This window comes from Polypterus senegalus, chromosome 11 (genome assembly GCF_016835505.1).
Source record: "Polypterus senegalus isolate Bchr_013 chromosome 11, ASM1683550v1, whole genome shotgun sequence".
NCBI lineage: Eukaryota > Metazoa > Chordata > Cladistia > Polypteriformes > Polypteridae > Polypterus > Polypterus senegalus.
Genome location: NC_053164.1, coordinates 67,571,521 through 67,691,392, shown reverse-complemented (window position 1 = coordinate 67,691,392; position 119,872 = coordinate 67,571,521). Strand labels below are relative to the sequence as shown.

At 37.2% G+C, this 119,872-nt stretch overlaps 1 protein-coding gene across 10 annotated transcripts; it reads left to right on the top strand.

Moving 5' to 3' along the window:
- The first annotated feature begins 2,722 nt into the window (after nt 1-2,722).
- Nucleotides 2,723-104,256, top strand: rxrba (retinoid x receptor, beta a). 10 transcript variants are annotated; one of them, XM_039768907.1, is made up of 12 exons: nt 3,338-3,602; nt 6,661-6,821; nt 23,936-24,162; nt 41,617-41,770; nt 71,647-71,826; nt 72,151-72,174; nt 90,088-90,251; nt 99,959-100,088; nt 100,212-100,344; nt 100,509-100,600; nt 102,526-102,631; nt 103,642-104,255. In XM_039768907.1, the coding sequence occupies exons 3-12, from the start codon at nt 24,034-24,036 to the stop codon at nt 103,787-103,789; spliced, it is 1,260 nt and encodes a 419-aa protein (XP_039624841.1). In that variant the 5' UTR covers nt 3,338-3,602; nt 6,661-6,821; nt 23,936-24,033; the 3' UTR covers nt 103,790-104,255. The 10 variants fall into 10 exon arrangements, with proteins under 10 accessions (XP_039624846.1, XP_039624841.1, XP_039624844.1 ...); XM_039768908.1 differs by lacking the exon at nt 3,338-3,602 and adding an exon at nt 3,660-3,889; XM_039768909.1 differs by lacking the exon at nt 3,338-3,602 and adding an exon at nt 4,098-4,189.
- Nucleotides 104,257-119,872: the final 15,616 nt, after the last annotated feature.

Here is a 119,872-nt window from a genome sequence, read left to right as displayed (position 1 = left end):
AAAAATCCAAACCTACATGGCCCTGTGTGAAAAAGTAATTGCCCCCTGAACCTAATAACTTGTTGGGCCACCCTTAGCAGCAATAACTGCAATCAAGCATTTGCGATAACTTGCAATGAGTCTTTACAGCTCTGGAGGAATTTTGGCCCACTCATCTTTGCAGAATTGTTGTAATTCAGCTTTATTTGAGGGTTTTCTAGCATGAACCGCCTTTTTAAGGTCATGCCATAGCATCTCAATTGGATTTAGGTCAGGACTTTGACTAGACCACTCCAAAGTCTTCATTTTGTTTTTCTTCAGCCATTCAGAGGTGGATTTGCTGGTGTGTTTTGGGTCATTGTCCTGTTGCAGCACCCAAGATCGCTTCAGCTTGAGTTGACGAACAGATGGCTGGACATTCTCCTTCAGGATTTTTTGGTAGACAGTAGAATTCATGGTTCCACCTATCACAGCAAGCCTTCCAGATCCTGAAGCAGCAAAACAACCCCAGACCATCACACTACCACCACCATATTTTACTGTTGGTATGATGTTCTTTTCTGAAATGCTGTGTTCCTTTTATGCCAGATGTAACGGGACATTTGCCTTCCAAAAAGTTCAACTTTTGTCTCATCAGTCCACAAGGTATTTTCCCAAAAGTCTTGGCAATCATTAAGTTGTTTCTTAGCAAAATTGAGACGAGCCCTAATGTTCTTTTTGTTTAACAGTGGTTTGCATCTTGGAAATCTGCCATGCAGTTCGTTTTTGCCCAGTATCTTTCTTATGGTGGAGTCGTGAACACTGACCTTAATTGAGGCAAGTGAGGCCTGCAGTTCTTTAGACGTTGTCCTGGGGTCTTTTGTGACCTCTCGGATGAGTTGTCTCTGCGCTCTTGGGGTAATTTTGGTTGGCCGGCCACTCCTGGGAAGGTTCACCACTGTTCCATGTTTTTGCCATTTGTGGATAATGGCTCTCACTGTGGTTCGCTGGAGTCCCAAAGCTTTAGAAATGGCTTTATAACCTTTACCAGACTGATAGATCTCAATTACTTCTGTTCTTATTTGTTCCTGAATTTCTGTGGATCTTGGCATGATGTCTAGCTTTTGAGGTGCTTTTGGTCTACTTCTCTGTGTCAGGCAGCTCCTATTTAAGTGATTTCTTGATTGAAACAGGTGTGGCAGTAATCAGGCCTGGGGTGGCTACGAAATTGAACTCAGGTGTGATACGCCACAGTTAGGTTATTTTTAACAAGGGGCAATTACTTCTTCACACAGGGCCATGTAGGTTTGGATTTTTTTCCCCCTAAATAATAAAAACCATCATTTAAAAACTGCATTTTGTGTTTACTTGTGTTATATTTGACTAATGGTTAAATGTGTTTGATGATCAGAAACATTTTGTGTGACAAACATGCAAAAGAATAAGAAATCAGGAAGGGGGCAAATAGTTTTTCACACCACTGTATATACTGTGTGTGTGTATATATATATATATATATATATATATATATATATATATATATATATACCTTACTCAGTTTGTATGACTGGGGACTCCAACAATTACTCTGTTTTGATGGTGAGCCTGTTGTGTGACCTAGTAATAACTGTGAATATAACAGATGCTCAAACAAACATTTGCATCTAGTCATTTAGATTATCTGCAACTTTTTTTTTGTAAAATTTGGACAACTAAAATATTGTGGAACTTATTTTTTCTTGTATCAAAGTGTGTCTGTCTTTCTCCTACCTGTTAAATTATGTCCAGTTGTTCCAGGATTAGAGTATGGCGAATGTAATAGACTGTAGAATGACATTACCTGTGTTTCAGCAGAGAATGTACGCTCAAGTACAATGTGAAAAATGTCTGAATTAGCCTAATTTGGTGTGTTCCTAAGAACTGCAGTGATTTACTTCATGAGGTAAAAGTACATAATAAACTAGAGTTACAAACCTTTAGGTTACAGTAAACCTTTAAAATATTAAAATTTGTGCTGTAATTTAAATGTTTAGTCAAAATATTCTTGACTGTAATATGAGTTAGTCATTTTTCTCCCTCTGATGGAGGTCCATAGAGGGCTAGATCTCTAGTAAAGGATCAAAAATAACGTGCAATCATAGACCTTGAAATAGTCTAAAATGATACACTGTGTGATTATGCTTGAAATTTGTCATTTTTATTCTTCTATGAGTAAGTATATCTGTTAGATGTTTAGGACCAGTGGTAAATAATCAGTGATCAACCTCAAAACATAAAGTGATACTCCACATACCTATATTATCAATCCCCCAATTGTTTTTTTTACGTTTTGTGAAAAAGAGCAACTCAGGTGGCACTGGACTAAAGAAAAGGATGTGATTTCAAAGGATTTCTAAGTAATCCTAATGAACGGAATAATCTGGCATGGTGTATTAATGAAAAAATGACACTTCATCAGTCTGATACAGTATCTGAGCCCCATGGTTTTCAGTTTATTGATTGCATTTGGATGGGTACATTTAGATGTGTTTTATTTGTAATTTATTTAGGAGTTCAGTCACGGAAGCAGACGTGTTGCAGTCCTACATTTATGAAAACCAGCTTCCTTCATATTTTGAGCAATCTTTATAATCTTGCACCAAGCTATTTCATGTAGTGCCTGGGTGACATTTCTTTAATCTACCTACTGTATTAGCTAAACAAACCAGGTAGATGGCTTGCATAGACTCCTCCCTGCCATAAACATTCTTGTGCAGTTATGAGAAACGAGTCACACTTGTCACCTTCTGGCCGGATGCGTGTTAACAGAATTCAGTCTTGTCATATTTATGTTCAGGTAATGGAAATTCAAGTTAATCAGGTTTTCATAGTACACAGAAATGTTTCAATGTATGAAAATAATTATGGACAATAGATTTGACACAGTATTTTGAAAACGCTGTGATATAAAACTTAGGCTTGTGTACTGCGTATTTTATTAATTTCACTTTCTAAACTTTGCACAGGCGCTTTCTGTAAGGCCGAACATCTTTTGTAAACGGTCTGGTAAAATCCGGATTATGCTTGTTAGCATAATTTAGACGTCGTGAAATCGGGTGCCGTCTGTCGGCAGACTGCAGTTATACGCCTCAGAATTCTTTTTTTTTTTTCGCGACACACTAAGTGTGGCCGAAGTTTAGAAATATAAATTGGAAACAATAAATAACAATGTAAAGCACATTTCAAGAAGAAACTACGCATACTTATTATGGCATTTAGAAATATATGCATCGATGGAATTGCAGCTGCTGGTGTTTTTCAAACACTATAGCTCGAGGAAATGCTGCCTTGTGTTCGCCATTTTGGCTCCAATATTAAACTAATAGGCGCGCTATTGGAGCCAAAATGGCTCCTGGTTTACTGCCTACACAGTCCTGTTTCCTGGGGAGGGGAAAGAAGGGTTTTTCCCTTATTTTAGGAGGCACCGTCACCGAAACCGATGTCTTAAATTCAGTTGATCTGAATTAAATATCAAGGAGTACATTTTCAACCTCTCTACCAAAAGTAACAAGATATGTGTATATAATATCTCTCTCTATATTCTGCTCTTTGGATTCCCAGCTTATTGGTGTGGTGTCGTGGGTGCGGGGGCAGCCGGGACTGAGGTAAGCACAACCTAACCTGAGAGAGACAGACAGACATAGTTGGAGTTGGGCCGGTCCAGCCGGAGGGGCACTGTTACCACGGCTTCGCTTAAGTTTTTGTTTTCGCGTTTCTGATTGTGTTTGCCCCTTCAATAAGTACTGGATACGAAGTCGTCATTTTGTTATTTTCCTATGTCCCTAAGTCGTTGGTTCTCAACAAGCGCGGTGTGCCTTAGCGGTGCTTCGAGGCGTCTGTTTAGGGGGCCCGAGTGATTTCAGCTGGTGGTTCGGGATGGGTGACAATCGAGGTGAGGAAACCAAATAACCGCGCAGTGCCGACGATAACAACAATACGGTGATCGTGGCACATAAACCGGTGATTGCAGGCAGGGCCCAGGGCTTTCATCTCTGATCTAAAGAGCTGGGGTGGGGGTTTGGCCGCCGTGCTTCGGTGGAGGAGGGGGGGCGCAATATTCTATTTTGATCACTTTATTTTTATTCAGGCTAGTGAAAACTCCGCTGTGGTATTAGTAACCCCACCGTGATTATTTGAATTAGTCTTACAAGAAACCGTAAGGTGACCGCGTTTTGCTGCAGCCTGTCATCAGGTAACCCGTTTCGCATTTCGTTTAAAGTTTTATAAAACGTATTTAAATACCGGGCCTCAACACTTCGTGGCACATGCGATGGCGTCTTTTTTGCGCAAAAGAACCTTTTTTTTAATAAACGCCTTGTGATCAAAGTTGAATTAAATGTAAATGTTTGAATTGATTACTTACTAAACATCATCAACAATTGGGGCACATTATCTGCAAATTCGTAGTCGAGCTTGGTGATCTTTTATTTTGACACATGACTTTAAATGTCTTTTGTTATTTAGTATCCATAATTTGTCTAATAGCATTTAATTTACAGTTTTATTTGCTTTAAATTAAACCATAGTTGCCATATTTTCATTGCAAATGCCTAAAAGCACTGTTAAATATTACACTAAACATATTCATGTTTTCGCTTTATAGACTGCTTTGCAGTGTTTAAGAAATAAAAATGCATAAGTTAAAATAGGCTTAATTAGAGTTAGGGCTACTGCATCCTGTTTAAAGGAATGATTGTGTTTAAAGTAAATGACAAGTTTTTTTTGTAGTCCCCGTTAAATCAGAAAACAACAAAATGATTCGGAGTACCTACAAGTTATTAATTTTTTACTGAATCTACAGTCATTGGTTTAAGCATGCCATACGAGATAAGAGCTATTTCTACTTAAAGAATGTTTACAGAACCTTTTTTCAATGTGGTACTACTTACAGAATGCAGTTTATATGTCTTAAAGTTTGCTTATTTCCACATTACTTTTCATATTCTTATTTTGTATATTTAAATATAATGGGGAAAATTGGGTAACAATATCACCTCATGAGTTTCAATACCATGCCCCTTTGTCTGTATAGATTTTCCTCATAATATCTCAAAGAAGTGCTTGTTAATATAATGTGAAGATTTTCCATTGACACTGTAGTGTACAGGTGCCATGTACAGATCTGTCAGGAAAAGTGACAGTGAGTTTTAGAATGTTATGTTAAAATGGAATAGAATGTTATGTTAAAATGGAAAATGAGAAAATGTGGTTGCTGCATTTTGGCTAATCATCTTTTATGATGACATAGTCATGTCAGGAACAGTGTATGTGTTTGGTTTAAGGCTAAAGAATAAGTGAGAACCTTGTGAATTAAATGACTTGAGTGGTTTTCCATGGAGGTATTAAGAAGCTATTGTTGTTAAAAGTGATTTTAAGTGTAAAGGAGTCAGAAACCCATGACTGACTTTTGACACTTTTTATTTTTCCTGTACTTAGCAGCATTTACTAGATTATTTGCCAATAATTTGAGGAAGTTTGGTGCAAATTATCTAAAATACATAAGTGGTTAGGTTTTAAGGAAGGACTCCATGCATGCAAAATACCAAGCTGTAAGTCACTGATATCAGTCAAGTTCTTTGCTTTACAGATCCGAATCCTTGATAGACTGCAATCGAATGTGTGTTATCTTTGGTATTTAATTAGGACTTTTATGTGGTTGTGCTGCACATGTTAGTGCATTATTTTTTTATATTTGCTGTATTCCTCATAAATGTCATCTAAAACTTTCAGCTGCCTGATGTCCTGTGACAAAAATCAGTTTTCATTGCACAATAAATACTTATTGTTTTACAGACAAACTAGTTACATTAGGCATTTTTTTTAAAATCCCCCATGACCCTGTAGTTAGGATATAGCGAGTTACTATAAAACCTAGAGCACTGCTTATCAGTTTATTTTTAGTGTTCTGTTGCAGCCTGAATTGATAACAGTAGTAACCTATGTATGTTTTAAAGATTGTGATATAAATAAAAACTTGCTTTACATAAGTCTAATAAGTAATGTACAAGAAGGGTGTCTCTGAAGTCAATTCTGTTCTGATAGTCTCTAGTGTCTGTTAGGTGTTTTCTCAGATTTCAGACCTCGGTGTCCATGAAGACCTGTTTTGTGTTTCTTCACATCTTGACAAAATCTAACTAGCTTGTTTGGTAACAAACAGCATCTGTGGCCAGTTTGGCTGCATTATTATATAAGATGCCATTTTTTTGACAGCTGATGTGTAAAAGTACTTTTATTAGAATTAAGGGAAAGATACTACATTTTCAAAAACAAATATATAAGAACAATGCAATTTTAGTTAGTAAATGTAATAAACCATAATGAGTGAAAGTTATGAATTTTGTTTTAAGAAAGAATAAACATGTTTTTAACCCCCATGACCCTGTGTTTGGATTCAGCGGGTTGGAAAATGGATGGATGGATGGATGGATGGATAAATATGTATTTAAATAATATTAAAATGACTTTGGTAAATTGTTTTAATATTTAGCCAAAAACAGAATCCACTTCGTAAAAATGCAGTTGCAATTACAAAACTGAAGTGTAATTGTAATTCTTGGCAAATAAAATACATATCCAGCTTATTTAAGCTTTTATATGTTAGAAGAATGTTCATTAAAAATACCTCTATTACAGATCAGTTTTTTTTTTTTTTCTTATCTGTAGTTCTTGAAGAAACTAGAAAGCCATTTACTGACTTCACTGTACATGGTGCTGACAGAAGGTTTTTGCTACTATACCAAAGTAGTCAAGAAAGGGAATTGAATTGCATTGCTTGTGTAGGAATGAAGAACACTGTCTGATGTTGGGATGCTAAGATCAGATAGGTATTCTGAAGTTGAAATTTATTATTATGTGTACATAGTAGAATGAAATTCTTTTCTTGCATATCATATATGATGACAGCAGTACAGTTTAAAAAAAAAAGATGTCTCCTTTTTATTATTTGTACTTTTATATCTCTTTTTAAGTGCATCTGTAAATATCTGGAACATCAAAGGAGATGGTGTTTTGACATTTTATCATACTTTATCAGTTTGTTGGACTGTCAAAAATGTAGAAAAAAAAATAATTCTGTGTATACATTAAGACACACTGTCAATTTGATTTACAAATGAATTAATTGAATATACTAAACGTTTCATTGTAATATCCTCCCTATTTTCATACTTTGTTATAAGTGATGGTATAAGGTAACTTTGCTAAAGTACAAATAAGCTTAATCTAGAATAGAGAAGTTTTTTGTTCTTTTAAATTGCTAGTGTTAACATTTACAGAATCGGCACCTGTCCTTTAAAATTCTCTATCACATAAATTACATTTTGTGTGTGTGTGTGTTTTTTTTTTTAAACTGCTTTGTTTTTACCTGAAAAATGTTACAACAGAAGGCCTAACTTTCTTTGTTTTTGCGGGTTATTTAGAGATATGGCCTGTCATAAGTACAGCCAACAGAGAATTAAGACTTAGCAGGTAAAATTTATTTTGAGTGTTTGAATCAAAATTCAAGGCAATAACAGTTATGAATATAGATGTGTGATATGAAAGTAGCACTCTCATTGTCAAACCTCTTCACATTGGGAATTGGCACAGAGACATATTGTGATTAAATTAATTAATCTAATTATTCCATCCTTAACTATCATTACCCTCCCCCCCTACACCTAAGGAAATTTAAAGTTTGCTTGTTCTCCTCATGTCTGGGGTGAGTGGGTGGGTGTTTGTTTTTTTTTTTGCCTTCCGTGCAATGGACTGGGATAGGCTCTAGCCCTGATTCTTTTAAAAAGAGAATTGTGACCACATTTCCAGCAACAGAAATATGAAAATGAGACATTCCTATTAAAGCACAATGTATACATTTTTACAGAAGGATTAATTAGTATTATTAATGCATTTATTAAAATTAATCAACAGTCTTGTTCTAAAGTTTTTCAATTTCTGGTGGAGAGAATTCTCCCATTCTCCCACTTTCTTTCTCTCTCCCAGTGTATTGGACCAGCTCTTTCCAGTCTCATCTGTTGTATCTGTCCACATCTTTCTCCGTTATATCCCCTGTCTTTTCTCATCCTTTTCTCTTGTCCCAACACCTCCATATCTATAATTCTTCTCCTCACATTGTTTACCTTTCTCCTCATGACATGACCATGCCAATTTAACTCTTCTTCCTGAATTTTTTTATAAGATTTCTCAACCTAAAATTAACAGTATAATTTGAAGATCATAGCTCAAGTTTAGTTTTTGACAAGTGAGGGAATTTATATATTTGGGAAGTTCATTTTGGGTTTTTGAAAGAATTCTGTGATGATAATAGATTACATAATTTACTTATTTTTTTTGACAGTTTATTTAAAATTTCCTCAGTTGTGCTAATCCTTTAATTTTTTTATGCAAATTGGGCATGGTTTGTGTCACAAATTAAACAAAATCTCTAAATTATCAGACATTAATGACTTGAGTATTGTAGCATGCAGAACAGTCAAATGTTTACTTGCATGCCCAGGCAATGCACAACATTTCACCACTGTCCAGAACTGTGGTAAACAAGAATATAATAAAATAAATAACTGCATTAATAGAAAAACTAAATCAGCTCACCAAGATGTACCTCTTAACTCTGTTTCCATACTTCTTGTGGAAAATGTCCTGAAGAAACTCCATTATAGTTGTAAAATTATATGCAAATATTGGTGAATGAAATACCTGATCTAAACAGATTTACTGGTGACACATGTACACTAAGAGTTAGTCATTAATTTATAAGACCACCCCAGGTGCTAGTTCATTAAGACTGGAGTTTTTATGAATCTGCACCATCTAGCGGCATTTACCAGTTAATAGCACACAAATTGTATTTACACCGGTGGTGCGGTGGTAGTAGTGCTGCTGCCTTGCAGTAAGGAGATCATGGATTCATGCCCTGGGTCCTCTCTATGTGGAGAGCGCTTTGATTAATGAGAAAAACAATATATAAATATAAAGAATTATTATTATTAAATCAAAAATCCTGCTCTCCGTGTCTAAACAGGAAGCACCGCCACAATTCTGTTGGTTACACCCAAATCCCAGATTGGTGTCTGGAATGGAGAGATTTGAAAATTGGAATTTAGTTTTTGCTAGCATGCCCTAAAAACCTTCACAATATTCTAATTTACACGTGACAGCACTGTCGAAAGAAACTAGTATTGTCTGAACACAAGAATCAAATACAAAGTGGAAAATCAAACCGGTATGTAATTGTGTTATGTGTCATAGTTATCTTTTACACAGCTGGTGTTTTGTTTCTTTCTGCTTTGGACTGAGGCATGAGCATGTGTGTCCTGCCCGCTGTCTATCATTTGAAAGCATTTATTTGTTTATTCTTTATTTATATTGCAGTCATCGGCTGGTATGACCATTAGTCATTGTTGTACTTCAGTTTTGTATTTGTACATCTCTCTCTACACATTAACTTGCTGTTAGCTGTCTGTTAATACTGCCATACATTATAGATTACATGTTGCACCTTTCTTTTAGCGCTGCACAGTTAATCAAATTAAAATCCTTATTGCAATTTGAACACATGAGATTACTAAACAGCAAAATATATATATATATATATATATACACACAGTACAGGCCAAAAGGTTGGACACACCTCCTCATTCAATGTGTTTTCTTTATTTTCATGACCATTTACATTGGTAGATTCTCATTGAAGGCATCAAAACTATGAATGAACACATGTGGAGTTATGTAATTAACAAAAAAGGTGAAATAACTGAAAACATGTTTTATATTCTAGTTTCTTCAAAATAGCCACCCTTTGCTCTGATTACTGCTTTGCACACTCTTGGCATTCTCTCGATGAGCTTCAACAGGTAGTCACCTGAAATGGTTTTTACTTCACAGGTGTGCCTTATCAGGGTTATTTAGTGGAATTTCTTGCTTTATCAATGGGGTTGGGACCAGCATTTGTGTTGTGCAGAAGTCAGGTTAGTTGGACGATCATTTATTTTTCAAGAGGACAATGACCCCAAACACAACTCCAGGCTGTGTAAGGGCTATTTGACCAAGAAGGAGAGTGATGGAGTGCTGTAAATGGTCATGAAAATAAAGAAAACACATTGAATGAGGAGGTGTGTCCAAACTTTTGGCCTGTACTGTATGTGTGTGTGTGTGTATATATATATATATATATATATATATATATATATATATATATATATATATATATATATATATATATATATATATATATATATATATATATATATATATATATATATATATATATATATATATATATATATATATATACACATACATACAGTGGTGTGAAAACTATTTGCCCCCTTCCTGATTTCTTATTCTTTTGCATGTTTGTCACACAAAGTGTTTCTGATCATCAAACACATTTAACCATTAGTCAAATATAACACAAGTAAACACAAAATGCAGTTTTTAAATGATGGTTTTTATTATTTAGGGAGAAGAAAAAAACAAACCTACATGGCCCTGTGTGAAAAAGTAATTGCTCCCTGAACCTAATAACTAGTTGGGCCACCCTTAGCAGCAATAACTGCAATCAAGCGTTTGCGATAACTTGCAATGAGTCTTTTACAGCGCTCTGGAGGAATTTTGGCCAACTCATCTTTGCAGAATTGTTGTAATTCAGCTTTATTTGAGGGTTTTCTAGCATGAACCGCTTTTTTAAGGTCATGCCATAGCATCTCAATTGGATTCAGGTCAAGACTTTGACTAGGCCACTCCAAAGTCTTCATTTTGTTTTTCTTCAGGCATTCAGAGGTGGATTTGCTGGTGTGTTTTGGGTCATTGTCCTGTTGCAGCACCCAAGATCGCTTCAGCTTGAGTTGACGAACAGACGGCCGGACATTCTCCTTCAGGATTTTTTGGTAGACAGTAGAATTCATGGTTCCATCTATCACAGCAAGCCTTCCAGGTCCTGAAGCAGCAAAACAACCCCAGACCATCACACTACCACCACCATATTTTACTGTTGGTATGATGTTCTTTTTCTGAAATGCCGTGTTCCTTTTACGCCAGATGTAACGGACATTTGCCTTCCAAAAAGTTCAACTTTTGTCTCATCAGTCCACAATGTATTTTCCCAAAAGTCTTGGCAATCATTGAGATGTTTCTTAGCAAAATTGAGACGAGCCCTAATGTTCTTTTTGCTTAACAGTGGTTTGCGTCTTGGAAATCTGCCATGCAGGCTGTTTTTTCCCAGTCTCTTTCTTATGGTGGAGTCGTGAACACTGACCTTAATTGAGGCAAGTGAGGCCTGCAGTTCTTTAGACGTTCTGGGGTCTTTTGTGACCTCTCGGATGAGTCGTCTCTGAGCTCTTGGGGTAATTTTGGTCGGCCGGCCACTCCTGGGAAGGTTCACCACTGTTCCATGTTTTTGCCATTTGTGTCTCACTGTGCTTCGCTGGAGTCCCAAAGCTTTAGAAATGGCTTTATAACCTTTACCAGACTGATAGATCTCAATTACTTCTGTTCTCATTTGTTCCTGAATTTATTTGGATCTTGGCATGATGTCTAGCTTTTGAGGTGCTTTTGGTCTACTTCTCTGTGTCAGGCAGCTCCTATTTAAGTGATTTCTTGATTGAAACAGGTGTGGCAGTAATCGGGCCTGGGGGTGGCTACGGAAATTGAACTCAGGTGTGATACACCACAGTTAGGTTATTTTTTAACAAGGGGGCAATTACTTTTTCACACAGGGCCATACTTTTTCACACAGGGCCATGTTGGTTTGGATTTCTTTTCTCCCTAAATAATAAAAACCATCATTTAAAAACTGCATTTTGTGTTTACGTGTGTTATATTTGACTAATGGTTAAATGTGTTTGATGATCAGAAATATTTTGTGTGACAAACATGCAAAAGAATAAAAAATCAGGAAGGGGCAAATAGTTTTCACACCACTGTATGTGTGTGTATATATATATATATATATATATATATATATATATATATATATATATATATACACACACACACACACACAGTTAGGTCCATAAATATTTGCACAGAGACAACTTTTTTCTAATTTTGGTTCTGTACATTACCACAATGAATTTTAAATGAAACAACTCTGATGCAGTTGAAGTGCAGACTTTCAGCTTTAATTCAGTTGGTTGAACAAAAGGATTGCACACAAATCTTACATCTTGCCCGAAGAAGGGGCCTGAGTTGCCTCGAAAGCTTGCATACTTTAATCTTTTTAGTTAGCCAATAAAAGGTGTCATTTTGCTTGGCTTTTCTCTAATACTTGGTTGAAAACCCTTTGCTGGCAATGACAGCCTGAAGTCTTGAATTCATGGACATCACCAGATGCTAGGTTTCCTCCTTTTTAATGCTCTGCCAGGCCTTTACTGCAGTGGCTTTCAGTTGCTGTTTGTTTGTGGGCCTTTCTGTCCGAAGTTTAGTCTTCAACAAGTGAAATGCATGCTCAATTGGGTTAAGATCAGGTGACTGACTTGGCCATTCAAGAATTTTCCACTTCTTTGCTTTAATAAACTCCTGGGTTGCTTTGGCTGTATGTTTTGGGCCATCGTCCATCTGTATCATGAAACGCCACCCAATCAATTTGACTGCATTTAGCTGGATTTGAGCAGACAGTATGTCTCTGAACACCTCAGAATTCATTTGGCTGCTTCTGTCCTGTGTCACATCATCAATAAACACTATTGTCCCAGTGCCACTGGCAGCCATGTACGCCCAAGCCATCACACTGCCTCCACCGTGTTTTACAGGTGACGTGGTATGCTTTGCATGATGAGCTGTTCCACGCCTTCTCCATACTTTTTTCTTGCCATCATTCTGGTAGAGGTTGTTCTTGGTTTAATCTGTCCAAAGAATGTTTTTCCAGAACTGTGCTTGCTTTTTTAGATGTTCTTTAGCAAAGTCCAATCTAGCCTTTCTATTCTTGTGGCTTATGAGTGGCTTGCACCTTGCAGTGCACCCTCTTTATTTACTTTCATGCAGTCTTCTCTTTATGGTAGACTTGGATATCGATACACCTACCCCCGGGAGAGTGTTGTTCACTTGGTTGGCTGTTGTGAAGGGGTTTCTCTTCACTTCACCATGGAAATGATTCTGTGATCATCTACCACTGTTGTCTTCTGTGCACGTCCAGGTCTTTTTGCGTTGCTGAGTTCACCAGTGCTTGCTTTCTTTCTCAGGATGTACCAAACTGGAGATTTTGCCACTTGTAATATTGTAGCAATTTCTCGAATGGGTTTTTTTCTGTTTTCACAGCTTAAGGATGGCTTCTTTCACCTGCATGGAGAGCTCCTTTCACCGCATGTTGTCTGTTCACAGTAAAATCTTCCACATGCAAGCACCACACCTCAAATCAACTCCAGACCTTTTATCTGCTTAATTGATAATGACATAACGACTTGCTCACACCTGCCCATGAGATAGCCTTTGAATCAATTGTCCAATTACTTTTGAGCCCCTGAAATAAAGGGATTGTGTTAAAAAATGCTTTAGTTGCCTCACATTTTTATGCAATCTTTTTGTTCACCCCACTGAATTAAAGCTGAAAGTCTGTACTTCCACTTCATCTGAGTTGTTTCATTTAAAATTTATTGTGGTAATGTACAGAACCAAAATTAGAAAAAAGTTGTCTTTGTCCAAATATTTATGGACCTAACTGTATATACAGTTATCACATGCTACTTAGCTAAAGACGTACAGCCCTTCTATGAGGGCAGCAAAGAGGGTTCATAAAGTGTTCTATTTATATATTTATATATATATATATATATATATAGATATAGAGATATATATAGATACAGTATGTAGATATATATAAGATGAAGGGTGGACTTTTTGTGTGTGTGAGTGTTCACACCCAATGATTGCTTAGCTGGAAGTATTAAGTGTATAGTGCCACTGCAAAAAAAGAACACAAATAAATGTTTGGACTACAAAGACTGAAAAGAGGCTGGTCTGCCCATTGTTTTGTGTTTGTCATACCAGCGCACAATAGAGAGAGGAAAAAAAATGACAGAGACTACGGTGGTTTGCCTTACCTGGAAAGCATTTGTACAGCCACTAATGCTGTCAAAATGAGTTTGTGGATACAGAGTTGTTGATGAGACACATAATAAGTCATCCTGCAATTGCTAGTTTTTATGATCTGGCCTATTCAAAGCAGTGAGATTTAGTGGCTGCAGTTATTAAGTTTAACATGCTGTTAGATTAAAATTTGTGTAGTGGCTGGGAAAGCTGAAGAAGAATTGAGGAAAGGATGCCTATCATTTTAAGTAGTTTGTGCTTGTTTATATAATCATTGTATACAGAAGTTTCAATTTAGTTTGCATATAAGCTTATTGCTGAAAAAAGATGAACCAATTATTTTTTATAGCTAATTCTGATCTCAGATTTCTTTAAAAGAAAATTATGCAGTTTTGAATTTGCTTGCCAGTTTCAAGACTCTTTATGCGATGCAAGTTTCATGTAGATTATAGTGTTAACTTTAAATGTGCAATTTTCATCCATCTGTGTTTTTGTCAGCCTGATCCACACACACTAACACTAAGTTATTAATATAATTAGAAGTTGTATTGCTTTCAGAAAAACTCCTTTTTACATACTCCCAGTCCTAAAATAAGAAAAGGAGCCTCCAGCATGCTTTACAATAATGATTATTCTTTCTAAAGTTTCCTGAAGGTAATATTTAAGCCCTTCTGCCATGCTCAACTCCATTCTATTTAAGTTTGAAACCAGTTCTTCCAAATTGTGACTAGCTGAGCATGCAAGAGGGGTGTGTTGTTTGTTTTAATTGGGAAAATACTGGTCACTTATTATCCAATTGCTGGTGGCATTAGAACAGTCTTTAGCCAACAGATATTCATATCAAAAATGCACATTTCAGATTCAGTAGAAAAATACCTGGAACAAATCTGTCAGCCTGGAATTTAAATATTGTTCCATCATTAGTCAATGTTTAATGAAGTGGTGATATCCCCTGTGATTTATAATCCATGGTAGATCTTGTCGTCTCTCTGCATCAGAAATTAAAACCTTGTGAACATATTTGTTTAAATAGCAGTGTTACATTACACTAAAAGGGCTGTCCATTTAATCTAGATCACTATGGGTGCTGTCAGTGTCAATGCTGAGAGCTTAAGGGACAATGCATTTTCTAGTCCTTAGCTAAAATAAACTTTATTTACATGTGAATTAAGTACCAGTTGTGACTGTTGCATGTGTTTTTAAGTGTGTTATTTTTATTGTCAAAATGACTGGTAAATCCTTTTAGGAAGCTGTTTAATATTGCTGGTTTCGCTACGCTGTTGTTCAGACTAATCAAGTTTTGTAATCCAGTTATGTTTGATTATATACAGTATAAAGAGAGATCCTTCAATTGATGCATGCCTTAAACATAGGCAAGGTGAAATGTGCATTATTTTTCATCTCTCCATCTATCCTAAAAAAGCTGATAAAGTTTAAGGGTTACCCCCTTGTATATTATTCAGTGCCTTTTTACATGAATAGTATGTATAACATTTGGTCAGTTTATTGATATCTTTCAAATTGAATTATTTAAATAGTAATAGTGCTGATAATTGTCAAGACTCTGTATGTTATTTTTCTAAGAGTCGTATGGCAGAAATAAAGTGCCTGGTCTCAAATTTAATTGCAGGCTGTGGAATCTTACATGTATTCTTTACCTAATATCCCGGTGTTTTGGGAAGGCTTTGTCTAGAAGTCTGATATTGTAATGCAAATCTAGACTGGATTGTCAAATCATTTTCAACTCAGACATTCCAGTTTTAAGAATTGCTGTAAAGTAAACTGGCATCCATATAAATTTTCTGTAAGATCTTTTGACTTGCTTGCCATGTTGTACAAATGTCATAGACTAAAGAATAATTATACCCTTTTAACCCATTTTTGATGTTGCTTCCTTTTTCTTTTTCTAGTACATTTTCACCTGTATTTAAAAGTGAAAATGGTTTGCAAAATAAAAACAAAATCTTGAGAATGACTGATTGAAGTCTGGCATGCAGTGGAATGGTACTGGAACAAATCTATTATTCATGGAAATAATTTACAGCAGCTGCTGTAAGGCATCTTTAATTTTAAAGAGTCTGGTTGATTCGTCTCAGTAATATGTGAAATATGAAGTTGAGGTACATTTAATTTGCGAAGGAAAACTGTTAATTACTTCATTGGTGTTACTAACAGTGCAGCCAAAATAATTTGTACACTGTTAAAAATGGTCAGAAATGGAAGCGCAATTGAGCATAATGAAGAACAAATTTAAATACTGTCTAAGAAGTTACAATATTTTCAAAAACCTTTTACTGAAAACATTCTGAAATTGTTTTCAAATTATGGAATTTATTGTCTTCAATTATTTGTACACCTGGTGAGGCCTAAAGAAAAGGCATATGATGAGAGGTTGGATACCAAGGAGGGATAAATGAACCTGTACAAATTTGGCTAGACAGATGGATCGAGCTGAGAAAGATGTGCAGTAGGTTTGGGTTGATAAAGAATAAAGATGGAAATGTACTCACAAGTGATGGAAGGATTGCTTTGAGAGACTGATGAATGAAGAAAATGAGAGAGAGTGAAGGTTGGATGATGTGATGTGGCTGTAGTGAATCACGACGTTCAACACTTTAGCTCAGAGGAAGTAAGGACAGCAATAAAGAGGATGAAGAATGGAAAGGCCGTTGTTCTATGTGACATACCTGTGGAAGCATGGAGATGTTTAGGAGAGATGGCAGTTTTTAACCAGATGCTTTGATGGTGTTGATGGAGAAGTATGGAGAAGGCCAGAAGGAGCTGCATGGCGTCTTTGTGGACTTTTAAAAAGGATATGACAGGGTGCCTCGAGAGGAGTTGTGGTATTGTATGAGGAGTTCAGGAGTGCCAGAGAATTATATAAGAGTTGTACAAGATATGTATGAGGGAAGTGTGACATTGGTGAGGTCTGCGGTAGGAGTGATGGATGCTTTCAATATGGAGGTGGGGTTATATCAGGGATTAGGTCTGAGTCCTCATTTGCAGTGATGATGGACAGATTGATAAATGAGATTAAACAGGAGTGCCCATGGACTATGATGTTTGCTGACAGACGGGTATCAGCAGGAGTGAAAGGGAAGGTCTATAGGATATAGGGCCCTATGGAATCCATTTTATTTTTTCACAAATTCTGTTTTTTTTTTTTGTTTTTTTTTTTTGGCGTTCATTGTTTTATTTTTTCCTTGATTCAGATTTTTGGGGTTTTACTTTTTTTTTTTTTTTTTTTTAAACTGTTAAAGTAGTAACAGCTACATCAAAACAAACAATGAAATGGCACTTTACATTCCTTTTAATGAAACCACACACTAGCACAACTGAACCTTATTTTGCATTTCCATTCATCAGGTAGGAGCCTAGATGATGCTGTTTGCTGAGATTGCAGAAGGACAGTGAGTGTCCTCCAGAGTTATAAGAGCTGTTACTAGTTTGATGCATCCTTTTGAGAAGAAGGTGAACTTCACTTTTAGGAAAAAGAAAGAGTGTCCTGCTTTTAAGGGATCATTACACCTGAGGAAAAGCCTGCTCTTCTGCCCAGGTTTGTAGGTGCTGGGTTTATAACAGAAGATTCAAATGTGGACCTTGCGTGCCCTGTCACCACGTGGAAAAACATTTATTAAATCCTGAAACATCGTTATTAATTTTTAAAAGGGAAACAGTTAACGACCAGGGCCGTTCAGTAATAACATTTTTCTGCAGGACAGACTGTTAATACCTGTTAAACACCTGTATAATTTAATCGGTTAAATTATTCACAGTAAATACATCATGTCCAACTAGAACTGCCTACATAAAAGGGATACCATACAGCCAAATTTTTACTCGCCTATCACTATATTGAGAATGCTGTGTTCTCGGCTATTGGTGGTTTCATGAAGTACAACATAAATTTTATTGCCACAAATCTTTCGCAGAACGGCGTTCATGTGTTGTTCGAAGACACGGAGCAATTTAGGTTGATGAAAACTGCTCTCATTTTCTGGCAGTGGACCTCCTTGTTTACAATGCTTACTAAAGAAAGGATGCATCTTCGTCATTTTTGCAAGTGGTATGTCTGACTCACATGCCCACAAGCTGGCACTTTGCATCTGACCATTTTCTTGTTTCCTCTATTGTTACCTGAAGAGGAATACTTTTTGATGTTCATTTCTCCTTGTTTTTGAGATGTGTTTTAGATTTGACATGACAATTGCAAGTATATTTTCATGTCCAGTCTATGGTATGCTGGCAAAACTTGCAGAAAAGTTGTCCAGATTCATAATCGCCAGGATATTATTGTGCCCTCAATTTTGCAGTTAAGCTCTTGTTTTTTTTTTGGCATAGTGTATCTGATGCTGGTCACTTCAACGTTTCTGTCTCGCGCAGCTAGCTAATTCGCGTGTCTTTCACAAGAAAACATATAGGAAACATGCACACAAAAAGACACGACTGGATTTCTACTAGAATTACGTTTGCTTCAAAAACAACAAAGTAAAAAATAGTATCTGAATTGTAGAACTACAGATAATTCAATCATTTAATTTATTGGGAAGCTTTGCAACAGTCATCCCTTCAGTTTCTAAATTCCCACATTTCTGTTTTTAAATCTAAAATCCATTTTTATGCATTAATTCCATCTGTGTTTTTCACATCCTGGAAATCATAGGGCCCTAAGGACGGTAGTAAAACCAGCTTTCTTATATGACCTGGAGATGGTTGTACTGACCAAAAAATGGGAGACTGGAATGATAAGTGATGTCACAAACAGGTTTGCTGCATCTCCCAGCACAGTGTCAAGCATAGAGGAGATACTAGATGATGGGCCGTTGCACGAACAGAGCTGGACAGGGTATTGTTGGAAGTGCATACAGGCATGTGGAGGCCATACACACTAGTCAGTCACGTTATGAGTTGCCGTAATGAAATTTATGCAAGTTTTTCAGTTATTGACTTTGATTTTCAATGTGATGTTGAATCTAGCTCACAATGGGCTGGTGATTTTGGTTTCCACTAACTTGTTGCATCATTTTGTTCTCAACGAATTACACCGTATATTCTCAGTAAAGATTTTCCACTTGAATGTTTTGTTTGTCAAGATCTAATGTGTGATTTACGTTTTCCCATAATTTTTTGAGCAGTGTACTTGTATCCCTTTAAATGTGCTGTTTATCTGTGTGTTTTGTGGAGTTTTTTCCTTTAGGTGTGTTCGTTTCTGTTATCATATTGTGCATTCATTTTGCTAGAATCCTGTTTGCCTTGCCTTGCCTATTATACGAATAACACAATTAAGCAATGTTTGCTCAGTCTATTCAGTTGGCAAGCAGTGAAACTCTAATGGAAAGTTTTCCGTTTTAGATTGATACAGTGTTTGGTTAATGTACATTTTCCTTGTTTCTTAATGCACAATGGAAGACTTTATACTAGAAGGATTAAGTATTTTTAATTATACTTATATATCTTCCAAATAGAATTGGTTTTAGTAAATAGTTTTCTGAACAGATTTTCAGCCCTTATTATAAGCATTAATACCATAATTATTGCATGTGTGGATTAAATGGTACTAGTTCCATTTCAGCTGCAGAAGATTTATGGCATTAACACATCTAGAACCTTAAGGGGGATTAACCTTCTTTGTTATGGTATATTGTGTGGTTAATTTCATTATATATTGAAAGTGAAGTTTACACTTTTATTAGCATGTGGGACGTTAACATCTTTATAACATTTGTTTGGGGTTATGTTGACAAATAAAAATATACTTTAAAAAGAATAAACTACTGCTACCTCTACATTTTAGATACCTTTTCTGTGTTAAAACCCATCTTATATAGATATTTAAAGTATATACACTGCATAGCACAGCAAAACTGTACTCACATAGGGTATGTGTATGAAGAGTGGCCTGAGTTGCCTTTCTTTGGTCTGCTTTTGACTGTTGTGCCAGTGTAGAATGAAGTCTAAGATTAGTGCAGTAAAATCTCAGTTACAGCGCCTTGGATTAAGATTTTGCTGCCATTCATAGTCTTGCTTGTTGGAGCTGCTACTTTAGTTTCTGGTGTAAAGAGGCGACCAAACAAAAAAAAAAAGTTAGAATTGGTGAACATCATTTGACATTATCATTTGACAGCATGCAATCAAAATTGGGAGATGTCTTTTTAGACTTAAGATCAAGACAGAACTAAAATAGGGTGGTAGCTATCTTGATTATATAGATTTTAGACAGAAGGGGAGGGTCCATGAGTGCAAACAGCGGAAGTTATGTTGGCACTGGAGTGACAGTTTGGCTTCCCATTCTGCAAAGGGAGAAGAGAGAAGATATTAGACCACAGTGCCAACCCCTGTTTTGGTGTGTTATTACCATCACCTGAGCCCCTAACCTGTCCCCAAAGTTTGACACTGTCTACCTACATGGAAGCTGATCTAGGCATTTGTAATATAGATTAAAAAAAAAAAAACTAAATAGCACACCTCATGTCAAGATAGTCATTACTAACCAGGTTTCCATCCAAGGAGTTTTTAGCTGATGGAAATGCTAATTATCAATAAAATGTTGTACATGTCGACATAATATTTTTCCGTTTAACTTTAGCGCATAAATTCCATATCGATACTTCACATGTCGCAAAAACTACATTGGAAACACTTTTTGTCGGGAAAAAAAGGGCTTTACCGCAAATAAATGTGTCACATGATACATTTTCATTATGTGCAAACAAAACGAGAATAGCGGAGTGGTTCGCATGGTCTGATGAAGAGACTCGTTATTTCTCGAGATGAGCCAATGCAGTAGCGGATAGGCTGGGTCTCCTGCTACTAAAAGGGGTACCTGAACTCCCTCCACATCAACTGTAGCCTGGGGGTGTCTCTCAGGATGTCTAAATAATACAAAAACCGCAAAGGTAATTTACTGTGCCAGTCAAAATATTTAATAAACTGTGTGTTTCATTATCTTAACATTTTTTTCTTATTATTAAATGGCAGATGTTTTAGCATATATGAGAAATTCTCTCATTAATATTAACTTTAGTTTTTTTTGATTAAATGTCGTTATTTTGTATTAATTCAAATTTCAGTTTTAATTAAAAACCTTAAGGGAAGCAGGTTACAGTACTAATTCAGTTGTTATCTCACTGAGAAGGGATGTTGAAAGGTAGGCTCACCTGTACAGATCCGATGCTGCAAACACAGCTGCATCATGGGCACTTCCAGGAGTGCCAACACAAATGTCTCGTTTCATGCACCTGTCATCAACAAGGGCCTGGAGAACAATAGATGGCCACCTTTTGCGATTAATGTAATCACGGTAACGTTCCGTAGGGGAAAGAATAGGCACATGCGTGCCATCCAGCGCATCGTAAATCTGTGGCACAAGATGCACCAAGGAATTGTGGTATGTGCACACAGCATATACACATCGATGGACGGTAGTTTTACTAACCCCGAAAGTTTCTCCAACTACTCTATACTTGGCGCAGGTTGCCAGCTTGGAAAGGGCGATGGCAATCCGCTTTTGGGTTGTAACCGGTGGTCGGTGGCCACCTGTGATGGGCGCAACATCAGGACTGATGAATCAACACAACATCTCAAACGTCAGCCGTGTCATTCTAAAATGTTGCAGCCAGAGATTTTCTGTGAAGTGTCTCCCCACCACCTCCTCTCAGAAGGTCTTATTCCGTCGTCTCTCCCATACCCGTGGGTTTCGTCGCACTGGGGTACTTTCTTAGAGCTCTAGGGCTATCAGACAAGCAACTGCTTCATTCTGCTGTCGTCTTCGGATATTATGTACAATTCCAATTATTTGTGAAACTGAAATAACAGTAAGCTGGCAAATTTCAAAAAACTGTCTGAATAATCTCTCCATTTCTTTGTTTAGTGGAGGGGGTGTGACATGGAAAACAAAAGGTAGATACAGTGGTGTGAAAAACTATTTGCCCCCTTCCTGATTTCTTATTCTTTTGCATTTTTGTCACACAAAATGTTTCTGATCATCAAACACATTTAACCATTAGTCAAATATAACACAAGTAAACACAAAATACAGTTTTTAAATGATGGTTTTTATTATTTAGGGAGAAAAAAAATCCAAACTTACACCTGTGTGAAAAAGTAATTGGTTGGGCCACCCTTAGCAGCAATAACTGCAATCACGCGTTTGCGATAACTTGCAATGAGTCTTTTACAGCGCTCTGGAGGAATTTTGGCTGACTCATCTTTGCAGAATTGTTGTAATTCAGCTTTATTTGAGGGTTTTCTAGCATGAACCACCTTTTTAAGGTCATGCCATAGCATCTCAATTGGATTCAGGTCAGGACTTTGACTAGGCCACTCCAAAGTCTTCATTTTGTTTTTCTTCAGCCATTCAGGGTGGATTTGCTGGTGTGTTTTGAGTCATTGTCCTGTTGCAGCACCAAGATCGCTTCAGCTTGAGTTGACGAACAGATGGCCGGACATTCTCCTTCAGGATTTTTTGGTAGACAGTAGAATTCATGGTTCCATCTATCACAGCAAGCCTTCCAGGTTCTGAAGCAGCAAAACAACCCCAGACCATCACACTACTACCAACATATTTTACTGTTGGTATGATGTTCTTTTTCTGAAATGCTGTGTTCCTTTTACGCCAGATGTAACGGGACATTTGCCTTCCAAAAGTTCAACTTTTGTCTCATCAGTCCACAAGGTATTTTCCCAAAAGTCTTGGCAATCATTGAGATGTTTCTTAGCAAAATTGAGATGAGCCCTAATGTTCTTTTTGCTTAACAGTGGTTTGCGTCTTGGAAATCTGCCATGCAGGCCGTTTTTGCCCAGTCTCTTTCTTATGGTGGAGTCGTGAACACACGACAGTCGTGAACATAATTGAGGCAAGTGAGGCCTGCAGTTCTTTAGACGTTGTCCTGGGGTCTTTTGTGACCTCTCGGATGAGTCGTCTCTGCGCTCTTGGGGTAATTTTGGTCGGCCGGCCACTCCTGGGAAGGTTCACCACTGTTCCATGTTTTTGCCATTTGTGGATAATGGCTCTCACTGTGCTTCGCTGGAGTCTCAAAGCTTTAGAAATGGCTTTATAACCTTTACCAGACTGATAGATCTCAATTACTTCTGTTCTCATTTGTTCCTGAATTTCTTTGGATCTTGGCATGATGTCTAGCTTTTAAGGTGCTTTTGGTCTACTTCTCTGTGTCAGGCAGCTCCTATTTAAGTGATTTCTTGATTGAAACAGGTGTGGCAGTAATCAGGCCTGGGGATGGCTATGGAAATTGAACTCAGTTGTGATTCACCACAGTTAGGTTATTTTTTAACAAGGGGGCAATTACTTTTTCACACAGGGCCATGTAGGTTTGAATTTTTTTTCTCCCTAAATAATAAAAACCATCATTTAAAAACTGCATTCTGTGTTTACTTGTGTTATATTTGACTAATGGTTAAATGTGTTTGATGATCAGAAACATTTTGTGTGACAAACATGCAAAAGAATAAGAAATCAGGAAGGGGGCAAATAGTTTTTCAGTTTTTACACCACTGTAATTTGCGACATACACAAAATTATGTATGGAAACGGCTCAAGGGCAGATTTTTTTTCGCAATACAACAAAACTTATGCGACAGTTCGTTTTGGAGGGATAGCGTCATCACGCACACCATTTTATCGATAAAAAGCCAGTTGGATGGAAACAGGCTGGAGACAGCAAATTTCGCACATTTTTTTTTACGTATATTCTGTTTGTTGATAAAAAACTGGATGGAAACTTCTTGTTAAGTCTGAAAATTAGGTTCAATGCCATTTAGGCACTTAAGCTGGAGACTTTTTAAATTTTTCTTCTTTTATAAGAAAATAAAAATAAATGGTCAAGTTTTTAATTTGTTGCCTATTAATTTGAAAAGTGGTTATATTTAATATACTTTTTATGTTTTTCATTTTTCACAGATTCTAGAAGTCCAGATAGCTCATCTGTCAGTTCTCAGGCAATTCAACATTCACCACCTCTGCCACCACACCCCATTTCAGGTCTTGGGCCTGCAGCCATGACTTCATCAGTCAATTCTCCTATCAGCAGCCTTGGATCCCCTTTCCCTGTTATCAGCTCCTCCATGGGCTCTCCAAGTATGCCAGGGACACCTTCCATAGGCTATGGGCCAATCAGCAGTCCTCAGGTGAGAGCTAACAAGAATCATTTATATTTCAGGTTCCAGTGTTGATAAAAATTGAAAAAATTAAAATATTCCAAACGAATGTGTTCCATTTTCAAAAATGAAGTGTTAAAGAAAAATTCAGTCAGAATATCTGGTTTCATAAGCCGTTGAATAACAATATTAAATGGTTTGCTCAGTAAGCTTTTGGTACAAGTTTATTGTAAAACTTTAATCTTGTTTTATAATGTCCAGAATTGTCATTTTGTATAATACTTCTAAATCTTTCTCAGTAATCAAGTGTTTGGATTGAAAATAATAATATGATACAATGAATGCGTTTAAGATGAAAGGAGAAGCAGCATATTCTATTGCCCAGTAGGTGACAATAAGCAGAAAATTCAGTACCACATCATCTAACATGTGATCTGGCAAGGGGGCTGCAGTGATTGCTGAATACTCCAGACATCCACAAACCTGTTGCCTTAACACAGAAATGATAATGATACCCCCTGTGGAATGTTGAACTGTTAATATGCACATTTTATTTTAGATCAGTAAGAGAGATACTGTGTATTATACCCTCAAAGTTCACGCATTACAGGAAAGATCTGTTGGTGCACTGCATTTAACCATTTCTTGTTGTTTACTGTTTTTGTGAATAATTGTTAAAAGGGCAGTTTGTTAATGTAATGTATCTCATTAGTTGAACAGTATTGATACATTAATGTTTTGTTTAAACATTAAGTTAAATTTTGCATTAATAAGTATTGGTGTATTAGCCAAAAAATAAAAATATTAGGGAGTCCAGTTTTCTGTCATAATACAAAAATATGTTCTCAGGTTAATTTCTTTTGTTAAATACAGTATATGTGAGTCTGCTTATGCTGTTGGGTATCTCTTAAAAAAAAAAAAACTCTGTTCAGATTCACTTAATGGATTTTTGTTAAGACACTTATTTGACCCACCTACAAATTAACAATGTAAAAGCAGTGTATTAAATGGATGCTGTTAAATAAAATTTTAATCAAGTCCCTTTGAGAACAAGTCAGATATAAAGAAATTATTTCACACTTTTATATTGAGTCACTATTGAATTTAACTTTGCTATAGAAAGTGTGCTTTTTGTCTTTGTATTGTGATGGTTTTATTTAATTTTGTTTGTAATTCACAATGATTCCTCCTTTTAGGTGGTGTTATAGCTGACATTGGTTATTTGTAATTGAAGCAAAAATTCAAAAAGAATGCAAAGAACGTTATGTGAGGATACTGTCTCCAAGATATGCTTGTTTGGTTTCAAAGTATTTGTGGAAAAAATATTGATAGTCTTCCAGACTTGCTCAAATAATATGAAACAATGTGCTTTTTTGTGATTCCTCTAAAATCCTTATAAACCTCTTCAGGGATTCAATCAGTGGAGTTTAGGCCAGGGGATTGGGGTGACCATGGCAAAATCTTGACTTTGTGGTCACTGAATCATTTTGTGTTAATTTTTAGGTTATCTTTGGATTATTGCCTTGCTGGAAGATCATACCATGGTCCAGTTTAAGCTTCCTGGCAGCGACAGTTCATTTTTGATTTATTATCTAATGCTAATGCTTGGAGTCCGTTTATATCAGGTGTCTTAAGTTGTTCACGGAGTTTAGCAGAAAAACAACCCCACAATGTAATAGATCTCCCACCATACTTCACAGTGAGGATGAGTTACTTTTGTCATTCCCTTTGCGCTAAATCTGCTTGTGGTGTTTGTTGCTAAGAAGCTTTATTTCTATCTTATCTGACTATAGAACTTGATTCCATTAAAAGTTCCAGTAACCAGTGAAGCATCTGAGTTTGTTGTTAGACAGTAGAGACCTTTTTTCATAACTTACGTAGGTGGAGTCTGATCATAGTTTTGGAGTTTTTGACCCCAAGATCCAGCTGCATCTGCAGTTCTCCTGTTGAGAACATTGGAAATTGTTTGATCAATCAAACCATCCTCCTCGCTGTGTGTGGGGCGCCAATATAAGAAATTTTCCCTCTGCATGAACGTTTTTCAGGAACCAGGAATTTTTATATCATTCCCTTCCCAGGAACTCTGGCATTTCGTAGTTCCTAGTACCTTTTTAGCGCCTACTCCAGGAATATGTACTTTTTGTTAAACATGGAACTATCATGCGTGGCACATGGACAGTAAATTGTGCTGATCGGCTGATAGAAGCACTGGCACCATCTTACGAATCTGTTAGTAGTCAGGAGTTTAAAGGATTATTGGTGAAAATGCACTTAGCACTGCATCACTCTTTTTTACATACCATATATTTTGCATACGGTTTACAGTTCCTGTTGTGTGATGGAAATGCAACACAAATTGCCAAGGGCCTACATTGTACAGTAACTCGTTGGTTCCTGAAAACAAAGTTCTTGTGTTTGGAAAATGCCTATAGACACATGTCCTATTCCAGACTGATACTTGCTCTCTAATTGCTTAAACTTATTAATTATAACATTTCACCCTTTAGGTTTTAGCCATTTTCTGATTTGTACAGCTCAACAATGTGTTTGATGGATGACTAAAGGAATTTGTCCTGTGTTTCTAAACTAGTAGTAGACTAATAAATTATTCCTACGCAAAATACGAATGCAAGTACACTTTAGATTTTTTTCATGACTTTCTAAGGGTACCAGTAATTATGGCACACATGTATTTGGAGAAAAATAATATTGGTTTGATAATGAGTATATTTTCCTTTCAGTTTTTTGTTTGTTTTTATTTATTTATTTAACATACCTTTTATACAGCATATCTTAGTATGGAACCTTACCTAGACTGGAAGCCAGCACTCCTCACCAGCACCCTAAAGTCTTAGAGAATATGTCTTCTTTTACGTTAAATTGAATGTAAAATTACTTAAACAACTTTCCTCCATTTGATTATTTCCAGTACTCAAAAGGAAAAGGCTACACACATTTATACTAAATCTGGAGACTTTTTTATTGGACGTAATCCATATTCTGTTTAGTTTGAATTCAAAACATATATATTTAGACACACTTTTATTAATTACTTCATTTTAAAATACACCACATATCTTCACACATTGCCAAACCTATTCTCAGACTCACTTTAAACTTTCACATATTGTATAACATACTCAAATCTACTTAAACTATCTTCATATTTAAACTTAACTTTTATTATTTCATATGTACTGTTTAAAGCATTTACATACTTTTTCCTTTCATGTTTACGTTTATTTCACTCCACACAGAGAATGTACAAGCCTGAACTTTCATTTCATATTGCCAGTTAGCAGTGCTAATCATTGCACCATCATGCCACCCTTCCTTAAGTTACTAAGTGACTCATGTAAAGCATTTAAAACCATATACATAAAACCTGTACAGTACAATCCCTCTTAACTGGCCTTGCATTAACCGGCTGACGGATTAACCGGCCTAATGAAATACATTTTTTTTTTTTTTAATCCTGAATTCTTCTTTATATGTATGCACTTCCTTCTTTCCTGAAAGGTGAGAGGTACAGTAATCCCTCGCTATATCGCGCTTCGACTTTCTCGGCTTCACTCTATCGCGGATTTTATATGAAAGCATAACTAAATATATAACGCGGATTTTTCGCTGCTTCACGGGTTCTACAGACAATGTGTCTTTTTTATTTCCTGTACATGCTTCCTCAGTTGGTTTGCCCAGTTGATTTCATACAAGGGACGCTATTGGCGGATGACTGAGAAGCTAACCAATCAGAGCACGCAGTTAAGTTCTCCTGACTGAGAAGCTAACCAATCAGAGCACGCAGTTAAGTTCCTGCCAGCTGAATGCAGCGTTAACCAGGAAGTCTCGTCTCGCTCATTCAGCATCAACGTGTTTCTCTGTGTAACGAGTTGTGCTCTTTTGTGTTTATCTTTGTGCATAGTCAAGCCCTTCATTATGGCTCCAAAACGATCTGCTACTGCTTCACGGGCCGTGCCCAAGCGCAAGCGGAAGATGTTAGCGATTGCGAAAAGGTAAACGTTTTGGATTTGTTGAAGCCTACGATTCTTTTTATTTAAAAAGTAGGAAAGGAATATAAGATCTACGGCCGCAGTGTCCTTTTAACCAGGGTGCAAAACGAGTTGTAAGTGGATGTAATATGGCAGTAGTCTAGATGAAATCTGCTTTAGGGATTTGCATTGAAGACTGCCAGAAGAACAACAACGGCAGTGCTGCACAATCGCCTGAAGTGGCTACTTTGGAAGAACTGTAACGCTCTCCTTTGTTGTGCAGTAAAATTAAAGTCATTGTTATTGGACAAGTCATCGTGTCATTGTTGGTGAGTAACCACAATTAATTTTCTACTTACAGTACTTAGTACATGTACGTACGTTTAGTGTCACTGTACACACATTTACTGTATACTATTTTTCTTGCGTTGTACGTATTTATTGCTGGTGGCCTGTCTATCGTAATGGCTGTAACATGTGATATCGGAGACACTCAATATCTTTAAAATAATATTTAGGTTTTACTGTATATAAACAGTGTGTTTATATGCATAATTTCAATGAATCTTACCTAATATCTAAGAGAATACAATGGGATTATGCTGTATAACTGTGCAGGGAATATTTATAAACAGTGTGGGAGAGTTTATAAGGGCTTAAAATATATAAAAATAACCATACAAACATATGGTTTCTACTTCGCGGATTTTCACCTATCGCGGGGGGGGTCTGGAACGCAACCCCCATGATCTAGGAGGGATTACTGTATTTTAAAACCAGCAAACAACAAAACAGTGTTCAAATTAAATAAAGTGCAGTGTATCAAAAGTCTTCTTTAAATAAATAATCCATTAAAATGAGTGAATCAGTGGAGGTTAAAATCCATTAGTATAAAAAACAAGTCCGTTAAAAACAACACAAACGAGGTTAATGGCTGGAAGCAGTTTCTTAAAGTCCAAGCTTTCTACCTGGTGGCTCCCCTGCTTCTCCCATCGGGCTTTGCAACAGGGGAGTCACCCTACCTGCAGGTGCAGCTGCCTTCCACACTGGTCTGGTAGGCCTCCGATCCCTGGCTACGTCAGGTTCCATCCGAACCAAGACTTGGGTTTTTTCCCCAGCGGCCAGGGCGCTCACGCTGGGGCTAAACCAGCCCAAAGCCTCCACGACTGCTGCTACCTTTCGACGGCCAGTCGTCTTCAATACCGGTCACTCCAGCTCTGTGATCACTGAACCGATCGGCCACACATACCACACCCCCTCACTAAGCCGCAAGTGTGGTGATTATTTATGTAAAAAATGGCCTTTTTGACTTGAGCTGTGGACCAGCTACACTACACTGTCCAGTCGTTGTACGAGAAAAATACCCGTGTGCGAAATCGTGGATAAAGCCTTGTGGATATGGTTTCTTCAGGAACGTCGAAGAGGTACAGTACATAATAGATATACTTCGGATTAACCAGCCAAAACGGCAACCAGCCAGGGGTCCAATCCCAAGGTGGCCGGTTAAGAGGGATTGTACTGTATATGCATCTTCACAGTTAGAACTTCTTTAATAAGTCAGCTGGCACACACACACACACACATATATACTCACACGCTAGTATTATCTATGTGCGATACACATTGTGCATTTTCCAAAAGCATTACATTGTACACAAACATCACACACAGACATACCAGCAGCATCTTATTCTTGAAAGAAATTAAATCCTTTGTATTTTGTAGTTCTCAAAAGGACAGTTCTCCTTAAGAAATGATCAGGGTTTGAAGGAAAGTTTTTCTATATTTATAAGCATCTTTATAAGCAAAAGAACCTATATTGTCATTGTAACAAATATTATACATATTCAAAGCTAATTTTAACCTAACCTCTGGAAATTTCTGGAATCAGATAGTTCTAAATTTGTGTGTACAATATATTTGCAGTGATTGCCTGAAAGTTCAGTTTAATACAAATACAGTTCAGACAAATAAATCCCATTTGCATGTTATTTCTTAGGCATAAAACAATATTTTCTGGCACACAGAGCCTTCTTTCAACATGTCATCTTGTACTGTAATAAAAACAGCATGTTACATGTTTCATTCTTTTCAGATGTCTTAAGTTCTCTTTACTCACTTGCCACAACACACTGTTCAGCTGGCACGACTTCGCTGTGCATTCATTTTAAGTATAGTCAAGTCATTTATTTATTTAGCGCATTTAAAAACAACAGGAGTTGACCCAAAGTGCTTTCCAGTTAAAAAGAATTAAGTAACAAATTCTACATACATAACAAACATTTATAAATAAAATCACGTTGAATATAAAATGTATAAATAACCTGAAAACATAATACTAGAAGCAATAAAGTAATTAAAATAAAATTAAACTAAATGTAATACAATAAATACCAGGTTATGAAGAAGAGGGTAAGAGGTTATTAAACTGAGAATAAAAGTAACATATTAGTGGACTATCAAAAACCCCAGGAGATTGTAGTTGTTATGGTCATTGGGGTCTAGACTAGGTTTCTTTAATAGAACTTGCATGATTTCATGTGTAAAACTTAAAGGTACGCCTCCACTAGTTAATAAGCTTTTAATTATAGCCAAAATAAGGGACAGATTGTAATAAAAACTTCCTTAAAAAGATGTGAAAGTATAATGTCTAAGGGGCAGAAAGTGGCGTTCACCTCCGAGAGTTGGGTAGATGACACTGGGTGAAGTTGCTGAAGGTAACTGATTGAACACTGTGTCTCTAAAGGATCTGTGTGTGGGGGTGAAATGCTAGATTTTATGATGTTTGTCAACGAAGAAATTAAAAAATTTCTCGCAGGTTTTAGTAGAAGCAAAGGTAGCAGAAGCAATAGCAGCAGAGGGATTTAAGATCAAATTAATTGTGCTGAATAGTATTTTAGGTCTGTAAGCATTTTTATTGATTAATTCAGTGTAATATTGTGCCTTACTTGTTTTAACAGAGCTTTGGTAAAGGTTTTGAACAATTTCTTAAAATTTCATATGAGACCTGAAGTTTGTCTCTTTTCCATTTGCACTCTGCCCTTCTGCAATATTGTGTAAGAGCACAGGTGATGTCATTCAGCCAGAGGGTACCAACATTCTTTACCTTGGCTCTTTTTAGTTGTAAAGGAGCTAAACAATCCAAATGTTGTGAGCAAGATAAGCTGAAAAGAGAGACTTATTTCTCAGTACCAGAGCATAAGAGAAGGGTATCTGAGATATGAGGGAAGAGTGTGAATATAAATGTATTAGTAAAATGAGTGGCTGTGGTAGAGTTTATTGTTTCAGCAGGGACAAGGGCATGGAACTGTGAGAAAGTGGGAAAGAGACAAAATAATGTTGATTTAAAGATGACCATAAAATGAGCAGAGACACCAGAATCAATAACTTCAAGTTTAGAGAAACCAGACAATAACACAAGATCTAGTGTATGACCCTTCTGATGTGGGTCCGAAACTGATCAGATAAGATTAAAAGAATCCACAAGGCATAAAAACCTGTTCACCATAGGTTTTGATGTACAAGAAAAATGGATGTTAAAATCCGCTGCGGTCAACAGTCTATCAGAGGAAGAAGCCATAATCGACAGAAGATCAGAAAACTCTTGAATTAAATTATTATTCTTTTTAGGTGGTCTGTACACCAATGCACAAAAGACAAGGGCAGTGACCTTAATCTGAGTTGCACCTCAAAAGACAAACTTTGACAGGCAAAAATCTACATTTAAAACAGTTTTTCAAAACTGTTTATTTCAACTAATCCCCCTGTTTCCAATCCACTTACACACGTACTGATTTTGCAAACACTGCTACAGTTAAACTTTTCTTTTTCATAAATTGTTAGAAAACCTGTACAAACAAGAAGAGACTATTCAGTGCTGCACGCTAAGACATAAAAAGAAACAGAAATAAAAAAAAAAAAAACTCTATTAGAGAAGAACAAGTTAACTACCTTTACCTTTACAGTCTGTTCTTACTCACTTTACTGATCTAAATAAACAATCAAACAAGACCATCCAGCTCAGCTCCACAAGGCACTGATCTTCAAGTGAAGGAGACTCTTGGCAATCTGATTCTGTGATGAGGAAAAAAAAATCCAGCAACTGGGAAACCACATCACATATCACCAAGTGTCCATTCAATTTGGCTCTCAACTCCTAGAAAACCTACACAGACACGGAGAGAACATACATAACCTACACAAACCTTACACATCTGTCCCAATGGCAAAAATATTACCTTTTAATCTACAGTAGCCCCCCTTCTTCTTTCATACTAGTTACATTTTCCACTTACTGTGTTAATTGTTTACTCTTATATAATTGTTCTATTTTTTAACCCTATCTACCTGTGGGATTTTCTTTCCTGCAGGTTGCAACCTTATTACCTCAGGGCAGGGTTCTTTCCTAGTCATATTTATTTTTTGATTGAGGCGCGCGCTGTCCCCCTTCAGTAGGACTTTTATCTAGCCATTTTTGCAGTATCACAAAGAACACCTGCTATTATCCCCAAGTAAACCTATGTAGCCACCTTTATCAGCACTATTTCTTCCTTTGGGTGACCTTTTCTAGCACCGCCGGCAAACTAATAGAGCCACGGTCTCCAATCCCAAACATAAAATTAACCCTAACTCTAGACACAAAATACTCCTATTCTAATGGCTTGGGGTCAAACCCAGTGCCTTATCCCCAAAAGATCAGGGTGCCATTGTAACAAGATAATTAATGCAATTCACTTCACCAGTCAGTGGTTTAAATGTTGTGGCTGATCAGAAAAGTAAGGCAATTTTGCATACTGAGGTGTATGCTCAACAGCTGTAGCCTAAAACAGCAGCAAGTTGGAGATCTATGTTCAGTGATTTTTTTCATAATGCCGTTTAATCCAAGTGCAAGAACAGCAGTGGTAGGAAAGTGTATCCCAAAATGCTCTGTGAATGAGGCATGTTTAAAAGACAAAAGGCTATCTATATTATTAATGATTAGAACATTAGAACAATCTAGACGAGAATAGGCCATTCATCCCAACAAAGCTCGCCAGTCCTATCCACTTATTTCTTCCATAAAAACATCCAGTCACGTTTTGAAAGTCCCTAAAGTCTTACTGTCTACCACACTACTTGGTAGCTTATTCCAAGTGTCTGTCATTCTGTGTGTAAAGAAAAACTTCCTAATGTTTGCGTGAAATTTACCCTTAACAAGTTTTCAACTGTGTCCACGTGTTCTTGATGAGCTAATTTTAAAGTAACAAGTCTCGATCCACTGTACTAATTCCCTTCATAATTTTAAACCCTTCAGTCATGTCACTTCTTAATCTTCTTTTGCTTAACTGTATAGGTTCAGGTCTTTTAATCTTTCCTCATAATTCAACTCTTGTAGCCCTGGAATCAGCCTAGTCGCTCTTCTCTGGTTCTTTTCTAGTGCTGCTATGTCATTTTTGTAGTCTGGAGACCAAAACTGCACACAGTACTCCAGATGAGGCCTCACCAGTGCATTATAAAGCTTGAGCATAACCTCCTTATACTTCTGCTCCACACATCGTGCTGTGTAACCTAATATTCTGTTTGCCTTCTTAATGGCTTCTAAACACAGTCTGGATGTCGATAGCCTAGAGTCCACTATGACTCCTAAATCCTTCTCATAAGGTGTACTCTCGATTTTTTTTTACATCCATCTATTGTGTATTCAAACCTAACATTTTTACTTCCTATGTGTAATACTTTACATTTTCTGACATTAAATTTCATCTGCCCAAGCTTGTATGCTATCCAAGTCTTTCTGTAATGATATATAATGGATTCCTAATTATCTGCTAATCCAGCTATCATGGTATCATTGACAAACTTAATCAGCTTCTTACCTATATTCCTATCTAAATCATTTATATACATAAAAATAAAAGCGGCCCCAGCACTGACCCCTGTGGAACACCACTCTTAACATCGGCCAAATTTGATAAGGTTCCTCACACCATCACGCTCTGCTTCCTGTGTCTGAGCCAATTCTGCATCTATCTAAAAACATCACCCTTAACTCCAACTTCTTTTAGTTTCATACCCAACCTTTCATGTGGCACCTTATCAAATGCTTTCTGAAAGTCAAGTAAAATAATATATGTTCCACTTTCATCATAACCTTTTGTTGCCTCCTCATAACATTCTAGCATGTTAGTAAAACATGACCTCCCTCTTCTGAACCCGTGCTGATTGTTCAGAATAACTCCTGTCCTTGCCATGTGTTGCTCAATCTTATCCTTAATAATTCCTTCTGTTAATTTTCCCGTGATGCATGTTAAGCTTACTGGCCTATAGTTGCTTGGATCTGCCCTGTCACTCTTTTTATATAATGGTGTGATATTTGCCATTTTTCAGTCCTTCAGAATCTATCCAGTGCACAGTGACTTCCAAAACATATGTGTAAAGGGTGTATATATGTTCTCTCTAGACTCCTTAAGAACTCGAGGGTAAATATTATCTGGTCCTGGTGATTTGTTTGATTTCAGCCTATTTAATTTGAGCAGTACTTCTCCCTCTACAATTTCCAGATTCCTCTGTACCTCCTTCGTAGTCCCTGTTATTTCTGGGAGGTTATCCACTTGCTCACTTGTAAACACCTCAGAAAAATGTAAGTTTAGGGCATCCAGTATTTCATTGTCTGTATCTTTTAATTCCTCTTCACTATTTTTGATGCACTTGACCTCCTCCTTGACTGTTCTTTTGCTACTGAAAGAATCTCTTACGGTCTTCTTTTGCCTTATCTATACTAATAAAAGGCAAAGCACTCACTCACTCACACACTCACACACTCACACACTCTCTCTCTCTCTCTCTCTCTCTCTCTCTCTCTCTCTCCAACTTCCCGTGTGGGTGGAAGGCTGAAATGTGGCAGGTTCATTCCTTACAGCTTCCTTACAAAAGTTGGGCAGGTTTTATATCGAAATTCTACGCGTAATGGTCATAACTGGAAGCAGTTTTTCTCCATTTACTGTAATGGAGATAAGCTTCAACGCCGTGGGGGCGGAGTTTCGTGTGACATCATCACGCAGTACATAAAAAACCAGGAAGACCTCAAAAAAGTGCTGAAGAAAACATGCATTATATAATTGAGAAGGCAGCGAAACAATAAGAAGCGAGCGAGTGACATACACAACCATATTTATGAGTTCTGCTACTTCGGAAACAAAGCACGATGTAAACCTACACTTTAAATTAAGTTCATAGACAGGCTGCCGCTGGCGTTTGTAATTTAGTGCCTGCCCATATAAGGCCGTCCGTCAGCGGCAATCCAATAGCAAACTGCCACGGGTAAATATTCACGGGTGAAGGACTGTGCTTATGGAGAGGAAGATGAGATGGTCAGGGTGGTGTTTGACACAAACTCAGCGAAACTGCGAGAGAAAGTTTTAAGTGCCAGGACTAAGGTAACATTAAATACAGCCATGGACATAGCACGAGATGGCACCAGCACAGCTGGGAACCTTCGATGCATGTACACGGCGGCTCCGTGAACTGGCGCGTGCACAGATAAAAGCAACAGTTCCAAAGAGCTGAACAAAACCGAATTACACAATTGAAAAGGCAGCAAAAATATGAAGCGTCTGATACATACAAGCATATTCATAAATCCAACTACTGCGAAACAAAGCACACGTTGGAAAAAGTCAATGTCCCGCTAAAGGAAGACAGTGTAAAAAACCCGTGCATGCAGTGTGTCAGGTCTCAGATAAAGAAGAAGGCGAGCTGTTTATTGATGCAGTAAGAAGCGAATCGATGAATGAAACCTGTCATCTTTACAGCGATTGACAAACACGGAATGTAACTTGAACACAACACATCCTACAAATACGAACCTGATTGAAAGAAATAATGATAATCAAATCCTTGATGACAGCAACACTCAGTAACACTCACAAAACAAATACTGTATATTGACAGTCATGTTACGTTATTTTTAAAATGTTCCCTTTTCTTTTCTAGCTTTTTAACACACTACTTCTCCGCTGCGATGCGGGTATATATATATGTATATATATATATCCCGATCTACATACTCGAATAATGGATACTTTATTAGCCATCAATGATTGTTTTGGTAAAGCCATACTCAGTGTATTCATTAGATGAGCGGTAAAAAGTAAGAGCGAGGGAGGATGACTTATTGAGGCATGCAGGCTGTAGTGCGCGTCAACTCTATCTGAATTGCGCGATCACATTTGAAAAATATATCTTTTCAAGTTCTATTTAGTCCATATGTGTCAAACTCAAGGGCGCGGGCCACATCCGCCCGGCATGTAATTATATCCGCCCGAGATCATTTTATATACTGTATTATTGTTATTAATGGCCGGGTATATGAAGCGCTGGTAACACAATAAACTACAGATCCCATAATGCAGCGCTTCAGCTGCCTTGCCGAACACTTACGCGTTAATCAAGTCTAGCTTATGATGCTGCAAGTTATTGCGAAGCTAGCTCACACGATGCTGAAGAGAAAAGTTGATTCTGAAAATAGAGCCTTTAAAACCGATGGGAGGCTGAGTATATGTTTACTGAACCCGTGTGTCTCATTTGTGGAGCTAATGTGGCTGTAATTACAGAATTTAATCTAAGGCGGCACTATGAGACAAAACATCAGGGTAACCTGAATGCAATGCAGAAGATACAGAAAGCAGAAGAATTAAATAAGAATCTGACACTTCAGCGGACGTTTTACCGTGCACAATCACAAAGTGATTTCAAGTGAAGCTGCTTTTATGGGAGACACAAATGCACCAGTGCAATTTGCCCCACTTTCCCTGTTGCCAAGTAATGTTAAACCAAGTCGTCACTACGGTGTTCCCAAATCGCACTTTGCTGATAAACTGAGCGCACTGAGTTTGCACGGCGCTTTGGTGACTTTGAAGAACAAAAAGTCCGTCTACATGCGGCTCGAACCTTGTGCATGTTTGGTAGCACATATCTGTGTGAGAAGCTCTTCTCAGTGATAAAGACTAACAAAACAGCACACAGGAGTCGCCTCACTGATGAGCACCTGCAATCCATCCTGAGAATCTCCACAACACAGAACCTCACACCAAACAGAAACGAACTTGTTGCCAAAAAGATGCCAGGCGTCCAGCTCTAAAATGACATATGAGCAAAGACAACTGAATGATTTGATTTGTTATTGCTGAAAGGAACACATTTTATTTATATTTCTAGGTTTTGTTATGCAGCATGTTCATATTTGAATTTGTATAATTTTGACAGGATATATTTTTATGGAGAGCAAAATCTTTTGGGATATTTAAAATCTAAGTTTATTTTTTATATAAAATTACATAAGAGTAAAGAAATTTGAATGTTTGTTCTTTTAACGTTTACTTTATTTCTAACTTGTATAATTTAGACAGGATATATTTTATGGAGAGCAAAATATTATAAGTTGTTTAAGGTTTGAGTTGATTTATTCATGAATAATATTCCTGTCTGTTTTTACCATTCCTACCAAAGATATTTCTGTCGACTAAATAAAAATTCCTTCTATTTAAAATTTAAATAGAACTTGAACAAATACTGATAGTTCATAATATCCACGCAGACTTGCACGTAAGAGCGGAGTTATCCGTTTTAACAAGCGTATTGCACTGATACTGAAATAGCTGTGTGTGTATATATGTAGATATGTATGTATATGTATATATGTTTATATATATATATATGTGTGTGTGTGTATGTGTGTGTGTATATATATATATATATATATGTATGTATATGTGTGTGTGTGTGTATATTTATGTGTATATGTATAGATATGTATATATATATGTTTATATGTGTGTGTGTAAATATATATATATATATATAATATTATAATATATATATATATATAATTATATTTTATATATATATATATATAATATTATAATATATATATATTATATTATATATATTATATTATATTATATATATATATATATATATATATATTTATATTTTTATATATATATATATATGACAGCATCACTCACAACAGTGACAAAACAATTACATTGACAATCATGTTACGTTATTTTCAAAATGTTTCCTTTTCTTTTTCATTGCTTCTTTAACACACTACTTCTCCGCTGCGAAGCGCGGGTATTTTGCTATCTGCTATATTTCTTTCCAACTGTCTTTTAGCCTCCTTGATATCCTTCTTAATTGTTCCTCTCATGTTTTCATACTCTCTGTGATTCAATTTGCAGTCATTAGCCTTATATGCCTTATAAAGCAGCTTTTTCCTTGCAGCTTCTTTTTTAAATCTTTATTAATCCACTGTGGAGTTTTTATACATTTCCTGCTGATTCTAATTTTAGATATGTATCTGTCCTGCATTACATGTAAAACATTTTTAAACCAATTCCACTGCTCCTCGACTGTCTTCACATTTAAAAGCTTATCCCAATCTATCCTACTTAGACTTTGCCGCATCTGGTCAAAATTTGCCCTACCAAAGTACAACTTAACAATTTTAGTCTTTGCATCTGCACTCTTACAAAATACTGAAGTTGTATTATATTATGGTCACTTGACCCTAGTGGTTCAATCACTTATATACCCTCAGTTTTATCTTGATTATTACAAAATACTTCATCCAGACAAGCTTCACCCTGTGTTGGTGTTTAAACATACTGTGTTAAAAAAACAGTCTGATTACTTCTAAAAACTCATGTTCTTGTGCTCCTCCATCTGCAAGGTTATCCCAGTTAATATTTGGATAATTAAAGTCCCCCATGACTATAATATCTCCCTGTAAACTTGCCTTTTTGATATTACTAAAAGATGTGTGTTGAAATTACTGTCTGAATTGGGTGGTCTATAACACACTCCTAAATAAGACCTCTTTCCCTAATATTTTCCAGGCGAAGCCACATGTCTTCACTAAGATGGGGCTCATTGTCCACCTGAAGAGGACTTACATTTAAATTGTTTGGCATAAACAGCAACCCCACCTCCTTTTCTGTTCTGTCTATCCTTCCTGAAAAATGTGTATCCCTCTATATTACACTCATCCCCATCTATTTAGCCAGGTTTGCATTATTGCTATAATATCGTAATTATGCTGTGCTACATACAGCCCCAACTCGCTTACCTTATTTTTAGATACTTCTAGCATTAAGGCAAGCTATTTTTAATGTGTTACTCCTTCTACATTTAAATGTTTGCATAGAATTTACATTACTATGTATTTTTATTTCTACATCGTTGCTTGTTGTTCCATGTATAGATCTAAACCCCCTGCTCCCTATTCCCTACTTTAAACAATCCTCAACTAACCTATTCATACGCGTCCTCAATACATTGGTGCCCCCCGTCACGGTGGAACAGGTCCCATCTTTTCTAAAAGGACAACTGGTTGGGGTTGAGGTGGGGTTGATGCCATTGGACAGTGTGCACCCTTTACCTTGTGCCTTGTGACCGTGCCCTACCTATTTCTATCTGCTTGGTCTGGAACCTCCTACCGCACCACCATCTGCACACTGTCCCTCTAAAGGACACCTGCGCCAGGTCTGCTAATTCTCTACTACAACGCAGGCCAGCCAACTCCTCCTCCAGTTCAGCAACCCAGAGTTCGAGGTACTGGATCAGCTGGCATCTCCTGCAGACGTAGCTCTCATGAACAACTGAAACAAGCCAACCCCTCGGAAATGATGTGCAGAAACATCTGTAAAATACCATATAGTGTGTTTGGAGCAATATGAAAAGTATAAATATAAAAATATGAAATATAAAAATTACTGCAACATTTGACCTGACTGCCCTAGCAGACATACTGTACATATATTTCTAACTTTCAGTTCTTCTAATATTGGAATTGGTGGTGTATGGTGCCCTTTGAGTTAGAGAGCAGTTTTTGAGGACTACAAATGAAAAGCGTTTTTTAAATTTTTTAGCTTAAACTTTAAGTAAAAGTGCAGATATTCCATGACATTTTCATCAATGTTAAATATTTAAACCAGACAAAAGTCTGTCTGTCATTTCAACGTATTAATATTCTGTTTAGCAGGAGTAGGTAGGGAAATGCCACCCTAACAAATCAGACATATGGCACAGAAAGGCAAGTGCTTAATGCATTTTAAAAACATCACAACGTCTCCTTTTGGGGGCAGGTGTCACTTTTAGCTTGATGATTAAAGTCTTAACCATCCACAGTTTGATGGATACATATTCCATTTTGACAGTTTTGCATGTAACAGTATGCAAACTGGACTTTAAACTTTTTGCTTACTGTGAACATCATAAAATTGTAACAATCTGGAAACACCTATGAGAGGAAGGCTGGGAGAACAATGGAAGTGCTGCAGCCCCAAATGTTAGGAGTCATTTCAGTGGGTGAATGAGGTGGCTTGTTAGTAATCTGAAAATTTGCCTTTTTGTGATTAGCTTACATTGGAAGCGCAGAGCTACAAACCCCCAGAACAAAATTCTTTAGCACAAACAATTATAATTGTAAGGTGATTGTACTTGTAAGATTATTGATAACTGTTTGATTATTAATTGAGTTGGAGAGGATGTTAATAGTCCAATAGTTTCCATTTACATAAAAACTTGCTTCCATGTTGCTTATTTAATATTTTTAATATTTACATTTCTATAAAAAAATATTTTTGTCTTAACCTTTTTATCAGGAAATGTTTACTGTGAGAAACCAGAGATGAGATGATGAAGAGAGTACCCCCTCTGTGTTTCTGGTAAAATTGACATGACTGTGATAACTGTGGGCTGCAGTTTTGGCTTGCCTCAATAGGTGCAGAGCAGTATTAATTAAATGTGCTACTGTTCTGTTAAGCGGATTTGTTGGTTGAATACATAATGATCTAAATTATTGAATACTTTTCATTTCTAGCATAATGTAACCTGAGTAAATGCAAGATAAAATATTTTATATGTATAATATTACAATTTTGTGGCATCCATTTCTGGTATTGGCTGCATTACTACCTATTAAATTAAAAAAAAAAAAAAAAATTAAATTTTAATTAAAATTAAATTAAATGAAAATTATTATTAAACAGTAGTCCATGTGACCGTCCTCATCAAGTCCTTCCATGAGAACCCTGAATGAGGACTAATCATTTGTTAGGTAGAATGCCTAGAGGGAGCTGGGCAGTCTTATGGCCTAGAACCCCTGCAGATTTTATTTTTCCTCCAGCCGTCTGGAGTTTTTAAAAATTTTTTCTGTCCTCCCTGGCCATCGGACCTTATTTTTATTCTATGTTAATTAGTGTTCTCTGATTTTAATACTTACTTTGTCTTTTTTCATTATGTAAAGCACTTTGAGCTACATTATTTGTATGAAAATGTGCTATATAAATAAATGTTGTTATTACTCTGTCTATAACAGTTACTAAAGTTGGGCTGTTAACTTTAAGGTATCTAGGCAAGCACTCAAAATGCACAGATTTTTGTAAGCTCCTAATTAAAATAATGTTGTGGAAAACGGCATGGTTTAAAGCGCTAACTTTCTTCTTTTATTCAGATAAATTCAACAGTGAGCCTTTCTGGACATCATGCTGTTAGCAGCTCAGATGATGTGAAGCCCCCATTTGGCCTTAAGAGTATGTCCTCACATAGCCCTGGTCCTGTGATGTCACAGAAAAGACTCTGTGCTATTTGTGGTGATAGATCTTCTGGTGAGTTATCTCTATTTTAACTGACTAAACCACCATCCATCCCTAACCCCCAACCCCCCCATCGCAATGTGTGCATGCACAGGAACGTGTTTTCTTACTATGATCTTTTCTTTTAAGTTGTCCAACAGGTAAATAAACAAAAAATTTCAGATATTATCAGTTATTGCCTAAGTTTACATCTTTAATAAAGAATAACAGTACTTATTTGTTTCAAGAAAAATTATGACATGCAAGTAAATTTAGACATGGAGCGCCGCATGTTCAGGTTCAGATACCAATGAAAGTTTGCTATGTAACTCAAAATAAATCTCTTGATTACTCTTAAATCTGCTCTTGATTACATTTTTTGTGATCCTTAAATATGTTCATTGGCTCCGAGGATATATTTGTTTTTTAGTTGCATTTCATTGTTTTTAATTAAAGTCGAGTATATGTATTTATATTCAGAGGGTCAGATGCATTTTTTTTTATTTGTGGGTGGGAGGTGGCTGTAGTATCAGGGTACAACCTGAGGCTCAATAGTTTTAAGTTTAGTTAAAAACTTTTGAAAGCTTGAGGTTTACCTGACACAGCTACATGGTAACAATTAAACATAAGAAAGCAGATATTTAGTCAGCTGTTTGTTTATTTTTGCATAGGTGAAACAGTTTTAAACTACCTAGCCTTTATGATGTCTGATGTGTGGATTGCATGTCTTTGTTTTGGCTTCATTTAAAGAGGTTTGTTTGCAGAGAAGTGCACTAATTGTCTGTGCTGTGTGGTCCTTTGTACTTGTCTGTGGTATCATATTGTATTTTTCCTCAACTCAGTTTGAGTATTAGGCTTTTTATTGTGTCCAGTGTAACTTTGCAGGGAACATGTTGGTTCTTTTTAGTTAAGAATTAATGACACCACATTTCTTTCTTGATGGAAGGCCCAGATTAGGTTTGGTCACTTTGCATAGCAGAGCTTTGGTTGGAAAAATTGATCTTGGAACTGTTGACCCCTCAGGGTGTTCATCTGCAAGATCTATAAAGCGGGCTGGAGAGCTTCCTTGCCCCAAAGAGTATGAAGTGGTAAATGCACATAGTTTTCAAGGGAAGGTGTGTTCTCCACTGAATTCACTTCCAGTTCAGCTGTTATGTTACAAGCTGTAGATGAATGTGGTACCCTTTTGTTTTTTTTATTTATTTATTTTTTTATAAAAACAAACTCTGCAGAGATGTCTGGTCATCTTTGATTAACACCTCTGGTGAAATAAAGTAGGAAATTAAATAAAGTATTTGGAGATATTTTAAACATTTATTGAAGAATATTGGAACATATTCCTATGCAATTTAGAGTTCTTTAAATATGAATCTTGGTTGACTTGCTTGTTGTTTTTGCCATTCAGCTCTTAAGCAGACGTTAATGATTATCATATGTTACTACTGTATATGTAATCCATTTGACCCCATTTTCACTTTTGATTGTTTATTTATATTTGGTTGTTTATGCATCATTTACTCTAAATCATATTATGTAAAGCATTGATTATCAAGTAGACTTTATCTGGGGTCAAGTGCTATTTGTGCTGGGTTAGGACAAGCACCTTAATTTCCAACCCCCCAATCTGTAAATAACTTATGTCCAAGCAAAACATAATGTATGTTTGACTTCCTGTAATATTCACTTTTTATTTACATTTAATCTATTTTGGTAAAACTTGATGGTAAAGGTAAGAAATGACACACATGCTCAAAGAAAGGTTGATAGACTTTGGATAGGAAATATTTTTTGATTAAAAGCAAATATCAATCCATACAATGAAGTCAAACTTGACAAAAAAAATTCAACCCCTACCAAAAACAAAGGAGAGCCAACCAAAAAAGCAAATCTTTAAAAGTAGCATGGAAGAATATGCTTTTCTCCTATAATGATGTTTATTCTAAATGTAATTGATTAGATATTCCCATATTTAAAAAAATATTTTGGAACAGATTCTCTTAAGTGATCATTTACATTTTTTCCCATTTCAAATAGTATAGGACATCAGTTTCCCACTTAATTAAAAGTGGTGGGGTGGGATTCTTCCAGTTGAGCAAGATAAGTGTATGTACTATGAATGAGACAAAAGTTAATTACGGTTTCTTTGTCTTTCTCCACTTTAAGCCCTTTTAGGAGTACTCCAAACACAGCTGTTAATGGATTAGGAGTAATAGTGACACCGAGGCTGTCTGATGGGCATTCAAAGGTTTTTGTCCAAAATGATCTTAATTTGGTGCATGCCCAAATCATGGAGCCCATTGAGACTGGAGCTAGATTTGATGTTCACAGGTTGAATCTTGCCCTGGATACATTTTGGACAATTTTAATCTAGATATATATGCTCGATAGAAGATTTTAAGTTGGGTGATTGAATGCTTTGTTCATATGGAGCTAGAATTTATTCCGTCAATGGCTGCTTTCCACTTGTTTTCTTAAATATTAAGTGACAGATATTATGGTCAATGTACCCTGGCATCTTTGAAAGAAAGGGACTTAAAAATGTTTTTATAAATTGTAGAAATGTTATCTTAGCCTTTAAGACTGATCAATATTTATTCTGGAATAGAACAAGATGGGAGGTGAGGAAAATTGGGTTATGTTTAGCAAAGTTTCTAGCTCGAAAGTAGAAGAAGAATTGTGGTGATGAGAGGTTAAATTTGAAGCATTCTTGTTTGTAGGATGCAAAGACAATGTCTATGTACAAGGCTGTGAGTTTTTTCCAAACATTAAATATCTATGTTTGAGAGGGTGGACAAAGGTGGTTGTCATGTAGAGGTGCAACAGATAAAATTTTCTCTGTCTTAAAGTGCTTCTTACATCGGTTTCATGTTCTGAGAGAATGAAGGGCATTTGGATTATTAGTGTATTGACGATAATTGGAGCACAGAGCAGGGAGTATAAAGAAGTACTGCAAGATTTATTTTCTATTGCAGGCTGGCCTTGTGTATATTTATTGATTTATGTTGATGTTTAGATCTTTATAGCTTGTATGTTTGCCACTCAGTAAAAAAATTGAAAGTTAGGTAGTGGCATGTCCCATTCTGCTTTAGGCTGTTGTAGAGTCATCCTTTGGATGTATGGATGTTTCATATTCCAGAGAAATGAGGTTATGATTGAGTCTAATTTCTTAAATTATTTGTTAACGTATACAAGGATGCTTTGAAATAGGAAAAGAAGCTTGGGAAGGATGTTCATTCTCCCTGCTAATATAACATGGAGGGTGGACCATCTAATCACATCTTGGAGAAAGAGTTTTATTTGCTTGTGTTAATTAACCCTAGATATTTGAACTGATCTGCTAAGATAAATGGGAAGGTGTCAAGTCTAATATTGTATGCTAGAGAATTCACTTGTAAAAAGCACACTTTTATTCAAAGTGATTTTGAGTCCAGATATTCTTTTGAAAATCTGACAGTGCTTGTAGGACTCTTTTAGTATCATCTGCATATAGTGATATTTTCTGTTCAAGTACTTCTCTGAAAATCCCCTTTGTTAGCAAATGGCTAATGGTTCAATGGTGTTTGCAATGAGCAATTCTGATTGGGGGTATCCTTGTTGAATACTGCATTCTGAATTGAAGTAGTCTGAAATAATATTGTTGATACAAACTGAGGCTTCTGGACTAGTATAGAGTAGTCTGATCCATGTACATGTATTTGGACCTAACCCAAATATCTGCAGTGTGATGAATAGGTAGTCCCATTCAACCATATCAAATGATTTTTCTGCATCCGAAGATAGTAAGATCTCTGGAGTCTTAGATTTAATGGGTGAACAGTATTATATTAAACAAACATCAAAGATTAGAAGTTAAGCGTCTGCCTTTAATAAATATGGTTCGGTCTTGTGATATTACAGAAGGAAGAGCTTTCTCAGTCTTTCTAGATAGAACTTTGGAGAGTATCTTAATGTCATTCAGGAGTGAGATTGGTCTGTATGATGAACATTTTAGTAAGTTCTTATTTTTATTAGGAAAGATAGTAATTTAGAGGTAGAATTTTGTTGTCTTTAGCATCTGTAAATGTTGCTAATAACAGTGGAGCTGACTTGCTTGAATTTTTTTTTATAAAATTACACTGGCTATGAAGTCTGTTATGTTAGCACTTGCTGTTATTGCGGTAGAAAGAATAAATAAGAAATGGCAATGCTGCACTTCTCCTCCCTTCCCAGTTTGCCTTTCTGAGAGTCCTGGCCCTACCAAGAGATGGACCATGTCCAAAACAAAAAGAACCCCCAGCAGTGATGTAGGAAAGGTTAAAAATGAGACCTTTTGAAAGTAACATCCAAATTCATTAAACATATGATGATCTTAAACAGTCCCTGTACAATAAACCTAGGGAATGATGTTAGGCAGTTCCCATGGAGAATGAGATAACATAATAGTACATTCCCAATGCAATAAACCAAGGAAGTAGGAAAACAAAACACACCGTAAATAGCTAATTATTTTGTGGTTGCCAAAATGTACCTACAGTGCATCCGGAAAGTATTCACAGTGCATCACTTTTTCCACATTTTGTTATTTTACAGCCTTATTCCAAAATGGATTAAATTCATTTTTTCCTTCGAATTCTACACACAACACACCATAATGACAGCATGAGAAAAAGTTTACTTGAGTTTTTTGCAAATTTATTAAAAATAAAAAAAATTGAGAAAGCACATGTACATAAGTATTCACAGCCATTGCCATGAAGCACAAAATTGAGCTCAGGTTCATCCTGTTTCCCCTGATCATCCTTGAGATGTTTCTGCAGCTTAATTGGAGTCCACCTGTGGTAAATTCAGTTGATTAGACATGATTTGGAAAGGCACACACCTGTCTATATAAGGTCCCACAGTTGACAGTTCATGTCAGAGCACAAATCAAGCATGAAGTCAAAGGAATTGTCTGTAGACCTCCGAGACAGGATTGTCTCGAGGCACAAATCTGGGGAAGGTTACAGAAAAACTTCTGCTGCTTTGAAGGTCCCAATGAGCACAGTGGCCTCCATCATCCGTAAGTGGAAGAAGTTCGAAACCACCAGGACTCTTTCTAGAACTGGCCGGCCATCTAAACTGAGTGATCGGGGTGGAAGGACCTTAGTCAGGGACGTGACCAAGAACCCTGTGGTCACTCTGTCAGAGCTCCAGAGGTCCTCTGTGGAGAGAGGAGAACCTTCCAGAAGGACAACCATCTATGCAGCAATCAGGCCTGTGTGGTAGAGTGGCCAGATGGAAGCCACTCCTTAGTAAAAGGCACATGGCAGCCCACCTGGAGTTTGCCAAAAGGCACCTGAAGGACTCTCAGACCATGAGAAGCAAAATTCTCTGGTCTGATGAGACAAAGATTTAACTCTTTGGTGTGAATGCCAGGCATCACGTTTGAAGGAAACCAGGCACCACTTATCACCAGGCCAATACCATCCCTACAGTGAAGCATGGTGGTGGCAGCATTATGCTGTGGGGATGTTTTTCAGCGGCAGGAACTGGGAGACTAGTTAGGATAAAGGGAAAGATGACTGCAGCAATGTACAGAGACTGGGGCGACGGTTCATCTTTCAGCAGGACAACGACCCTAAGCACACAGCCAAGATATCAAAGGAGTGGCTTCAGGACAACTCTGAATTTCCTTGAGTGACCCAGCCAGAGCCCGGACTTGAATCCAATTGAACATCTCTGGAGAGATCTTAAAATGGCTTTGCACCGACACGTCCCATTCAACCTGATGGAGCTTGAGAGGTGCTGCAAAGAGGAATAGGCGAAACTAGCCAAGGATAGGTGTACCAAGCTTGTTGCATCATATTCAAAAAGACTTGAGGCTATAATTGCTGCCAAAGGTGCATCGACAAAGTATTGAGCAAAGGCTGTGAATACTTATGTACATGTGATTTCTCAGTTTTTTTTATTTTTAATAAATTTGCAAAAACCTGAAGTAAACTTTATTCATGTTGTCATTATGGGGTGTTGTGTGTAGAATTCTGAGAAAAAAAAATAATTTAATCCATTTTGGAATACGGCTGTAACATAACAAAATGTGGAAAAAGTGATGCACTGTGAATATTTTCCGGATGCACTGTATATTCAATGGAAGAAATTTCAGTACAATGTAATAGTTAAAGATTAACTAAAATAAAGGTGGCTGAAAAGAAAATAGATTGTATAGTTATGGCAAATGTCACATTACTTATAGTCCAAGTTGCAAATAGAATCTACTTTTCCTTTGCCAGAACACAGTATGACTCATGATTGTGTTTCAAAAGGATGTCGGGATCAATGTTCTTAGCTCTTATTCTGCTTCATTTGGAGAGCTAAAAATGTAGAACTGACCTTCAATGACCACTTTCAGTTTGGCAGGGTACAACAGGCTGTATCTGATTTCAGCTCTGCATAAGCGCTGATTAAAGCTGTAATGCTGCGCATTTAGCAGCTGTTGCAGGGAAAAATCTGGGAGAATACGAATGAGTTATTTTCAAATATAATCTCCTCCTTCTGTCTGAGAAGGGCCATGAAGTTTTCTTTAAACATGTAGTTTATCGAAATGGACAATTCGGCTTCTCAGTTCTGAGGCATTCAATCTATGTATCTAGCAGGCTGCTGAGATCTCGGTGTCCTATTTGAAGTCCTCTCCACTTATTTTACAGAATAGTTCAGCTGTAAATTTCACTGAGTTTAGACTTTCATGTTTTTCAGGGAGACCTTCAATTCTAAGGTTGTTCCTTCTATATCTAGCTTCCAGTGCAGCCATTTTGTCAAAGAGCACTTTGCATTCTGATTTTTGAAGCCAATGCTTTTTTGTCAGTGACGGACGTTCAGTATTTCAATACGGGTGATAACCATTTGCTTAACATCTTCAAGTTGAGCACTAAGCACTCTAATTTTACTCTCAAACATACTTGGATTTTTTAATATTTTTTCATCAATTTTTTCTTTAATTTCTTTAAAGGCTATATTAAACTTAGTACTTGTACGTTTTCTCCAGGTCTTTTATATCCTGATGCTGTTGCTCATTTTTCTTGTTTAGGTTCTTTATTTCAATCTTTATATGTCTTGTATCCCTCTTTACATCACTTATGTCTTTTATGTCCCATAAATGTCCCGTAAATTATGTTGGAATTCTATGATGAGGCAACAAAAGGATACGATCAAAGTGGAGCTTATGATATTATTTATCTGGACTTTCAGAAAGCATTTGGTAAGGTGCCACATGAGAGGTTGGGCATCAAGTTAAAAGAAGTGGGAGTTCAGGGTGATGTTTTTAGATGGGTGCAGAATTGGCTGAAACACAGGAAGCAGAGGGTGATGGTGCGAGGAACCTCATCAGAACTGGCCGATGTTAAGAGTGGTGTTCCACAGGGGTCAGTGCTAGGGCCGCTGCTATTTTTAATATATATAAATGATTTGGATAGGAATATAAGTAACAAGCTGGTTAAGCTTGCAGATGATACCAAGATAGGTGGATTAGCAGATAATTTGGAATCCGTTATATCATTACAGAAGGATTTGGATAGCATACAGGCTTGGGGAGATTTGTGGCAAATGAAATTTAATGTCAGTAAATGTAAAGTATTACACATAGGAAGTAAAAATATTAGGTTTGAATACACAATGGGCGGTCGGAAAATCGAGAGTACACCTTATGAGAAGGATTTAGGAGTCATAGTGGACTCCAAGCTATCAACTTCCCAACAGTGTTCAGAAGCCATTAAGAAGGCTAACAGAATGTTAGGTTATATAGCACGATCTGTGGAGTACAAGTCCAAGGAGGTTATGCTCAACCTTTATAATGCGCTGGTGAGTTTTGGTCTCCAGGCTACAAAAAGGATATAGCAGCACTAGAAAAGGTCCAGAGAAGAGCGGCTAGGCTGATTCCAGGTCTACAGGGGTTGAATTATGAGGAAAGATTAAAAGAGCTGAGCCTTTACAGTTTAAGCAAAAGAAGATTAAGAGGTGACATGATTGAAGTGTTTAAAATTATGAAGGGAATTAGTACAGTGGATCGAGACTTGTATTTTAAAATGAGTTCATCAAGAACACGGGGACACAGTTGGAAACTTAAGGGTAAATTTCGCACAAACATTAGGAAGTTTTTCTTTACACAAAGAACGATAGACACTTGGAATAAGCTACCAAGTAGTGTGGTAGACAGTAAGATGTTAGGGACTTTCAAAACTCGACTTGATGTTTTCTTGGAGGAAACAAGTGGATAGGACTGGCGAGCTTTGTTGGGCTGAATGGCCTGTTCTCGTCTAGATTGTTCTAATGTCCCCTAACCCGGGTGTGGCAATCATTACCTTCAGTTCGAACAGTGTGTTTCGGTCTTCTCTGCGCTCCCTATGCAGAGTTGCAAGTCTGGTTGTGATTGATGCTGCTGTGTCATGTAGGTATTAGCTGCAGTTCAGCAGACCTAAAAGGACCATGCTCAGTTCCAATAATCCTCATGGAATCAAGAAAATCTCCCTGCTTGCCTTGTTCGCAGTTTCGTTCCCACTTTAGCTTTCAGCCGGAGCCGATGTTGCAGCATCAAGTCCTGACAGATCCTTATCTTGTCTGTTCCAGGTCAGTCTCTGGTAATCAGTACCGTGAACTTGTGGTCAGTTTTGACTTTGATGAAACGTTAGCTGCCTTATCCTCCTCATTTTCCTTTTCTTTTGAATCCTTTGTGTGCTCTCCATGTTTATTTATGATCACGTATAATGTAAATACAGGATACCTTGAAATGATAGAAATAAAGAGGTAAAATAACACTACTGCTAACTGAGCTCAGCTTTAGAGGTCCATATCTCACAACGGATGAATCCAGTTCCATAGGGGAAGGACCATTTTTCTGGTTCTTTTCTGACTGGAACACAGACTTAACTCCTACTGTTGGCCTCTGGGGATGCCATGTGAAGCATGTTAACTCCTCTTTGTTAGCTCTCATTACAGTGCTGTCCAGTTCCTCATTCTTTTTTCAGTCCAGTTTACAATCTGTTCGGTAGAGCTCCATTTAAGCACATATAGCTTTGTCCGTACAGAAACTCGCCTACTTATTCCATCACAGGCCAAGATTGCATAAGTATTTTATAATTGTTAATGCAAAATAAACATTCTGTGTGTGGCATATTCACAACTTTTGTAAAGTGAAGCTCAGTTTTGCTTAGCAAACAAACAGTACAGACTCAAATCGAAAATAAAATTTATAATAAGTATCAATTATGTAAATGTTGAAAAATAACAAAGAAATAGTTTAAAACTGTGATACCTGAAGTTTTTATTCCATCATACAGAGTTGAAATATGGAATGGTTTTGGTGTGAATTAGATGGATAAGCATTTATGCTCCACTGAATTTGTGCATTGCAAGAACAGTAAATGGAAGTGTTCAAAAATCCTTCATCCAAAACTGAAGCGGCAGCTGCCTTTTTTGCTTCACCACACCCCATCATCTACAGCTCTACTCGATATCAAACATTGAAACTATCCATGCTATCTTAAAGACTGAGCCCTGCAACCCATTGGGATAGTCTAATTTTTTCCATCTTGCAGTTATACTCCCCATTGTTATTGTTGATGAGTACAAAAATGTAGATTGACCAGTAAAACAAAGGTTTTGCCTTGCAACTTGGTTTCTCTGTCAACATTAGCCATAGTACCTACACTCCACCAGTTCATTTGCCTTCCAGATTTAATCACACAGGCATGGATTTGTGACTACAGTTACACCACAAAATATTGAACTAGAGATATTTATGTACCAAGACAACAAGTAACAAAATGGGGTACTTTTTAACACCGATACGATACTGTTTGTGTTCTTTTTAGTTTTTTGCATGGGGAAACTTGCTTTTTACATAAGATAAATATTATAAGAGACGAATACAATCAAGAATTGCTAAAAAATAAAGAAAACTTCTGGCTTGGGTAAGGATAAAAAAGCAGCCACAGCTCCACTGAGGTGCATTAAAGGTATATTGTTATTGATATGAAGAAACTCCAGTGCCATTTCTTTACACACTTCTGTTAAATAATGCATTGGCTGAAAGTACTTAATCCTAATGTGTCTGAAGAAAGGATGTGCACATAACTTACAGGCATTTAAAAACTTTGTCTTCATTTTGTCCTCCACCACTACCTCCAGCAGGTCAGGATTGTGTCATAGAACTGGGCCTGCCTTTTTAACTCTTTCAGGGCAGATGTCTACTTTTGTCAAAAGGAGTGGTTGATGGTGTTAATCAACTGTAAACAGGTACAAAATCTGCCATATTATTTTAGTTGGACTCTTTTTGCTAGAAGGAAAATTAGTTTCATTGATTTGACTGAGATCCCCTGCGCTAACTTGGGTAGCGAGGAGCACAGAGTGGCAATAATGGCATCGACATCTGGCAAGAGATCTAAGTGAATGCTTAAAGCAAAATACTCAATGGACAACGTTTTGCATATTATCTGGGAATTGGACTTTGAATTGTCAGGCTCCAATTTTGATATAAGTGATCAAAAACTAATGCAAGGTACCAGCATCAGCTGATTGGTCCCCAGCAGGTCATGGTGCTGAAGAGGTTTGTGTAGCTGATGTGCCTATGGCAAAGCTCGCCTGGCAGGACCACCACTTAAAATGACAAGATTGCAATGCACTGTGGTTTGAGGCCACTGTTGCCGCTCCTGCTATGCAAAGACAATCTGGCAGCCTGCCTGCCATGCTTTCGTGGCGAACTGGTGGCCACAGCATGCAGCAACAGATGCTTTATGTTGATTTCTGTGTGAAACCATTGCTTCATGTGATTTTCAGAAAACTGTGTGTGAAAGAATGAGTCTTAACACACCGGAAAGGTTTGGGGCAGCCACCCATATATTGTCCCTGGCTGCAAAAGGTTAAAGATAGAAGAAGAGGTTGTTGATAGGTTGAGTTCCAGGATTGAACTGATGAGGTTTTGGGATATGGTGTGTTTATTTGCTGGGAACAGGAAGTGACATCATTCTTGGTGCCTGAACCAGAAATGATGTTAAATCAGGCAAGTTTTCCTGTATTTGGTCTGCGGAGATAAAAGAAGTAGGTTTAGAGCACCCCACCTGCCCCTGGCCTTGTGGGTAATCACCTCCATTTGATCCACTCGGCTCCCTTCAATGCACGTGTGTGACACCGTTTTTTTTTTTTTTTAAATGTTCAGCTCTCAAATAGTTAATTAGCTTAATAATTCAGTGGGCCTCTCTTGAAGTCATGTTACCTGCCGAGCACATTACAGCATAGAAAATGGCACTGGCTATCACAGAGTTGTAGAATATATAATCTGCTGTACTATTTCTTATATAGTTCTTCTGTGTTATGAGACCAGTCCAGCCTGTCATTGACATGGTTCCCCAAGTAGGTGTAGCCATGCACCACTTCCACATGTGCTCCCTGAATAGTGACTGGACATAGATGCCCTTTAGTGTTGTGAAAGTGAATAACCATTCCTTGGCTTTACTAATATTAAGTTGAAGACATAATATCCACATAACTCCTGTATCTGTCTCACCCCCACCCCAAGGTCTCCCGATCTGACCCCCTTAGACTTATCTTTGGGGTCATCTGATGGCAATTGTCTATGCTGTGAAGGTACGAGATGTGCAGCACCTGAAACTACAGATACTGGAAGCCTGTGCTAGCATTTCTTCTGCGGTGTTGCTATCAGTGTGTGAAGAGTGGGAGAAGAGGGTTGCATTGACAATCCAACACAATGGGCAGCACATTGAACACATTTTATAAGTTACGTTAAAACCAAGCACACCATTGTTTTTCTTGTGAAATTCCCAATAAGTTTGATGTGTCACATGATCCTCTTCCTATTGAAAAAACAAAAGTTGGATCCAAAATGACCGACTTCAAAATGGCCACCATGGTCACCACCCATCTTGAAAAGTTTCCCCCCTCACATATACTAATGTGCCACAAACAGGAAGTTAATATCACCAACCATTCCCATTTTCACCAACCATTCCCATTTTATTAAGGTGTATCCATATAAATGGCCCACCCTGTACTTTAAAGCTGTTGAAACCTGTTTCATTGAAGTCACAACTTGACATTAAAATCCAAAAGATTATGAAGCATATATAACCATGTAGTGCCAAAATGCCCACTACACTTTTGATTTCTGTTTATTATAGATGATGCACGTTCATAACAGGAAAGAAAAAAAGACACTGGGACTCCGCACAGTTTTGTTTTATCACACCATGCTATTAGCAGACACACCTGTTTTTCACACTGCACTGATACATCAGGTTGATTTAATTAAAATAATAGAATAAAAAGTAAAAGCTGGGTTGCAGCCTGCTCACCTGCAAATATGCAATGTCTTTTATATACGCAATTCTGTTTAGCTGTGTTACTCACTTTCTTTGGATCCTTGCATCTACAGTTTTAAAGTGTTTTGTGCTGAGTAAAATTGTAAGTCGTACAGTATGCCTCGGGAAACTTCAGATTTGATTTCTAACTTGGACGAACATCAGTAACAAAATACTATTTCTGGGTGATATTTTGAAGTTGCAAATTAGCATTTTCCATGAAATAAAAGTCTGTGTCTGCATTAACATGATTAAAATTAATAATAGTCAAATTAAAATAACCAGTGAAACATGAATTTGAAAATAATCAGATGATTTTATATTAGTGTGGCCATCACAATAAAAAAGAAATATATTAAACAATGCAAACTAAAGTATACATAGTCTTTAAACACAAAAAGTGCATTTAACTTAACCAAAAATGGCCACTGGAGTGTCATAAAGTCCAAGAGTTTAAATAAAGCATCAGTTCAAATAAAATAAAACAATGTACAGTTTATAAAAGATTCAGTTCATATATTCCTGATTGCAGTGCAGGAACGTGAGCATTTTGACATGCTCTGGTTTGAGACTGGCTCTCTTCTTTGAGACAATGTTCCCTGCTGCTGAGAAGAGACGCTCAGAGGGAGTAGAGGTAACAGGAATACATAAGAATGATTTTGCAGACAGAGAAAGATGTTTTAATCATCACACTCATACACAATTGTTGTAGTTTATCACATCATGTACTATATTATGCCATAAAAAAATAACAGACTAAAATATGTAACAAGGTAATTACTGCCAGCACACCGGAGCCGAGTATATTCGGAAAGGTACATTTGTTGAACGCCGCAACCAGCTAGAGTCGGTTTCCAGTGCAATTTGGAAGCACGCTGAAGCCGAGTATATGTCGCGACATACATTCATTGAACTCTGCCACCGGCTAAAGTTGTATCTCAGTGCAATTTGCCAGCACGCTGGAGCTGATCAGTCAGTGCCGTATATTTGTTGAGCAGTCGGCTCATGACCACTGCCGGCCCCGGCAGAACTGTAGCACCACTGTCTCTGGGATTCAGCCGCTGCACTAGACGAGCCTGCAATCATCAGCGTTTACCTCTGTGTGTTTGCATGCAGCCAGTTCAAGCGCAGTTGGCTTGATGATATACTGAATTTCATCAATGACTTCAGCTGCATATTGGACATATAGTAATAGATTGTTGCAGTAGTTTTTTTTTTTTTTAATAGTTTTTACAGTTCATTTGCAGTGTGTAAAATGATCAGTGTTGCAGTAATTGTGTTGCTCTTTGCATGGAAAAAAAATGTGTTCCGTTAAAATTTCACATTTTCTTTGTGAATTGTAATGTTTACTTAAAAAGTGCAGCTAAAAAGTATTTGACGTCCAGGGGTGCATTAACCCCCAAGTACGGTATATGTCAGTTTAAGGGTCAACTATCATTGTCGAAACCTTGATATACACATTATAGTACAAACATCAACGGTAACACGTGACACTAACTTGCTAAAACTTACCTCTTGAGAGACGGCGGCATCACAGCTCCAGGATGCTTGTGCTGGTAGGACTGTGTGCATCTTCACAAACAATAACAACGATACTGCCCCCAGACATTCATGTAGTGCATTGCAGTTACAAAAACCAATGAGGTTCTTTGTGACTGCAGCTTCTATTGAAGGTTCTGTTTATGACGGGTCGACGATTTTTTATAGTCGATGTCGTCGATTACGTCAACTAATCGTTGCAGCCCTAGTCACTGTGCTAAAATATACAACAAAATAGCTGTTGGTGCACATCAAAGTAAGAATGAATTCAAGTACTGTATATTATAATGGGCACTAATAGTGTGATTGAATGAAAAGGAAAAACTAATTACATATAGTACTTTTAACAAATCAATTTTCCTTAGTTAAAATTCATCTTCATAACCAATAAACTAATTCTAATAGTATGAATTAACCCACAAAATATGTAATTGAAAAAACAAATTATAAATTGTCATGTGACCAAACAATTACTTGTTCTAGTTTTGAATCTTTTCATTGATTCCATTTGTTTTATTCAGAAGAAAAGTAGGTGGTTGCATCAGGGTAGGGCTAATCATCTTAACTTGGGCAATATTGTATAACAAGTATAGCAAAACCCCATTAGATGTCTGAACGAGATGACTTACTGTGACATGTGGCCGAATAGTATATTTCCTGAATAATATATTTGGCTTCTGAAACTGTTACACACTAAACAGCCATTCAGATTTGAATAACTTAAATAAAAAAGCATATTGAGTTGCAGGAGAACAAGAATTGAAGTGAGTAAGCTAGCAACTTGCTGAAGAAAAATAATATTTATGCAGTTTTTGTAGCAAATACCAACCTCCTGCTACAAAATGACAAAATAGTGGCATAGATTTGTCAATCTGTTTATCCCAATAGCTCCTGCAAGTTTCTGGTACAGACATATTTGCTTAAATTGTTAGCTTTGAAGATTGCTTTTTCAAGCACCGTATTCTACTCATTCTTAACTATTCCTATATAATGTTTTACTTAATATGCTATTCTGTGCAGTGTTTAAGAAAACCAATAACTATATCTTAACAATATTAATATTAATTTTCTTCAGATTTTTCCTCAGGGTGTTAACAAACATTACAGCCTTGCCTTCAGTGTTTCTCAACCAATGGAGTAACATTACCCACAGGAAAAAATGATTCTGCACCACACTTTTTTTTTTTTTTTTCTCCTCTAGCACGTTTCTCTGTGAGCACAGCATGTTGTCTGCTATTTTTATAAGTTACTAAAAAAATACTCCTTCCACCTGCTGCAACAACTCATAGTTAAGATTAATGTTTTGGCATCCTTGCTGAAAACAGTCTGGGCAAAGTTTGTTGTGTCCTTACAAGGTTAAATTATTTGCCCAAACCTTTTTGACACTACATGCAACTAATTCTCCTTTGCAGTGCCAATGTACTCTCAGGTTTAAGTCTTCACTTTACTTCCCTGCTGTAAATTGTCTTTATACCAATTCTGCCCATGAACAGGTTTTTAAATACTCACCGTTATAGTTACTAACCAAATTTTGGCCAATCTCCATCTGTAAGGTCTCAAGCAGGGTATTTTTAAGACTCCACATCCTTAAATGCACTTGAGTTGTGGGAGGAGTTTCAATTCAGTCTTCCTACCGTATTTATTAAGGTATTAAATTTAAAACCATTTTGTGTTGATATTTAAGCTTTAATTGCTCTTTATACTACTCAGAAGTCATATGTGCATATGTACAGCAGTAATTGTTATAATTTAAATTTAGCAATGCGTTCCATTCTCAATATTTAATCATAGCCTGAAAAATACCTAGTTTGTATTTCTTAATTTGCTTTTTCATTTTCCAAAAATTCAAAAAGTGTTTACATATCTGGGAATTTTTTAACTGTCAATAACTGCTTAGATTTTTCCATTGAAATCATTTACTTTAATTTTATGTCGTAGTTGAAAGAGCTAAATAACTAATTATGTTGGTTTGGTTTAGTTCTATACTGTATTAGAAATAATGTACCTGTTCTAAAAATGTTTCTGTTTGAGCAGGCAGTCTGTTCCTTTTTGCAGAATGTAGGTTCTTGCACTGATTCCATTTGCTTATTTGACATGCTAATGGTTGCAAGCTGCGCTGTATTCTGTATCAACAAAGCACTACATTTTTGTATGCATTTTCCTAATAAGCAAATGCTGGATGTAATGTAATAGCGTCTGTATCAGCCTAAATTTTACTGAGAGATTGTTCAGTTTATTACCTAGTGGTGAGTCTTTTGGCATTTGTTTTTGAATCATTTATTCAATATTTCTTTAAACATTGATGAAAAATCAAATGTGCAAAAAATAAAAAAAAAGTTTTATTTTTATTTACGTATTGATTGATTGATTGGCTATATTATCTGTCGAATGAGTCTTTATCTTTGTTTTTTTATATTTCCGCTGCTGTATATATGTGAATTTCCTTTTGTGACTTATATTTATCTAGTCTACGAAACATTTTCCACAAAACTGTATACTCCTTAGCAAAGTAAACATCATGAAAATGTGTTTTTTAACATAATTGCATATATGGATATGTGATGTTCATATTGATAGATAAAGGCAATCTGTTTTTATAAGACTCAATGAAAATTGCTACTTACTATTCATTCATTTCTGTTGCCCCTTTGGGGGCAGAAATTATGTTGACTTTCTAGTATAATTATTTAAGATCAATACGTCAAGTTTCAGACATTTTTCCAACTACTTCTTTAATTGACTTATGTTTAAGGGATTTCTTGCATGTACTGCCCATTTCATGTTCTCTCAAAGCACTTCTGTGTAGCTAAAATCTGGATTTTGGCCGTTAATGCATTTTTTTATGAATTTGCTTGAGTGTTTTATCTTGTTGTAAGTTCTTATTATCAAATATCCTCTAGTTTAGTGTTGAGAAACCCCCTCTGAATTTGCTTCACCACTGTAGAAATGTTCGTGAACTTCGCCAAACTTGGCAAAATGCATTGATTCAGTGGAGAAGGCTATTCTGATCTAGGTTTGAGTGGTTTATAATGGTAATGTGGTGTCCTTGATGGATAGGGAATTTTTTGTTGACTGTGTTGGAACAATTATTGTGCATAAAAATGTGACTTGAGCTATGTGACCACTGTTGCCACCATGCTATCCTGACATAAAATGAATAGAATTAAATATCAGAACCAGAAAGCTTGAGTTCATTGAGTATTGCACAAATGATGGTTTGCAAGCATGTAGACCGCTTTCTGGAACCGAAAAGTACACTTTGGTTCAGTCCCTAATGCTTTTGTTCATTCACTGCCAATACTACAAAATTCACAACATGCATGTGAATTCTTCACTTCCCAGTGTTACACAAAGGTCATATACAAGTCTATGCAAAATGGTACTACCTTTAAGACACACATACACCAACACGTTTCCAGTTTCCTTCTGTGCACTTGTTGTGTTTTTAAATGTATTTACAAGTTTTTGTCACATTTTTAGATTGCTACTAGGATCAACTTTTTAGACTCTGGGATGGGACGGGATGCAGTCCCATCCAACATTGGCTAGGATATCATGCAGGCCTCACAAAGCATCATGGTGTGCTGCAGAAAGATTTTGTTTTAAGCCAAACACATGATGAATTTCCAGGAAAATATTCAGTGAACAAAGTCATTGGTGAACACAACACTTTGTTTTTTCTTTAAAAAAAAAAAAAACGTGGTGAACTTACTTTTTGACAGTGTTACAAGCCTATATTGTTTAAGATATTCTGTTGATTTTAGTTTCATATTTTTTAAATCATCAATTTGTTTCTTCGGTCAGGAAATACTGAAGTAAAATTTGTGGTTGAAATATTCTGGTTTGGGGCTACTTTGCTGCATTAGAGCCAGGGTTCTTATTGTAGCAGACTGTGCTTAAATATAATATGAGACAATCTGTCAGAAGATTGAAGCTTAGCTAAAGGTGGACCTTGCACCATGACAATAACCCTAAACATTAAAGTAAATCTACCAAGAAATGGTTGAAAAGAAGTCTGGATGTAAATCCTATTGAGATAATATGGGGAGAATGGGCTATGCATGCAAGATATGTCTCACATTATATCACAGATAAAAACATTCTGTGTGGTGGAGGGGGAAACTTCTCCCATTTGATTATTTGTGACTAGTTGGCAGTTTTAGGGAACACCTACTTTAGGTTGTTTCTTCTTGGGGGGTAATACTAGCTATTAGGGCTCGTTTATACTTTACGCTCAGAACTCGTATGCGCACACATCATGGCTGTCACGTGTTCCTAGTGTTCATATGACATGTCCTCTGAGCAGGTCCTTAGAAATTAACGCAACGCATGTGCGAGTCACAGTACCAGCAAAAAGTTTGGGACGTCGGTGAAGTGCGATTAAGTTGGAACGTCATGAAGTCAGACTCTGTTCACTAATCTACTTGTGACAGAAAGCCTCTATGTGGTTCCTGGTAGGTTTGATGAATTGTTCGATGTGGTGAAGCAAAATGCCGACATACAGATGCATTCGTGGTGCTTTTATATTCAAACATCGCATATTCCCGATCGTAATGACACAATACATTTTAAAAGTCTTGCATTCCATTTTTGTGCCTTTTTTTTTCTGGGCCTTCCTCCTCACCTGACAGCAGTGGTAAACAGCAATAGATCAGCACACTAAAGACATTAAATGTGTGATGTTCCAACTCTCTAAACATTTAGAATCCTTAGATTTATACTTGATATCACTTTCATGATGAAATGCATTACAGAATGTATGTTACATTTTACAGATAAATTGTTCATTTCGTTTAAATAATGAACACTGTTAATAACTACACACATAAGGGTGACACAGGGGCGGAGCATTAGCACTGCAGGGAGTCACGTCGCTGATATTCCCTGCCTGGAGTTTACGTTTTCCTGCTGGGTTTCCACAGTGTACTCCGGTTTCCTTCCAAAGATATACAGATTTAGTGACACTAAAATCATGCTGGTGTATATGAGTGCTTGTATTCACCTTGCGCTGAGCTGATTCCTCGTCCAGGAATTTTCTACCTCGTGCCCAATGCTAGCTGGAATGGACACATTCCTGGATTGATGGATTTAATCATTAAACAACCTTTTCAGAGATATTGCGGTAAGGTGTCATCGGAATTTAATTGGTGTTCCAGGCAATTCACAACACAGCAAAGCCAAACCTCTTCTCATCGTGATATCATCTTGCACTGCCACCTGGTGGTTTCCTCCATATTTCCGCAAAGTACGCGCGCAAGTATAAACCGAACAACGCTTGCGTAGCAGGAGCGTCCACTGCAGTATGCGTCGCGTCGTGTGAAGTATAAACCCGGCCTTAGAGCCAAAGGTGTACCTACTTTTTCCACAAACAGAAATGGCATGTTGTCCAGACACCACCATTTACGTCACCTTTACCTAAAGGTACTGTTTAAATGAAAATCAAACTTTGATATGTCCATATAGAAAAGAGAGTGTGCTTGCTTTTTCATGTGACTGAGACTTGCATGACTTGGCAAGTCTTATTATGAATAAAAAGACAACAAGATCACATTTTAGAAGCTATTCATGTAGAAATCCAGAACCTTCCACAGGTTTTAAATGCATCTTCCTGGCTTTTGAGAAATATGAATTATTAGTGCAACTCTATTATTGAATTCACTGCAGAAAAGGTATGTTTAGAGAGCTGCAGTTGTGTAACAGTAACATATTCTCATGCAAACCAGTACACAATTTTTTTAAAAAATATGTATTAAAATAATGAAAATTAATAGTATTTATGCCACATTTTTTTGCTGGTATCAGTTTTGATGTTGGCATATGTGTATATAGAAACTCGCACTACAGCAGAGTGAGGTTGCCTTGTATTCCATGACCAGGTAATGATTTTAAAGAACTGTAGAAATGATTTACTATCTTCAAAAAGCTGCCCTTAGTGGAGCTGTCAGAATAACGGTATATTAAGGTTTGAGTATATTCAGACATATTTTTGACAACAATTACAACATTTAAACTTTTCATTCTTTTTATATTTAACTAGGGGGCTTTGCCCTCTGCTCGCCAACCCCCATGTTTGGTTTTCCCGGATACACACTTTTATAAGTTTTTTTTTTTTTTCTTTGAATTGTCGCTATTTCATTAGTTTCACTTTTCTGTAAAAACAATATTTGGAATCTTTGGAGTCCAATTATGCAGAATCTTTTAAATGAGGTCAGTGAGACATATGTTTATTGACTTTGTACCATAATTCAGGATAGGTTTCTCTGTTTGGAATTTTAGCACAGACAAAATGATCTACATCATCAGCACTTAATAATTTTTTTTTTGCGAAGTAACCAATAAATGCATGTGAAGTGAACCACGTTTTTGAAATTCCCTGACTTAAATATTGCAAGGCTTTGAAGTTTACATACTTCTGACATATCACCTATGTCCATATATTCAATCTCTATTTGCCTTTTCGTTATTTCTCTGAGTAATTTCTTTTTTTTTTTTTGTGCTAATGCGACGTTTACTTTTTTTGTTTTGACACTGTCATTTTTTTCTGCTTTCATATTCTGTATCTTGCTCTGCAGGTTTTTCACGCCTTCGTTATTTTTTTTTTTGAGACTTTTGAATTCCAGTTTTCATTATCTCTAACCTGCTCTGCATGTGGTTGGCCCCCTTGTTTTTTTAACCTCTTTATGACTTTGTTTTCTACTCTGTCTTTTATTTCTGACCTCGCTTTATTCTGCTTTTTTTCAGTGACACCTGGTCCATGGTGATTATTTTCCCTTTTTCGAGTAATAATTTCCGTTTGTTTGCACTACTGCAATCTTTACTTTCTTTTTTTTATACTTTCTAATTTTCCTATTTTCATATTCTTTAACTTTCTCCACATGTGTATCACGCCGACTTTTGTGAACATCTTTATGAAGTTCTACTTTGTCTTTTACTCTGTCTTTTAATTCTGAGCCTGATTGGACGTGCTTTTTTTCAATTTCACTTGTTCCGGGCTGATAATTACTTTCCTTATTTTCTGAATTTGCACCTAGATTATTCTTTTTTGCTCTTTTTTCTCTGCAATGCTTTCGAGTCTCTTTTCTCCGTGCTTCTTTCTTCTTCACTTAGTCGTCCTTATACACTTTATATGCGGTGAGACTCTGGATCTGTGTGTGCTCAAATCCTTCACATGACTGAATGTTTTGCTGCCCGTGTTTTGCCCCTTATTTAATGCTAGCAAAATACCCTCGCTTCGCAGCGGAGAAGTAGTGTGTTAAAGAAAAAAGAATGAAATGAATGAAAAAGAAAAGGAAACATTTTTAAAATAACGTAACATGATTGTCAATGTAATTGTTTTGTCACTGTTATGTGTGTTGCTGTCATCAAGGATTTGATTTTCACTATTTCTTTCAATCAGGTTCGTATCTGGAGGACGTGTTGTGTTCAAGTTACATTCCGTATTTGTCAACCATTGTAAAGATAACAGGTTTCATTCATCGAAGTGTTCACTACTCAAATCGGTACTCGTGAATCTAAGATGTTTAACAGGCATTCCCGGTATTAACTTGTGGATTTGCCTGTGAATATTTAGCGGCAGCGTGTCTATGACCTTGTGGATTTTTCTGCGAGTATTTGGCGGCAGCGTCACAAAGTTGTTTACGTCTAGCTGCATCAGAAAATGTACCATGATGTCTGACATGCCTCCTTTTTACTATTTTCTCACATCTTGGATTGCTGCTGTCATAATCGGTTTGAGTTTCATGGTTTGTTTCAATTATGTTAGTATTTGCAGGACTTGTTGTGTTGAAGTGACATTCGGAATCTGTCAAGCGTTGTAAGTATACGACCGGTTTCATCGATAACTTCGCATCCAGCTTTTGAGAGTTGAAACATTCATAAACATCAAAGTGTCCATTACTCAAATCATCACCTGTGAATCTAAGATGTTTAAGAGGCATTGGCGGTTCTCCAAAGGTGTAAAATATTTGGCCATTTCGGTGCACTTGAAAGCGGCAACTGAACAATTCAGCGGCAGCCATCAACTCACATGCAGAACCATAGGTGAAGGGCTTAAGCATTTCACTCTTATAGTGCTCCTGTGTAGTATAATTATCTCCTGTACCGTCATCAGTCCACACCTTGAACCTGCCCCAGTCATTCAATACGTAAGACACAATGTTCCTCCAGATATCAAGAGTGAGCCTGATATGGCTGTGCAATATGTAACACAGAGAATGGAAAATGCAGGCGGCATCTCCGGGCATGGAAACCACTCGGTAAGTGACAGTTCTTTGATCGATGGTGATCACCTCAATATACATGTTAATGGGGGTACGGTTGGAATGGTAAAGGAAATGGGTACCTGAACGGTAAACTAAGTGTAAAATACCTACACAATAACTATAATCGTAATAAACAAACAATAAAACAGCAGAGAAGCTGTGGATTAAATAAAAAGGCTGCAGTTATCAGCAGAGAGACATGAATACCGTGGCGAAGCAGGCAAAGAAATGAAGAGATCAGAGCGACGGACGGCCTTCTATGGGCAGGCAGCCAATAAACGTGGGAGGCTTGGGGATGGGGGATGCAATATAGGCAGGCAGCCAACTACGTGGGAGGCTTGGGGATGGGGGACGCAACGCCGCCTCGCACTGCGACCGAGCTGCAGGCTATGGATGTATATATGTACGTAAGTAGGATTCAGTTATGACTGTTACGTGTAGAATTTCGAAATGAAACCTGCTTAACTTTTGTAAGTAACCTGTAAGGAATGAGCCTACCAAATTTCAGCCTTCTACCTACACGAGAAGTTCGAAAATTAGTGATCAGTGAATCAGTGAGGGCTTTTCCTTTTATTAGTATAGACTGATTGTAAGTAGGGCGTGTCATGCAAGAATCTCTTGTCCTACATCATCGCAAGACAGTCCTGGGTCAATCTCTTGACACAGAGTCTAATGTTTAAGGTCCCCGCGAGACGCTCCGTTGCTATTCTCTTTCATCTCGCGGTGTCTTTTAAGTGTCTTCCATGATCTTCACGTGAAAATCACGTCTCGTATCCCTAGTGTTTCTCTCCAGAATTCTCATGCATACAGAGTAATATGCTGTATTATCAAAGACAAGGCAGAACAAGGTACATTTCGCACAACCTGTAATGCACATAAGAAACCCAGGAAAAATTGCTTGTGATTACTCAAACTTAAACACGGTCAGTATGCTTTTTTTTTCCCCAGTCTGTTTCTTTTTGAGGTAATTTTCCTTTTATATAAGTATAAGAACTTTGACTCTACATGTTAAACAAATGAAGCAGCTGAGTGTTCTGAATGTTGCATTGTATTGATCTTTAAGTATTTTTCTCCACATAATTATTTACAGTGACATGCAAAGATTTGGATACCCTGGTGATCAGTTCATCTTTTGCTCAATTAATGGTTCACAGTAACAGACATTTTAAGGGATCCAATCCTCTTGCATGCCTCTGCATTTTGCAAATGTTTTTATTCATAGAAGCTAAGAATAACTTAATGAGTGAGAGTGTTTTTCTAAGCAAACATTACATTACTTTACCAAAACATGCACAGCAACATTATTAAGGAAGACTATAGAAATTTAGGCAGTTGATAAGGTGAATGCAGCCTGACTTGATACTTTTTAGCATGGAATGGAAATTGATTAAGGAATAACATACTAAACTAATCTTTGTTTCTGTTTTGCAGTTCTTGTTTTATTTTCAAAACCCAGCTTTTGCCTTTAAATAAGACTTTTTGAATATATATATTGGAATTATAAATAATAGTGACATTCTATTTCGCAGGTTGAGACTGTGGATTTTGGGCAAAAATGTTACCACAAAATATTTCATTTCTGATGCCGTATTTTGAATCCAGAAGTCAGTTAAGGCTTATTATTATGTTTAAATATTCAGTCCTCAGTAATATTTAGAATTAGGCCTGGGTAAAAAATATCAGTTTTCATTTAAATAATTCAATATCAATTCTTAAAGTCTGAAGATTGTTCTTGTGAATTTCTGTCCAGCTTAGTTACTATATGTTGATTTTTGCTTATCTTTGTTTTTTGGCCTCCAATTCCTTAAATGGCGCTAATGCACCTGTTAAGGCTTTCTACGGAAAAAGCACTTTTCTACTATGCATAACATGGTGTGTCCTTTTTAATGAAAATCAGTGTCTCAGATGCTTAAATCAAAAGTGTGTACTTACTACAGATTGAAATGGTGCTTCGTTACTGAACAACTTGATAAAAGCATAGCCGTATTGTAAGCAGCGCAGCTCAGAAGTTAATTTTTGTTGTAACACAAATTTGAGAAACCACTTATCCCGACATCACACCAAAACCTTGTCTCCGTCGACATCCAAATGAGTAGAGCCTAAATAATATGTGCTGCAGATACCGTTTAGCTCCAAGCTGTAAATAATACAGGAGGTACAGCATAGTAGCCTCATATAGTAAACAATTTGTGTAATGATTATAAGACCCCCGCGGCCCTGTAGTTACTGTAGGATATAGCGGTTTGGATAATGGATGGACGGATTATAAAGTGAAATCTGCTGTTTGCCATAAAAAAATTGTGCATTTAGCCATAAAAGACAGTCTGGTAAATAGTGAAATTGGATCTTCTTTTGAGTTGACCATAATAGCCAATAGTTAACATGAGGAAAATAAATATGTTTTGGATGGTAGTGATAATTATTGCTATATACAGTAAATGTATGTTTATTCTGCAACAAAACAATGGCTGTTTGATTAAAATGCAGTGAAATAGAATGTACAGAAGCCAGAAATCCACCAAGGACTGCTTTTTATTTCAAGTAAACTAATGAAAATGAATATACATAATACAAGAGTGATGTGTTGTTTATATTATTACATATTTATCCTTAGCAGTATTTAACTTAACATTTCTTTTATTCACAGTTGAATGTAGTGTGGTGAAGCACATCTATACAATGCCATTATTAAAGTATGTTTTAAATGTTATTCTGCTTTTGCACTGAGAACTTAACATTTGCTTCTTCTCTGTTGTTAGCTGGTTAGCCCCCCACCCCACCAAACCATAAATGTTAACTTTGATTTTGAACTATAGCTTGTAATTTTCGTTGTACTCTGCCAACACTTCAGCTAAGCATTTACTGATTTTATGCAGCTCTTAATTAACTTCTGGATGCACAACCTACCTTCATGCTTCATGGAGCAAGACATTTTAGAACTGTGCATAGGATTTAAGTTTTTAAGTAGGAGGGATTAAAGTTTTACAACATATGTCGAAATAATTTAATAAAATGACTCCTACGTAGCCATCTAAACTAAAAAGAGAAAAAAATGACCCACCAATTAATTATCAATAAATTTAGAATATTCAGTAATTCTCATTACCATATTATTGTCCATGCTTTTGTCTATGTGAAACTTAATGCTTTGTGTATACTCCCTTCAATCCTTATTTTATACTGAAGTGTTTGTCCAATTGTTTAAAATTAAGTTAAGTTTTCTGCTGCTACATGTGTAGGCTGGATTGGCATAATTTATTGTGGCCATGCCTAAATTGCACTTGTGGTCAATTTTTTTTTTTTTTTGGTAGTGTAGATACATTTTTAAGAAGGTGCCTTTACCGTGGTGTTTTTTTTCTGAACAGTTTTTAAGTAGGTTTTGTCTTATTTTTTCATATGGTTATTTATAATGATTTATTTAAAATTTATTGTTCTTTATCCACGTTGTAACTGCTAAAATTTGGTTTAGCTTTGTAAGTTAAATGACTCCCTTCAAAATAAAAATAAAGGCAGATAAGGAGGTTTGGTAATGCGGTTGTACAAATTAAAAATTCAGCTAGAGGTAAGGTTAATGAAGTAATAATTGTAACAAATGTAAAACTGGAATGCATTGAAATGTTTTTGATAAAATTTAAATGGCAAGCTTGGTGCACCACGTGTGTATATATATATATATATATATATATATATATATATATATATATATATATATATATATATATATATATATATATATATATATATAAAGCAAAGACCCCTGAGGCTTCTTGAGATTCAGGATGAAAAACTGAAGGGCCAGACAAGTATTTAGTAGAATTTTGTAAGGAATCAAAATAAAAGTAAATTGTTAAACAACTATTTATAGGGAAGGTAAAGAAGAAAACATTCTGTCTTAAAACATCATGTCCCGAGTTAGTCAGTTTTTAAATTTTATTTATTTAATTTAAGGGGAAAAGATCCATTAGAGTGCACATCTAAGTCCAATTTAATTACTGAACAATAAAGTCAAGATTCTGGGAAAGCTTTTGCAAAATGAATAAGATACCTTTCCGTATACAATTTCATAAGATCAACCAGGGTTTGTTAAAGGAAGACTAATGCTATCAAACCTTTGCTCAATAGTAAATGCAATAATATACTTCAATAGCTTTAGAGCAGAGGTATCGCGTCCTGGTAAGCTGAATGACTTCTGGCCTGTCGCTCTGACGTCACATGTGACGAAGACCATGGAGCGGCTGCTGCTTCACCCATGAGGCCATAGGTCCGCCATGCCCTCGACCCTCTGCAGTTCGCATACCAGGAGAAGGTGAGAGCGGAGGATGCCATCATCTACATGCTACACTGATCCCTCTCCCACTTGGACAGAGGCAGTGGTGCAGTAAGAATTGTGTTTCTGGACTTCTCTAGCATCTTCAACACCATCCAACCTCTACTACTTAGGGCAAGCTGACAGAGATGGGAGTAGGATTCATACCTGGTGTCATGGATCGTGGACTATCTTACAGGCAGACCTCAGTATGTGTGTCTCAGGAACTGCAGGTCTGACATTGTGGTCAGCAGCACAGGAACCGCCACAGGGGACTGTACTTTCTCCAGTCCTATTCAGCCTATATACATCGGACTTCCAATACAACTTGGAATCCTGCCACGTGCAAAAGTTCGCTGACAACACTGCTATAGTGGGCTGCATCAGGAGTGGATAGGAGGAGTATAGGAACCTAATCAAGAAATTTGTTAAATGGTGTGACTCAAACCACCTACACCTGAACACCAGAAAAACCAAAGAGCTGGTGGTGGATTTTAGGAGGCCCAGGCACCTCCCGGACCTGTGATTATCAGAGGTGACTGTGTGCAGGGAGTGCAGACTTATGAATATCTGGGAGTGCAGCTGGATGATAAATTGGACTGGACTGCCAATACTGATGATCTGTACAAGAGAGGACAGAGCCGACTATACTTCCTTAGAAGGCTGGCGTCCTTCAACATCTGCAATAAGATGCTGCAGATGTTCTATCAGACGGTTGTGGTAAGCGTCCTCTTCTACGTGGTGGTGTGCTGAGGTGGCAGCATAAAGAAGAGGGATGCCTCACGCCTGGACAAACTGGTCAGGAAGGCAGGCTCTATTGTAGGCACGAAGCTGGACAGTTTGACATCTGTGGTGGAGCAATGGGTGCTGAATAGGCTCCTGTCAATCATGGAGAATCCACTGAACAGTATCCTCTCCAGACAGAGGAGTAGTTTCAGTGACAGACTGAGGAGATCGTTCCTCCCCCACACTATGCAACTCTTCAGTTCCACCCAGGGGGTTAAACGTTAACATTATACAATGTTATTGTCTGTTATACCTCCCTCACACTCTTCACCTTGCATTTTTTAACTTGCACTGCATTTTTATCCCTCTTTAATTAATATAGTTTTTATCAGTATACTGCTGGAGTATGTGAATTTCCCCTTGGGATTAATAAAGTATGTACAGTATGTATCTATCTGTCTCTCTCTCTTTTCAATTGTTTTCTTGTTCGCTAACTAAGCGGGGTTAAGGAACACACCCCAAAGCTGGCGAGTGAGTGAGGAAGGCCCCTCCACACGGCCTGTTGCATGGATCTCGGATTCGTGCAAATAATGGGTACTGCAATCGAACTATGATACATAGCGAAAAGAGAGAACTCGCAAAATCAACCGGATTATTCAAGCAAACTATACAGTAGAAAAAACCCGATTTAAATCCATTAAATAGTTCTCTCGTGAAAAGCAGACAGATAAACATTGGATTTTATATATTATCCATCCATCCATTTTCCAACCCGTTGAATCCGAACACAGGGTCACGGGGGTCTGCTGGAGCCAATCCCAGCCAACACAGGGCACAAGGCAGGAACCAGTCCTGGGCAGGGTGCCAACCCTCCGCAGATTTTATATATTATGTATTAGTAAACCTTCAAAATAATGTGCAGTTAAAGTCTCAACAGCATTCTCAGCTTTTCTGGAGCTTAGTAGAGGTAGATAACTAAGAATCTTCACCAGGCAACTCTGAAAATGTCTGCTTTGTTTGGGTCTATATACCTCTGTGAGTCTGCCTTTTCTTACAAGAATGTCTTGAAATCAAAGTTCAGAACAAGACTGACAGATAAACATTTAAATGACTCCATAAGAGTGAATGTAAGTGGTTACACTCCACCATACAACTGCCTCTCTAATTGACTCCATGCAGTGCCAGTCATCTGACTAACTAAAAAACACATCACACATGTAACTGGACATGTGAATACTCTTATGAACTGAAACAGTGACATGGAACAAAATGACAAATAAATAAGTAATATCTGTGTATTTGTAATTGCATTGTTTTGTTTTGACAGCATTCCTGTTTTAATTCAGTGGTGTGAGATACACTAGAAAATGCATACAGATATACTAAATGCACTTGCAGGTGAATTAAATATTTTTGTGATGTTTTAATGCAGAATGTGAGTTGTAGACACCAACATTTTGTAAATGTTTAGGCAAAACAAGCTTATTCAGTTTGTTTGGGTTGAAATAAGCTATGAGAATAAATGTTAGAAAACATGAGCAGCTCTCAGCCATTTTCATTTGGTAAAAGTAGATCTCAGGGGAAAAAAGGTTGGAGACCCCTGCTTTAGAGCTTCCAGAGGTCATGGTATCTCTAGATGCTAGAAATAGCCTTTCATAAAGCCAATACTATGAACACTAAGGCAACCTAATGCAAACAAACTACTTATGTAGAAATCTAGAAACGCAGTAAAACACTGAGCACTGAAGGTCTAAATTCCAAAGTATATCAAAGGCACAAAGTACAGCAAAAAGATTCCAGAGCATATTTACAATGTCAGAAACTGTGCAGGGCCCTCTGGATTTATAGGGCAGAGGGCAATTCCTGATAGTGATTGACAGGTGGCACCTCCTTTTTGGAGACCACCCACAAAACACATGAAACATAAAAAATGCAGCGTATGTACTGTACATAGACATAACCAAAAATAAAGAGTGATACACATAATCAACATAAATCGGTGTCAAAAGTGAACAAAAGAGAAACAAAATATTAAATTGAGTACCACAAATGGGGAGGAACCCTGGCCGAGATAGACAGTTACTGTCCGTTCCACCCTTGCATGAAAATCATCCATACCAACCATTCTTAATTTATAAATCATCTAACATATGAAATATGCTTGGCATTGGAACTTTAAGAAATTTATGAATTGATAGTATATTTGCATCATTTTAACATATCTCAAATTTAGCCTGATTTAATGCCTTCCTTTTTTAGGTACAAAATGTTATTTAAATATACTTTCTCTTTTTCCTAAACTTACTCAAGCATTGTTGGTGGTACATATTATATCACTTGCAGTAATGAACCGTTTGATAGTATTGCCACACTATACCATCCTTTAGAGAAAAAATGTAATTTTCCACACAACTGCCTAAATCTTTAGAATTTAGGAAACATGTTATTTTTCCCTAGAGTAAGAATGCTGGACATCTGTCAACCTTTTCAGATACTTCAGTATCCTTGAGAGACAGTGTCTGAGACTATGAGATGATTACTAACTGGGATTTCGGATTTCATAGTTTACCATATAGTTTTAGAAAGTGGTTGAAGTTAATCTAATATGAAACATACTGCCTATTGTATGTTCAGTTGTTTTGCATCCTAGTTACTGTTTATGTAAGTCTGTAAAAAAAACTCCAAATATTGCCATTCTTTTAATAATTTTGCATAGGAATTCTTCTATCCAAGTTTCTTTATTTTTCTTTTCAGGCAAGCATTATGGTGTCTACAGCTGTGAAGGCTGCAAAGGATTTTTTAAACGCACTGTTCGCAAAGACTTGACTTACACCTGTCGTGACAATAAGGATTGCCTAGTGGATAAGAGACAACGGAACCGTTGCCAGTACTGTCGTTACCAGAAGTGCCTTGCAATGGGCATGAAAAGAGAAGGTAGGAAAGGTGTATGTATTTTCATTTCAGTATGTCTTGCACCTTTCTGTGTAATGCTGTGTATTGTGAAAGGGGCTGAGGAAGAGAGAGAGACATCCACAGACCAGTTGTACTTAAGAGGCCAGACTACCAGTGCAAAAGTCAGCACTCTTCAGAAGGGTTGGAGAGGGTGTTATCGATAGTGTAACAGATAACCCTTTGTCTTTTGTGGTCGTTTACAGTGCACAGCAAATATAAAAAGTTGCTAGTAACAAAATGAATTACTAGTGAGAAAGAAGGCTGCACTAATATTCTCCCCTTCTCTCTTTCTTTCTCTCCTTCTAGTTGTTCAAGATGAGCGCCAGCGCTGTAAGCAGAGATTGGGGTTGGTAGGGAGGAAAGGGAAACGAAATCAGAGGCTAGAGGCTGTGTGTTTGAATGTGAAAGTGTGAATGTTAGAAGACAACAATTAAAGAGAAATTTGGCTTTGTACGTGAAATACTTTAAGAACCTGAGTTACTGGCGTATTGTTTGAAGCATTATTGTGCCAATGTTACACAAAGTTGCGTTCTTGGAGTCTTGTAAAAACACATTAGACCTATTTAAATTTCCTGCTGCATAAGTGTTTTATCTCTTTTTGCAGCTTTTAGAAGCCTAATGTTGCAACTACAAAGAAGTTGCTTTTGTTTTATGTGTTTATTACATGTTGACTCTTTGAGAATCTACTTTTATGAATTGTTTATGATATGAAATAATTATTTAGAACCATGCAAAATAGGGTATCAAGCATCTTGTTAGCACCATTCTAAGTACCACTTATTAACCAGTTTTGTATTATTTTTTATTTACAAATGAGAGAGCTAGCCTGCAAAAGTAACAGGAATGTTTTGGGACACCAGGAAGAACAAAGAATGTACACTATAGCTGAGGGTGTTTTTGGCATTTCATTTGGTTAAGAATCACAGTAGTTAAAGATCAATGGATTATACAGCTCCCCTGATAAAGTAAGTACTCTCAGATTCCAACATGGCACAAAAATTGTCATGAGCACTGCCTGAGACAGAAGCATTAGTTAATGCTTTGATTGTATCACAGTCCGTTTACACCATCCTGCAAGTTCTGAAAGATGTACCAATATTGTCATTGTGCCTGATGGCTGTGATCACAGTGCAGTCAACATATTGAAACATTAGGTTTAAAATAGAAAATATCTACTTTTTTGCTATTATGGAAGAGCCCTGGAACTGCTTAAAACATTTACTAAGAGGTTTTATATACACTAAGAAGATTAAATTGGCGAAAGGCTTTGATTTGAAAAAAGTAGTAAAAATTAATTTACTGGCCAAAAAATATGTTTCCCTGTAACCAATATACCACTTGAGAGACTATATGGCACTGGAGTAAATGTAGTAAGATATTACAGATAAACATTTGTAGCGGACAGTTTTTTAAGAGGGGTGATTGATAAGGAATTTTTTTAACTAAATTTGTTTTTATTTTTAGCTCTGATGATAAAGGTGGTGCATTGTTTGATGGGGTAAATTCTACCTCATTTGACTGATTACATTTAGTCTGAGAATGTGAATAGTATATTTTGTGTGATCCTACTGTTTAGTTTTATACCAAACATTAAAGTTTTGTAGTTTTAATGTTCATTTTACATTGCAGGGTTTAACTTTATAGTTCTTTATTGGTACTGCTGAATATTTGACCCCTTTATTAGTATTTTTTTCTATTTTAAAACATTTGACTTTTTGTAGGATTTTAAACTTTTATAAATATGAATGTTTATAGTATATTTTCATAAAATTTTAAAGTACGACTGTCACAAAAATGTCCTGGAATATCGTGATATATTTTTAAGACCATGTCACCCACCTTGAATTTTCATGCCAAACGACTTCCCAAAATCTGTTGCTAAAGATGTTCCTCTGCCCTTAAGGTTATAATACAGTGCATGCGGAAAGTATTCACAGCGCATCACTTTTTCCACATTTTGTTATGTTACAGCCTTATTCCAAAATGGATTAAATTCATTTTTTTTCTCAGAATTCTACACACAACTCCCCACAATGACAATGTGAAAAAAGTTTACTTGAGGTTTTTGCAAATTTATTAAAAATAAGAAAAACTAAGAAATCACATGTACATAAGTATTCACAGCCTTTGCTCAATACTTTGTCGATACAGCTTTGGCAGCAATTACAGTCTCAAGTCTTTTTGAATATGATGCCACAAGCTTGGCACACCTATCCTTGGCCAGTTTCGCTCATTCCTCTTTGCAGCACCTCTCAAGCTCCATCAGGTTGGAAGGGAAGCGTCGGTGCACAGCCATTTTAAGATCTCTCCAGAGATGTTCAATCGGATTCAAGTCTGGACTCTGGCTGGGCCACTCAAGTACATTCACAGAGTTGCCCTGAAGCCACTCCTTTGATATCTTGGCTGTGTGCTTAGGGTCGTTGTCCTGCTGAAAGATGAACCGTCGCCCCAGTCTGAGGTCAAGAGCGCTCTGGAGCAGGATTTCATCCAGGATGTTTCTGTACAGTGCTGCAGTCATCTTTCCCTTTATCCTGACTAGTCTCCCAGTACCTGCCGCTGAATAACATCCCTACAGCATGATGCTGCCACCACCATGCTTCACTGTAGGGATGGTATTGGCCTGGTGATGAGCTGTGCCTCCAAACGTGACGCCTGGCATTCACACCAAAGAGTTCAATCTTTGAGAATTTTGTTTCTCATGGTCTGGGAGTCTTTCAGGTGCCTTTTGCCAGGCGGGCTGCCATGTGCCTTTTACTAAGGAGTGGCTTCCGTCTAGCCACTCTACCATACAGGCCTGATTGGTGGATTGCTGCAGAGATGGTTGTCCTTCTGGAAGGTTCTCTCTCCACAGAGGACCTCTGGAGCTCTGACAGAGTGACCATTGGGTTCTTGGTCACCTCCCTAACTAAGGCCCTTCTCCCCCGATCACTCATTTTAGATGGCCGGCCAGCTCTAAGAAGAGTCCTGGTGGTTTCGAACTTCTTCCTCTTACGGATGATGGAGGCCACTGTGCTCATTTGGACCTTCAAAGCAGCAGAAATTATTCTGTAACCTTCCCCTGATTTGTGCCTCGACAATCCTGTCTCGGAGGTCTACAGACAGTTCTTTGACTTCATGCTTGGTTTGTGCTCTGACATGAACTGTCAACTGTGGGACCTTATATAGACAGGTGTGTGCCTTTACAAATCATGTCCAGTCAACTGAATTTACCACAGGTGGACTCCAATTAAGCTGCAGAAACATCTCAAGGATGATCAGGGGAAACAGGATGTACCTGAGCTCAATTTTGAGCTTCATGGCAAATGTTTTGCCTACAATGTGTACTGCCTTAGTACCCTTCTTTCATCAATTTGCATCAGTAGCATTTCCCTCCTCCTAAGTATCACTTCCAGAACTGTCACCATTCCCCATCACCTTTAAGGTAAAGGGTGACACTTTATATACCCTTTACTGCAACTGTTACACAGACAGCACTTTAGACTTTACTATATTCACCTTCAGATGTCTTTCTTTCCAGAATTCATCTTCAATGAAAATGCCTTGCTTTTTGTCTTTAAAATGATGTATCCTGAAATTACTGTGTATTCTCTTTTGAGTCCACCAGCAAATGAGCTGTATGCTAACACTATTTTCATAAAATTTTTTTTCACCTATAGTTAAGTGGTTTCTGCCAGAGGAAGCTTTTATTTATACAACTCGTATTAAGCATTCTAGAAAACCTTACATCATCTTCTTTTGGCTGCTCCCCATGCGGGTTCGCCACAGCGGATCATCATCTTCCATATCTTTCTGTCCTCTGCATCTTGTTCTGTTACACCCATCACCTGCATGTTCTCTCTCACCACATCCATAAACCTTCGCTAAGGCCTTCCTCTTTTCCTCTTCCCTGGCAGCTGTATCCTTAGCATCCTTCTCCCAATATACCCAGCATCTCTGCTCTGCACATGTCCAAACAAATGCAATCTCACCTCTCTGACTTTGTCTCCCAACCGTCCAACTTCAGCTGACCCTCTAATGTACTCATTTCTAATCCTGTTCGTCCTCGTCATGCCCAATGCAAATCTTATCATCTTTAACTCTGCCACCTCCAACTCTGTTTCCTGCTTTCTGGTAAGTGCCACCGTCTCCAACCCATAACATAGCTGGTCTCACTACCATCCTCTAGACCTTCCCTTTCACTCTTGCTGATACCCGTCTGTCACAAATTACTCCTGACACTATTCTCCACCCATTCCACCCTGCCTGCACTCTCTTTTTCACCTCTCTTCCACAATCCCCATTACTCTGTACTGTTGATCCCAAGTATTTAAACTCATCCACCTTCGCCAACTTCATTCCCTGCATCTTCACCATTCCACTGACCTCCCTCTCATTTACACACATGTATTCTGTCTTGTTCCTACTGACCTTCATTCCTCTCATCTAGAGCATATCTCCACCTCTCCAGGGTCTCCTCAACCTGCTCCCTACTATCGCTACAGATTATAATGTCATCAGCAAACATCATAGTCCACAAGGACTCCTGTCTAATCTCGTCTGTCAACCTGTCCCATCACCATTGCAAATAAGAAAGGGCTCAGAGCCGATCCCTGATGTAATCCCACCTCCTACTTGTATGCATCCGTCACTCCACAGACCACACCACTGTCACACTTCCCTTATACATATAATGTACAACTGTTACGTACTTCTCTGCCACTCCCGACTTCCTCATACAATACCACAGCTCCTCTTGAGGCACCCTGTCATATGCTTTCTTCAGGTCCACTAAGACACAATGCAACTCCTTTTGGCCTCCTCTAAACTTCGCCATCAACATCCTCAGGGCAAACATTGCATCTGTGGTGCTCTTTCTTGGCAAGAAACCATACTGCTGCTCACTAATCATCACCTCACTTCTTAACCTAGCTTCCACTACTCTTTCCCATAACTTCATGCTGTGGCTCATCAATTTTATTCCCCTGTAGTTACTGCAGTCCTGCACATCCCCCTTATTGTTACATATTGGCACCAGTACACTTGTTCTCCACTCCTTAGGCATTCTCTCACTTTCCAAGATTTCATTAAACAATCTGGTTAAAAATGCCACTGCCATCTCTCCTAAACACTCCTATGCTTCCATAGGTATGTCATCTGGACCAACTGCCTTTCCATTTTTCATCCTCTTCATAGCTGTCCTTACTTCCTCCTTGTTAATCTGTTGCACTTCCTGATTCACTGTCTCCACATCATCCAACCTCTTCTCTCTCTCTCGTTCTCCTCATTCATCAGCCTCTCAAAGTACTCTTTCAATCTGCTCAACACACACTCCTCGCTTGTGAATGAGTATGTTTCCATCCTTATCACCCTAACCTGCTGCACATCTTTCCCATCTCATTCCCTCTGTCTAGCCAATTGGTACAGATTCTTTTCTCCCTCCTTAGTGTCCAACCTCTCATACAACTCATTATACGCCTTTTCTTTAGGCTTCGCCACCTCTCTCTTCACCTTGCGCCTTATCTCCTTGTACTGTTGTCTACTTTCTGCATCTCTCTGACTATCCCATTTCTTCTTTGCCATCCTCTTCCTCTTTATACTCTCCTGTATTTCCTCATTCCACCACCAGGTTTCCTTTTCCTCCTTCCTCTTTCCAGATGTCACGCCAAGCACACTTCTTATCACCCTTACTACATCTGCTGTAGTTTCCCAGCTGTCTGGTAACTCTTCACTGCCACCCAGTGCCTGTCTCACTCCCTTCCTAAACTCAACCTTGCAGTCTTCCTTGTTCAACCTCCACCATTTGATCCTTGGCTCTGCCCTTACCCTCTTCCTCTTCTTGATGTCCAACGTCATCCTACAAACCACCATCCTATGCTGCTTAACTACACTTTCCCCTGCCGCCCCTTTGCAGTCTTCAGTCTCCTTCAGATCAACTCTTCTGCATAGGATGTAATCTACTTGTGTGCATCTTCCTCTACTCTTGTACGTAACCCTATGTTCCTCCCTCTTCTTAAAATATGTGTTTACCACAGCCATGTCCATCTTTTTGGCATAAACCACTATCCTCTGACCTTCTTCATTCCTCTCTTTGACACCATACCTACACATCACCTCCTTGTCTTTACTGTTCCCTTCACCAACAATTTGAATCCACCTGGCCTTACTCCCCTTACATTTAGTCTCTTGCACGCACATTATATCAACCTTCCTTCTCTCCATCATATCTGCTAACTCTCTCTTACCAGTCATACTGCCAACATTCAAAGTTCCTACCCTCGGTTCCACTCTCTTTACTCTCCTCCTCTCCTCCTGCCTCCGGACACATCTCCCCCCTCTTCTTCTCCTTCTTCTTCTTCGGCCAACAGTAGACCAATTTCCGCCAGCACCCTGTTGGCTAGCAGTACTGGTGGAGGTCGTTGTTAACCCGGGTCTTGACTGATCCGGTATGGAAATTTGTACTGTTGTCCGCTTACTGATTTGGCAAAATTTTACACCCAGATGCCCTTCCTGACATAACCCTCCTCATTTATCCGGGCTTGGAACCGGCACAAAAAAACACACTGGTTTGTGCATCCCCTGTGGCTGGGTTATTTATATATTTTAGCACAAATACACTGCTCTTCAGATTAGCACCTTCACTATATTGTTAGCTAGTTGAGTAGCTTTTGACTTCTGGAAAAAATAAGCAAAATGATGTAGCTCTCGAGGTACAGGAAACTAAAGTTTCTTGACAGTTGAGACATCAATGCCACCACTCCCTCGTATTGCAGTTTACTTATAACACTCTAAAGGCAGTAATGAAGAACTGATGAAGAGGTCCTTGGTCAGTTTTTGAGGAATGAAGTCCTTGGGATTCTTTGGGGGGTAGGTATGTGTTAGCGTGGTGAGAGCAGTTTCCGTGCACAATACGGGAGCGGACAACCCTGCACTTGGTGCACAGGTGTAGGATCTTTCATGACCCTAATTGATACGGGGAGCTGCTGATTGCTGCAGCTGTGCCAAATCACTCATTTTATAAAGGGAAGTGCGAGAGGGGGAGAATCAAAAGAAAAATAGAGAGGAGAACAGAGGTTAAATGGAGAAAGAGAGAGACACGAAGGCAGGAGGTGGAAGGAGCTGGTGCAAGCATGGGAGAGGGCGAGCTAAAGAGAGTGGACTTAGGAGAGAAGGCGGCAGGTAGCTTGGAAGAGAACCCCTGGAGAGGAGTCGCTCTTGCTGCGCTTTGACGAGTAGCAGGAGTGCACGGGAGTTTGGATGACTCGCCACAGAAGACTGGGAAGGCAGCGGGGGTTGATGAGGCTTGGAGGGAGAGCCCCATTGTGAGCACCATGTCCTTTGAGGACCTAAGCCTAGGTCCGGAGAGGGAGCCTTACCATAGCCATAGGACGGCAGGGACCCAGACTTCTGGAAAGTCAGCTGAATCTTTCGGTAGGGCAACTACTCTTCTGCAAGGCCTGTATGGGATAAGTTGAGGAGCCACCAGTTAAAAGAGCAACACATCAGGCTTTTAGAAAAGGACATGTTTCCTACCATATGGTTTTAAACTCGTTTTATTGGATTTATTTATATCGACTTTAATATCCACAAATGCTTCTTTTTAATTGGATTATTTATTTTTTTAGAACTAACTGCACACTGCACTTTCTGAGCACTTGTTTGTTTTTGGACAGTTTTATTAAAAGCACTGAGCACTTCTAGTTACACCATCCCCTTCCTTTGTGTGGTGTCCTCATTTGCTCAGCTTGTCCCGGTCATGACTTATCGATGGTGTCAGGTTTAAGAGGCTCCCACAGTCGAAAAGAATGTGTGGAGCTGGCCTGAACCATTACAGGAATCCTAACTCCCCTTGTTTGTGTGAGCACTATTATAGTGGTTGTTCTCAGCAGTAAGACTGCATAGCTTCTAAAAAGAGAGATAATCTTAGCCAGATATTTAAATACTGTATCATTTTACCTCCATAGTTCTGTGTCCCAACTCTTGCTGAATCTTGTTTTATTAAATTTACTTTTCTTTATTCATTTATTGTATCTGCACCCATTGAACAGGCAGGCATGACTTAAAAAAAATATATGTATCCTTTAACATGGCATTCATAAAAAAAACTTTTTATATAATATTGCATATATACATTCATATATACAAATACACATGCATACTTTTAAATTTGAAAATGTAGTGCTTTTTAAAATCAAAATAATTTGTGATTTGTGTAGTAGTAGTAGTAATCAAAATGATGATTTGTCTTATCCATAACATGTACAAATGACGGGGCTTTTTAGTTTGGTTAAGGTAATCCATGGAAGGTAGTATAGTCATGTTCTATAAAACCAACATGTTCCATCTCATTTCAGCTCATTTGTGTTATAGTATTTCAGGTTTCACAGAGGCAGAAAGTGTAAATATTACTTAAGAGCATTGTGAATAACTTGCCATTTTAACATCCTTGTACTGTACACAAATAAAACCTAAATATACAGGGACAAAACCACCCTTTTGCAATGTATTGCTGTTACTGGTGTCTGAAGGGGTTAACCTTGAATTTTAAATGACAGTCCTGTGCTACCTCTATGAGGTGTTAGACTGTAAACGTGATTTTTTTCAGTATCTGTTAATACACAATATGCCATTTTTCCATAATAGGTACATTTTTAAATCCATATAGATGAAAAATTCATTTTGTAGTGCTGCCTCCTTGTTCTTTGCTTTTAAAGTGCTATAAGCACATTTGCTTTTGAGTTCTCAATTTAAGTTCATAGTGACTTTATACATTTTAAAAACTGTAGTAAATTTTGTAAAATACCTATCAATAACTGGTCAGGTAGCAAAAACTAAGCACATAATAGATACATTTAGAAGTCCTCAGTAGGTTGTGACACAATATTTTGTCATTGTCTGACATATTTATGTACCTGTAATTAGGGCTGTTCGATATAACGATTTATATCGGATGACAATATGAAAACGTCTATCGCTGCACATTACGCTATCGTTTGTTTCGTGGTGTCGCAAAATAAACTGTTTACGGCAATATTTTTTTCATTGTTTTGATGGCCCCCACGTGGATGCAGACACACTAGCATGGCTAATGAAGACGAGGCAACACCAGGTAGCTCCACACAGAAGGACCTTGTTCTTAAACGAGGGGCTACCTCTGTAGTATGGAGATGGTTTGGATTTGAAGAGTCTGACACGGACCAGAAAACGGTACTGTGCAAATTATGCTGCAAACCGATCGCTACCACAGACTCCAACACGACAAACCTCTTCTACCACCTCCACAAAAAGCACGTGAGCGAGCATGCAGAGAGTTTACAACTGAGAGGCAGGCCACGTAGGATATTACAGTTGTAAAGGTACTATTTAAACAAGCATGTTAAAAGCTTGGAAGATTAATTGCTACCAAAACAATTTGCTTAAGGCATAATTTTCCCTGCAGCGTTTGCTGTCAGCGTTAATCTTGTTAAAATTACGTTTACGCCACAACTGCATTAACACGGAAAATCTCCGTTAACGAGTTACCGCGGATCGCCCCGTGCTTGGGGCTGGACAGCATCAACATGTTAGCGCCGTCCAGTCCCACGCACGGGGCGATCAGCTGTAACTCATTAACGGAGATTTACCACACTACGATGTGCAAATTAACATTTTACTAGAATGTAGCCTAAAAAATATTATATTTAATATTATATATTTAATATATTTTTGTCGTAAGCCTTATTGCTGCTACAGTTTGAAGTACAATGTTTACATTTGGTTTTGACAGTTAATGTTAGACTTGTATTTATTTTGTTTAAAGGGTTTATTGGCCTTATATAGTTTAGTTGTTAGTGCTTTGATCCTTTTATATTTAATATATGTTGTGAGAGTTATTGCTGCTACAGTTCACATTTTGTTTATGTCAGGCATTTTATATAGCAGTATTTTATATTGGGCCTTTAGTAATTTGTTTTTGAAAAGTGTTTTATATTTGATACATTAACATTTTATGTTTACATTCTAAGTCAAACATTTGCTCAAATGTTCTAAATAAAAGAACAGAAATAATTACAAGTTGAGTACTTCTCATTTTTGTTTTTTTAATTTAAATGAAAAAAAAAGGAGTGGTGATTATATAAACTATTCACTGAATACAAAGAAAATGTACTATATCGTGATATCGGGATATGAAATGAAATATCAGGATATAAGATTTTGGTCATATCGCACAGCCCTACCTGTAATATCTTTGACTTTCTTTCATGTAATACATTCTCATAGCATCCTTTGTTTGACTCTTCCAATCTTTTACTATACAGTTGTGCTTGAAAGTTTTATTCTTCTTTAACCATTCTTTGTTAGAACGACTTGTGTGCTTAGGGTCGTTGTCTTACTGCATGACCCACCTTCTCTTGAGATTTAGTTCATGGACAGATGTCCCGACATTTTCCTTTAGAATTCTCTGATATAATTCAGAATTCATTGTTCCATCAATGAAGGCAAGCCATCCTGCCCCAGATGTAGCAAAAGAGGCCCAAACCATGATACTAAAACCACCATGTTTCACAGATGGGATAAGGTTCTTATGCTGGAATGCAGTGTTTTCCTTTCTCCAAACATAACGCTTTTCATTTAAACCAAAAAATTCTATTTTGGTCTCATCTGTCCACAAAACATTGTTCCAATAGCCTTCTGGTTTGTCCACGTGATCTTTAGCAAATTGCAGATGAGCAGCAATGTTTTTTTTTGGAGAGCAGTGGCTTTCCCCTTGCAACCCTACCATGCACACCATTGTTGTTCAGTGTTCTCCCGATGGTGGACTCATGAACATGAACATTAGCCAATGTGAGAGAGGCCTTCAGCTTAGAATTTACCCTGGGGTCCTTTGTGACCTCGCCGACTATTACACGCCTTGCTCTTGGAGTGATCTTTGTTGGTCGACCACTCCTGGGGAGGGTAACAATGGTCTTGAATTTCCTCCATTTGTACACAGTCTGTCTGACTGTGGATTGGTGGAGTCCAAACTCTTTAGAGATGGTTTTGCAACCTTTTCCAGCCTGATGAACATCAACAACTCTTTTTCTGAGGTCCTCAGAAATCTCCTTTGTTTGTGCCATGATATACTTCCACAAACTTGTTTTGTCAAGAGCAGACTTTGATAGATCCCTGTTCTTTAAATAACACAGGGTGCCCACTCACACCTGATTGTCATCCCATTGATTGAAAACACCTGACTCGAATTTCACCTTCAAACTAACTGCTAATCCTAGAAGTTCACATACTTTTGCCGCTCACAAATATGTAATATTCGATCATTTTCCTCAATAAATAAATGACCAAGTATATTATTTTTGTCTCATTTGTTTAACTGGTTTCTCTTAAATCACTTAAATCATACACTGGATCTCGGTGAACAAAATATTCATGTGGAAAAACTGAGTTTACTGAGTAATAGTTTGTAATTTGCTAAGAACAAAATCATATATCAGCGGTCAATGGAACCCAGAATCCCCAACAATTTTAGGGCTGGATTTAGCATAACACCAAAAATCAAAGTCAAAAATTGAAATTGCAGGCTGATCCAAATTACGTGAATTTTATCGCAGCATCTCATAGTTTGACTCTGTGTGTATGGCCCCCGCGTGCCTGTATGCACTTGTGACAACGTCTGGGCATGCTCTTGATGAGATAGCTGATATTGTCTTGGGCGATTTCCTCCCAGACCCGGATGAGGGCATCAGTGAGCTCATGCAAAGTCTGTGGCCGTACTTAGCAACATCGGATGCACCCATACATAATGTTCCAGAGATTCTCATTTGGATTCGGGTCTGAGGAATATGTGGGTCAGTCAATGGCATCAATGCCTTTGTCATCCAGGAACTGCCCACATGAGGCCGGGCATTGTCCTGCACCAGGAGGAACCTAAGGCCCATTGCACCAGCATGAGATCTGTCAGTGGCTGTGAGGATTTTATCCTGGTACCTAACAGCAGTCAGGGTACCAGAGCATAGCATGTGGAGGTCAGTTCAACCCTCCAAGGTATGTCTTGCCAGACCATCACTGACCCACCGCCAAACTGGTCATGTTGGATGATGTTTCTGGATGCATAAAAGTCAAAACGGCATTTCCACGACTGTTCTACATCTGGCACATGTGCTTAGTGTGAACATTCTTTCATGTGTGAATAGAATGGGGCGCCAATGTAGGAGCTGCTTATTGTGTATTCTTTGGCAGATACCTGTTGAGCTGCACGGTTATGGGCTGTGAGCACAGATCTCACTAGAGGATGTGGGCTGTCATTCCACCCTCATGGAGTCAGTTTCTGACAGTTTGGTTAGAAACATACACAGCAGTAGCCAGCTGGAGGTCATTTTGTAGGGCTCCAGCAGAGCTATTCCTTTTCCTCCTTGGACAAAGGAGCAGATACAGTCCTGCTGCTGGGTTGCCCTTCAATGGCCCTGCCCAGCTCTTCTCGTGTTACAGCCCATGTTCTGGTTATCTCTTCCTTGCTCTTGAGAATGTGCTGGGAGATGGCACATATGGATGTGCCACCCGGGAGAAGCTGGACTGCCTGTTTAACCTAAGTCAGCTACAGGTTCCACTTCATGTTACCAGTAGTGACAAGAACACTAGCAAAGCAGGTGAAGCTGATTCTCAGTCGCTTATTTCCTAACTGGACAGATTGATATCCCGGAATCTTAACTGACTTGGTGTTAGAGTGTGATGATTAAGTGTTCCCCTAATTTTTTGAGCAGTATGCTGTTTGTGTGTGGCTTCAATGTAAATATATATGCACATGTATTGCTTTTAATCATTTTTAATGATTAATTGCACTACAGATTTTTTTGCTGTTAAAATATACATTTTCTCTATTTATCCTGTACTGGTAGTTCTTTCTTCAGTCTATCAGCTAAACAATCATAATTATTGAGATGTAATTATAAATATGGATTACCATTTCAATACTACTTGATTTTTCAGTAAAACATATGCTGTATGACACACAGCAACAAATAATATATGCAGTGCAAATCTTTAAAAAAAGCTGCATATGTATCAAATGTTCATGAGTTGCTAATCAAGAAGATACAACACTAACATGCTTAACAGATTTATAAGTAAAATACACATTTTACTGTTAAGCTAACAAACCTATTGTTTACTAAGCAGCAATTTCAAATTTGTATTCATCTTTTTCCAATTGCAAATGGAAGCTGCTGTACATAAAACAATCTTGCTATCCAAACTGAATCAATGTCTGATTTAATTTAAATGGCAAAATACAATTGTCGGAATTCATTAAAGTAGCATTTCTTGCCATTTGTATAATTACACAGGACAACTTTTCCAATTCCTTTTTCTCAGTTATTTCTCCACTTTCTTTAAAATAAAGGCTAATGTTGCAGTCTCCTTTTTCTCTCTGGTACACCTGGCCTTGGCATGCTACCCTTTTACACTGTAGGAAGTTTGCTGCAAAAAAGACACATACTGGCATAACTACCATAATTCTTTGCATAAAGGAGCACTGCAACTAAATTATTGAGCATCCCTATCATTAGTTCATTTACTTCAAGCTCTTTAGGACTGTATAAAATGTTTCCTAGAAAAAGGAGTCCTAAATACTGCAACCACAATGGGAGCTTGTTTTTAATTTTATTTGTACATTTCTTAAGTTTCTCACCAACTCTATTCCACATTCAGGTCAAGAAACAGAATTTGCTATATTCATGTTAATTCTTTATTTTACCTTCTCTAACACAACCCAAACAAGATCATAAAAACAGTCCAACCGTTTTCTGAACTTTCCGTTTTAAATAGGAAGCTGCATTGTTTGCCTGGCAGGAGCTTGTGCATTTTTATGAAGTGGCAAGAAAATCAAGTACAGTGGAACCTCGGGTCACGACAGTAATTCGTTCCATACCTTTGGTCGTAACCCGGTTTAGTCATGATCCAAAGTAATTTCCCCCATAGGATTGTATGTAAATACAATTAATATGTTCCAGACCGTACGAACTATATGTAAATATATTTTTTTAAAGATTTTTAAGCACAAAAATAGTTAATTATACCATAGAATGCACAGCGTAATAGTAAACTAAACGTGAAAATCTTGAACAGAGAAAAGTAACATTGCAAGAATTCACACTATAGCCTTACGAACCGCTCACTGTAAACATTTAATAAATAACCAAGAAAAGTAACATTACAACAATGCACGCTACACACTGATCGCTGTAAACAGAAATGAAGTGGAGGTTAAAATCCAATAGAAAAAAGTCTTCATTAAATACGAGGTTAGAACAATGCTTGAATCAATCTCTTTAAAAACAAGCCCGGTGCATTCTTTAACTGCCTTCTCTGCCTTACGCATCCAGCCCCCTCTCTCGCTTTCTCTTTCTCATTCGCGCTCTCTTTCTCGCTCTCACTTTCTCTCTCTCTCTTGCTCGATGCACAGGGAGAGACCAAACATGTGCAGAAATCATCGGCGCATACGAACTGGAAGGGAAACTGGCTTGTTCGTCACCCGAGTGTGTGGTCGTGAACAGATGCAAAAGTTTGCCGAACTTTTTGGTTGTAACCCGATTTGTACATGATCCGAAACGTTCGTGACCCAAGGTTCCACTGTACTTGAAGAAAACCCATTCATACTCAGCAGTAATTTCAGAAAAAAACTCTCTAAGATGTATTTTTGCCAAAATATGTACTTGTTTAAATCTGCATTTATCCAAAGATTTATGTAACTATCAGTAAACAACCATACCTTGCTTGGTTCATCAGAATCTAAATCTTTTTTCTTTCCTCAGCATGCACATCGCACCCCTGTCCCTCCTTGATTTTCCTTATTTTGCTGCACTTTTCAGAAAACATAACTGATAGTATTTTTATGTTTTAAACACCAAAGACCCCTATTACAATCTCAAGTGGAGCCATTGTATGTTAATATCCAGGCGTGAAAATATATATAATGGCACTATTGTACAGTGCACAAGGCATCTTTTCCTTCCAGCATCTCTACTGTTTTTGTTATGGGTTAGATTGAATTGAACAACCTAAACTGCAGAAAGAGTTTGTACATCTTCTTTGGTCCAGTAGTGATGTTACTTCCATTTTACACAACAATTTTTGCACTAAAATCAGTTCAATCATCACCTTGGCTTTTTTGCAGGTATTTTAATGTCACATGTTCCATGTGAAAAGCAAACTGTATATAAAACAAGAATAGGTCCGGTTCCTGACATTAGTGGAAAAGCAGTATATTGTTGTCACTGGCGTCTTGCTAATTTGTTTTAGCATTTAGAAGTACAGTAATCCCTCCTCGATCGCGGGGGTTGCGTTCCAGAACCCCCCGTGAGAGATGAAAATCCATGAAGTAAAAACCATATGTTTGCATGGTTATTTTTATATATTTTAAGCCCTTATAAACTCTCCCACACTGTTAACATTATTAGAGCCCTCTAGACATGAAATAACACCCTTTAGTCAAAAGTTTAAACTGTGCTCCATGACAAGACAGAGATGACATTTCTTTCTCACAATTAAAAGAATGCAAACATATCTTCCTCTTCAAAGAATGCGCGTCAGGAGCAGAGAATGAGAGAGAGAGAGCGCGCGACAGAAAAGCAAAAAATCAATACATGCTTTTGGGCTTTTAAGTATGCCGAAGCACCGCGATACAGTGGCATTTTTTAGAGGAGCATCCGTATCTTCTAAGCAAACAGCCTCTGTGCAAATAGCCTCTCTGCTCACACCCCCTCCGTCAGGCGCAGAGAATGTCAGAGTGGGTGAGAGAGAGAGAAAAGCAAACAATCAAGCACCACGCGGGAAGCATATCTTATATCATTGAGGAGATTTAGTTAATATGTTTTACATGCTCTGATTGGGTAGCTTCTAAGTCATCCGCCAATAGCATCCCTTGTATGAAATCAACTGGGCACACAAACTGAGGAAGCATGTACCATAAATTAAAAGAGCCGTTGTCCGCAGAAATCCACAAACCAGCGAAAAATCCGTGATAAATATTTAGATATGCTTACATAAAAATCTGCGATAGAGTGAAGCCGCGAAAGTCGAAGCGCAGTATAGCGAGAGATTACTGTACCTCTTTAATAATAATGCATTTAATTTATATAGAGCCTTTCCTATGCTCAAAGCACTTAACAGAAATTTAGAAAGAACCACAGAGCGTATACAACACTGTATACAAATAATATCGGCATAAAATAATAAAGAAAGATAAATACAAGATAATGCAAGTGCAAGGGTTATCGCAAATTTCAACGGAAAGTGTCTTTAGTTTGTATTGTTTATTGGATTTGTCTATGATTTCCCATTAAAAGCTGGTTGGCTATCTCACAATAAACAATTGTTACTAAAGCAAGCATAGAGCTCTTTGTTCTTTTCAGATCATTATCTTTCTTAGGAGGAGTGGCAGAAAAAAAGTGTTTTGCTTAATGTCTGATTATAAAGACTACTTTAACTCTTTCAGGGTGGATGTTGACTTTTGTCAAAAATCAGGAGTAGAGGACGGTAATCGTCTGTAAACTATGACAAAACCCGCCCTTAAGTTTTAGTTCGACTCTCTCTGCTTTAAGGAAATTTACGTAGCTTTGTTGATTTGACCTCGATTCACTGCGCGTGAATGAGTAGTAAAGAGTAAACAGCTTCAAAATTGGCATCGACATCTGGCGAGACTAAAGCAAATTTGCAAAAGTAAAATACTCCATGGATGTTTTACGTATTATCTCTGAATCGGACTCTTGAGTTTGATGCAAGTGATCTAGAGATGGATATCGAAAACCATGTGAGGTACAGGCAGCCTGTCGGTCCCCAGTTGATCGTGGTGCTGAACACATTTGTGTCGCTGATACACCTACAGCTGCATTTGCCTAGGAAGACCACAACTTATGATGACGAGGTACAAACCATATTGCGTTACACTATGACTGCCACCGTCACCCACCTGCTGTGCGAAGACAGAGAGGTAGCCAGCCTGCCATGCATTCCTGCTGACCATCGAGCCACCCCTGTGCAGCCACTGCTGCCAGAGATGCCTAACAGGCCTCAACAGAAGCCACAGCATGTAGCAACAGACGTTTTATGTTGATTTTATGTGTGAAACCAGTTTATTGTGTGGAAAAAAAATCAGCCCTCAAAGAGTTAATTCATGTCAGTCAGTTACTTATACAAGTAATCATGCTTAAAGTTCTACAGGAGTAGACATAATTGCCAATGATTCTTGGCTATTTTCCATTTTATTCTATACACATTTAGAATCCTAAAAGATATGCCAACCAATAAAACAATATGCATGCAGAAAGGTACAAGGAAAGTACACAACTAAACTAGTATGGCATTTTGGACAAACACGTTTTTTCAGAAGCTGGCATCTTTAACTAGTCAGATTTTTAAGAGTAAGTGATAATACATTTTTCATATCAGGTGCCTTTTTTGCAAAATGTGTGTAGCATGCTGTCATCAAACTGAGATGATTTTTGTATAGTTTTGAGGGTTCTTTTCATGTCACCTGGCTTGCTTTGCATTTTCCAAGTCAGTGGAGGCAGCGGTGAGCATAATTAAATAAAATAAGAGCTAGTTCTCATTTCCAGTTTAGCTTGGAATAGTCATCTTCTTCTTAGAGAATTAATTTCTAACTAACTGCATCAAGACTGCTGCTACATGACTATTTTTAAGATGATAATATTCTGATTAGTATAGTCACTTTTAAAACCAAGCGAGTTTCTTCATTTATCACATCCGTGTTATGATTACTTCTATGTTTGCCTGTTCCATTTGTTCATATATTTTGACCGATGTAGTACTCATCTTTAAGATTTAAGTTTTAGAAAATGAAAGTATGTGCATTATTGCTCACATTGCTTTCGTTTTTTTTCCTTTGGATATCTTCGTCATTTGCAGTACACAACTGTATGCTACACAAATAAGTATTCTATACTAATTTAAATATTCTGATTCAGTTTTTACCTTTAAAACTACACTGATAAAATGTGTAATGCAACTGTCATGAACTCTTGGATCACTAAGCACAGTGTTAATTAAAACAATTACTTGTTACTGTGATGACTTGGCATAGATCTAGAGCTACCTTGTCACTTTTACTTAAATTGATTGTATAAAGTATGTATGCGGAAAAGAAAGTGTCAGGGTGGGTATGTGCAGTGCTACAGTAACTGGGTATATTTGTCACTTTTTTGTCTGTCTTACTGTCCGTCTATGTTTTGTCTGTGTGTATGTATGCGTGTGCTGGGCTACATTTCCATCTGTCTACAGCGGTGCAAGAGGAGCGGCAGCGTAACAAGGATAAAGATGGTGAAGTCGAATCAACAAGTGGAGTCAATGAAGAAATGCCAGTTGAAAAGATCCTGGATGCAGAAATGGCTGTGGAACAGAAGACTGAGCTGCATGTGGACGGCTCTGCCGGCACGGGCAACTCGGTTAGTAAAACTGTGTTTAATAATATAAGTTTATATGTTTGATCTGCAAATTTTAATTTTTTGTACAGTGGGGTTTTTTTTTCCCTTTCCTCTCCTTTTGTCTTTCTCCTATCTATTTCCTTATGTTGCCTAATTCAGTTTAGGATCACATGTAGCCAGACTCTTTCCAGGCAGCATTTACTGAAATGTACAAAGTAACCATCGACTGGGAATCTCCTCTTGCCATAATCCATATATTTGCCATTCACATATATATTCTTGTCATGAAATATCCTTTAAACCAAAACATATAACTAACTGTTCTGAAATATTTATTATGCCTTATTTATAGCAGTCATTTTATTTGCTTTAAAATGGAACTTTGTGTAGTCATCTGAAACAGCCCACTTAAAATATGTAATATATTTAGAATCAATTTTCTTTATATCTGTGAGCTTTGTTTAATGTTAAAAATACTAATACTATTACATATACTACTAGCAGAATACCCACGCTTCGCAGCAGAGAAGTAGTGTGTTAAAGAAGTTATGAAAAAGAAAAGGAAAAATTTGAAAAATAATGTAACATGATTGTTAATGTAATTGTTTTGTCATTGATATGAGTGAGTATCTACAAGGTGGGCAATTTATATGGATACACCTTAATAAAATGGGAATGGTTGGTGATATTAACTTCCTGTTTGTGGCACATTAGTATATGTGAGGGGGAAAACTTTTCAAGATGGGTGGTGACCATGGTGGCCATTTTGAAGTCGGCCATTTTGGATCCAACTTTTGTTTTTTCAATAGGAAGGGGGTCATGTGACACATCAAACTTATTGGGAATTTCACAAGAAAAAAAATGGTGTACTTGGTTTTAACATAACTTTATTCTTTCATGAGTTATTTACAAGTTTCTCTTTGTTTACAGCCATTGACATGTCGCAGAGGTTAACACGTGAGGAGCAGATAGAAATTGTGTTGATGTCTGGTGAACGCAGTAACCGGGTCATTGCAGCAGATTTCAATGCAAGACACCCTACGAGACCACCCATCTCCCATGCTACAGTTAGCAAACTGCTTGCTAAGTTTCGTGAAACTGGTTCAGTGTTGGATTTGCCAAAATGTGGATGCATGAAAACTGTCACTAATGAAGAAACATCAGTGGCTGTCCTAGCTTCATTCAGCAAGAGCCCACAGCGTAGCACTCGCCGCATGTCACTGGAGAGTGGCATTAGTCAACATCTCTTCGGCGGATATTAGCTACTCACAAATGGCACCCTTACAAACTCCAGCTACTGCAGCATCTCAACGAGGATGACCCAGATCAGCGCACTGAATTTGCAGAATGGGCAAAACAAAAATTGGAACAGGACCCTCAGTTTACGCAGAAGATTTTGTTCAGTGATGAGGCAAACTTTTATGTGAATGGTGAAGTTAACAAACAAAACCACCGCTATTGGTCTGACACTAACCCACATTGGATAGATCCCTCCAAGACTGTTGGAACAAAAAATTGATGGTATGGTGTGGTATATGGGGTACAAAGATAGTGGGGCCATTCTTCATCAATGGAAACCTCAAGGCCACTGGATATTAAATTGCTACATGATGATGTGTTTCCCTCTTTATGCACTGAAGCTGGCACGCTCCCTGAGTTTTTCCAGCAAGATGGTGCACCACCACATTATGGGTGTCAGGTCCGAGCATTCCTAGATGAACAGTTTCCTGGAAAGTGGATTGGTCGTGGGCCAGTTGAATGGCCCCCAAGGTCTCCCGATCTGACCCCCTTAGACTTTTATCTTTGGGGTCATCTGAAGGCAATTGTCTATGCTGTGAAGATACAAGATGTGCAGCACCTGAAACTACGGATACTGGAAGCCTGTGCTAGCATTTCTCCCGCGTGTTGCTATCATTGTGTGAAGAGTGGGAGAAGAGGGTTGCATTGACAATCCAACACAATGGGCAGCACATTGAACACATTTTATAAGTGGTCAGAAACTTGTAAATAACTCATGAAAGAATAAAGTTACGTTAAAACCAAGCACACCATTGTTTTTCTTGTGAAATTCAATAAGTTTGATGTGTCACATGACCCTCTTCCTATTGAAAAAACAAAAGTTGGATCCAAAATGGCCGACTTCCAAATGGCCACCATGGTCACCACCCATCTTGAAAAGTTTTCTTCCTCACATATACTAATGTGCCACAAACAGGAAGTTAATATCACCAACCATTCCCATTTTATTAAGGTGTATCTATATAAATGGCCCACCCTGTATATATATATATATATATATATATATATATATATATATATATATATATATATATATATATATATATATATATATATATATATATATATATATATATATATATATCTCAAAATACCAAGGCTCGAGTGGAGAAGTAGTGTGTTAAAGAAGCAATGAAAAGAAAAGGAAACATTTTGAAAATAACGTAACATGATTGTCAATGTAATTGTGTTGAAATTGTCATGAGCGTTGCTGGCATATATATATATATATATATATATATATATATATATATATATATATATATATATATATATATATAATACACACACACACATATATATACATATACAAATCTACATATATATATTAAGAGTGGGACTCGATTAAAAAAATTAATCTAATTAATTAGAGGCTGTTTAATAATTAATTTTGATTAATCGTATGTAATCACACATGAAAATTTGCCCCAAATCGCAGTTTTTTTTTTTTTTAATTTAAAAGGGTTTTAGTGGGCTTACAGAATCAAATAATAGACATGGACATGAATATTGTAAACTCAAGCTCTTTTAATTTCTGAAAAAAAAATGCTTTTAAACTGCATTTCAATTCAAAACAGAAACAAAAATATCATCCCTGGCTAAAATTGGGCAGACTTAAAAATAAAGTGGTATTTTAAGTACTTTAAGTACATTTTCAGAATGGTATTGTCTTTAAATAATAATAACCAAAATTTAAACATAAAGTGCAGGTTTTCTTCTTAAAAAAATAAGTCAAACATAAAAGGTAATTTGACCAGCTTCATCTTTAAACTCTGAGTAACCTTAGCCAAAATTATTTCGTACATTAGGCTAAAACAGTGTGATCATTGAACATTTTGTAATTAGATGTAATTAGAATTACTAACGGTCACGGAAGTCCAATGATCCCCAGTAAGAGCCACAAAGTCTGCTTTCTGTAAAGCATCTAATTTTGCTTGCTTTTCAGTGTGCACAAAACCATGCTTTTATCAAGGCTTCCGCCGGGTAGTCTTTTGAAATGAAATTTTCCTCCGATCAGTCGTAGGAACGAGCTTTATTCCGAACATTTTTGAAGCTCTGATGTGTGCATCAATGTAATCAATGTACCAGGAAATCATGCATTGACAAAAGTTCCCCTTTGCTTGGAATTGAAAGTGTGATTAAATGCATTTTTTTTTAACGCGTTATGGAGTACATGCATCGAAGCTTCTCAGCAGTGCTTGTGCTAAGAAAAGGAAACATTTTAAAAATAATGTAACATGATTCTGCGGTAACCGCATATTTTTTCATACGTCTCAAACCAAGGGGATGCGAGGGTAAAATGAATCGGGAAGCACGCGTACATACATAGTGCATCCCCTCTCGGGAATTGAACATGGGATGTCGGCGCTAGAGGCGAAGCCTCTACAATTGCCACGGCGTGTGGCTTGTCTATTTGAGAGTATGTAGATCGGGTATATATATACCCGCTTCAGAGCGAGAAGTAGTGTGTTAAAGAAGTTATGAAAAGAAAAGGGAACATTTTAAAAATAACGTAACATGATTGTCAATATACAGTAATTGTTTTGTGAGTGTTATTGAGTGTTGCTGTCATCAAGGATTTGATTATCATTATTTCTTTCAGTCAGGTTCGTATTTGTAGGATGTGTTGTGTTCAAGTTACATTCCATGTTTGTCGATCGTTGTGAAGATAACAGGTTTCATTCATCGATTCGTTTCTTACTGCATCAATAAACAGCTCGTCTTCCTCTTTATCTGAGACGTAACACACTGCATGCACGGGTTTTTTTTACACTGTCTTCCTTTAGTGGGACATTGACTTTTTTCACCGTGTGCTTTATTTCCGCAGTAGGTGCACTTATGAATGTGCTTGTATGTATCAGACACCTCATATTTTTTTGCTGCCTTCTCAATTGTGTAATTCAGTTTTTGTTCAGCACTCTTTGGAACTGTTGCTTTTTGTCTGCGCACTGCGTCAGTTCACGTGAGCCGCTAGGTGTCCATACATCGAAGTTTCCCAGCTGTGCAGGTGCCATCTCGTGCGATGTCCACGGCTGTATTTAATGTTAGCTAAGACCCGGCACTTAAAACTTTCTCTTGCAGTTTCGTTGAGTTTGTGCCAAACACCACCCTGACCATCTCATCTTCCTCTGCATAAGCACAGTCCTTCACCCATGAATATTTAGCGGCAGTGTCTGTATTGGATTGCCGCTGACGGACGGCCTTATATGGGCAGGCAATAAATTACAAACGCCAGCGGCAGCCTGTCTATGAACTTAATTTAAACTTGAGGTTTACACCGTGCTTTGTTTACAAAGTAGCAGCACTCCAGAATATGGTTGCATATGTCACTCGCTCACTTCTTATTGTTTCGCTGCCTTCTCAATTATATAATGCATGTTTTCTTCAGCGCCTTTTGGAGCTCTTCCTGGTTTTCTACGTACTGTGTTGACAGTCAGTTCACTTGATTACGTGGGAGGCGTGATGATGTCACACGAAACTCCGCCCCCCACGGCTTTCAAGCTCAACTCCATTACAGTAAATGGAGAAAAATAGCTTCCAGTTATGACCATTACGCATAGAATTTCAAAATGAAACCTGCCCAACTTTTGTAAGGAAGCTGTAAGGAATGAGCCTGCCAAATTTCAGCCTTCTACCTGCACGGGAACTTGGAGAATTAGTGATGAGTCAGTGAGTCAGTCAGTGAGGGCTTTGCCTTTTATTAGTATAGATTATATTAAGAGTGAACTGTGCAGCTATATGAGACTGTGCACTGTTACAATTACACAGCAGTTTAAATAGCGATTTTATGCTTTGTCTGCTTATAAAAAAGTGACATTGCAGTGAAAGTCAAGAAATAAAGTAATTTGTATTGTAAATTGTAATAAAAGTAAATTGAGATGTGAGTAATAGGTTGTATTTATAGAATGTTTTTTTGAGTCTATGGATCGCACAATACCAAACTTTGTATTGAAGGAAAAAAAACTTTGCTCTGTGATCTTTTATACTATTGGTTGATTTGTTCTTACATTAAGTTTAATCGCTTTATTAATTGTTAAATCTGTGACTGTAAATCTATTAGTTGTTAATTCTTTTTACTTGTGCCATTCAGCTTTTGTTACCTGTACTACTATACTTACTGAACAAACAAGCCCTAGCCTAATGTTACTCAATTATGTTTTCCTGTTTTGTAAGTCACTTTGGATAAAAGCATCTGCCAAACAAATAAATGTAGGCCTAAATGTATTGGATACCAATACTATTGAAATTGCATGAAACTCAATACATATTCAGTGCCATGGCAAAAACAAAAATCCCATTCAACAGCTTTTTAATAAAGTACCTCTATTGTTCAGGTGTGCCTTTTTCTGTAATAGAATACAAAAATATCTAAATATTAATAGTAGCAGCACCTTTAAAATAGTGGTATATCCATCAAGTGGTTGCCACAAGTATCATATGTGTAATCTACAACTAGCATTCATAACTGTCAAAATACAATGTCGGGTTAAATTCTAATGTGTGATAGACATGGAAATTCATCCATTATAACATCAAATGGGTGAGGGTTTTATAATCTTGGCAGATCATTTCATCATTAGGTTTATAAAGGGTAATATTGTCATGGAGTACCTGATTTATCTTAAGCATGTGTACCTGTCAAATTTATTACGTGACATTTTCTCCCCAGTACTAAAAGTAAACATTCAAACTTAATTTTATCCATACTGTTGAATTAGTGAATTCCAAGATAATTTAGGGTATTTTAATTTAAACAAATGTTTTAAAGGTGTTTTTGTGATAATGCATTTTTAAAATCTGGTTTATCAGAGAATCCCTCTATTTGGTCTGTCACGTTTGCTATTGTAAGATTAATATTATGTCATATGTTGCATCTGTCCTTGTCCCTCTATTCATCCTTCCAAATTTTCATTGTCAAATCAGACCTGCTAGTTTTACATTAAATCATTTTTTCAGAGCTCCTTTTAAACATCCTTTGTTGTGCTAATTTCAAAGTATCTTGTATGAATAATGAGACTTTGTTATTGCTTAGTTTGTGCACTACTTCTGAATTAGAATATTAACTGAACTTGCAGTGTATCTGGTAGACCGTATTGCATTTGCCATCGAACCTTTCAAATATATGGCATATGTGCGTACATTGTCCTATTTTAGGAATTACACTAATAAACATGTGGCTTTAAAAAGCAAACACCACAAATTTAGTGATTGCATATTTGTATTTAGCAATACAGCATGCCATTTTGCCCATTCTGCTAACTGTCAGGATTGAGCAGTGCTTTTTGGTTTCAAGCACTAAATACATTTTATACTGGTATTCAGAAATAAGTTCATTTCATCAGCAGAGTAGAGATGGCAAATATCCACTTTGCCTAAAACTTGCCTCAATTTTAAAACTCCTTCCTACAACAGTTGGTAGCACTGCCAGGGAGCGCAGTCCTGTATGCATAATTATGCGTGTATGCAAGATATTTTCTGTGACCCTGAACTAGAAAACCAGTTAGAAAATGAATGGATGCTTAAATGGACATCTGTAAATGTGCTTGAATGAATGTGAAGCCTCCATTACTTCTTAGAGACTGGCCTCAGTATTAAAAAGTGATTCATCTCGTCATCATTTTGTCCCCTCTTACACTTTGTTAGGCTAGAAGTTTTTAAAAATTACAACTCACACCCGATCATTTACTTCATTGCATTCTCAAACTCTTAATGAATGCAATTTTCACCATCTTGCACTGAAATGTTCCTGCATTGAACACTTGGACTTTTTAGACGTGACTTCTGCTGTATTTCTTTTTTTTGTGTTAATATGGTGCTGCTTCAACACCACTGTGACCCTTTTTCATGTGAATGTTTAGGCAAGTTATTCCCACATATTATTGTGCCTACTGAAGCATTTGTGTACTTTACGTCATGCATGAATGAAAATACTGTGGAGGGAATAAATTCAGAAAGTTCTAAGAACCAAACTTTGCAGTGCGGCAAGCACTACACTGAATGCACATGAATGAAATAATGTATAGGCATACCTAGCTGTAGCCTCCTGTCTACCCGAGGGATAACAGATTTGTTTCATGATGCAAAGAAAAAGAAGAAACAGCTTCCTATATATAACAATGTTTATAGCTAAAGCATCTGCAATTGTAAAGCCTCTACAGTGGAAGATCATCAGCCCTCAAATTCCACAGACCCTGGTATTAGTACTATTGTGTCTTTCACGGTCTGGACCTGTGAGGGATACACTCATCAGGTGGCTGCAGATTGCCTGAGGGGGCAGGAATACCTGAAGAAGCAGCTCCATCAGCAGCAAAGTAAGGGGACCACTTAGGTCGCAGGGTAGCAGTGTGGCATGAGGTGTGCCTCTGATCCGCGCAGTAAGGTCGAGCTGTATTTTATGCATGAGATTACAAAGGGACAATGCAGTGCTGCTAAAGACCTGAGCAGCATGGCAGGAACACCACTGCAGAAGCCAAAAGTTCCTTTTGAAGACTGTTTAACAGCAATCCTCGTAAAAAGCAGTGGCAGCTGGGGGTCTTTCAAACGGGGGAAGCACATTTTAGGCCTACATCATGAAATTAGTCAATTTATTGCATTATGCTATTTATATGTAAATTCTACCCTCCTTTATTTTTGTAGTAAATGGTCTGTGACCCTGTCATACCAACTGGGATTTTTTTTCATAGATTTTACCAGTTTCCTTTCAATGGCCAGCAGAAGTTTGCTTAAGTGGTTTTCACCATGCAGCTGTATGACTTGACTCATTTTAAGCATTAGAAGCTCCTCTCTACACCTGCTGATTTAGCTCCAATTGTTGCTACTAAAGACAGTCACATGTATAACTGGAGGCATTGCACTATCCAACTCCATGTCTTTTAAAAAAAAAAAAAACACCAAGAAATCATACAGCTTATGCTAGCTAGGGAGACCTAGTTTGAAATGAAAAAAAAACTTAATGAAACAAGGAGCAAACTCATGAACACTATTTGTATTTTTATTTACAGTATGATATGTACAAGTGAAAGAGTGGGCTATTTCACTAGCAAATAACAAGACTACAAGCAGCAGCTTTGCTTACCAAAAATCCCCATGGGACTAAGCTTGAAATGTTACAATGCCAAAATGCCGTCAATCATCATGAAGCAGGCCCTGTGTCTTGCCAGTCCACTGCCCCAATTATTCCCAGAGGTGCTGAGCTTCCCTGGAAATGTTTTGTGGCATTTGTCCAATAAATGTCTAGCTTTGGTGCACTGAAAACAAGCATTTTCTGATGTGCCATTGAAGTCCGGTGAAGCTTCACTTCAATGGGGTTTAATGGATCATACTGCCACAGGAAAAAAAATCACGTTAGACGATCTGCAAGAAATTATTGCCTATTCTGAATGAACCAGCCTTGGAATTGAACATTTTCTAGCACACTCCTTGTAATAGCAATATAAACACAACAAGTATGCATTTTGTCTGATTTTTTTCATGACACTCTAGGAGAGGTGGAGCTTCCTTTGTAGTTTTAGAGCAGTTGCTTCTGTTAAAAAGAAGAGTTCCATTTCTCTCACATTCCCCCAATTCATTACAGGATTATTGAGCTACCTCCAAATTGTCAACATATGCAGTATAGTGTTAACACAGTTTTTGTCTGTATGAAAGAGAATGCATTTTCTTTTATTTATAATTTTATTTTCTAGATGTACTTGTATTTTACATGAAATACACAGAACAAAACAGAATATGTAAGTGCTGAAAGAAAGAAAATGTTTCATTGCTGCTAACTTATAGTTAGGCATACCCATGGTTGTGTCTCTACTGAACATGTACAGACATTTTTCCAGTCATTATTCCCTAAGCAATACAGTACCGTATAACAACTATTTACATAGCTTTCACATTGCATTAGGTATTATAAGTAATCTAGAGATGATTTAAAGTATATTGGAAGATGTGAGTAAGTTATATACAAATAAAACACCATTTCATTTTATATATGGGACTTGAGCATTTATAACTGTTGGTATCCGTGGTTGGAGGGGATTGGTCCTGGAACCAAAACCCCACAGATATGGGGGCTTGTCTGTACTCTTACTCCCAGAGGCTTCTGAGCTTTGGTATGGATTTGGCACTGAAGTATTGTTGTGACATCCGTATTTGAGACTATAAGTTTAATTTAATGTTTATTTAATAAATAAAGATGAAACAGATAATAACTCATGAAAGTATTTGTTAAAACAAAAATACTTGATAAGATACATTTTTAAATTGATTTCTTTTAGCACAAAAATTTTCATCGTTGATGTCCTCCATGAAATACATTTGGTCTACCACTCTGATAGTTGTGGGTTTTTTTGTTTTTTTTTGCAAAGAACTATATTTTGTTGACCATACGGTTAGCATTGCAGTTTATATCCAGTAAGTATTTTTTTTAATGTTTCTTCTAGCCAAATGATCCTGTTACAAATATCTGTCAGGCTGCAGATAAGCAGCTTTTTACGTTGGTTGAGTGGGCCAAAAGGATTCCACATTTTTCTGAACTGCCATTAGATGACCAGGTTATACTACTTAGGGCAGGTATGTATGTTTTCTTTGACATTATTAAAGTGAATGTGAACATTAGTTGACTACAAGGTATTGTCTCACATGCCTGTTTCTTGAATTAATGTGAATTTCTTAAATTCTGTTTCCAATTTTTAGGATGGAATGAGCTGCTAATTGCCTCCTTTTCCCATCGCTCCATTTCAGTGAAAGATGGTATCCTGCTGGCAACAGGGCTACACGTGCATAGAAATAGTGCACACAGTGCAGGAGTGGGAGCAATATTTGATAGGTATCTCTGTCTGCATCCTTTCGCATTATATAGCTTAATACAATTTTTTTGATTTCCTGTTAAATAAAATAGTGGGTTAAGTTATAGACTGGCCCTGATCATAAGGCCTTCACTTTATTATAGGAATGAGTAGTTTTATTTTGGTTTTTTTTCTTTTCTGCCAGAGTGTTGACAGAGTTGGTTTCAAAGATGAGAGACATGCAAATGGATAAGACAGAGCTTGGCTGTCTTCGGGCAATTATTCTTTTCAACCCAGGTAGGGCATTAACCATTATCCCTTGACTTCACTGAACCTTATTTAGCAATAGATGTTAATGGGACTATCTCTATTGTGTTCAGTTTTCCATAGGAAGACAGGGCATTCTGATGCTGGTCATTTACATCCGACTGAAAAAGATTTTACATTAGCTTTATACATACTGGCAGTGTCAAGTTAGTGTACTTTATGCCTTTCTATATTTAAATAATTTACTTCTCCAAGGAGACCTATATTAAATACTATGTGGCCCAGTCCACAATAAATGTTGAACTATTGGTCTAGCATTTCCCAGTCTAAGCACAGAAGCAATCTGCTAGCTTCTCATCTGCAAAATTCAAGTATTCACAACAGAGATCCATGGCACCCCACAGTAAAGATTTTTCAGTGTAATTTTTATTGAATGAAATTTTCTTTTGCAATTAATGATAATTAGACATCCTATTGTAATTGTTTTGAACTCTGATGTAGAGTTTAGTTTGCTTTTTGTTTCTTGTAGCAATCTGGATTTTTTTTTTTTTGGGAGATCAATTTGCATGTTGTCAAGCTTGGCACACTCTCTCTGCAGTGCTTTCTTTCCCCGGATTATTCAGATTTTACACCATTGATCAATTAAATATTCTTAACGATTTGTTTGGAGTTTTTATTGAATTTTAGTAAAACTGTTTGTTTTTACCTGGAAGCAAGGTACCTTTATAATAGTTAATGCCAAATAGACAGAAGATAGAAGTTCACATATATTTTATGTACTGATATTGTTTCTTTTTTAATTATGTGTTTAAGTGGTAGGGTCAGTTTCTGTGTTGTCTCAGTTATGCAGCATTTGGTATAGGATTCTCTGCAGCAATGGTAATGTTTGCATTGCAATGAAAATTAAATACATATTTGCAGTGAATTGGAATGAGAAGTGCATTGTGATTTATTACTGTGAAAATTAAAAAATGTATTCCAATAGATGGCACACGGCAATTGTTAACACAGAATACACCCAATAGAGTGAAACTGCACACAGATAGAAATCGGCTTGTATATGTGGTTATTGTGTAATGTAGAAAAGGGTTTCACAATACTAAGAAAGTGACAATCCAGCTTCAGTGACCAACTTCAGTTTCTAGTCTTGTAACTGTCTTTCTGTAGTATTCACATTCTTTCTTTGTCTGCATAAGTTTTCTTCACTTTACTTTTCTCCATTGTTTCAAAGGAGAGCCTGTTAGGTTGTGTGGTTACACTAAATTGTGTGTGTCTTGAAATGGACCGGTGTCATGTTTGTGATTTTTTTTTTTTTTTCTGCCTTTTGATCTTTATCTTCAAGCAAAATCCACATAATATCTTTAGAAGATAAATAGTAGGTTCCAAGGAACATAAAGATGTGGCAAGCAACAGAGGTTTTTATGGTCTATTAGGAATTGAAAGGAGAATGGTTGGAGTGTTTAGCGGAGTTGGTACATAAATAGCTGCTAACAACAAATAATTGCTACCTGATAACTCAAAAAAAGTCTTTTTTAATTTTTTTTTTTTTTTTCAACTGATTGACCTTTTTCTTCATTGTTAGGCGATCACAAAAGTGTTTTCTTTTATTGCGTCAAATTTCATACACTGTTGTGAGGGCTACTGTCTTTTGTTGCACCAAAATGTAAAAATTAAAAATGTTGAAAATATTGGTTGTTTGAGTTTGAGTTCTAAGCTTAATATACATCAGATTTCAGTTGCCCTAACCTACACTGGAATAAGTTAAAACATTATTACAATTTTGAATTTCTGAATTTTAATGAGCACCTTGTTTTATTCTCTACGCTGTAAACACTTCCTGAACATATACTGTATTGCCACACTCATGATACTTCTAAAGGAACTAACTACATACAGGTCATAATGTCACAGAAATCTCTGGATAACCTTAAAGCTTGTATTTAATGATTTTTCAGATGCAAAGGGCTTGTCAAACCCAGGAGAAGTGGAATTACTCAGGGAGAAGGTTTATGCATCTTTGGAAGCCTACTGCAAGCAGAGATATCCTGACCAACAGGGAAGGTAGGAATAAATCTGCTTTAGTTATGATATTTTTAATCCAGGTTGGCATTGTTATCAGTCATTGGAGAACAGTGATGAAAGTTGTGAATTCCATTTTATAAATGAATGTCTTCATTTGGGAAGTAACAGCAGTGACGAAAATTTGAAAGTCTACCTGTTCAGCCTTTTAGATTGTTAGTACTGTGTATTACTTTCAAAAGCATCGTTACATTTTTCTTTAATTATACTTTATTTTTGTAGCATCTGTATTATTGGCCAGTTACTTTCTTCTTCCATTTCTTTTAGTACCTCAGTTTAATTGGTTGCACTGTTATTTGTTAATACCTATTACAAATTCTCAACTACTGTTAAAATGTTGGTTTTTTATTATCCTTGAATCCATTCAAGAGTTTAAAAAATGCAAAACTCATGATGCATAGTTCAATTATTTTTCAAATAAACAGACAATAGGCAAAGTATTTAACATATACCAATGGTCAGACTGATTGAAACAGACTGTTCGGTATTATTGTTTCATGTGTCCAAGGAGTGGGTGTTTTATTGTCCTATTATAATGTACTGTATTGTGGTCTGTTATTGTTGTTCACCATTTTCACTAATAAATATTTGATAAGGGAAAAAAAAAATGCTAGTTAATATGGAAGCATATTCCTGAAGTGATAGTATGCTACATAGCCATCACTAATATGTGACAAACTACTATAAGTATGTGTAGATTAAAAAGAAAAACAACTACAGACACATGTGCACCTGCCTTAATTCTAACAATAAAATGTGGCTTGTGCTGCAAGCATCTTAAAAGCAAATGTACTACCTTTAAGGTGTAATTAGCATTATTTCGATTACAGGTATATTCCAGACAACATTTATTACTTGGAAAATATTGCCATTTATATTTGAGAAAACAAAATGGACATTGTATTTGTTATTAATAACAATCAGTTAAAGAAGGATGACACACTGGTTTATTTATTTACTTATTTTAAATTTTTTGTCATGCTTTTTTTCAGGTTTGCCAAACTTCTTCTTCGACTGCCAGCACTACGCTCCATTGGTTTAAAATGCTTGGAGCACTTGTTCTTCTTCAAACTAATTGGAGACACTCCCATTGACACCTTCCTCATGGAGATGCTGGAAGCCCCTCACCAGTTAACGTAGGAAAAAGCAAGCGTGAATTATGCAATTTCTAGCCACCATAAGGAGGAGTGAAGAATCATAATGTACTGTTTGGAATGGTTGTTTTTGGGGGTCACATTGCCATATTGGCGAGGGTTGGGTTCTTTAGTTGTGGAACAGATCTATGAATTTGACATCAAAATTGATCATCTGAAGGCCTTTTTTTACCCTTGGAAAACAAAATTCTTATATTCTTTTTTTAGCTGTTGCTCAGCTGTCCTTTTCCTTAAACCATTGTGCATGAAAAAAGAATTCAGTCGTGCATATAAAGGAACTGAAGATTTTATCTTGATGAATCCCAAACACCGCACCAATATTCCGATTAGGGTAAAAGAATTTTCATTGACAAAATGAGTGCAAACTCTGTGATTCATGCTGATACTACATCAGATTTCAATTAACAAAATAAATGTGTGTATGTATGTGTGCGTGTGTTTGTATATATCAATATATATATTATGTATACATATATATATATATATATATATTATGTATGTATGTGTGTATATGTGTATGTGTGTATGTATATATATATATATATATATATATATATATATATATATATATATATATATATATATATATATATATATATATATATATATATACACGCACACACACACACATTTTTAAAATATGTATGAGTGGGTTTGGAAGGATTGAGTGCTTTTTAACTTAAACTGGGCTGAAAATTGGGTCAGTGGTATATTTTTAAATCAGATAATTACAGGTGAAATCCAATTCAAACTCAAATGCTGGAGAAAATATTATGGTTTGAAACTCTTGGGCATTTTACCATGGCCAGGTTTCCGTGGGTAAAAGTTTGGAGAAGGACATTTTTAATGGCGCTTTTGCTTTTTTTTTTAAATACACCTTTTTTATTTTCTAATTTTTTTTGCAATACACAGTTGCATCCTTTTTGTTCCCTTTTCCATGTGTGTATGTCTGTACTCAACGTAGTAATCATTTAATTGCAGTTATTTATGCTTAACTGACTATGCTTACTTAAAAATGACGTTTGTCTGGTGGCAGTTAAACCGAGAGAGAGAGATTCGTCTGCTTTATTTGATGACTCTTTAAATGCAGTATCATTTTTCTTATTTAGTCTCTAAAGACTTTCATATTTAATGTTGCAGGTCTATTTTGTAACACATTCTTATTCCTTGGTGTTAGTTTTCCATAAAAATGGTGAAAATACATAAAGCATCCATAAGTGGGTACTTTTTAAATAAAAATAACTATTTTAATATTGTAATCAAATGCTAATTTCTATATTGGAAAGCTGCTGTTAGCACTGAACTCTGCGGTAATCAGCTGAAACGTAGAGAACCTGCAGTGTTTACCTCTTGCGTTTATTGTGCGCTGTTTTGTCTTGATATAGAGAAAAAAAAAAAATAAGCTGCGATAAATATGTTTGGGGGGAGGGTCTGAAACTATTAGTTTCAAAGAATGATAATGTTAAAATGACTTTAAAAACTTGATTTCAGCCAAGAAAACCCCCCCCTGCTGAGATTTCGCACTGTGTTGTTGACTTTGATTTGTTAGAGGCTAGCTGAAGTTTTATCTGGTGATGTTACGTGATAATATTTTCATGTCAATTTCTTTTTATGTACTGTGCTGTGCACAGAAGTGGTTCCTTTATTAAGAAATCATCTATGGCTCCTTTTTACATTATAATGGGACAAACTTAAAAGAATAAAGTGCATAGTCTTACTCCTTAGAAAAGCTAAAGAAGCTTAAACTGCACTCTGTGGAGTGGTCCTCAAAGGACATGAAATAGCCTTTCATTTTTCTCTCTGGTAACACATGGTAACTAAAAAATTTTCCTTGTTGCAAAGTTATTTCTGAAAGGTTTAAAAAAAAAAAAAAAAAAAGTTGGCATTTATAGTTCTTGTTTTTATGTGCGCGTATTTTTTGTTGAAAATATTTGAGTGAGCCAGACTATTAAATTGCTGGCCTTTGCTTTTCAGTTAAATAAGAAAAACTGAATTTAACTTTTTATTTTGCCTGTTTCTTATAAACAATATTTAAATCAGGATAAGTCGATAATCTTTTATGCCTTGCAGTTACAGTTTTGATTCTGCTACAGATTTTTCCTTTGTCCCACTTGTTAGCATTCTTACTTTCTGACCTTTTTTTCAAAGCAATATCTTTAAAAAGGAGTAGTGCTCAGCTATAATATTCCAAGCTGTTTTTAGTTCATGACTCAAAGCCAAGTAAATTCTACTCATAAATAAGATGTGGTTTACTTGAGACTTTCTGGATCTCAAGTCCTAAACCATTCCTTTTGTATAACTTTTTCACACCACTATCCTTAAGCATCCTCTTCTGAAGAGAGGGCAAGATTTCTGGATGGCCCACATCTCCATTATGTAATCAATGAGTAGTGATGCCTTCAGATGCAAAAAGTTTGATTTTACATGTCTTAAGGACTACATGATCTGGAAATTAGGTTTATCACATAATCCCTTATAGAAACCTCTAGAGACAGGTGTCCCTGAAAATCATGAACTACTGGGTCACCTGCTTGTTGGTAATGGTTCAGTTTGAGACTGGCTGAAATCTGAATGTGGCTTAATGGTTTCTCAGTTATATTTTGTATGAATTCCTCAATGCCATGTCCTGTATCAGGATAAAATATATATATATGCATTTAATTAATCAGAAATTCTTACATATAACTTAATGTAAATGTTACAGAATTATATGTTGTTCACCTTCCCTACTATTTCTGGGGTGAAAAGTAACAGAGTGACAGTGACATTTCCTGTTTTGTTTTTTTAATGCTGCATAATAGGGATTCCATGGGTGATATAATTAAATGCCAACAGCTAAGTAACCAGTTTATATAATTATTTTGATTTTAGTGATCACCTCACAAATGCAGTGACTTACCTTTCTGTGAACCAGTTTTAGGCAGTAAATGGAGGCTTATTCATTGAATATATTTTGAAATTGCCATGATATTTGCAGAGACTTTTCTGTCTTGTTTTTACCATGTTATGCAGAATACATTTTGCATTTGTATCTATGTAACATTACAAGAAAATAATAAGAACAAATGTTATGAAGTAGTGTTTTATTTTGTCAATCACACCATGTAATAGCCCTAAACCACCTTCAATCTTCATGTGATCTTTACATCCCTTCCATAAATATTTGAATATGAAAGCGTAAACCTTGTTTATTTTTCTTTTGTGTTAGTTTTGTGTAAGATTTTTTTTGACCACTTTTTAAAACCATTCTTTGATTTACACTCCTTTTGTTTATTTTTTTGTGCCCTTAATTCACATTTTTTTTCTACCTTTTTTCATTTGGGTTATTTTACTTTCTGGTGCAAGTATCTTTATAAATGAACGGTTCTAATCACAGTTTCAAATTTCCATTTATTATGTTTGCTTTCCATTCCTTGCAGTCTTTGAAAACTGAAAAAGAACAATGCAAGATTTTCGTATTTGATGCTTTTCCAAATGAACCATTTCTGCCTATATATATATATATATATATATATATATATATATATATATATATATATATATATATATATATATATAATGATATACTATTTTGAGTGACACTTGGTTCCTGTCACAAAAGCTGCTGTACTGTCTACTTCTATTCTAGTTCTGCTTCCCCAAAAAATCTAAAACAAAATCAAATCAAAAAATAAAATATTGAAAAAGATCATTTGTTTTTAAAACTTTGTTCTTGCTAAATGAATAAAATATAATATAATGGAGATTGTGTTGGTTAAAATTCTGCTAGACAGACCCTTGGAAGTGTTCAAAAATGCTTGACTCCACAGTACTGATTAATGGTTGAGCATCTCATTACCTCAGCAGACAAAGAGGTACGTGTTTCATTCTTTTAGCCAGTAAGTGAACCGCTTCAGTCATCCTTGTCTTTACATAGTGAGAAATGTTTATGTAGTTACCATATATTCATAGATACTGTCATAGCCCTAACCTTCAAATTTGCATGGGGTATTTTTTTCTAAAAGTATTAAGATTTGTCTATTTAGCATGATTTTAACATTTTTTCTTTTTTTTTTTCGTTTTTTTTTTTATTTTCTCAGATAGCAATTGTTTCTATATAATATGCATAAGCCTTTAATTTCTTTGGACTTGATAAATTTTCTCTCAGTCTAAGCATCCAGACAAGAAATGTCCAGTTTCATTTTAACCACCTACTGTCAAGTTCAGTCCATCAGGATCCCAAGGTTTCTCTGATGAAGCAAGTTGTGATGTGTGCATGTCAGCACCAGAGGGCACTGGAGCACTTTCAGCAGTTAGGTTTCTTTGAATTTATCGCAGTAAAAGACAATCACAACAGTGAATTAAGATGGCTTATATAAAATTTATATTCATTAAAGATATAATGACTATCTAAAACCATATGTTCATTTAGTCTTTGCTGTCCTTGGGTATAATTTACCATTTCTTGTTCTTAACATTCAAATAAGAATTGTGTATTTAATGTGAGGAATTTTGTTTTTTTTAAATCTTCACTTTCATTTTGTCTTCAGTTTTTATAATTTTTTTTGGTTTTTATAGAATGTAGTTCATGTTTGTGGATTAAGCAGATTTGTAAATAAATGGATAGTTCATCTTTGCCAAAACAACATAATGTTATACCAATATGTATAGGTGATTCTCAATATGTAGCTTTTAACAATAGACTCTGTCTTATCTATTTATAATTTATTAGAGGGGAATATTCAAAAGCACTTGCCCCTTGCTTGTTTAGTTTTTAAATTTTGCTTAATGTCTCAGTTACAGTATTATTGCAAATCCTGAGAGCAGGAGGTTATTTCTTTAGTTTGATGCTTGTTTTAATGATACTAGAACAGGTCATTAAAGTTTTAACCCCATTCTGGTTACTACTCCTGAGGTTAACTAAGAGAACTATAAATATCAAGTTTTGTGGGTTAGGTGTACGATTCAAAGTGAGAAATATATAAGACGACTTTTGTCTCAGTGTTTGGTGAATCTGAGTTTCAAAATAAAAGACATTGTTTAAAAAGCTCATATCTGATACCTGGTGCTTGTTAACAGGGTGTTTAGAGAATAAGTAGTAAATAAATAGCTAGTTGAGACCTAAGTAAACCTTTTGGTTTTGCATGTACAAAAATACTACAATGGCACAGCCATTACAATATACCACATAATACCTCTACTTCAGGGCTTGGAAGATTTATAAAAATAGACCAGAAGGGGAATGGATGTTCAGAGAAATTCTAAAAGAAAAGCTGCTTTTGTCAGAAGCAAATGTCAGAGCCTTATTCAGGAGTATGTGACCAGAGTGGACAACTGTTGTTTGCCAAAAGGCAAAAACTAAAGTGTGCCAATGAGAGAGACTTCTCAAAGACATTCAGCTATAATTCTGACCAATATAGAGCTACTGAAAGCTGGCACAAGTGTAGTGAATTTTTATTAAATTAGTGGTGCTCTCTATTTTCATTTATAAGAAGTGTAGAAGGTGATTTAGAAGTTTTTGTTCATTTCACCTTAGACACTCGTGTGTGTGTGTGTGTGTGTGTGTGTGTGTGTGTGTGTGTGTGTATGTATTTGATGTATTTGAAAATACGACTTTTAGGTTAAGAGACTGAATTGGCAGACTTTAATGGATATGATTCGCATTGTAGCCAAGTTTATCTGCTTTGTGTCTAGTGCTTCCCGGATAGACTAAAGCTTCCGTAGACATGCGATGTACATCTAGAAAAGGTATAGTGATTTTCAGTTAAAGCTTGTGTTAAATGTGTACTGTTGTTTGTATGCTGTTTTATGGTACCACCCACCCATCCTTGTAGAATACTTACTATTTGACTTCCATTTTTGTGATTACAGAGTGCCTGAACTTGTCCTGGTGTATTCTCCTTAGATGGGCCACCATTCCATTGAGACATTGACAATCAATGTTGTTTGCTTTTTAAATATATTGTGTTTTACCTGGAAAAGGTTATGCATTACACAATGCGAGTGTCGAGTTTGCAATCCACATCATTAGAAACGCGGTGTTCAGAATGTGTTTATTACCCAGTTAGTGTTCAGTTGTACAGCACATTCCTAAATGGAGTCCTCAAATTCTAATTTTTCCAAGTAGTAAATTATATACTTCAAAATTGCTTGTAAATAGTAAACATTGAATGAAACAAATCTTTAATGTGGTCTTAGTGCTGTTTTGTTTTCTTTGATTTAATATTTAATCTCTCCATTAATGTGTTAATTATGAACATAGTAGGTTTCACATTCCTTTGAATCGACCTTCTTTTTATTTGTGCTGATCTTTATAGTTTAGAAATTCAGCTAGAGCCAGCTATAATAAAATATCGTATGGAAATCTGGAAGAAACAAAACATTGGCAACTTTTAAGTGTCTAGATACAGTGTTGGGACATCTGGGCTCTTAGTTGATCAAATGAGCTTAATGAACTGGGTTGTCTGCTCAATTTATAAGGTTCTTATGCTTCTATATTTTCATCTGCCTGAAATCATTTATCTATTCTCTCTATCTCCTTCATTGTTTTCTTCATTTTTGCTTATACAGGTATTACAAAACAAACTTGAGTACAGTGAGAAGAAGCATTGAATTACCTGATAGCAGTGGGTAGAAAAGATCCCCAGAGGCCCTTTTTTAGTACACAGTTTTGGAATGAGCCTGTGGCTAAAAGTGCTTCGAGAGAGCAATTAAATTGTCTGTGACATGGCAAGTATTGCCAGTAGGATTTCTTTTGAATGAAACATCTTGCTTGCTGTGTGGTCCCAAACCAGTGAAAAAGCTGAATAAATGAGTTTGCCTTTGGTTCACTAAATAAACTGCTCAAAAAAATTAAAGGAACACTTTGAAAACACATCAGATCTCAATGGGAAAAAGAAATCCTCCTGGATATCTATACTGATATAGACTGGGTAATGTGTTAGGAACGAAAGGATGCCACATCGTTTGATGGAAATGAAAATGATCAACCAACAGAGCCCTGAATTCAAAGATGCCCCAAAAATCAGAGTGAAAAAATTATGTGGCAGGCTAGTCCATTTTGCCAAAATTTAATTGCAGCAACTCAAAATTGTACACAGCACTTTGTATGGCCCCTGTTTTCTTGTATACATGCCTGACAACATCGGTGCATGCTTCTAATGAGATGACAGATGGTGTTGTGGGGGATCTCCTCCCAGATCTGGACCAGGGCATCACTGAGCTCCTGGACAGTCTGAGGTGCAACCTGGTGGCATTGGATGGACCAAAACATAATGTCCTAGAGGTGTTCTATTGGATTTAGGTCAGGAAAGTGTGGTGGCCAGTCAATGGTATCAATTCCTTCATCCTCCAGGAACTGCCTGCATAGTCTCACCACATGAGGCCAGGAATTGTCGTGCACCAGGAGCCACTGTACCAGCATAGGGTCTGACAATGGGTCCAAGGATTTCATCCTGATACCTAATGGCAGCCAAGGTGCCTTTGTCAAGCCTGTAGCGGTCTGTGTGACCCTCCATGGATATGCCTCCCCAGACAATCATTAACCCACCACCAAACTGCTCATGCTGAATGATGTTACAGGCAGCATAATGTTCTCCATGGCTTCTCCAGACCCTTTCACTTCTGTCACGTGCTCAGGGTGAACCTGCTCTCATCTGTAAAAAGCACAGGGCACCAGTGGTGCATCTGCCAATTCTAGTATTCTATGGCGAATGCCAATCGAGCTGCATGCTGCTGGGCAGTGAGCTCAGGGCCCATTAGAGGACATGGGGCCCTTGGGTCACCCTCATGAAGTCTTTCTGGTTGTTTGGTCAGAGACATTCACACCAGTGGCCTGCTGGAGGTCATTTTGTAGGGCTCTGGCAGTGCTCATCCTGTTCCTCCTTGCCCAAAGGAGCAGATACTGGTCCTGCTGATGGGTTATGGACCTTCTATGGCCCTCTCCAGCTCTCCTAGAGTAACTGCTTGTCTCCTAGAATCTCCTCCATGCCCTTGAGACTGTGCAGGGAGACACCGCAAACCTTCTGGCAATGACACGTATTGATGTGCCATCCTGGAGAAGTTGGACTACCTGTGCAACCTCTGTAGGGTCCAGGTATCGCCTCATGCTACCAGTAGTGACACTGACTGTAGCCAAATGCAAAACTAGTGAAGAAACAGTCAGAAAAGATGAGGAAGGAAAAATGTCAGTGGCCTCCACCTGTTAAACCATTCCTGTTTTGGGGGTCATCTCATTGTTGCCCCTCTAGTGCATCTGTTGTTAATTTCATTAACATCACAGCAGCTGAAACTGATTAGCAACCCCCTCTGCTACTTAACTGACCAGATTAATATCCCATAAGTTTCATTGACTTTGTTATACTCTGATTAAAAAGTGCTCCTTTAATTCTTTTGAGCAGTATATATTTGTTCAAAAGGCATATTAGCTAACTTCAGTTGAATGTGATGCTACGTTGGGTAAAATTAACAACAAAACTACAACTAAAAGCATAGACCTTTCCTAGTAAGGCCTGCTTTATTTAGGGATACCTGGATTAAATGTCAAGGACATTTGCGCTACTTGCTAAGCCACAGTGTATGGTGAGATTGCCATGTCTCAAAAGATAGATTGTCGGGTTAATTGGAGACTTCCAAAATACAAGTAGCATGGTGTGAGTGGCAGTCCTATCCATGGTTGTCACATAATAAATAATATGACGAGAAAATCTGGCTGTGAAAATAGCAAATGTTCAGTTTTAGGTGTATTAGTATTTTTATTACACAGTGCTGTAAAAAGTCATTCCGCCCTTCCTGATTTTGTCTATTTTTGCTTATTAATAATACTTGTTTCTGATCTCCACTCACATTTAGAATGATACAAAAGACAACCAAATTAAATGCATTACAGTTTTAAAATGATGATTTGTTGAAGGAAAAAGTTCACCAACACCTATTACCCTTGTGAAAAAGGGTTACCCCCTTAGTCACTCAATCAACCAGTTGTTAATGAGTTAAATCAGACTAGATGCATCCAAGCTTGATTGCTGCGAGCCCCATTAAATCTAAACATCACTTAAGTAAAATGTTTCTGTCAATGTGAAACTGGCTAAAAAGTCTCAACAAGTAGCATGCCATGCCTCCATCATAGGATATCCCTGAAAACCTATGCTACTTGGGTTAGTCTCCAGCAGACCCCTGCAATAAAGGGGGTTAGACTATTACTGACCTGAGAAAATAATTTGCTGAAATATATAAGTTGGGAAAAGGTTATAAAGCAATCTCTAAAACCCTGGGACTCTAGCAAAACACTATATGTGAGTCATCATCTCCAAGTGAAAACAACTGCCCAGGGTTTAGCTGGCTTAACAGAATTACTCGAAGAGCGCATTGAAAACTTATCCAGGAGTCAGAAGACCCAGAAAGACATATAAAGGACTGTAGTTCTTGCTCAGTGCAGTTAATATCTATGTTCATGATTCCACCATTTGAAACACACTGGGCAAAAATTGTATCCGTGTGATAGTTGCAAGGCAAAAACCACTGCTGAACAAGTGGGACATAAAGCCTTCTCAACGTATGGCAAAAAGAAATCTTGATTACCCCCAACTTTTAGGATACTGTTGTTTAATAAGTAAAAAGTGGAAATTTATGGGGGTGGAGGGGTTCTTTTACATCTGGCGCAAAGCTGCCACCGTTTTCAACAATAATAACATGCACTCAGTCAAACATGGTGGTGGTAGTGTGCAGATGAGTGGATGCTTTGCTGTGTCATGGCTTGGGTGTATCTGAGGGAAGCATACAGTAAATTGAAGCATAAGAGGAATTCCACCTTTGAATGCCAGGAGTGGAAAAAAAAGGTTTTTGAGTGGCCTCATCAAAGTCTGGGTTTGCACCCCTTTGAGATGTTGTGGTGGGATCTTAAATAGGTAGCGCGTAGTTTAAAACCCTACAATGGGGCCAAGTTAAAACAATTCTACAGAATTTCTCCACAGTGATGCCAAAGATTGATGTTAGTGAAAGTGTAAAGGGGCAATTACTTTTTCACATGGGTAATATAAGTGTTGAACTTTCTTACTTCAATAAATCAAATGATTATTTAAACACTGTATTACATGTTTAGTTAGGTTTGTTTGTATTATACTAAAAGTGTTAAATATGGACTAATAAGCAAAAATAGTGGAAATCAGGTTGAGGTGAATACTTTTTTATGGTACTGTATAGTGTATTTAACAGAGCATACCAACATATGGAGGTTTATGAAAAAAATGAGTACAAGATGATAAAAACAAGATATGTAATTATATAAAACTTGATAAACTTTGGGGAATTGGGCACTGTAGCCTAGCTACTGTATTAAATATGATGAACCTGGCCAGCTTGTGCACCTAAACTGATACAGTGAATAAGTTTACACACCCTGGCCAAAATCACAAATTTTGTTTAATAAAAAATGAAACCAAGAGAAATCATGTCAGAGCTTATTCCATGTTTATTCCAAAATTACAATACATATAGAGAAGGTGAAAACCAATCAGAAACTGTTTGGTAAAAAAGTCATACAAAAACCTGCTTGCATTAGTGTGCACACCCTTTACAAATCAAGGGTGTGGCTGCGTCTGCAATCACAATAAGCCTCATCTCAAATAGCAATTAGTGTACACCTGACAAACTAAAGTGGCTCTGATTAAGTTCAAGTCTGGCTGTTCCTGTAGGATTATTCTGATATTCCCTTGGTTGCAACATACTCCGAAAGCCATGGTCTGCAAAGAGTTTTTAAAACATGAACTGGATCACCTCATTGAAAGGTATCAGTCAGAACAGGGATACAAAAAAGTATCCAAAGCATCAGATATCCCATGGAGCACAGTGAAGAGAGTCCTCAGTGAGTGGATCAAAGGTGACTACCAAGATTGATGAGAAAATTGGCCATGGAAACCACCAAGAGGCCTATAGCAACATTAAAGGAACTGTAGGATTTCCGAGCAAGTGTTTTGGTTGTTCCCCTATATGGGAGTCATATTCTTCATATGTCTAGTATGTAGGGTAAGGTAGCAAGAAGAAGGCCTTTCCTCACAAAGAAAACCATCCAAGCTTGGCTAAACCATGCAAAACGGTATGCCCACTCTCCCACAACAATGTGGAAAATGCATTATGATCTGAAGGTTGAACTTATTTGCCCTTAATTGCAAAAGGTAACACAGCACATCATCAAAAGAACACCATACCCACAGTCAAGCATGGTGGAGACAACATCATGCATTCGGCTGCTTTTCTTCTGTTTGAACTGGGGGGCTTTAGTCAAGGTGGATGGAATCCTGAATAGCTACAACTATCAGTCTATTTTGGCACAAAACCTTCATCGTGGCAGCGACCCAAAGCATACATCAAAATCAAAGCAATACTTTGGTGAAAGGAGGATCAATGTTCTAGAATGGTCCAGACCTTAATCTGTTTCAAAATCTTGGGGGTGACCTGAAGAGAGCTGACAGATCTGGAAATTTTTTTTTCCAAGGAGAAGTAGGAAAAAATTGTTAAGTCCTGATGTGCCAAACTGATAGACACCAAAAACACTGAGTGCTGTAATAAAATCAAAAGATGCTTCAGCTTTCACTAAACGGTTTCTGATTTGTTCTCACCTTCTTTGTATAGATTGTAATTTTGCAATAAAGTTGGAATACATTCTGACAGGATTTCTCTTGATTTCACTTTTTAATCACACAAACCCTACCATTTTGGCAAGGGTGTGTAGACGTTTACTAACCACAGTATACCCTGGTCTTGTCCAGTGCTTTTTCCAAGGGATAGGCTCCCTATAAATTAAACATTAATCTATTGAAGCAGATCAGTTTAATCAACAATATAACAAGTTGAAAATCAATTTAAACTGCACTTCACTTAATTTTTTAAAGAGATTTCTGCAAAATTTCCTATTTAAATGCAGCTGGACAGCTTTGAGTCATGTGTTTTGTTAGCTTAGCCCAGCGGAGTGATAAAGGCATATGAATGAGAGTGGCAGCTTTAATTTTAAATTGGTAACATTTTCACAATTAAAGATAAGAGAGCACTAATCTTTTAACCTGTAAACAAATACAAAACATTTTGTCCTGATTTGACCTGAGCAGTCAATATATTGGTGGTTCTCATCTTGAGTGCTCCATCCAGCATTTTTGTGATTTTTTTGTTTCCAGGTACAGTAAGAGGATTCAGTCCTTATGAATCAGTCTGTAGATTGTGGCTTTCCTGTTGGCCACTGTCCAAGGGGATCAACACCTGCAGTTTTTCACACACTAATTTACTGTATTGTTCAGGGGTTCAGGAGTTTACGGCCTTGTAGTTTTCAACCACTAGGCTGCACTATTTAGTGGGGTTTGCACACCCTGACCCTCAAACTTCACTTAATAAGTTGGTGAACTTTGCCATCCACTTGAAAAATTTTTCTTCCTGCACACTTTCATGAACTGTGAACCTTGAAAAAGAGAGTGCAATCACTTGTTTGTTGGCAGGGTAGTGAGAAAAGCAATTCACAAGTAGCGTCCGTCGCTCATCTTTCTAAGAAGTAAGTATTACGAGAGACACAAAGTTTGCTATATGTGTGTCTTGTGTTGGCTGTCGAGTTTGAGTAGGACAACACTATCCTTTAAGACTCAATTTGGGCCTGGAATTTATCAATACTGCTAATCTTGATTCTTGTCAGTATTTGTTTTGCATATGAAAATTCCAGTTGTCTCTGGCTCAGCTTCTAATGGTTAATGATATTCTCACTAGGGAGGTAAACTTTTGTGTGGGTTTTTTTTTTTTTGTTTTGTTTTTTTTAATCCAGAAAAACTCAAAATACAACAAACATGATACTCCATGCTTTTCCATAAAGTCTGCATATACCACAGGTTTCTTGAATAACAATCAATTGAAAGCTAAAGAGAGTGATCAGTTTTTGGGTTCAATATGTGGCTATACCCGAGGATCACTAATATAAGGTGAAAAGCCTTACTGACACTTAAATCTTTAATCAGTATAGCATGGCATGAAGTAATGGAAGTGCTGAGCAGGATCCTGTCATACATCCAAATATGTCCCACAGGATTCTACAAATCTGCTTGATGCATCATTACTCAGTCAAACTGTCAATAACATGCAACAGAGGCAGCTAACTATTTTATTCTAAGCCACCCTACACTATGACAATTGTTAGTCTGGTATGGAGTTAGAATATTATCCAGGTCTCGCCTCTGGAGTTAGAATATTATCCAGGTCTCGCCTCTGGTTTTATCCTGCCATTTAACATAGTTGAAAGGCAGTCCACATACCCTATCCACCATGAGCAAATCAGAGTTTTATCACTCTGGGCCTTTTAGTATCTCTCCTCAGTGGGTGAGAGTCTTCTATGTGTGCAAACCACCATTGGTAGTTAGTATGAAGGACATGGAAATGTAATGACTTCCTACTGATGGGTTTCATTACAAACTGAAACCCTGCTTATTGGTAAATTTTTTAATTACAGAGTAAGGTTTTGCAGTTTTTTTGTTAAAGGGCAACATGATGCTACTTTAGTTTAGAAACGCTACACATATTTCAGGGAATGAAGGACTTTATAAAGATGGAGCTCTTATGTGTGAAGGTCTGCTGTGACTTTTGCATCTCAGTCACATTTACTATTTTAACAAACTGGAGGCACTCCTGTGACAATCGATCCTTTTGTTTGGTGTCCCTAACAACGCATTCCCACCAGCCTGCAACTCACACCAACAAAATCAAACAAGCTTGATTTTGTCTGAAGTTGTAAGGGTGGGCTCTGTGTTGTTGAGAGATGACAACCAATGTGCATTCAGCCAGCAGTGCAGTTAGGTACAATGCAGCAATGAGAAATTAAGAACGCAGGTATTTTAGACCTCACAAGCGGAAGAGGGGCTCATCTGTGTGATGTCTTGTGTTTGCCATACTTTGATAGAATGGGAAAAAGAAGAAAACTGCTGAGGTTACGGGTGGACTCACCGTAACTGAAAAACATTTATGCAGCACAAGCTGTGCCAAGCAGCATGTGATTGAATGTCGGGGGAAAAAGGGAAAGCTTGTGATGCTTGAGAAATTTTAAACGGTTCTGGAAAGTCATCACAAAGCCATCTTGAGTCATCCTCTGCGAAACCTAGTTGTGTAATCTAACATCCTCAGGCAATGAGATTAGCAGCTCTGATCATCTAGTTTTTGACTTGATCCACTAAGACTAAAGTGATGTAATGTGATGCCGGTTTAGGAATTTCACTGTACTCTGACCTCATAATAATGACCCAATAAAGAATGTCAATGCAACAGAATACACTGCTCTTAGATCCATCATTAGACGGTCTCCTGTCAGTGCCGCTTGGTTTCATGTAAAAGTGCTGCATGGACTCTGTTGTTTCCTTCAAAGCAAATCTACAATGTCTGATAGCAGATTCAGAAAATCCAAGTATTGTGTTGGTATCTCTGACTTGGATCAGCAGGAGTTAGTGCATTCTGCGATTGATTGACACCTTTACAGAATGTTTGTGATGTAGTTAGACAACCCACAGACACAAAAGTAAAATGTGCTTGATCCACACAATGACCCCCAGAGACTAAATCAGTGAAGAAGCATCACAGCAAAAAAAAAAAGTGAATTTTACTTTAAACCCAACATTATTCTTACTTTACAATATGTTTTTAGCAAATAAGGCCTTAACAATAATGATTTATAAATGAAGATTAATGAATAGCAAAAAAATAAATGCACCTTTGTTCTTTAAACGTTAACACTCCCCCCAAATAATACAAACCTGTTTTTGGCCTTGTCTGTAGAAACATCTCCCCATAAAAGAGCTCTCTGTTCTTTCACATTCCTCTGGCCCACCCCCTGTCCTCAGTGACCCAGTGGTACATTCCGTTTCCCTCTCGTGCACAACACCGGCCCCCAGCACACCTTTCCCCAGAGTGCATTCCAGTGGGCCCCCTGCCACCTTGGGTCTGGCTGCAGGGTTAGCGCTTTAACAGCTGGACTGTATTTCCAGTTAGTATAAAACGAGCCACTGTTAGTAACCATATGACTACTGTGTAACTGTATTAGGATGCAGGGGCCATATTGATGCAGCTAATGAGGAGAAGTATGAAAACCTAATGAGGAATGAGATTTTCAAAGAGATTTTTCAAACTGGAAATCAGATCTGGTTCTTTTGAAAAGGAAGTGTGTTACTAGGCACTGACTCCAGGAACTAAGGCATTGGTTAACAGGAGTTTTGTCCAGATGAATAAAACAGAGTTTTACTCAGAAACTATCATCCCTCTTTAGTTTAACCATAATTTCTTCATCATCTAGGATGGTAGCAAGATGAATCAGTTTGCAAAGTGGAAGAACATTCTCAATCATGAATTCGTACTAGAGTTATACACCTAAATAACAGTAAATCAACATTTTCTTCAAAGAATGTAATCAACTTCAAAATCTCAGTTTCACGTCTCAATCACAGTTTAAAATTAACGAGTAGATATTGAATATGCTTGAAACCTAGAAGAAAGAATAATATATTTGAAATTAACTGATGGAATATTGATTGTAGGATTCCTGATCTTCATCGTTTTCGATCCGAGCCCCTGCTCTGCAGTGAAATCCACAGTGCAGTGTCCTTAGCCTCCAGTCTACACTACACCTGTGCTGGTGTGCCTTTTGTTGAGACTTTTCACCGTCTGGAAGTGTTAGTGTGAACTTGTGACCATAACCTGGCTGTATGATGTCAGTTCATCACCCTAACTTTATTTGTTCTGTTTAAATTTTCTTTTCTTGTAATGATCAGTATCTTTTTAAATTAGCACATACTTCGCAGTTAGGAGACGTGGGTTCACTTCACAGGTCCTCCCTGCGTGGAGTTTGTATGTTCTCCCGTGTCTGCGTGGGTTTCCTCCAGGTCATCCGGTTTCCTCCCACAGTCCAAAGACATGCAGGTTAAGTGCATTGGCGATCCTAAATTGTCCCTAGTGTGTGCTTGGAGTGTGTGTGCGTTCCCTCAAGTGGGCTGGCGCCCTGCCCGGGTTTGTTCCTGCCTTGCACCCTGTGTTGGTTTCCAGCAGACCCCCATGACCCTGTGGTAGGATATAGCGGGTTGGA

Excerpts from the sequence above, each read along its gene's own strand:
- rxrba (XM_039768904.1), top strand. The coding sequence starts at position 17,470 with ATGCATCCTTTTGAGAAGAAGGTGAACTTCACTTTTAGGAAAAAGAAA. Across the intron at positions 24,163-41,616 it reads GGCCAATCAGCAGTCCTCAG|ATAAATTCAACAGTGAGCCT; the intron begins GTGAGAGCTAAC and ends TCTTTTATTCAG. Across the intron at positions 100,089-100,211 it reads GGTTATACTACTTAGGGCAG|GATGGAATGAGCTGCTAATT; the intron begins GTATGTATGTTT and ends TCCAATTTTTAG.